The 144,179-nt window shown below is 42.7% G+C and overlaps 4 protein-coding genes across 26 annotated transcripts; 2 read left to right on the forward strand and 2 right to left on the reverse strand.

Annotated features, from left to right (window-relative positions):
• Positions 1-5,606: 5,606 nt before the first annotated feature.
• On the reverse strand, positions 5,607-82,984 carry SUFU (SUFU negative regulator of hedgehog signaling). 2 transcript variants are annotated; one of them, XM_060274707.2, is made up of 12 exons: positions 81,709-82,984; positions 73,503-73,637; positions 65,443-65,579; positions 54,450-54,592; positions 49,832-49,917; positions 48,508-48,580; positions 45,606-45,759; positions 44,520-44,631; positions 30,710-30,844; positions 29,719-29,857; positions 15,451-15,519; positions 5,607-12,200 (listed from the first exon to the last, which is right to left on the reverse strand). In XM_060274707.2, the coding sequence occupies exons 1-12, from the start codon at positions 82,455-82,457 to the stop codon at positions 12,111-12,113; spliced, it is 2,022 nt and encodes a 673-aa protein (XP_060130690.2). In that variant the 5' UTR covers positions 82,458-82,984; the 3' UTR covers positions 5,607-12,110. The 2 variants fall into 2 exon arrangements, with proteins under 2 accessions (XP_060130690.2, XP_034988549.2); XM_035132658.3 differs by having other exon boundaries at positions 45,606-45,762.
• Positions 82,985-88,129: 5,145 nt separating this feature from the next.
• Positions 88,130-104,075, forward strand: ACTR1A (actin related protein 1A). The gene is made up of 11 exons (XM_035132676.3): positions 88,130-88,224; positions 91,273-91,337; positions 91,835-91,910; positions 92,960-93,085; positions 93,772-93,896; positions 94,937-95,153; positions 96,047-96,139; positions 97,439-97,613; positions 98,238-98,299; positions 98,910-98,950; positions 100,049-104,075. Exons 1-11 carry the CDS (start codon positions 88,177-88,179, stop codon positions 100,149-100,151), a joined length of 1,131 nt encoding a protein of 376 aa, XP_034988567.1. The 5' UTR covers positions 88,130-88,176; the 3' UTR covers positions 100,152-104,075.
• Positions 104,076-104,870: 795 nt separating this feature from the next.
• On the reverse strand, positions 104,871-120,982 carry SLC68A1 (solute carrier family 68 member 1). 17 transcript variants are annotated; one of them, XR_015950247.1, is made up of 13 exons: positions 120,818-120,886; positions 120,085-120,138; positions 119,228-119,322; positions 118,077-118,348; positions 117,504-117,583; positions 115,840-116,289; positions 112,180-112,297; positions 111,203-111,251; positions 110,584-110,755; positions 109,426-109,619; positions 107,126-107,494; positions 106,633-106,661; positions 104,871-105,400 (listed from the first exon to the last, which is right to left on the reverse strand). XR_015950247.1 is itself a non-coding variant. In XM_088670645.1 (11 exons), the coding sequence occupies exons 4-11, from the start codon at positions 118,239-118,241 to the stop codon at positions 107,241-107,243; spliced, it is 1,530 nt and encodes a 509-aa protein (XP_088526771.1). In that variant the 5' UTR covers positions 118,242-118,348; positions 119,228-119,322; positions 120,085-120,138; positions 120,818-120,890; the 3' UTR covers positions 104,871-107,240. The 17 variants fall into 17 exon arrangements, 6 of the variants coding, with proteins under 6 accessions (XP_088526771.1, XP_034988566.3, XP_034988560.3 ...); XR_015950239.1 differs by lacking the exon at positions 120,085-120,138 and having other exon boundaries at positions 111,203-111,299; positions 120,841-120,982; XR_015950243.1 differs by lacking the exon at positions 120,085-120,138 and having other exon boundaries at positions 120,818-120,946.
• Positions 120,508-131,286, forward strand: C5H10orf95 (chromosome 5 C10orf95 homolog). 6 transcript variants are annotated; one of them, XR_015950248.1, is made up of 4 exons: positions 120,538-120,642; positions 123,237-123,348; positions 127,956-128,108; positions 129,843-131,286. XR_015950248.1 is itself a non-coding variant. In XM_035132677.3 (2 exons), the coding sequence occupies exon 2, from the start codon at positions 129,911-129,913 to the stop codon at positions 130,556-130,558; it is 648 nt and encodes a 215-aa protein (XP_034988568.1). In that variant the 5' UTR covers positions 120,508-120,642; positions 129,843-129,910; the 3' UTR covers positions 130,559-131,286. The 6 variants fall into 6 exon arrangements, 5 of the variants coding, with proteins under 5 accessions (XP_034988568.1, XP_034988570.1, XP_060130689.1 ...); XM_035132677.3 differs by lacking the exons at positions 123,237-123,348; positions 127,956-128,108 and having other exon boundaries at positions 120,508-120,642; XM_035132679.3 differs by lacking the exons at positions 120,538-120,642; positions 123,237-123,348 and having other exon boundaries at positions 127,971-128,108.
• Positions 131,287-144,179: the final 12,893 nt, after the last annotated feature.

Here is a 144,179-nt window from a genome sequence, read left to right on the forward strand (position 1 = left end):
GCATGTTTGCTTCCAAGATCTAGATTTCAAATACTTTTTGTTTTTTTAAAAAAAACACAAATGGGAATAAGGGACACTAGCATAGCTAGGGGGTGGGGGGCTCACACTGGGTGGCCACTTACTGTGGGGGTGGCACTTACCGCAGTGCCTGCAGCTCGCCTGAGCCACACATCTTTCCTGGGAGCGACGCGGTGGCTTGGGCACCTGCAGGCACCATGTTGCCCGAAAAGGCAGTGTGGGGCTTGTGTCCGTTCACTGCCTCCCCCTCAGCCACCCTGCAGTGCCCCATGCCCCAGCTCGCCCTGATAAGGAAGGAGAACAGGATATGAAGACTGGGGACAGGCCATTGGAGCAGATAGTAAGGCATGCAGGCAGTTCAGGAGCTGTATGTACCCAGTATCCTCCAGGCTGTGACTGACAGAACATTAGTCTGGTCTTGCCTTTTCACTGCGCAAGGAGAGAGGTCTGGCTCAATTAACCAGGTTCAGTTTCCTCCATTTGCAAGATACAGAATAAGACAGGGGGAAAAGGGAGGGAAACAGTGTTTTACTTTTTAGTTGGAAAATCTCCACCTCTACAAGAAAGTTTGGCTCTTAAGGAGGCATACTTTTTTTTTGTATCTTTGTTGGATGCTGCCCATAGTGGCTGGGGCTACCCAGTCCAGTTAGATGGGCAAGGTATAAAAAAATGAGTTAGTAGTATACTATTATTATAATGTGCGGGTTTGATCTATAAAGCCTTAAACGGTTCAAGGCCGCAATACCTCAAGGACTGCCACTCTCCATATGATCACAAGACTGGACCCTTTGACCATCATCTGAGGCCCTTATTTGTGTGTCCCCTCCACAAGAGGTCTGGAGGGTGGCAACACGAGAACTGGCCTTTTCTGCAGTGGCTCCCTGCTTGTGGAATGCTCTCCCCAGGGAGCTCACCTGGTGCCTTCATTACATATCTTTAGGTACTAGGCGAAAACTTTCCTCTTCAAGCAGACCTTTGATGGATTAAACAATCTATGGCCTTTAAAACTGTGTGTGTGCAGGGGGTATTATGTTACACATTTTTGTGTTTTTATACTGTAAACCGCCCTGTGATCCTCTGATGAAGGATGGTATATACATTTAATATAGAATAACTACTGGTTACACATATTTCTGGGCAACTTAATCTGCAGCACAAGCCCCTTCCTGCTTTTTCCTTAGCTCATGCAGACACTAATGCCAACGGAGTTGGGAGATCAGTTATTTAAATCTTAGCATTCACTCCCCGCACAGCATCCTTGATGCATCTTCAAAGTTCAAAAACCAAGCTGTTTCATATTGCCCAATGTTAAGGCTGACCGGATGCCTAAGGGCACTTCCAGATACATGTTTTGCAGAAGACTGCAACAGCCTGCCACTATTGGACCAGATGGACTAGTAGGATCACACAACTACTATACAAGTAGCAGCTCCTTGTGCTCCCCCCCCCCTTTAGATCCTTTGTGGTTTGCTTCTCTCATTGCTGCTAGGATCAATGCCTGGGAGTGCATTACCTTATTTTTTCCTTGTTTCAGTTGCTTCAGAGCAAAAAAATTGCAGACTGAGCAGCTCAGCTCTTGCAAAGCATGTCTGAACTTTACGACGGTAAGAAAATCAGTGGCAATAAAAACGTTCTGCAGCCATTTAGAAGAAACAATCAAAAGCTAGAATTCACTCTGGGATAGTAGAAAAGATTTGGAAGTGGTAGGGAAATGGTGTCAGCCCCATTATTAGTTGACTGCTGCCTAAAGAGGTAAATGTTGGCTGGTCTGCAAGAGCAAGCCCATAGCTGCCTCTATGCTGCAGGCGTATGCCTCCTCCAGCCTCAATGGATATTTAGCATTCAGCCCAACCTCAAAGCAGTTGAAATATTAACTTTGTGCCATAGGCCAGATGCGCATTGCCTGAGGGTGGTGAGCACAGAACTCTTTCTAAATGGCTGAGTACAATGCCCCATTCTTGCTGGTATTCTGTACCTGCCACACCCGTGTATATATACTCTTAATCTGTATGCACCTACTATCTTGTGTGTCGGCAAGGCCTAACTTTTCCTATCATATGAGAATGCCCTACAGTATATGCATTCAAAACAAAAAGAAATTCCAAATTCTGCACTGAAATAAATCCCAGAATATGAGTTAAGAGTGAACCAACTCTGCAGCTACCTTGTGTGTTATGCACCACTTTCCAGTTTCATATAATGGAAACATTTGTAATTTTTAGTAAGGAACTGGGCATTGAATGGTGTGAAGGAGACAGGAGTGGGCTGTAAGGGTCCAGTAACAAGCCTGAATCAGGGCTTTGCCTAAAGCATGGGTGAGGAACTGGTGACCCTACAGATGTTAAAGCATAAATCTGTAATGCATGCTTTAACTGAGATTCCTGCTTTGCAGGGGGTTGGAGCAAATGACCCTCAGGGTCCCTTCCAACTCTACAGTTTTATAAATCTCTGACTACCAACTTCCATCAGCTCCATCAATGCTCAGGGATGATGGTGCCTGTAGTCCAGCATCAATCATTTGGACGCCCTAGGCCCTTTGGCCTATGGGTACCCACAGACTTCCTGACTGAGATGAGATTTGAACTGTTGGTCTTCCAATAAAGTTCCCGCACACACACACACACACACACCTTTGTTTAAGAACACTAATATTTTCCCCAGGGAATATCAAACAATAACAAAATCCATATAAACAGGGGAGTAAGTCCAACAGAGGAATCAAAACTGCTTCCCTGTCAAATAAACAAATCCTGCCACCAATTTCCAATTATCAGGTGGTTCTCAGATCACCTATAATTACTGTATATTCCGGCGTATAAGACGACTGGGAGTATAAGGCGACCCCCAAATTTTCCAGTTAAAATATAGAGTTTGGGATATAATCGTCGTATAAGAAATATGACCCGGCGTATAAGACGACCCCTGACTTTTGAGAATATTTTCCTGGGTTAAAAAGTAGTCTTATACGCAGGAATATACAGTATATATGCAATATATTCATACCTTAGTTCATAAGATATTCCTTGTCTTAATTCCCTTCTGAAGCCTTTAGACTTTTGCATTTGTTCTCATAGTAATACAAAACCCTACACTTGTGTGTATCATTGCTCAACTGCAGACCCCTCTTCTCTTTTTCATGTCCAGGTTATAAATGGCAATCTTCAAGAGGAAAATTGTTAGCTCCTTATCCGTTACTTCTGCCAAATCATTTTGAAAGACTGGTAATATAAATGAAGGGCTCACCTAAAAATATTTGACCAGAATGATTGAAGCCTTGCACACTGCCACCACATGTGGAAATATGTTCCAACCTCTGTGACTCCAACTGAGCTGAGATAATTACGGTATATATCCTACTGAGAGTGAAATACCATCTCAGTGAAACTTTAAATGTGTTCTCCCTGATCCCTGATGACACAGACCGAAATGGCTCCCCTCCCCCAAAGTTCATGCTTTTAACCTACACCAGGCATAGGCAAACTTCGGCCCTCCAGATGTTTTGGACTACAATACCCATCATCCCTGACCATTGGTCCTGTTAGCTAGGGATCATGGGAGTTGTAGGCCAAAACATCTGGGGGGCCGAAGGTTGCCTAGGCCTGACCTACACTCTCTACCAGGCATCCCCAAAATGCAGCCCTCCAGATGTTTTGGCCTACAACTCCCATTATCCCTAGCTAACAGGACCAGTGGTCGGGAAGATGGGAACTGTAGTCCAAAACATCTGGAGGGCCGAAGTTTGGGGATGCCTGCTCTCCACTCTCCAAGGCTGTAGAGCAGCTGTAGAGGATGAACAAGTAACTGTATAGGCCTCTTCCCTCACCTTTCATTTGCTGAATACTGCAAGTCCTTGTTCAGCCTTCACTAAAGCTCTCCTCCACATCCAACACTAGAAAAAAAAATTAAAATCTGAGAAATTAGGATGCTGATCCCACACCAGGTACTATAGCAATGCAAAATACAAAAACAAGACACTCCCTCACAGCCCTATCTATGTGAAATTGATTCTATGTCCTCCTTTGACCCAAACCCACAGGCAACGCTAGGCTGCTAAGGATCTTTGATTAAAATTGTGGATGTACCACTCGTTGACTTTGGGAGTCTCCAATTCAGTTTCAGGCACAAATGAAGCACAGAGGAGTCAAGCACAGGGGAGACAATCCGTCTTGTCAATTTCCTTTAGCTCATTATAACACATAAGCACCATTTTTGTGTGGTTTCTAATGTGGCTGTAAAAGCACAGGGAATCCCATCAGGGCTGAGATTCACTGAATCAGAATTCAGACAGGTACTGTAGCTAGAAATTTGGATGACAGAAAGGTTTTATTTACATTTTTGGGGGGAAAACACATGAATTTAGCAACACTGAAATGCAGACGGAATATGCGTCTATTGGTTCTCAAAGTGACCACTGGGTACATGAGACACAATCTTCCCTAGCAGCAATAACTTCCAATGCTATAGGCCTCTGCCATTCAAGAGCAATGATGCACTAAAGTGAGAAACAAGATCCAGTGAGGAGCCACAGTATGCAGGCGAAGTACAACAGACTGGGGGATCGTGCAGTTTGGGCATGGATGTGTCTGGTGTGCCGTAGCTTGCTTCACATGATACCTCCACAATTGACTGTGGGAGTTATACAGGAATATGGACTTCTCAGTGTGTGTTACATCATCTTGCATGCTAGGTGGGGCAACAAATGTGGTGGGAGCAAGCCTCAGTGAGTATTTCTAACCCCTGAGGAAGGTGTCATCATTTAAACTGCAATGTTTGATGAACAAGATGTTTGTGTATACAAATAAGCTTTATTTTGTGTGAAGGCCAAGACTTGCCTGTTATTACTTTAATAAAGCCCAGGTGTTTTTCACAGATACATTGCAAGGAAGCTTGGAACTATGAATGATATATTAATCACCTTCATTCTCTTTGTCCTTTCTTGCAGAGGCAAAGACCCCAGCAGCCCTATTATGGACATTAAAACTTCGAACGCTTGTCTGCAAGCCATTATTTTAGGATCCAATTTAATGCACAAATGATTGCCGTTAAGGCAAGTCACTATCATGCTCCATCTGCAATTCAGTGACGGTGTGATAACAGTACAAGTGGCCACTGCTACCCATGGGAATGTGATTTGTAGGAGTGTGACTTGAACCCTGTAGTCATTGATCAGAGTATAGAACTCTATCCATTCTCGACCACAGCGGTTTTTGTAGATCCACCCTATCCAAATATAGTACACACAAAAACGTTAGTAGCAGCAACTTAATGTGCAACTGTGGCTGTGAGGGTAAAACTGATAAAAAAAATGGTAAAAGCACCTACCACTTCAAAGTAAGTGCCATGGAAATTATTAATACAAGCCTTCTCCTGAGGCAGATCATATTGTGCAAAAGGAAACAGACCACATCAGAGGACTGTTGATAAGCAAATGCTGGGGCCCAGGCTCTTACGTTTGTGTGCACACAAAGGGCCCCCTAACCTGGCTGAAGCTTGTAAAGCACTGGAATGAGAAAGTTAAACAAGAGTTAGAGTATAAAGTCTCATTTATCAGTTCTGCAATCACTCAATAAATGCACACAAGACACAACTATGCAAACAGGTTTAATGCACTTTGAATACACAGGAGGGAAACAAAGCTTTGTGATCACAAAAATATTACAAAAAAGTAGTTTTCCGCAGGTGAACACACACCGGCACTGTGATAATGTAAGAATATACATTAGAAACTAATATAAAATATTTTTAAAACCTCTGGTAGTTTAGGTTCCCATTGTTTTTTTTTGGTAGAAAAAAAGGCATACTACAAAGTACTGAGAATTTCACTGCAGGAATGGCAAGCCATTTTCAGACAGCTTCTGCAATGTCCTTAAGATTTTTGTTGAGAAACACGCACACGCACGCACACACACACACACGCCACATGGATGAACTACAAAAAGGTTCATCTTAGCTGAAGCTGGTAAATGTAGCCTCAGCAGTCAGAATTAAAAGTTGAGCAGGTCTAAGGATTAGGTCCTCCAAAAGCAAAACCACTCATTTTGTTTTCTAGCACTACAGCCATCCAAATTGTAAAACTACAGTAACAACAAGAGCACTATCATGTTTTAAAAAAATCCACCCTGCTTTAACAGTGAACTCTGGTTCCTACCGATCTAAAACAGTCTCAAGAAAGGAAGGCAAACCTGGAGTGTAACATTATCTTAATTTATTCCTTTAAGTCTTATTTGCTGTGTTTAGCAGCAGAGACAATCTGATCCTCTAGAACTGAACACCAATGCTATGCTCCTGAGCCCTCCCACCCAGGATCCAGCACACAAAATGGTCCTAAGAATGGGGGCTGGGCCACAAAGCCTGTGGCTTTTAGGAGCTTTCTTCCACAATGGCAGTTTGATCCTGGTAAATTGTGAACTGCAGCTCCAGAAAAGCCAGGCCCCAGACTGTGTAATTCATCAGCAATCAGAGCACAGAATCTTTTGAATTAACTCACTGGTTTTATCACTTTAATGGGTTTCGCTTTCCCTAAGGTAGGTGAAGTCTTTATACAGAATTGAGATTCTGTTCAGTGTTGAAAGGGAAACTAGCGAAAGGGATACTCGGCTTAAACATGAGCCAACAGAGCCTTTGAAGACAATTGCACACTCCTGTGTTTCCCCAGAATATTAACCAGGGCTGGCAGTGGCTATCCTCTCTTATTGAAGGGCCTACACTAACATACACTATTGTCAACAAGGCTCAAACCATTCTCCCCCTCTTTCTCCATTATGTAGAGGAGCAGTGATGAATGCAGACCTTTGCCATCAGGACCCAGGAAAGAAAACAGCAGCCATGTTGATTTCAACCCAAACTAGGAAACAAGCAAAGGGAAATGTGTGCAAGAGGGCGAGGAGAGTAGTAAGAGAAGTGTTTGCAAAACAGAACCATCAGCTGGTAAGCAGATTCCGGTCTGAGCTTTTAAACAAATCTGTTTTCGGAAATTAAAGCGTATTTGGTTGAGCCCTTTAAACATTTACTTCACACGCTGGCATTCATTATGTTATTCTGCTATCAGGCTTCCACATTTCAACAGTGAATCATAAAAGTAGGTAGATGGAAAGGGTTTTTCAGAATACTTCTCCAACCTCCTTATTAGCTGGTTGGCAGAAAGTAGAAAAGGCATACCTTTATGACAGCCTTGGAACGATACTGTAAAGCTAATGCACCACTTATTACGACTTTATGGTCTGTAAGCAATCTGAGGGAAAAATAATTGTGTATGAAATGAAGAAGCTGAAAAGTGCATAATGCCCATGGGTTAATTGCCTGAGAGGCAGGTCAGCCTAGGGATCCTTTTGAAACCCTCATCAGCTACAGGCTCATTTTCTGTTTGACATTTTGGATGCTCAGCAAAGGAGGATTCAAAAGAGACGGAACAACTAAAGGTAGGAAAAGCTACAGTAACATAGGAATGCCAGAATATGAAGGTATTCTTTCTGTTCCTATAAATTACAATGATGGTAGTGGTGGAGAGAAACATTAAACATTAACACATTTTTGCCTCAAGCCATTAAAAACACTTCTGCAAATACATTTGCTTTCTGACCCTTACTTCCCTTGCTTTTATGTGTAAAGGGCTTTTCTTTAAAACAATTCATGATTTTCTCCCTGCTGCTAGAAAAACACAAGTGTGAGGAGATGGAGCAATCCCTACAGCAGCAATGAACTCCACCAGCAAGCATGCATGCAGATGTGAAACCCATGCTTTCATCTGCATAGGAATGCCTGACACTTCCAGATCTGCAAAGCTAAGTGGATGATCATGGTGCAGTGCAAAACATGCTGAAGAAGCTTGCAGTGTGCATGTAGAGCATCTCTGTCCAACCAACCATCTGGCTTAGTGGTAAAGTTCAGATTTACACACCAGAAAAACAAAATCTTGAGCTATTGTGTCCAATGGTGCATACAGATGTACAGGAGCAAGCTTCTTTTGTCCCTATGGGGTAAGCTCAGTAACCCTCATTCTTTAGACACACTCTCTCTTTGCAGTGAGCATTGGTTTCTAGGCCACCCTCACCCTTCTATGCCTAGCTGCCTGTCTTTCTTGTTATCTTTAAAGTTCTGCTGGTATGACCTTGCATTTAAACAATCATACGCTGCCTGACTTATTTATGATTAAAGAGCCATCATTTATTCTGAAGCTGAAAATTATTACAGGCAGAGGTTGTTTCATGGTGTCACAAATGTCCAGCCAGTTAGCACATTGAGCAGCCCCTTCAGCTTCAAATTGACATGTGTAATATGGTTTAATGCAAATGAGCAGTGTGCCGGAATGAGCTGGGAGCAACAATCCACAGGTGGTGTGTCATCTAAACTTAAACACATGGCTTGGTTCCCCCAAACAAACCAGGAGCATGGGTTTGGACAACATGACAAGTCAAGTCTTGTAGTTTGTTGCTCCCAGTATGATACAGCCAGGAGCAAGGGAGGAGCAAAGCAGTGTGAGCAGTGTGCACCAGCATGCTGCTCATTCACATTAAACCACTGTTAAATATTAACTATGGTTTAACCTTACATGCAAACACAGCCGATGAGTGTGCTTTGAAGAGGGGAGTGGGTTCTGTTTTTATAACTTCCCTTGCTACCAATGTCAGTGCCATGGGGGAGCAGAAACCCACAGAAGTGGGGATGGAATTTTTTTGTTTTGCTAAAACTACCGGTATATTCTTATAGCTTACAGTGTTCTCATGTGAAATTCTACAGCCCATTTATATTTTGCTCACTTACTTACTGACTGCTTCATATTTAGACAGTAAAGCCTCTGGAATGGCTCTTTTGTTGCCATTTGGTCTGATGGCTAGGTTAGCACTGTCCTGGCACATGGCTGGTGCAACAGCTGCACTGAAAGTTAATAATTGTCGCAGCAACCGAGGAATGGTCAGCACAAGTGGGAGGAATGGTCAGCACAAGTGACCACAGTGAAAAGTTAGCAATACACAGTAAACAGAGAGACCAAGCTCCATTCCATTAACTCCTCTGGGAAGCCAACAAGAATAGTTTCTAGCAGTTACTGCCATAAACTGTTACTGATTAAACACCAAGACACTTTACCTTTGATTTGCCAAGGTAGTAATTTGTGGGTACTTTCAGGCAGATATGAAATCTGAATACTCTGCAAACTCTACGAGACAGTAATTTTAAATACACTTTGGACCAGTTCTTTCTCTCCAAAGGAATGCTCATGCAGAACAAAACGTTTAAAAGGTTATGGAAAAATGTAACATCAGTGTGGACTTTGCAGCAAACTATCAAAAGCCACAGAAGACTGTAGTCTAGTCTCCAGCTCACAGATCCTTCCTGAAAAACCCACAAGGGTTTTTCCCCCCCCACTAGCAGATTAACATTTCATAGGATTTCTGACTTTCCCTCCATGGATTCTTTCATTCCTCAGATAGGAAACTCCTCAGCTCTTTACCGCATCCATAGAGGGTAAACTATAGAGAATAACAAATGAGACAGTATAGCTGTGTAAAGCCTTACTCCATTAATTAAACTACTATGGAACACAAGGCTTCCAAGATAAACTGTAGAAAAGCCAGACAGTTTAGACTCTAGAAATGACTTCTAAAGCCTCACATAATTGAATTCTTCTTCATCCAGTAACATTTCTATGTACATAGGAAATTAACGTCAGGCAGCAGGTTTCTACTCTCCTCCCTGACATGCCAGTTTTCTATGTGCAAGGATTTTTTTCTCTTGCACAGAGGAGCATTCTGTCATATGAGACTCCATTGCAGTCCTAAGCACAGCAGTCAAGAAACAGCTTCATCATCCCAGCTGCTGTTTGTGAAAGCTAGGCCTAATAAGGATGGCTTTTGTGGGGAAAATATGCTAGGTATCTGACAGTAACATTTGAGTGATAGCACACCATTTGAATGCCAGAAGATTTTCCTCATAAGCAGGGACCCCTTACAAGATTTCACTCCAACCTCCTATGGCTTGGCCTGTTTCAACCTTGCAGGGTTTTATGCTTAGTCAATTTGGCAATAGCGGTTAGTCAATTTTGCTTACATTAGCACATGTTTGAATTGTGCTCAGGACAGCACAACAGCTTCCAAAATACTACAAACTAAGTGAGTGACTCCCAAAGCTTTTTTGCTTTGTAGTCCCTAAACATCAGACCACACTAGAGTACCATGCTATTCTAAGTCCTTTACTTAATGTGAAAGGTGAGGCTTCTAGGATTCTGACAGGGAGCCTATGGGCAATATTAAATAGTTTATTGTGAGCTACTTTATGTCACCAGCACATATCTATCTAAACTTGCTCGAGGTCCAGCTCCCTAGCCATCATGGGTGTAAATGGGTGTACACCGATTCTGGTGTACATTAGTATACATCAATTCTGAGCAATTTCTGAAGGTCACTTATGCCCGTGACAAAATTTCTGAAGAAACTAAGTTTACACAACAAGAGAATATGGTATTTTGAACAGTTGCCTAGTTGAAGTGGACTTTCATTCTCTTGGGAAGGGAAGAGAACCAACATGTTTCCTTCTACAAACATTGTAACAGAAACTTTCAGAAGATAGTTTCAGATTGTAGATTTCTGCTTTAGCAGTGCCAGATTACATTTTCGGTGGTGAGCTATGGAACTACTACCACGTTCCTCTCCTAGGAAGTTAGTTCAACTGCCTATAAAAAAGTCAAAGTCTGCACAAAATGGTGTTAGAAATACAGTGTAGCTGTCTCAAAATCAGACCATAACTCTGAAAATTAATGCCTGTGTATGCAGCAGTACATCAAGCTGAATTTTCAAAACATTCTGAAATGGCCTGACTCTATATGCATTAAAATTAACAGATATGTCTTCCCAAAATATGTGAATGGAAAGTGAAAACACGATTTCAGCAGAAATAAATGTTCTTAGGAAAACTTTGTTTTTAAAGCCAATTTAGAAACAAGACACTAGGTTTTCAGGCATCTCTTTAACTCATGTACCCTTTTCTATTTCTCTGCAGTATGAGTCAGGAAAATTTGGTACAAATCTACAGGAAACTTCAAGAAGGATACAGTATCAGAATTGTTAACCCAGAAGATCTGCCTGTACTAAGTTCAGCCCAATGAGAAATACCTATAAACCCAATTTTCCACGAACTTGTCCCTTTTACAGGTGACCATGAAACAGGGAAGTTATGCTTATCTTTGAAGAGAATCAATTATCATTTTGGTCTATTGCTCTAGGACACACTAAAATAGGTGTTTAATCCTGCAATCCAGTAAATACTTACCTGGTAGTAAGCCCCACTGAATACCATTAAGTTTTGTTCTGAATAAAAACACGTAGGCTTGGGTTTCACAGAACTTTTTAAAGCAACGTTTTCCTAAATATAACCCAAGCTGTATCTCTTCCCTAGGGCAAACTCCTGACTTAAATAGGATGTTTATAGGCCTCAGAATTCAGAATCTAAAATGACAGCTTAAGTACAGCCCCCTCTGTAACATCATAGCAGTTGAGCCAGTGGGACCATGATTCCCCTGCCAAATCAGTCCCTAGTGTGGCATCAAAACTGATCAGTGTTTCCTCAGTCTGATTGTGTGTACATAAAGTATAAACAAAATGGCCTTTCTGGAGCAATTAAAAAAAATCACACTGAAGGAATAATTTTGGCCAGGAGAAGCCTGGCTAATTAAATAATTTGAGAGTTACAAAAAATACTTCTAATGGATTGTGTGTTCATGCCTGAAAATTGTGTGATTAAGTCAAGGCAGATGAGGCACATAAACCCTGAGTTGGGGGTTGCAGGGACTTCTGGAGCCAGTTAAAGTAGGGAAAGGAATTCTTAGGACTACTATTAATAGTTAAATACTTTTCTCTCCTTGTCTCACTCTCGCACTCACTCATATGCAGTTTATTCAGAGTTCTTCCATGACAGAAGAGAAAGCCAGGTACTGGAAAAATTGAGTTCTGGCTGGACTGCTGTTGAGTAACTCCTCCGTTGTTTGCAGTGGATATGCAGCAGCATCTCTTATTTGCAGGAAGAGCTTTTACTGCACTAAATTATCCCATGAGTCACTGGGCAGCATTCAGCAACTTGTTGCTTGTGGGTGTCAGCTGACTTTAATGCAGTGGGTTGTCAAATACAGCATCAGGCAAGATGGAGACTTTCAGTTTCTTTTCAGGCCAACTATACTCCTTTGGAAGTTTGAACTAAAAAAAAGCAAATAAGTTATTAGTTAATATAACTTACTATGATGTATGATACACAAAGCAAACAAAATAATACCATTAGACCCAAGAGAAGCAAAAGTTTCCAGCTATCAGGTAAATAAGGAAATATTTTCCAAAGTGTTCATTTGGGACAGAAGATTGTTATTTTATCATTATTTATTAAAAATGTATACCACCCTTCATCCAAAGATCACAGGTCAGTTTACATAGATTACATAGCCAAGTATTTTTTTTTCCTATTTCTACCACTCACTTGTGCATCACTGTCTTACTTTGCTTTCTCTTAATTCACCAGGGCCTTTTTGGGGCACCTGCTTAAGAAGGACTGACTCAGTGAATTCAGAGGTTTTCTAGCCCAGCATATCATGCATATAAGACTTCAGGGTACAGCAACACGCAGGGTTCAAGACATTGAAAAATACAGTGATAAAACAGTTTTAAAATAGGTTTGATATACACTACAGCAAACACAAGTGAACCCCCACAATAAGGAAGTTGAGGAAGAACCTGGTGAGACTGGCAAATAAAGTATTCATGCAAAGGTCGTGGGGAAGTAAAGTCCCAATAAGCCTCTCAAGGTTAACATCCATCACAAATGAACATAACAAAAACAGCAGCAAAACTAGAAAACTAGCAGAAATATAGGGACTCATGAGCTTCTGGTTATTTGGGAACAAATTCATTCCCCTGAGGCTGACTCTGAAAAACAGAGGGGCAGAATTCAAGGACACGTAGAGAAGACTTACTCCATGGCAACAGTTCATTTGCTATTATGGAGAATGAGGGACTTAGCTGAGGAATTTTTTGGGGGGGGGGGATTCCATAGAACTGTCCTATTTCTTGGGTGCTTAATAACTTACAGGGATTGATTGGGGAAGGAGCTAGTAAGAGGCAATCCCAAAGTTGGGGGTGGCGTCTGCCTGGTGGGAAGACTGTAGAATCACTTGCTGGATAGACTGTTAGATGGAGGAGTCAATGACCATTGTGCACATTGGCTGAGGAATTGTGAAGTTGCATGGGCTCTTTTCCTGCCAGAACTCAGTTCCAGCAGCTCTCGGGTGGGCACCATTGCCATTCTAAGAGAATGAGGGAGGTGTTCATGCTGAGTTCTGGCACCTCTTTTTCTAGAAAAATAGCACTGAGACATTGAGCCAAAGCCCTCCAAGGTAGTATTTTCAGAAATGCTCTCTCTTCCATATACAGGACCAGCTAGACTGGTGGAACTGCAGGGCCCTAGTTCTTGGATGGGGTAGTGGTATGAGGAAGGGTATAGAGTAAGGAAATTTCTATCACACTATTAAGCAAAGCATTTGAGAGCAGCTATTTGCTAGACATTAGGGTCACTTCTGGGAGAAGCTCAGCCTGTACAAAAGAGGCGTCCTCCACTTCAACTGCAGTGTAACCAAACCGCTGGTGCTGAACATGAAAGAAGTCACAGAGCAGCTTATAGACTTAACTTCTCAGGGTAAGCAAACAGGAGTTGAGGATCATCAAGTTCAGGATGATTTAACACTTAAGGATGATGATGTAAATGTTTTTCAGGTAAAGTGGAGGACAGAGTACAACTCTAAAATGAGTGTACAGAGAAAAATGGTAGCTAGCAAAAACCCAAAGTGTGACTGAAGAAATTGAACTAGAAAATGTCATTTGAAGAGAGATAGAATGTTTAGGTGTTTATATGTTAACATTAAAGAAATCTCTTAACCACGATGGGAGAGCTTAAGAGCTTGGTTACTAAACAAAACAGGTATCCTGGGCATATCAGAAACCTACTGTCAACAGAGAGAACCAGTAGATCATGATTACAGAAAATCAAGAGAAAGCTCACATTAGGGTTCTGCTTCTCTGAGGGAAGATCATTCAGTGGTAAACTTATTTTAAAACTCCTCCAATAATTTCTTCACATGAAAAAATGGTTAAAAAGTAATATAGAACTATCATTTATTCACTAAAAACTTGAATGATCGTGAGATAAATAAAAATTAGGGAGGCAGTTAACTTGGTGTAATAATGAAAGACAAATTCATTCACATTTACTGGGTTAAGTATTAGATGCAAGAAAAAACAGTCTTTTAACTTCGTTCTAGTTTTTGTTGCTGTAAAAAAAAACACCACCCCCATTTTTGATGTTGATAGTTCCTCAAAATGTCTCTCAAATCCATTTTTAATCCATGTAAGAAGTTTGCAAAGCCTTCCTGCATGGTTTTAAGATTCTAGGGAACTATACAGTCCCTGAGCCAGCTGTCTTTCTGGCCCTGATCAAGAGGCAGTCACCAACTCCTCATATGATGAACCAGACTTCTCATTGACTTAAGACTTTGGGGAATGGAGAGGGTTCCCCACTGCCAACCCTGAAGACTGTTATGAAGCACCTCAAACAATAAATATGAAGCACACCTAAAAATAACTTTTCTATAGTAGCCTGCACCTTAAAAGGAAGTTTCAGTTTTGGCCAGGAGAGGCCCCGAGACAGACTCCATTACAGAAAGCCAGGTGTGCATGTTCCAAGTTGGTTGTGTTATCTCCTTTGACTGTAAATTTCTGCCACCCTCCCCTTATCCTTTGTCAATTTAAAAATAAACTACTACTGTAACTTTCATTACAACACAGCCTTCTAATTCTGAGACTACAAAACTTCAGCAATAAGAATTAAACAACAGGGCTGTTTTGGCAGTAGAAGTAGGAAAGGCTGTTCTACAAGCAGATAAACCTTGACTGGAGTCAACAGGAACTGTGAGAATTAGGATTATTTGCTTTTCATGGCAATGAATGAATGTTAGGGAGGATTACCTTATGATATGCACATGAAAAACTATTAGCAGTCCCACAGAGGAGTCATATAAATGCTCTTACCACAATGCAAGGCTGTCAAGTAAGCAGTAAAAAACTACTGAAGTTGTCATTACAGACAGTCACAGTCTATGTCTATATTCAGTAGACTATAAGGGATAGGAACTCCACCGGAATTTTGCCAAGACATCAACAACTGCCAGGGGAGTGGCTAGCATGTCCTAAAATAGAACATTCAATCTTTACCATCCCCATTGCTCCGACCACATAATATTGGGGTGGCCACATGAAGGACTTTCAAGGACTGGGTGATAACAGCAAAGAAAACATGAGCCCTGGATTTATAGCCAAGAAACCAGGCCATCAAATCATCAACCAAGCAAATCAACCCCCTGAATACAGAAAGAGTCCCTTTGGATATTAGAGTTAAGAAACTTACTTCCTCTGAAGAATTCAGATCTTCTAGGTCTTCTAGCATTCTTTCCACAAACTCTTCAGTCAGCAGGATCTGCAAAAGGGAGAGACAGTAGTTTTATTCTTTTACGCTCCAAGCTTCACCTAATTGCCAAGCAACAGACTCTTTCTTAGTGCACAGAGAAGAAACTGTACTGTTGTTCATACAGAAATTCACAAAGCCCTTGGAGGTTGGTTTGTTTCCTCCCCTAGTACCTACAAAATGCTGCAATTATTAAGGAATCTAGTTGTATCATCAATTATCTCCTTGTGTCAAAAACTGAAAGCTTTGATTCAGAGAAGAAGAAAAGCTAAGAATTGAGAAGAGAGATCACATTATCTGAAAAGACAGGCAATAGGAGAAAGGAGGTGTTTTTTGTCTGAAACACCACAAGCTAGCCTTAGGCTTCAATGAACTGATAGGAGGAAGAGGAGCAAGCTACTATTAGCCTGCAAACACATTCCCTACCAAATGGGTCAAATAATCTAACCTTCAAAAAACTTCTTTGTTAAACCATGCCTGAAATACCAAGACATAATCCAGTGCTAATAGACAAAAGATATACCTGCCCTAGCTCAAATCATGTTTCTCCTACAAGGGTCAGATAAACCAGATAGACAAGGGCATTTAGGCATAGCAGCAAAAACCCTTATTTCCTACCCATGTCTTCACCCTCAAGAGTTCCTACTGCATGGCTTTTAAGGAGACTGTACCATTTGCTATCATCAACAATATCTTTTTCACAGCATTCCTTAAATTCAGCACTGTTCCTGCAGTGGCGGTACCACATTACACTAGAAATCACATGCATTTGATGTGCATGATATTAAAGGTGACATCTGCAGCAAATCAACATCACAGGCTGTCATAGCTCTAGGCACCTCATTTAATTTCTTCTGGGATTTAGAAGCTTAGAAGTTGAAATTGAACAAATAGGCCCTGTTTCTTTGAAAAATGTTCAACTTGAACTGAGCACCACCTTTTGAGAATATTTAAGAGCTCCTATCAACAGGACACTATGAAGAGACTGGCAGCAGAGAGTAGCCATTTATCCCCCTATTTTTTGGGGGGGGATTCCCCGTAAGTAAATGATAGGAAAATCTGAGATAAGTATCTCTGTTGTTCTGCACACATTCAAAACTCTCATCCATGAGGATCTTTTCCTCCCAGGGAAACTTTCAGCTACAACTAACATGGTAAACAGTCCCTAGAGCAGCAAACAGTCCCTAGGCTATCAGATGGTACTCACTATGGGGCTTTTGAAATGCCACAACACTTCAATAGACCTGGTGGCATTGTGCAAACAGTTCCTGTCTCACTAGCCTGCTGTAACTGGTTTCTCAAGCTAGGACATGGTTCTGCCTTTGTATGGAGACTGTTTGTAAAACATACAACACTCCCATCTACCTTACAAGTGTGCTCTGCCTTTAGCAACCAATGCTAGATTTTCTAGGCTTGGGCAAACAGTGGACATATCTGGACAGCAATAACTAGAAATATGCTTCAGGAAAGACCACAGCAGGGGATGAAAACAGCCCCCCCTGCTGTTTGCATCTCAGCTATGGATGTTCAGAGAAAGACAATCTCTGAGACTGGGAGGCTCTGTTTAGCTATCATATTATGCAGTGATACACCCATCCTCTAGAAGTGTGCCACTCTCATTTTAAAGTCATCTAAGCCTATGTGCCACTCTCATTTTAAAATCATCTAAGCCTGTGTGCCACTCTCATTTTAAAGACATCTAAGCCTGTGGCCCTCACTACATTTTGCAGCACTGAATTACAGTAGGCAAGATAGAACAATGAGAATACTGTGCAAACACAGAAATGATGCTTTACATTTATGGAGAACACATGTTTGTATTTTGAGGCTATTTCCCCCATCATGCAGGATCAGCAGTTAGGAATTTGAATCTCTCTGTCATTGACCAAGAGCACTTTTTTAAAAAACCAACTGAACTCACATTTCTTGCTTACAATGAAGGCTTGGCATACTATGCAATGACAAAATAGGAAAACTGAAACATTTTCTAAACATGTAAAAAAAAGAAGCAGCAGAAGTACAAGTGGCATGCCTAGCAAAACCTCTCTCTCATCTGTTGGAGGGAGTCTCTACAGCAAAGCTAAAGGAAACTGGAGGTTTTGAGGAAGCAAAGGTAACTCTATAGGTCTGGTTGCTGATGCTAAGAAACAATAACAAATTCCTTAAAATTACATTTTACGAACTAATGTTAACAGGAAAAACTTGGCTGGCCAACAATAGATGCTCTCTGCAAAAAGCGTTTGTCTGCACCAGTTGTTACCCAACCCCAGGTGTATCCTGGAAACATTCTCATTCTAATACAGTAGTCAATCTCATAGAGCAGGGGTGGGGAACCAATGTGGCCCATGAGGCAATTTCTCCCAAACCACGCCTACCTGCCGATGTCAGTGGTGATGTCAGCAGATCAATGGGAGGGTGGGGTTTAATTCTGGCTTGGCTGTGTATCCTGTTCCCAGGATGTAATCTCTGCTCAATTGCCCATGGGTGGGAATTATATCCTGCTCAGAAGTGCTGTTTGAGGCAGCTCGTGTTCTTCTCCTACAAGTACTGTACGCAGGCAGCAGCAGCGGTGTGGGGAAGAAAGGTCTCTCACACTTTTCCCCCTGCCACTACCACCTGCTCACAAGAAAAGTGTGCAAGTGGCTTCAAACAGTGCTTTTGAGAAGCACTTTAAGAGAGCCCCATGCTCCTGTTTCAGCAAAGGGTTGCATAAAAGCAGTGTTTAAAGGATAATGGGGATGGATATTTCAAATAGCGCTTTTGGAACTCAGTACCTAGGATCTGGCATGAAGGAAGAATGATCCTCCTAAGCACTGGGCTTTCGGTGCATGTGAGAGCTCTTTGCCGAGCCCTGCACTAAGCAGGATCACCACCACCATTGGCTGCTGCAAGGGCAAGCGAACCTGTTTGGTCCAGGAGTGCAAGAGTGCACCCTGCAGAGAGCTCTCTCACATGCCTGAAATTAGCATTAAAAGAACCCGCCTCCCTAAGCACCAGCTATTGTGAAGGGTAAGCAATCCTGCTTGCTCTTCAAGAGACAGCAGCAAGTGAGGCTTCTCTGCTTTTGCTTGCAAAATATAGCTTTATTTCTCCCACCCGGAGTCAAGCAAAGGGGAGAGGAGAAACAAAGCTAGGTTTTGCCATTCTTCTCTTGATCCAGGTTATATTGTTCAACACACATTGTCTGACTTCTTCAACTATGCTGGAAACCACCGACCTGTCCCTCTGTACACGACTCCCTCGGCCTACAATGATGACATGATGACCATGGACATGACAGAAATGTGGTAGGTGGCTGAAGTGCCACAGCAAAACAGCATTTTTTGGGTAGGGAGAGACAATGCTGCTGCAGCTTCTATGGAGGAAAAGCTTTTTTTGGGAACAAGCAGTTTGCTGTTGGAATCCTGCTAATTATTTCACTTATAAAAGTTGCCACCTTAGACCATTCTTGCTGTGACATATTCACACCATCTAAAACCTGAGGAAATATTTTTTTGTCCTTCAGAACGATTGTTTAAGCCACCAAATGGAATCACACAAACTAAGGTTTATTAAATTAGGTTGATGACCTGAACATGGACCTGGACCTGGACCAGTTCAAGCAGCCAGTTCACTTTCTGGACACCAGTGTGCATCTATGCAATGAAATGAAAGCACCACCTTATACCAGAAACCTACTGCATATTTGTACAATATTCTAACTTTCACCCCAAAGACACCACAAGATCCACTGTCCATAGCCAAGTCTTATTAAGAGAACTGCATCTGTTCCAACTGGTTGGACAGGGACTCACACCTTTAGGATTTACACCAGGCATTTCTTAAACTATTAACATCCACCCAATGAAGTGAAAAAGCAGGATCATCAAGTTTATACTTGTATCCAGAAATAATCTACTACAGGAGAGTCCCGTAAGGGGGAAAAATTGACAGAACCCCACCTGTCATGTACAGCTCACAAGTAAACCATGTCTGCAAAATGTCAAGGATCTACAGGCCATCCTGAACAATGATACTGTTTTCTCACAGGCCTTGAGTTGACTTATCCTTGCTTAAAGATAAAGGTAAAGGGACCCCTGACCATTAGGACCAGTCGTGACCGACTCTGGGGTTGCGGCGCTCATCTCGCGTTATTGGCCAAGGAGCTGGCGTACAGCTTCTGGGTCATGTGTCCAGCATGACAAAGCTGCTTCTGGCGAACCAGAGCAGCGCACGGAAACGCCATTTACCTTCCCGCTGTAGCCGGTACCTATTTATCTACTTGCACTTTGACGTGGTTTCGAACTGCTAGGTTGGCAGGAGCTGGGACTGAGCAACGGGAGCTCACCCCGTCGCAGGGATTCGAACCGCTGACCTTCTGATCGGCAAGCCCTAGGCTCAGTGGTTTAACCCACAGCACCACCTGCTTAAAGATACCTACTCTCAAATTCAAGGTTCTGGTTGACATATAAAGCCCTGAATGGTTGGGGCTCTGACTACCAGAAGGAGTGCCTCTCCTGCCCAGGGTCTGATATTTGCTGATGAGATCTTTTTAAGTACAGTACAGACCCTACTGCAACCCTAGATGCCTGAGTGTTTATTAGGACAAAGTTGGTGCACTATTGTAAGACCTAATGTTAAGGACTCGTGCACCTGCTCATATTCCTTTGAAAGATACTGTCACCTGCCAGCAATGTCCTTCTACATAAAGGCCAGTCTCTATGCAAAAGAGGAAATGTTCGCAAATCAGACACTAGAAATGGCAGCATTCAGAAACCAGTAAGAGTACATTTCAACATCCCAGAGCACTGTTGCTAACCTGAAAAATTGCATTCTCTGAAATTATTTTAAAGGAGTCTCCAGCGTGAAATTGTTGAATTAGAACCAATAAGTCCAAGTCTGTTCAGGCTTGAACACAGACAATAGTTTCCTGTTCAGTACAAATGTTAACTAACAATTGCAAAACTTAGGATAATTATATTATCACCAATTGCTGGTTTTGTTAATGTTTTTCCCCTTCTCTTCAGGTTTATAGTTGTGACAATTTATGTACTTGTTGCTGTTCACGGCCATTTGGTCCTATTTTCCTCTCTTTCTCTCTCCCTTCTCTATACCCATACTGCCAACTGTGTACTGTATCTGATGAAGTGGACTCCAGCCCATGAAAACATGATAATATAAACACTGATGCCATGGGACCCGTTGTTTTCAAATCTCTGCAATGTACCTACCCAATTCTGGACAGACATTGCCAAGAACAGTGCTTCCTTCCCTCCAACAGTGGAAGGGAGGGAGGGAGGCCTGCATCTTTCTACTGTTCATACTGCTAATGGACCTTCTTATATGAACAGCAGCCAGGAATTTAATGGGGCAAGAGCTGGCAAACTTGAGAGAGCTGACTGTTTCTTCTCTTGCTAAAAATGGGATGGTGCGGCAGAGTCATTCAAGCTTAGACTGTAGAATCAACCCTACGCTGGTCTCTAGAGAGGCTAAACATGGCTTAATAGTGCCTCTCAACATCTACCAGAGGGTAAGGCACAATTGCCTTGTTTTGCTTCAACAAACCTAGGGGATGCTTTGCACAGTGCTATGTATGTACACAAATCTTGAGAAAGTGATAAACTGCTAAATGGTTGCCTCTGGATAACCTTACTAGAACAGAGCAATTGTACAATATATTAAGCCAGCTCTCTAAGTTTGTTCAAGCAACAAGTAAAGCAGTTTGCAGTGGGTGTTGGTAATAGTGTTGGAATGTGCTTGTCACAATCATCACACTTCCCCTGTAAAGCTACACTACTCAAGGGAGACTTGAGGAAATGACACAAAAGACTCAACCTATATTGTTCCACAAATCTTTAGCATATATTGGTATTCCCAACATGCCACTGGGACTTGGGGAACTTTAAAGAAAAAAATTATCATTATTTTATTGAAACAAGAAATTACTCTTCAGAGGTAATCTCAAAAACTGCATGTCAGATACCCTTATTTTCTTATGAAATGCTTGGATAAGGATTTTTATGAAGAGATATCCTTCTTTATCAACGTAACAGAATTTTTTGGGCATGAAACCTAAGAGTGATTCAATGCACATCAAAGACATGGACCTTTCAAAAAGGTACATCAAGCTCCCTGCTTTAAAAATAAGAACCCAAGTCAAGGCCTGTTAGGGATTAGCCTTCTGTTAAATATTAAAGAAAAGTAGCTATCAGGAGGCAAAAATGGCTGAATAGTAGGACATTCCAAGGACTGGTTTTGAGTCTGGCTGGTTAAGTACAGTTGCAAATTATGTTTGCTTTTTTCACCTGATGCTATGGGTTTCACCTGTTTTGCCATATTTGTGACTTGTTTCCCTATGCTGCTGCATACCACCTTGGGACCCTACATGAAAAAGGGTTAAATAAATAAAATATTTGTTACAGCTGTTGCTATTATTACTGTTATATAGCCAAAGCTTGAGAAGAACTTGATAGCAAGGGCGATTAACAGAATGGCAGACTGAAGCCTTAATAGTGACTTCAATGTGCACAGTGGAGCTTCTCATTTCCCATGCCAGGCCTGGTTCAAGTGCTGCCCTGCATACTTGCTTGACAAGCCAAACTCCAGGCACTTTTGAAAGCAAATTTTGAATGCAGTATGAGCAGTGGCTGCTGCAATTTCTTGTGTATTTCTTCCCAATGTTCACATATGCAGCTACACTTAGACTACACCAAGCACAGAATTAGTTGTTACCACTACCTAAAAGGCAATGCCCATTTCTCACAGTGTCCAGCTCCTGGGAAGATGGCAAACACAACATAAAGGAAAGAGCCCTCCAACACTGTTGCTCCCAAGCATATTGTTGTATTCACTGGCATACTGCCTCTTAATATGGCATACTGCCGGGAAGGGGCAGCTGCCCCCCATCAAGTAAATAAATAAAAATACTTAACTAGAAGTAGAAACTGTAGAAAGATTTTTGACAGATTTTTCTGAGCAAAAGAAAGTAATGTAAACAGTTGTTGAGACATTTCATTTCAAATCTGCCAGACAGAGCCAGACAGAGGATGACAACAGGTGGGTGTCCTGCCTCCCCCCCCCAACATAAATCCTGCCTATGTCTATGGCATGGCTGTTTCATGCACCCATTATGGCTTACACCTGTTGACATGCCTATGCTCCGCAACAAATAGGAAGTTAAATTTATTTGGAAACAGATAACACACAGCAACATCAAGAGGAGACATTTTTTACACAGCTCATACCTATAGGCACAATCAGGTATGGCAGCAGCCTTCTTATATGAACAGCAGCCAGGAATTTAATGGGGCAAGAGCTGATGAAGTTAAACAACAGATCAACAGAGCCAGACAGATACCTAGAGAGAACCTGCTGCAAGACAGACCCAAAAAAGAAAATAACAGAACACCACTAGTCATCACATACAGCTCCCAAGCTAAAACAGTACAACGCATCATCAGAGATCTACAGCCTCTCCTGGACAATGACCGCTCCCTTTCTCAAGCTCTGGGAGGAAGACCTTTCATTGCCTACAGACAGCCACCCAATCTTAAACAACTCCTCACCCACAATAATACAACCACCAGACTTAACATGGACACTGGTACCAGAGCCTGCAATAAACCCAGATGCCAACTTTGCTGCCACATACACCCAGACAACACCATTACTGGCCCCAACAACATCCAACATACCATCTCAGGACTATTTAATTGCTCATCCTCTAACATTGTGTATGCCATCAAATGCCAACAGTGCCCTTCAGCTCTCTATATTGGACAAACAGGCCAAACCCTACGCCAAAGGATAAATGGACATAAATCTGACATCAGGAACCAGAAGACAGAAAAACCAGTAGGAGAACACTTCAATCTCCCAGGACATTCTATACAAGATCTCAAAGTAGCTGTCTTACTACAAAAGAATTTCAGAAATAGACTGGAAAGAGAAGTTGCTGAATTGCAACTTATCACCAAGCTCAAAACCATGGAGGGACCTGGTTTGAACAGAGATATCGGGTTCTTATCTCATTATACATGATAAGCGATCTTCAGCCATCCCAACCCTTGCTTTTTCATGCAAAACCATTTGCAGTCGTTTGCGGTCATCAACAGCTATCAGTCAGTCAATCACCCATTTCCACCACCCTTCTGAGTGATCCCCCCTCCCCATCCCCACCCCTCCCCACCCCTTCTCTACATAAGTGCCTGGAAACTTCCATTTCACTGTATCTGAAGAAGTGTGCATGCACACGAAAGCTCATACCAAAATAAAAACTTAGTTGGTCTTTAAGGTGCTACTGAAGGAATTTTTTTATTTTACTTCGATCCAGACCAACACGGCTACCTACCTGTAACCTAAATTGTAGGAAGTGACTGTGTCAAGGAGGGAAACGTTTGTATTTGTGGAGGCTCCCTATAAGGAAAAGTATGGTTCCAAAATGTGCTGGAAGCCTCCACATATATTAAAGGCTCCCCCATTAGACAGTCACCTTTTACAAAGTGGAACATGACAAAAACTGATGAAGGCCAGAGCTAGAATACTCATCCCTAACAGACCCTGTTTCCTTACCCACATTTCTTACAAGTGAAGGCAGATAGTGTTGCTATTTTTAATACTTTAATAATAGCTGGGAGGGGGTGACAGGGGAGATCCAACCAGAATCACAAAACTGGAGTGTGTTTTAACCACTCTCTCCACACCATTCTTTCTGTGGGTCAAAACATGCAGATATTATAAAGCAGTGGTGTCCAAACTTTTTTCAAAGAGGGCCAGATTTGATGAAGTGAAGGGCTGTGTGGGCCCTTTTTTAGGTTTGAAGTTGTTGACCTTTTTATGATTTTACCCCAAAGTTGTTCAGTTTTTTTAAGATTGAAGTTGTTGAGGTTTTTTTTTAGGATTTTACACCAGGAAATAAACTGCCAATAGGGCCAGATTAACCCAACCGGTAGGCCAGATTAGGCCCCTGAAACGGACTTTGGACATGCTTGTTATAACAGTAGTAATTTCTGCCCAAGACAAATGACAGCCCCAGGGATAGGCATTATCCCTTTCCTCTTACACTGTAGTTTCAATGGGGGGAGGCATGGCTGTAACTATTAAAATACTGTTTAAAAAACCAGCTGCCTACTGTTGTATCCAGTTTGGCCCTGAGCTGTAGAACTTTTGTCACCAGCAGCATAGTAACATCCAACAGCAAAATCATGTTACAGAAAATGGCTAAACATGTTAAAGAGACTGTAAATTACAGGACTACTTTTCAAATGAGTTTTCACCTAGATGAAGGTGAGGTCAGGCTCAGCACACCAGTTTCTCCAACCTGTGTATTTACAGCAAAATGAACATTTGTGCCAGTTTTGAAATAATGATGTTCGCCATTTTTCTTACCTTTCACATTATATTGTTAGATGTAAACATACAAATTCAGAGTGGGCAAGCAACAACTATGCATTTGCAAATGCCTGCTAAGCAGATAAAGACACAATGGAGCCAAGAGAGGGGTGGTCCTTTAATAAAGCAAATGCACTGGCAAATGCTTGTGTGCTGCTACATAAAGCATGAAGCAGCCATTCTATTATTTCAGAAAAGGGAATGTCTTGATGCAAGTTCTGTCTTAGCTTTTTAGTGCTTTGACTATTCCTAACCCCATGGACTGACAGATGCTAGAAGAAAACAGGAAGAAATGGAAAATGCTGTTTTAATAGCTCCAATGCTATTAAAATTTTTGTATGTAGTTTCTATGACAGAAAGCCCATTACACTACACTGGATAGGCTATTTGTTTGACCCAGCATGGCTGTTTTAATGCACACCTGAAGCATTCACTCTGCCCCCGGGAAGAGGTTTGCCTTAGCAGTATCTTCAGAAAGAGGTGCTGATGCTTTTGGCAGCCATTATTCCAGAGGAGCTGAAACCGTTGCTGGAAGCCTTTGATCATGTACAGCATTAGTATGAGTGTTACACATCAGAGACACTGCCACAGTAACTAACATACAAACAGAAGCTTAGTGCTAACAAATGAGACTTCTTGCTTGCTTAGCATCTTTGTGGCTCAAAGTGATTTTCTCATTGAACAATACCGGAGACAGTGGAAGGTGTTAGGGAATTAAGCTAGGCTGACACAAGGAATCCTGAAGTTTCAGCTTTGTGTAACTGATTAGCAGGTATAAAAAACTTGTAGAAAAGTTTTCTTCGTGGACTTTAATATGTAATGCTAAAAAATCTCAAATTTTGTGGCAAAAACCCCTTAATTTGCTATGAGATTATTATAAAACCTAAATAATAATATTAAGTTGCACTCCTCCCCCCGTACTATTTGGGGGAGCATGAAGAAGAAGAAGAAGAAGAAGAAGAAGAAGAAGAAGAAGAAGAAGAAGAAGAAGAAGAAGAAGAAGAAGAAGAAGAAGAGGAGTAGTAGTAGTAGTAGTAGTTTGGATTTGATATCCCGCTTTATCACTACCCAAAGGAGTCTCAAAGCGGCTAACATTCTCCTTTCCCTTCCTCCCCTGCAACAAACACTCTGTGAGGTGATTGTTTAGCTTCCTAAACGATCTGGAATTGTGTGTTCCAAGTTGGTGTTAGGGAGCTCAGCAAGTTCTGAGCTTAAAAAGGTGGAGAAAAAGGTATGCGACTGCAAGAGAGTATTAAAAAAGACATTGAGGAAGAACTATGAGCTGTACTGAGGGCAGAAGGCTCACTTTGTGACTAATGGATGCTCTCTGTATGAAAGATGGATAGAACATGCATCAAGTACTAGCAATGGTAGCTTTTGGGGGTTCCGGAATTTTGGTGTGTTCAATCACCTCACATGTAAGCAAGGTGGGGCCAACTGTAGAACTCAAACCATGAAGTCAAACAAAATGGGGTCTGTAGTCACTGCAAGTCAGCTCATCAGTGGCAGCTGCAAGCCCCACTTCCAGCAGGGACTGGCTGCACTCGTGAGATCCTGTGTAGAACCAATCCCAGAAGCGGATTTGACACCCATTTTAAAAGGCACCAGATAAAAGCCTGCTCCCAATGCAGCTGTGTCTTTTTACCTGCCTCACACCTGACATGTGATGTCAAGTGTGGGGTAAGTGGACATGGATTGGGGGAAATTGCCTCCAGAGGTATCTCACCACTGGGGTAATCCATTGGACGTGTGGCTGTCTTTCAACAATGTTCACTGAGGCAGAGTGTGTGCCTATTAACAGATACTGACTGCCAGGGATTTTATTATTTCAGAGTTAAAACATCTAGACTGGATTTCAGTTTGCTTCCAAGGTTTTGTTTGTTTGTTTTTACCAGAGAAGTGAGTAGTTTGCTTCCAAGTTAAATGCAAAATACTGGGTTATGTTTTGTTTTCCTTTTAACGCCTTAAACAGGCTAAGGTCAGGGTATCTAAGAGCAGCCCTGCTGGATCAGACAAGGGGATGAGCTGATTTTTCTTGCTCAATTTAATTCACCTTCACCTTGGCAAGATTAGTACTTAAAGTGGAGCTAATCAATTCTTTGTAAACACACCTTGTAGAAGTATGGCCTTAGGGGTTTTGGCAGCTGATTTTCTGTAAGGTAGTAGTAATAGAAGGAAAAGGTGCTTTGGAAACATGAGTGCCATATTTCCAAAGAAGGCATACAAAGCACTGGTTGACCTCTGTGTAAAGATTCAGAGAGCACAGCTGGATTGCTGGCTGCTAAAAGGTTTAAAGATCTTTCTATAAGGATGCACATTGTATTTAATTTATAGCTGAACGTTTACATTTCATCATGTTCAGAATCAAGAAAAGTCAATCTGGATCTTCCTTAGTTCAGTCATATGCTCACCTTTATATAAATCCATCCTTGCTATCACAATTTCCTGGTGGTTTTTACATTAGGAAACATAATATAATCCTCTACATGTCTACTCAGGAGTAAATCCCATTATGTTCAGTGGAGCTTATTCCCAAGTAAACGGGCAAAGGTTTATAGTCTGAATCTTAGTACATTCTCTATTGTTATTGTTCTCCAAAACATGCTTTCCATTTAGAGAGAAATACCTTTATGCTTCTAATGAGAAGTCAAACCACTCATTTAGAGGTCACATTTTTACACTTTCACACATCTCCCACTTCCTTGCTAGACAAAATGAAACACAGTAAAAGGGCTGGGTACGAGGAGACACTGTTAGGTACAGAATCGAACAGGGAGTAAATGTGGTTGGGTGTTCAGAGCACACCCAGCCCCAATGAGGATAAGCAATTGGTAGTTAAGTTCTTTGTTGGCAAAGCACTCAACTACATCAGCTCCTAAGGTGCAAGAGATATACACAGCACTCCTACTAATTAGCTAGCTAGGCACCTACTTCTTCAGACTTGTACTCTGGCCCAGACAGTTGGAGCAACCATGCCCCTTCCAGCTCACTTAAGCCCCCTCACACAAGCAACTGGCGGCTTCACCTGCACAGCAGCTCCAGCTGCTCCTGTCGCTTTAAGCCCCTCCTTGTCCTTGGAGACAGCAGGGGAGGGACAGAGGAGCCCCCCCTTCTTCCTCCAACCCCAGCTCCTGCCTCATCGGTGGCACGGAACCCCACAAATGGCCTCTTTCCCTGCCCCATCCTCCTACCCCCATGCCTTCTCTGCCCACCCCTTGGGACTCCTGCTTGTCTTGTCCCTGACATTGGGGCATTCTTTATCTGATTATACAAAACCTCTGCTGAGGACAAATGTGCTCTTCCATCCCCCCCAAACATGGGTTGTGCCAAGCTGCTATTTCATTCTGAAAACTAAAAATATTCTACAACTACAGGTTCACCTACTAACCTGCTTGCTCTAGGCCCTAACTACTCATTCTAGCTTTCCTATATCTGTCAGTTATGTCTAATTATAGGGCAGGTATCAGCAAGAAGGAAGGCCAGAGGTGCATGAAACTGGGTAAGGTTATTTCCAAAAATGCCACACCCACAACCAGGAAATGTAGACTATTCTTTGTCTGTTCTGAAAAGGGCCTGTACTTTCACTCTGTGCTTTCTTAACAGCCGGAGCACTAACTGAGAAGCTATATAGGGCTCTTCAATACATTCCCACATGGGCAAATCCTAAAAAGCCATTATCTGGAGCAAATATTCAGAGGCCACAGGCAATAGTACAAGAACCAGAACAATGGACTACTAGATCCTTTGAGTGTCTATCCTAAATCATTAGTGTGCTGGGAAAGCGAATCCATTTCTCAGAAAACAAGCTTACAGGGACTTCCTACAGATCTTCAACATGTTCTAAAAGCGTATCAGGCTCATATGCCTTAAGAAAATTAAAACAAACAAAAAAAGTTCATACCCAGCCCAATTGTGACACCTACAGGAGCAAAGAACTGAAGGATTCTTAGGAAAGAAATGCATCTTGAAAACTAGGGGGGCAGAAATGGCCACACATCTAAACTTCCTGTCCTTTTCTGAACTAGTTGTAGATTATATACACAAAGCTACAGCCTCTGAAAGTATTTCAAGACAAGAAAGAGTCCTAACCTAACTGTATCTTGTGAGATACAAAAGCCATGCAGAGTCCCATCCTTCATAGGCATGGATTTCACTCAGTTGTTTCAAATAGTTCCTCTATTTCCTGCCCCCACTAGCTCATCCTAGAGGATGTATGCAGTTATTATGGCAGGATTTTAGGAAAGGTGAAACATACCCAGTGTACAAAGGGCCAGGAGGAGTGCTGTCATTTCTAGGAATTCATGTTGTGGATACCTTAAGGAAAAAACTCTTAAATCAAAAGTGTGTTACAGTTTCATCTTAAGGGAAGCGGAATTCTATGGCTCTCTCCTCAAAACCCAGGCCTCTTCACAACAGCGCCCTAAGCGAAAATCATTTTGCAAGGTTCCCATTTCTGCAGTTTTGATTTTCCTTTTGAGTTTTTCATGGGTTCAAGTATTGTAACCTTGTCTTCTAGGCTGCATCGTGCTGTTCAAAAACAGTAACTACAAAAGGCAGCTGCATTGCAGTGGTAAGAGAGGGAATTAGAGGATGCAGAGTTTGTAAAATGTTCTGGGATTCTGGGAGAGAAAATTGCTGTTTACACAGAAGAGAGTATTAGAGACTGCCATTACTTTTTGGCTTTAAATTCTCTTTCCTAAACACTTCAAAAGAAACTGCAGCAGAATGCAAAGGCTTCCTTGGCCTAAAAATAATATAGCAAAATGAAGTGAAGAAATGTTCTTTTGGGAAGAAGGCGGGAGTGACTGAAGCAAGATGGAAAGAGGATGAGAGGGCTCTTACTTGTAACCAAGGCCCATGTGCTGCATATGGATGCTCCTCTGTAGCAAAAGCCCCTTCAACTCCTGTTGACACAAAAGTGATTGCTGTATCTCCCGTAATACTTTTGTATGTAAAGTGCCGTCCATGTAATAGTCTGCCCCTGGAAGAGTAAATATAAACACTCATAAATGCGATCTCTAAATCCACAGTATCTTCTCCATGTGACACACTACTGTATCATAAGCACTAAACTGCTCGGTCATACCCCATTTATGTATCCCTCTGATGCCTTCAGTTTTATATTTTTATATTTTATGTATCCCTCTGATGCCTTCAGTTTTATATGTTTATCTTTGTATTGAGAAATGTTTTTGTTTCTGACTATCGGTCGAATAAAGTATATTGATTGATTGACTAAACTGCTCAAGTCTCACAGCATCTAAGCACATTACTCTAAATTCGCAGATAATAAAAAAGTAAGGCATAAGTGGGTGAACATAACATGACCACACTAACATATGATTAAGGCCCTTGCTGACTATTTTGGCCCTGGGTAAAAAAAAGAAGACTTAGATTTGACCCATGTTTCAGTTTCATTACTGATGAGCATAGTGCAGCCTCATGGGATCACACCACAGGGAATTAGCTCCTACACTATTGAGTGTGTTATAAGGGAGCTCAAGAGAAAGCAATTCCATACCTAAACTCCACTTTCAACAACTCCACTCAATCATACTCTTCCTCACTAACTGCAATACACAATCTTTCATAAATCAATCAAATCAGCTGACAATTACTTAGGATTATATTGATACAGGGCTGTATATAAGAGGGTGGTAGTTCACAGAAAGCTGTAGTTCACAGAATTATAGAAATGTAGAGTTGGAATAGACACAGAGGATCATCTTGTCCAATGCCCTGCAATGCAAGAATATGCGGGGTTCGAACCTGCAACCTTGGCATTATCAGCACTATGCTCTAACCAACTGAGAAAACCAGGCTGACTACTCACCTTAAACAAAGTGGAATCAATGCTCCTGATTCCTGGTTGAATTTCAGGTGCACACTCTCAAGCTGTCTTGTGCGAATCAACTCATGAGGAATAATTGTTGCCGAGCTTTCACTTTCTAGGCTGTCCTTCCGACTCCTAAGAGAAATAAAAACATAGGTGTGCTTTTAGAGCGCAAGACCAATACCCTGCTTTACATCACTTTGTAAAGAAGATTTTTATTAATGGCAAAGGCAGACAGCTGTGCCCTGGAAAATGGACAACACACTTTTCCAACGGAGAGGAGCATGGCTGTATGCAACCATCCTCAGCAAGGGCACACTATGTTCTACCCTCCAACTTAATATTTCAGCGTATCACATGCCATTCCATTTTGATCCAGTAATTCTGGCTCACAGGCAACTTGTTCTCCAGCTCTCTTCATGTGCTCCAAAGTGGTTACAGTAATCATGGGGGGGGGCAGTAGGGTAAAATGTGCCAAGTCCACCACTATTGCCTTCAAACCTTTGAAAGCATTCCAATACACACAGGAAGCCACTACAGATACAAAAGCCTTCCACTGCAGACAGACATTCTCCTTTCCCAAGGCAGAAGGCAAAAAAATAGAGAGAGGAGGGGTGAGCGATGAAACAAACACACTTGTCCTTGCTGCCTCATCTCACAAGTTTCAGGACTTTGAGGCACCTCATTTTAGTATAATCTATATATATTTTTAAGGTGTAACTCCTACTTTCTAGTATCCAGGCCACGCTTAGGTCTTGTGATTCAACTGGATTTGTGCCTCACTGGGGGAAATGGCCAGAACTGTCGAGGGAGGCTTGACAACATTTTCCAAATCCAAGCTTTTGCAAATAATCATGAAGACGTTTGTCGGGATTGTATAACCTGAAGGTAGTAGCTATGGGTTGGGAATATAGAATCATAGAATTGTAGAGTTGGAAGGGACCCTGAGGATCATCCAGTCCAACACCCTGCAATGCAGGAATATGCAGCTGTCCCTTACGCGGACTGAACCTGCAACCTTGGGGTTATAAGCACCACTGAGCTATATGCATTGCACGTGAACAACCAGCTGAGAAGTGACCTGATGTCATTTCCCTGCTGGAGGAATCCTATTTGAGATATCACTTAGAGATGGTAGCATACCATGAAAATACTGGGAACCTGCTAGAGCCAAGCTCCTGCAGTATCCATATTAGTATTTGTATGCCTGCATAAATTTGTTAAGTCATCCAACCTCTCACATAGCCGAGATGTATGTAGCAAGCATGTCCCGCTGAGTAAAATAGGATGGTTCACAAGTAAATATTCATAATATTGCCTTTTCACAGTTAAAGACCCACAGGCATATTTTCCAGAGGATTTTTCACTGCACAGCCTAGCCAGATCCTATCATGGATGGCCTATTTTTACAGGCATCTTATAAGGCACTGTGAATATCCTCTTCAATGTAGAAACAACCTTACTGCCAATTTTATTATCATAGTGAGCTGGAATCAGTGTGAGAAGTTACTGATGCTTCTAGACATCATCTGTGATGATGGAGTCGCTAAAGGAAGAATGACCGTGTCTGTTAACACTTAGTATTGATTCAAATATACATTCACACACAACGGTACCTAAAGACGTGAAACGTCTTCCTAAGTGGTACTCGACAAGTCTGGTTGCCTTAGAAGCAAAGTTTCAAACACTGTTATATGGAATTTTTAAGAGATCAGGTCAGTTCTTTTTATTATTTAAGAGATCAGGTCAGTTCTTTTTTATTTCTTGGTTTACAAAGATATGTGCAATGTCTCTCATAAAAATTTTACAAATCAGTTTCATTTGTCAAGACATTGGGAAGAAATGGGGAAAAGAGCTAGATGGGGTGGGGAGGGGTGACGATTTTTTTTGTTTTTGTTTTTTAAAATCAGGTCAGTTCTTACAGTGCTGCTTGATTTACATATGGGAATTAGCAAAGGTGTGTATCATGCACACAGTCTGAAGGCAGTCTGAGGTCCAAACACAAGGTCAGAATAAGAAGCAAGATCTGAAGGCAGTCTCAAGTCCAAACATCAGGGTGGTGGCGAGAGGTCCTAGTGAACAGTTTGGTAATCAGGGGATATTTAAGTCTAGAAGCTGGTGCACGCATTGTTCCAGGACTCTGTCTAGAACTGAAGGCTTTTAAGCTTCAAGTCTTCAGAGCCCCTACTTGTGAAGAGTGGCTTATTCTCAAATAATATCTCTTTACTCAAGTGGATACTTTATTCCTCAGGCAAGTACCTGCAGCTGGAGCTTGACCAATTCTGCACCATTAGGTACCTGCACTCCTGAGGACTAGGTAGCCACTTGGCATCTGTCTCCAAGACAAAGATGGGGTTACCTGTCCCGAGGGCACAGAATCAACATATCTGCTTCAAGAGCCATTGCCATAGACTGCACCGTTGTGATTTTATCTTCAGGAGCTCCACGTGAGCCCTCAAAAAAGATTCCTCCAGCAGGGACATGACATTCGGATCACTTCTCAGTTAGCCGGTTGTTCACATGCAATAAATATCCATAGCTACTGCCTTCAGGTTATACAACCCTGACAAACTTGGTCATGATTCTTTGCAAAAGTTTGGTATTGGAAAACTTTGTCAACCCTTCCTCAACACTTCCTGCCAGTTTCCCCAGTGAGGCACAAAACCAGTTGAAAGAATCACACCTAAGCCAGCAAAAGTTTTATTAATGCCAACCTCTCTATAAGATACTAGCCATTCTTTAATAGATGGAAGGCATAAAGAAAGGATGGGGAAGCTATGGTTCTCTGGATATTGCTGGACTCTGGCTCCTAACATTCCTGGTTATTGGCCACCCTGGTTGAGGTTGATAGAAGAGCACAACAACATTTGAACGGCCACTGGTTCCCTACCCTGACTTACCGAAGATGGCTATAATCTAAGGGTGAAAAAAGGGAATACACCTCTCCATGCAAATAGTGAAGAAAGATGTGAACAAAACCCTTTGTGATTTCATCTAAGGCAAGCATGGTGAATACTTTTCAACAAAGGGCCACAGACTCCTGTGGGCAACCTTTCAAGGTATTCATGTCAGTCATGCATACAGCCAGATCCAAAAGTAAGTAAAGTAGAACAATGGATGTGACTCTTACCTTTCTATAACAGGCTATATCCCAACTATGTACAACTCAGAGATTTCTACACATCTCCACTCTGACAACCAACAGAAATGGCAAGGACACATTCCTCCGAGGGATAAGCACTTGATCGGGGTACAGAGCAGGGCTAGTGAGAAATATGGATGGGGAGAGAGGCCTAGAGGGCTGCATTCAACTTGCAGGCCAGAGATTCCCCACCCAATTTAATGAACCCTGGCAAGAAGGCAGAGGAGGATGTCTTCCATGACTCACTGATTTATTCCAGCCCACCATTTCAGAACTGTTGCCATGTGGGTCATAGAACATTCAGGTTGATACAGCTGGAACCTCTGGAGAAAATATATTTCACTCCCCGCCAAATGCTTTCAGACTAGATAGGATACAGAACTGCACTGATGTGTAGGTGGGGCCTTTGTTTTTTTGTTTTTTGTTTTAAAAAACCCAACCATAGCATGGAGCAGACTCTTGAATAATGAGTTTGGCAGTTTAACATTTTGTTCTAAAAAACAAAATGGCGAACATCATTATTTTGAAACTGGCACAATTGACCACTAAGTTAAGCTTTCTTGATCTCCACTGTACATTTAGCAAAATTATCCTGCTACCCACACATTCTATTTATCTGACATTAACTCTTAAAAGCAGCATACAGTTGAACCTTTACTTAGCACCACCTCTTCTTACAGCCATTCCAAGTCATGACCGCGGCAAACCGGGAAGTAACCGGCGGGTTTGCCACCGTTCACGCATGCGCAGAAGCAGGCAATCGCTGCCTGCGCACAATGGTGCCTCTCCCAGTGACCTGTTTTGACCCCCAGATGGACCTTCGGAACGGATTATGCTTGCAAATAGAGGTTCCACTGTATTGTCACCAGAAGAATATCAAATTTTGACTGTGAGTTGTGGAAGACTTGCTCCCTGTCTTACCAGCCCATTCCACCTGGCTTGGGAGGGCACAGCCCTGACTGACTCCAGCTATAAAAGCTGAGGCTGCTGAATAGACTCTTGGGTTGGGGTATTGTTTAGGAGGGATTGTTGGGGGTTCTTTTTGGTGCTGTTATATTATTTTTTGTATCTTTATGTTTACATCTTATTTATGCAGAAATTGTTCAATAATGGTTGTGTACTTTTGATATGCTTTATTCATTGTTTTTGACTACTTTTGATATGTTTGTAATTATGTAAATCTTTTCACGTGTAAGCTGTCTTGAGCATGGTTTTAACTATGGAAAGATGGCATACAAATTACTGTAATTTTCTATGTATAAGACTAGGGTTTGTTTTTTTACCAGAAAATTAGGTTTAAAATTGGGGCTCGTCTTATACACAGGTAGTGCTAAGGAGTGTTTTCTTAATTTGGAGTCCCCCAAAATAGGGGGTGTCTTATACATGGGGGCATCTTATACATGGAAAAATATGGTAAATGGTGATGGTGAAATTTTTCATTCCTAAGTTGCAAGCTAAGAAAACAGTTGCAAACCTTATGGACACTGGAACCAAACTGTCTTTACTCTGTAGTTATAATAAAAGATGAGATTAAGTATTCATCGTGATGCTAAAAAAAAGGGCAGAATTCATGCTTATACTCTGATGCTCCAACTGTGACAATATATTTAGCTCTAGTGTTAAAGCAGTAATAATGGCAGCTGTGTGTTTCTCCAGACAGCAATTTACAAGTAAATTTACAAGTTTTGGGGATTAGGCTCACATTATTTTTTTGTATGAGGTCCACTGCTGAGAGAACGCTAAACCATAGGAGTTCTAGGGCATAATGGAAATAACTGCATCCACTTAGATTTACTTAGCTGTGCTTCTGTTTACAAAAACCCCAAATAGAACTGTTCTTACTGTAGATTGTGCTCTAGTGTTAACTTGCCCACATGAATTGTGCTTCAGTGCCAACTTCTCCATCGCCAAGCCCTAATCACAAGATCAGGTTCATTCATCTTACTGAGAAGGGGGTTGCTATTGACCAGAGCACCAAACTACACATAAAACAACAGTGACCAGAATGCAAATGCCATGTTGTCCAAATGCAGTGTTATGCATCCAGAACTGCTGTAGCTGGGTCCACAGAACGTCATAAATCAATAGAATATTCCGTACTATTGTATAAAGGCGTCTCTGCAGCTTCAGAAGCCCATATCTGTTTCTGGCAAGTGTAGCTGCACAGCATATGTTGTGTATCTGATCACAGGTTACATTATAGTTACATTATAGTTACATTATGATTAGCTACATATCTCAGGTTCATTCTGGACTGCTACAGAATAGGCTGTTAGCATAACAAGGGATATTTATGTATTTTTCTTTCTCAGAAAAACGAACAGAACAGATTTAAAAGTCCATGAACCCTCCACATGCCTTTTGCTGCTGCAATTTCCTCCCTTAAAGCTCTGCCTGCTCCAATATTCCAGGAGTCTGTTCCCCTAACCTGAACAGTGCCTCATTTCCTGGCTTGACCACATCCTGATGAGCTTCTTCTCAAAACAAGACAATATATTAAGTCCCTGGAATAAGCTCCCTCTAACCCATATGTGATTCAGATTTGCTGGTTCTAACTCTTGAACCAAGAGATTTTCTTTACAGAGTGACTCTGGAAGCGTAGAATTCCCCATATAATTTGTCTCCTAAGTGAAGGCCCTTCTCTTTGCCTTGCCAACCTTTGAATGGGAGGGTACTGGAAAGGCCACCCACACATTAGATGTTCAATAACCTACACACTAAGCTGAAAACCAAGTATGCAGGAGATTTTCACATTCTTCAAGCATGAATGAAAATCCATGCCTGGCCTTTGGAAAAGAAGGCAACCTAGATAGGGAGGGGGGGAATCAGTGTGGGAGGGGAAGAACCCAATAATTCATTACTGCACTTTCTTTTATCTAAAAATTGTAGCTTTAAAAATGACAGTTTAGCAAGCCTTTTGTTTCAATTACTTGTATTTTTGTGACCACCCATCTTGGCCTCTCACTGCTCCTTCCCAAAAGTGTTAGTAAAAGGTGGCACAAGTTTTCTTTTTTGCAGTAACTAGCATGTAAAAATATTGTAAACATCTCCACCAGACTGAATGCTTCACCCAACCAACACAAATAATTCATGATCCTCAGTTTGCATCCAGAAAGAAATGAAACAAAAAACTGACAAAAGCCAAGGCTGCTGTGTTAGGAGAGGGAGAGCATTTGAATGAGAGCAATGTGCCGGAAATGCCCCAGTTTGAAGACTGCATATCTAGCATTTTATGGAACTGGAGGGGAATCTGAGATTAAAGCTCATTCCCTAGTGATTGAAGGATTGTGGGAGGTGTAAGTGTGGGCAGTTGTCAGATTAATTCTTTAGATGATTAAGTTCTTTTTGTTTCTTTAAAGCTGTTTGTAGTCATGTTTGAAGTCTCTTCATTCTGAGCGAGTGTAATGCAGCAGTTACCAAGGTGACTTTTGCTGACTTTCAACTATTTCTTCCCCCATCTTCTGTTCTTACCAACAGCCTGAATTGGTTTTTAAATCTTGTGAATTGAGATGAACAACAGTGCTGTTAGCCGCAGTGCTGTTAACTGCAGCCACATTAGACTTTGGCACTGGGCTTGTGCAGCAGTTGGCCAAACTAGTAACTTGCAGCAAAACCACATACTGCAACAGCATCTCCTTATCTTTTTACTATATGCAAAATGACTGAAGAAACAACCTGGTTAAAACACGGCATGACCACATGCACAAACCTGCAACCACCTTTGGTCCTCTTGCCACATTAGAAATGGATGGCTGAAATCAGCATCCCTTAATGCCAATTAGTAAAAATCTTTAGGCCCCTGGAGATATTCCAACATTTACTTGCTACAAAAAGTTTATCCATTCCATTCTTGGTTTAAAAGTCACATGCACAAAACTGACACAGAACCCCTTGCAAACTCTTAAAGGTAAAGGTAAAGGGACCCCTGACTGTTAAGTCCAGTCGCGAACGACTCTGGGGTTGCAGTGCTCATCTCGCTTTACTGGCCGAGGGAGCCGGGGTACAGCTTCTGGGTCATGTGGCCAGCATGACTAAGCCGCTTCTGGCAAACCAGAGCAGCGCACGGAAACGTTGTTTATCTTCCCACCGGAGCGGTACCTATTTATCTATTTGCATTTGACGTGCTTTCGAACTGCTAGGTTGGCAGGAGCAGGGACCAAGCAACGGGAGCACACCCCGTCGCGGGGATTTGAACCGCCGACCTTCTGACTGGCAAGCCCTAGGGTCTGTGGTTTAGACCACAGCGCCACCAACTCTTACTTTGCCGCAAACTATATTTTGCAATTTTATCCAAACCAGGCAAATTCTGGTTTGCAAAAGCCAGAGATTGCAAGCAAAGCAGAGTTCACAGGTAGCTGAAGAAGGAATCTAACCACACAAATTCAAGGCTCAATAATGCCAAACCACAGTTCAATGTTACATTTGAACTGACACTATGTCCATTTTATATGCTAGGATAGTACAATTCAGCAAACAGGAAAATGATAATCTGATGTTAGTAGAGTTTAACTTGCATGTAGTGCAACAACCTTAGCATTGTGAAAGTCAGTCTCCTCCGCTTCACAACTGAACTGGAAAAAAGACAGCATTTAAGCACTATTAAGCTGAGTAAGACATTTATACTTCAATTTTGCCGTATTCATAGTTGAGAAAGCCTTACTGCCTAGAATATTGCTTTGGTTAACCCATTATTTAAACTGCTTTTAGATTCTCATACCACACAACTTCCCTGTGTTTCACCTGAACAAATGGTGCACTCACACTAATTCCATGTTGTATCACAGACTACAAATGGTCTTTAGAACATTCTCACTGAGAAAAGGTGTTTAACAGATACATGATAAATAATTTGAGTTGCATTCAACTAAGTCCTACTCAAGAGTAGAACTGGCACCCACCCTTTTATTTCTAATCCCATTTTGAAGTATTGAGACCATGGGTTTGATCTGCATCTCCTAGATTTCTAGTGGGATGAAGCAGCAGCTTAAAATATGTTAAGGTTTCTGATGCAGGATTTATTGTACTGAGAACTATTAAGAAGTCTGGCTGATCTTTGCTACTCTGAGCCAGGGCATTTCATACCAGCCCATTATGCTGAAAGTGTGCTTAAGATTGTTGCCAGTTCTGACAGTTGTGTGCCCGTGCTAGCCTTTCTTCCAACATCCATCACAAAGTATACATCAGAAAGAATAAAATACAGCTTCAGCATACACAATCATTCTAATACTCCAATTTTACTACATATACCAGTTCTCTCATATCCATTATTTGGGGCATTTTATTTGGCCAAGAGGCAGAGAACTAACCTTTTCCATGATGGTGTATATTATGATAACTGGAAGTAAGAGAGCTTTTTCATTTTTCACATCCTGACTGTTTGTCTGAGGTGCTCCCACGGTTCCCCTCATCTTCCTTAGAAGCTGCATATCTTAACTCTCCATCTTACTCATTGATCTGCCTTGCCCTTGCTCCAACACAATATGCAATGCATGGCTACCTAAACTGTGTTCTAGCTGCATCTGGGTGGGCTTAAACAATCCAAACCACCACCCTTAACAAGACCCTAATCCTAAAGATTTGTTCTGGTTCTGAGACTCTGAAAAAAGTCACCATGTCTGTGATGGTACATTGCCATGGTTGAATTTGCTCTATTTGCAGGTGAAAAATGCTTGGGATCAAACTATTTGAAAGGCTTAGCATAACATAGTTTAACAACTCCTTTCCTAAGCTGAGAGCAAGAGTACTGGGTAACCAATATTAATACTTTTTGCAGGTTTGCTAGTCATACATTTCAGCATATACACTGAGTCAATAAGTGCTATCAACAAAAATAATTTTGATAATTTTGTCTATAGGCCTCCACTTACTAGGCTAATGTGAAAAGAACCTACATCACAGGCAGTAATAACCTTCTTTAGCATGCTCTGAAGAGTTTAAGATCACACACAATGCAAGATAGAGAGCTTGTCTTCAGCTTAAAGTTTGTAGACCTAATACCATGTGCCACTATCCTTGGCCAAACCAAGGTCCAATCTGGAAGGTAAATTCTGTGGCCAGTGCCAGATGCTTCTGATCAAGTGCATGGAAAGCTGCAGAAAAAAACAGTCTTCTTTAAACAAAACAAAACAAAACAAAACAACCAGAGGATACTAGAGGCTATTTAAGAGTTTCTGCAAGTAATTTAGGCTGCCACCATAACCTCACTAACCTGGGAGTGAACCCCATCAAATTCAATGGAACTGAGTAAGCATGGTTAGAATTGCTCTGTTAGATAAATGGCAACAATCACCATGCCATCACTTCCTTACTTCCACTAGCTTAAAAGGCCAATAGCTCAGTTCAGAGGTAAAGGTAAAGGGGACCCCTGACCATTAGGTCCAGTCGTGACCGACTCTGGGGTTGCGGCGCTCATCTCGCGTTATTGGCCGAGGGAGCTGGTGTACAGCTTCTGGGTCATGTTTCCAGCATGACAAAGCTGCTTCTGGCGAACCAGAGCAGTGCACGGAAACACTGTTTACCTTCCTGCCGGAGGAGTACCTATTTATCTAATTGCACTTTGATGTGCTTTCGAACTGCTAGGTTGGCAGGAGCTGGGACCGAGCAACGGGAGCTCACCCTGTCGCAGGGATTCGAACCGCCGACCTTCTGATCGGCAAGCCCTAGGCTCAGTGGTTTAACCCACAGCGCCACCCATGTCCCTCAGTTCAGAGGTAGGTCTCCTTAAATATCTGAAGCCCAAAGAAGCAACATTCATGCAGACATGCAATCCCATCTCCAGCCCAGCCCAGCATAGACTGTATTGCAGTTTACTGATTATGCAACAGAGGGCGTTCTAAGGCTACTTCATGGAAGAAAGAAAACAAATATTCCCTATTAACTGTTATTCTTGGACTCTTCTGCTCAGTTACACACATGGGGCTGAATCTGCACAGTTCCCCTTCCTCTATAACCACCTGGAAGCAAATAGCAGGGCACAGTAGCTTCTCATTTAGTTATTTCACACCACCAAAAAGCTGCAATTCAAATCATGTCAGTTATATTCCTCTTGAGGAGGAGAGGAGTACAATGCAATTCCAACATAAAAGGAAAAAACTTCATTTTCTTCATGACTTGTGCGATCCTACATACAGGAGACTAGCAAACTGGCTTACATGGAAAAATCTGTCAATTACACAACGGAAGAACTGCCTGTTCTACTCGTGCAGCCTCTCTTGGTTGGAGGACCCTAGTGTAGGCTAGATGATCTTTAAGAAGATTAAGAAAGACCATGTTGCCCTCCTGAAATGTCTGTTAGGTATTAGCCTTACCAGAAAGCAACAGAGGATAACAAAGACAATCAGCCAGACTACTGTACATACAAAGTCTACATCTTTGAGAAAGACTGGCAAGATACCAGCAGACCTTTTTGCTATTGGCAAAACCTGTGGAACAGCTGGGAATTTTGATAATTCCTGATTCTGATTAAACGAGAAAGTAAGGGCTTGACAAAACACAGTGTGGAGAGAGTATGGAATACAAAGCAAGTAATGAAAGCTTCTTAGCTTTCTGAGGCCGCACCAAACCAATTCTATGACAGCATCTCACGTTCCTTTGCTTGTTCATAATCTTATTCTTTGCTAACAGTACACACCACCTCTGTGGAGTTTATTCAAACACCCTCAAGACTCATGTCATTGCTCTTCATTCCAGTGAACTGACTTGTGTTCTGAGATCACAAACAACCTCCCTTTCAATGAGTATACCAACCTGTCACAAGTATTTAGAGCACTCTGGAACAGCATATTTGACAAGGGTATAAACCACATGTTGTCTGAGAGCAATATTCAACCACCATTTTGGGGTGGCTCTAAATTATACATTTTTGAGGAGGGATGAAAGTAAGCTATTAAAGTTCTAATAAACTATGACAAAAGGCACTTGGATGTAGTAGTAGGCATAGTAGTCTCAGCAGTTATTATTATTTAATTAAATTTATACTCTCCTATTGTAAAGTCCATCTAAACTCACATTTTAACCCCCCCCCCTTTTCTTGTGACAGGCAACAACAAAATTCCTTTTGTGTACCTGGAAATTATCATTTTGGGACCACCCTACTCTTTTGTGAGTCTTTGTACATCAGAGGCCAGACTTCCCCAACCTGGTGCCTTCCAAATGTTTTAAACTACAGCTGCCACCAACTAGCACAACCAATAGTCAGGGAGTGGTGAAAGCGGTATCAAAAACATCTGGAGGGCACCAGGCTGGTGAAGCCTATCAGAGATTATAAGTACCTGGACTCAGTGCATCTCTAGGAAACCATGAAATGTGTGTTTCTTGCTCATTTTGCTGGCATCCCCACTGTCTCATGGATAGCTTTTATTGTAAATCATTAAATTGCCATTTTGTTAATCTCTCAATAAAACTCCATTTGTGTTCTTCTCTCTGTTGTTCCCTGTATGCCTTACACGAGGGGGATAGACTAAAACAAAGCAAAGTTACTTATGCTACACTCCTGTGTATTTTAATAAGTGAGCTAGTTTCTGAGTCAGCTCTACCAGATGGACAGCAACTTATCCTCTGGCAGAACAGGCAGGGATGCAGTGGGAAAGTGTCTCCCTAGCGCACGTAAAGCCTCGGTCATTTGTATTCAGGAATATTTTATTCCCTGAACAGAGAAGCCATCTGCAGACATGTTTAGGGATGTGTAGTTAGAGCAAGCTGGGGCAGGCAAGTAGAGACAAGCTATATACACTTCTGATATTCCTTTGAAGGGACAAAGCCCTACAATAAAGGAAATGTACCGCTAAATCAGGAATCAAGTAGCAAATTGGCAATGGATCCTTTGCACTGGTTCCAGATGGGTTTTCTGGCAAGACTCAAGCTTGTGTATCTCAAGTTCAGCACACGAACGTCCACAAGTTATTCCTGAAAGGAATAGCATACTTAGTGTAGCCAACTAAATTTTACTGAGAGTAGGGCAATTAAATTAACGGATCAAAGTTAGCCATGCACATTATTTTCAACGGGTTTGTAATGGGTAAGACTATAATTTGCTACAACCCAAGGATAGCAGAATTGTTGATGTTGCTGCTGCCTCAAACAGGGCACTACACATCCCTATTCATGCACTTTTTAAAAAACCATCAATGCCATGCATAAGATGAAATATGAAGATATATGTCTTTCAGGTCCAAGGGCACAAACTGCTCAGTGGAGCAGGATTTCTAGCAAACAAGGCATCTGGAGTTCTACGTGGCCAAACATGTTCAACAACAAAAGATTTAATACTGGAGGGCAACCATCTGCCTATCTTGGGAACTGCAAATTAGTAAGAACAATCCCTTGCTCTCCTCCCCAAGGGGAACTGTTCTCTCACTCTTGAACAGAAGTGTTTCCGACTCCTACAGAAGGAAGAAATTCTGACAATTCTTGCAATGTCCTGGTCTATGTCAAGATGATTAAGAAGGCTCTTTTAGAACTCTATAAAGAGTAACTGGTTCTGAACTGGATGGACACAATGTTCCAAGTAATGGATTCCCACACTAGAAGGATGTGATTAAGCTGATACCCATACGAATGGCTGGCCAGGATGCAGTACTTACAGATACTAGTAACCTAAGGCTCTGTCTCTCGTGGGAAGTCAGAGTTGGCTACGCTTTTTCACAGACTTTTAACAAGATTCAACAATGTAATCCTCTCCAAGGTATACTGAATAGCAAATGTAGAAGATGAGATCTTGCCCTCAGAAAGACAAGTGTTTTTTTAAAAATAATTCACCCCTTTGAGTCATCTACAGATATCAGACGCTGATAGTGCTAAGAATCACCTTTGAGAACAAATTATGCTACTCATTACTATCACAAAAGAGAGTACGAAGAAAAAATATATTAAAAAACCCCAGCAATATATAATAGTTATACAAACGAATTTCAGAGAACAGTGCTCTTCGTTATCGCTACTAATGCACTGGTCATAAGGGGCCTCCCTACAATCTCATGTGTGAAGTGCAAAAGGCCTTCAAATGAAGTGAAGGATGAATATATGCTTCCAAGAAGGCTCTACTATTAACTGGATGGCAAGCAGGACAAACATAAAATACCCCAAGTATCAGTGACAGGCCTTCACCTTCACTCGCTTGCTTGCAGTCCGTAAGCAGTCATGCTTATGTTCTTTTTTGCAATTAACTTTATTAGTTTATCAATATTCCCCAATAATAGCCAAATTATAGCAATATTAATTAATTTCATAACAATATCAATTAATTTCCATGCTTATGTTTTGCCCACCCACTGATAAGATCACTTAGGCCTGTCTTGCAGAGCTACGTTTATTTAACCCGTTAGTATTTATGTTCCTGTTTGGCCATCATCCACTTTGCTTATATCATCTACTTTGTCAGTCTGGTAACACCATGGATGACTTAACTATCAGAGGTACGCACTGTGTAATTCTTGGTCAGCAGTCTATAAATTCTGAACCTGCTCTAAAACACAAACCTACCTTTATGTTGCATTCTCCCTTTTCAATTTCTGTCTTTTAGATTGTGAGGCATCCGGAAGTATTGCATAAATAGCTATCACCAGGTTAGAAACATTAAGCCAGCCTTTCTTTCCACTATTTCCCCACGGCTAAGCAAAATTAGACACATCTTCCACCACCTCAGGGCCCCAAACACAAGACTAAACTTACGGAGCTCTGTCATTATTCAGTCCATTCTGTCTCTGATGGTTAATTGGGGGCAGAACAGGCTTGCTGTTAATCTCAAGTCCCCTTCGCAGAGTCTCCCGGATTTGCTCTGTATCTGAAACGATAGTTTAAAAACTGAGTCAGGTTCAGTTCAGACGATCCTCCAGAGCATGGACCGGAAGGTTAGAAACAAACTTCACACGCCTCCCCACTCATATGGCTTCCTTCCTTTCCTGCACTATGACAAACTATTCTTGACTAAGTTGGGAGCCTCCGAGCAGCTGGGCAACCCAGTCAGGTGTGTGTGTGTGTGTGTGTGTGTGTGTGTGTGTGTGTGTGTGTAAATTTACTGTTGTTGTTCATGGTGCTTACCCTCCAAACCACAAACAGAAGCTATAGAAGTGGAAGTTAAATGTAGTATTTATTTGTTTATTTGTTTTAAAAGAAAGTGGTTGGGGAGTGGGGGAGATGAAACACCACAGAACCGACTCTGTAACTGCAAAGCAGCACACAGAGTACAAAGTGATTCAGGTTTGCTATAAGTAAATGAACAAAAATTGAGAGGGTTGGGAGGGCTAAACCTTGAGTTTTGGGCTTTGAATTTAACTTGATATAACAAAAAAAAATCCAAGTTCCATACAAAGCAACTTTGCTCAAAATAATCATATTAAATTTAATGAAGACCTCATAAAGCACACCAAATATCTGGTTTCCTGTTTTAATACATAACTTGAAGCAATATAGCCTCCCAATTTAATACTATCTTAGTTGGACTGAAACTAGCAACTTTTAGCCATGCCTTCTACCACTTTTTAAAATACCTGTGATTATCAAGTATGTGACGTTTAAAAATAATTATAAAAAATAGGAAACTATCTTCTTATAATAGTCCAAAAACATCATATTTTTTGTATGCTGACTTGGGATGAAAATGAAAGATCAGGATTGTAATGGAGGAATACTGCAAGTACTTCAAGTTGTAAACAAATTGTACCTATTTAGAAACACAACAGTGTTGAGAACTCCAGCCAACTTAGCTGTGATGCCGAGAAAACAACCTTCCAAGTAGCTTTCAGGGTTCCCTCTTACCTTTTCCAGACAATCGTCGGGGATGTGTGCCAATGCAGATACTTCTACTGTCTTCGTCATCCTCTGGCGGCCGGCTAAGATCATCCCAGGCACACTTAGCACTGACACCACTCAGGTTCGAACCGTCTGTCTCAATCCCTTTATCAACTCGGTCCTGCTTAAAAAAGATCCAAAACAGCCAAGTCTTTTGAAGCCAAAATCCCACCTGTGCCACTACAGGAACTACAGCCTCATGGAGTATGTTTTCCTAGATTGTGGATCACCAACACAGAGCCTGTGAATGCCCACAAGTCTTCAAACGCCTGTCATGTCACCCATTGGGTCTCCCCACCCCCCACCCTGGCTCCTTGAAATTAGGCTTCAAAGTAGCCGATCTGGTGAAAACAAAGGAAAAAAGATTCCACTACCCTTGACAAAAATGCAACCTAACAGAGTTAAGGGGGGGAACATTCAATTCTAAACTGTATAAAAATATATTTTTAATATTCCGTAAGATAAAATGAACATTATAAATGAATATAAATATAAGCACTTCTTTTTCACTTACAAGCCACTGCCAATTAAAAATAAGTGCTTCTAAAAACAAATCAGCCAGAAACATTTCAACACTGAGTCTTTTTCTGTGGCTCAGTCATTATTATCTAAGACAAAGTAGAAATCGTTAACTAGTCAAAATCCCAGATAGGCAAAACATTATTTCAGAAACAAAAATATAGTCAATTACTCACCCTTATGCCTCCTTAAAAAAACTTTTTAAACTGGAATGATAACCTAAGTGTCCATACATGTCTACAAATCAATGAATTCCATTGAAGACATATAAACACATTTCAAATATCAAAGCAAAGCCATTCTGGAATATTAAAATATGGAATATTAAAACTCTATATTTATACAACTTATAATGGAAAGCCTTCTAGTGTGGCCATTAGAAGACTTTTTCCAGGGCTAATTACAGCAGGGGAGGGCAACTTTGAGGGTCACAGCTGGGGAGGAAAGGGTTAATCCTCTCCTTTGGAGTGAACCTCACCCTGAAAGCACCCCCCTCACCACAATTAAGATTCAATGAAGCCTTCTATTGGCTACAATAGAAGGCTTCTTTGAAGTCTAATTCCAAAGGAGGGGCAAAGTCTGAAGTTGTCACTGCTAGAGAAGGGAAGGGTTACTCTTTCCTTCCCCACCCCCATCCAAGCAGCTGTGACCTCCCCACCAAAAAATCCCCACTCCCCACTGTAATTAGGCTTTAAAGTAGCTTTCTACCATAACATGCCCCTCCTCCCGCAATGTAATTTATGGGATGGAGAAAACTGTGTGTGTGATCTCCTAGCTGAGGAGCCACAGTTAACTCTTACCTCCCCAGGTGACCTCTCCAGGAATATCACAGGCTGAAAAACGTTTCCCCCCCCAAGACTAATTGCAGGGAGGAGATGGGATTGTGTATGCCTCTGCATGGTTGCCATGTGAGCACTTGATGGTGTGTGTTTGGAACCCAAGGTAGTGTCTCCAGTTTGCAAATGGAAAACTGGAGATCCCCATTCTACGTTTTATTGGCAGTCAGCACTGGAGAAATGAAGAGCTTTTATACTGTCCCACATTGCGCCAAAGGAAATGAAATGTGAGCCACAGCTTTTAATTCATCAAAACTAAATTTTGCAAAAAGTTGTTACATCAAGAATAGGTTTCAGTGAATCCTCAATACATCCTTCCAACATGTGTCACTTGTGATGATCAAAATTTCCCCTTTGAACAGTGCCTGACTGTACAAGAATCAACCTCAAAGTGATTCTACAAACTTAAATCTGAATGAAAAGTTCTGAACATAGTATTCCTGCATTACAGGCAAACCAGAAATTCAAAAGTAGACAGAGCAACTTAGGGAAAATACTTGTTTCAGCTTCTAACATTCACCACCAGATGATGCTGTTAAGCTAAATATCGCGGTGAGGGGGGCCTTACAAGGAGAAGCAACTGCAGCAGTTTAATGTAAAAACCAAGGCGAAAATATTTATTCAAATTTTCTATTCCCATGCAAGCATATACACTCGATTCTACATGGAACTAATTTTAAGAAACTTATTTCTCTGTTTCACCAATCAAATATGCTTAGCTCTTTGACATGGTGAAAGAAAATTTCACTATGGGCTACCAGATTCACACATACTGTACAGTGTTTCACCATTTTTAATGCCAAATTTGGAAAGGTAAGCTTCTCCTACTACAGCAACAAAATTCTGCATTAAATGTATTTATGAACAGTTTGACATTGTAGCTTTATTAAGAGCTGTACAGAGGGAATTGTTTTTCAGCTTTTTGTATTGTATGGTTGCTGTGTTGTTCAATATGATCTGAAGAGAACCAGAGTATGCTCTGTTGGTAATTATGTCCTTCTGGTGAAGGTTAGTATATAAAATTCTTCATAATTACATGTGCTAAATTTCCGCACAACTGTTAAAGGCACAGGAAGCCTACTCTGTCATTGTCATACCTTGTAAACTTGGAGAGAAAATTGCATGTAGTAAGTGACTTCCCCATTCATTCCCATCCCCATTCATTCCCACCCTCTCCAAGGCACACACTAGAAAACAGACAAGGCAGGGAAAATAGAGGTTCAGTAGGGTAGGAGACTGAGCTGCTTGTGGTCCAGTTGCCCAATATGAAGCCGTTGAAATGTGTTCAGGGACACTCAGTGAAGCCAATCACACTTTGATCAGGCAATCAGGGATCTACAACCATTGCCTCTAGGAAATGGAATTCCAAAGATACCCAGGTTGAGCCCAGCAGCTTCTGACAGTAATCAACAAGACTACCCTGAGCACATTCAGTTACCAGAAGGTAGCTGTTCCTCATAACAAAAAAAGCAATGCTCTGCTGTCATCAAGGACCAGATTGAGTAGTTACATACTTGCAGGTGTGGATCTATTTCAAATATGGTCTCTCCACGTCGCATGTCTGTTATCAACCATGGGCCTCCTGCTCTATAAATAAAATCAAAAAAAGAAAAATAAGTGAGTGTACTGCCATTGCCCCAATGCTTCTAGGTCTCCAACTATTTTAGTGCAAATGCAATAAGAGACAGAAAGGAGGGATAAATTTGGGGTTGTGGATGAATAATTAGCACTTCTACCTGTCCATTTTAGATGTTGGATTATTGTTAAGTCTTTAATTCAACTACAGAAAATGGACAATTTAACTACAGGATGGTAATCTGTACTGTTTTCCCATTTATCATGAAGAAAACAGACCCCAATTTTCCATATGACTAATATCTCACAGCAAGAGGGTAAAAATGGTTGTAACATCAAAGAGAGACAGGGATCTTCATGGACTGGACTTAACCTTCCTGCATATAAATGGCCCCTCAATTCAAAAGCAGAGAACAATTAGCAAAAAGATTATTCATGTCCAAAGATAAAAGCACAGAATTGGAAAGAACCTCAAAAGTCATGTAATCCTTGTACTGTCAGCATTCTCTAGAATTAAACTGTACAAGACAGATGACAAACCAGTTTTCTTCAGATAAAACTCATATTGAGCTTCTTCTTTTTCACAGCTTTTGTTCCTAGAAGTGAAAATTCTGTAATTCATGTTTAAGGGTAGAGGGTTTGTATTAAATAAGCGCCTGAGCACTAAATACTTTTCTAGGGCAAAAGGTTAAGATTGCTAATGGAATTTTAAATACAGAAAAAGCAAATGGTCAAATATGCATTTCTAAATTAATTTCTAAATTAAAAGATATTTTAACATTCCCAAGCAGAGGTGGAGAACCTCATATGTGGGGCCCAAATGCAGATCTTCGGGTTTCTGCATCTGACTCTCAGGAGCACTCAACTAGGTCATGTGTCTCAGTGAAGAAACCTCTTAACTTTGATGTGGATGGAATGTATCTCACAAAATCTAGAGAGGTATTCTCTGCCCACCCATGCCTCTTATCCTGCCCACTTTTGCCTCCAGCACGCACCCCCGCACCCAAAGTTTTCTATGAGGGGCTGTAGCCACTGGTCTGAAAAAGGTTTCACAAACTTTGAGCAAAAAGCCTGAAAAATTCAAATCGAACTTTGACATCAGAATAAAACATGTCAATGTATATGCAGATATCCGAAACTACATAATTTATTCCAGCTGTAGAATTTATAACCTTTTATGATTGCATTCATCTTTATCAGGCAATATTTCTTTAAAGAATATTTACAATATTGTTTTTAGTCAGCTGGCAATGCTGTACTTACACAGGAACAGTCCGAAGCAGTTCCAATATACCCTGTCCATTCCACTGCTGTGCTGCATGAAGCTCCTCTGTACAGACGCCAACAATCTGGAAAAGGGGTTAAAAGGGGAGGGGTACACACTTGTAACATATATTAGGATCAGGTTCTACATTGGAGTACCATCTCCAAGGCTTGAGATTCTCACTATACACTATTTTTTGAGAAATCCCTCCTCTATCACGTTTCATCTCGATTTCATTTAGCATGAACTAGGAACTAGATTTACTATGAAGGATATCACAGTTGGTAGAACATGAGACTCTTAATCTCAGAATAATGGATTTGAGCCGCATGTTGGATGAAAGATTCCTGCAATGCAGGGGGTTGGACTAGGTCAGGAGTCCCCAGACTTACCCGGGTTTGGGCCGCTTCCCACCGCGCCGATTGCGCGGGGGAGTGCGCGCCCGTGCGCATGCGCACACGCACTTTCCGGCGCGGCGGCGCGCTTCCAGGACGAAAAAAGCGCCGGAAATCGCTTGTGCGTATGCGTATGGGCCTCCCCCGACCCGGAAGTGCATCGGAAATGACCTCTTCTGGGTCTGGAGAGGCCCGTACGCATGCTCACAAAGGATTTTCGGCGCTTTTTTCTGACGTGGAAGAGTGGAGGGCGGCGGCGGGGGTCGTCGCGGGCTGGATTGGGAGGCCAATTGGGCCGCACCCGGCCCCCGGGCCTTAGTTTGGGAACCCCTGGACTAGGTGATCCTCATGTTTCCTTCCAACTCTACAATTCTGTGATGCCTGATTGGCCATCTTATGATGAGTGCTAATTCCATAATATGCATTTGTACCTGGGGAGGTTAGATTAGTAGTAGTAGTAGTAGTAGTAGTAGTAACCATAATTTATTATTTATACCCCGCCCATCTGGCTGAGTCTCCCCAGCCACTCTGGGCGGCTCCCAATTGAATACTAAAACAATATAGCATTAAATATGAAAAGCTTCCCTAAAGAGGGTTGCCTTCAGATGTCTTTTAAAATTAGGGTAGCTGCTTATTTCCTTGACATCTGATGGAAGGGCGTTCCACAGGGCGGGTGCTGCTACCGAGAAGGCCCTCTGTCTGGTTCCCTGTAACCTCACTTCTCACAATGAGGGAACCGCCAGAAGGCCCTCGGCGCTGGATCTCAGTGTCTGGGCTGAATGGTGGGGGTGGAGACACTTCTTCAGGTATACAGGACCAAGGCCATTTAGGGCTTTAAAGGTCAACACCAACACATTGAATTGTGCTCAGAAACGTACTGGGAGCCAGTGTAGATCTCTCAGGACCGGTGTTATGTGATCCTGGCGGCCACTCCCAGTCACCAGTCTGGCTGCCGCATTCTGGATTAGTTGCAGTTTCCGGGTCACCTTCAAAGGTAGCCCCACGTAGAGCGCATTGCAGTAATCCAAGTGGGAGAGAATCAGAGTATTGACCATAGCTTTCCTGATTCAACTATCATGTCAAACTATACTATAGTCAAAGGAAACCCAGAAATGAAAAAGGAAAAGGAAATACAGTGGAACCTTGGTTTATGAACACCTTGGTTTACGAATTTTTGGTTTACGAACGCCGCAGACCCATCTGGAACGGATTAATTCACTTTCCATTACTTTCAATGGGAAAGTTCACTTCAGTTTTTGAACGCTTCAGTTTATGAACAGACTTCCGGAACCAATTACACCCATGCTTCGGGTTAAGTACACTTCAGGTTGAGTACTCCGCGGACCGTCTGGAACAGATTAATCCACTTTCCATTACTTTCAATGGGAAAGTTCGCTTCAGTTTATGAACGCTTTAGTTTATGAACAGACTTCCGGAACCAATTGTGTTCATAAACCGAGGTACCACTGTATGTCAGCCCATGGCACATTCTCAGTCTTCGTGTCAGAACTTAGCAAGATGACTAATAAGGACAAGGGCATGGCTACACAAATTCTTCACATTTGTTTTCACATGTTGAGCTCCACAACAGAACCATGGAGATGAAGCAACACCCTTGCATCTGCAAAGCCTAGATCTTGTTTAGAATAATACACACAGCCAACTGTATATGGAGTGATCTGTTCATTGGCACAGTGGAAGCCAATACATCATTCTGAGGTTAAACAAGTTTGCTACCATTGCAACATACCAAGGTATGCCAGATCAGTAAATATCACCAGCTGCCTTGGAAATCAAGACACAGAAAATCACTTTAAACACACAATAATTGCTAAGTTAACTACAATACTTCAATACCAGTTGGAATATACTTTGTTTTGTATGTAAAAAATAGATATTGTGGACTGTATCATGGTAGTGTTACCCCACTGCCCCATCAAAGCCTACAAATAAGCAACTGTAGTAATATTTAGCAAAAAGTCAGGGATATCGATTCTCCCAGCTTTACTCTGTTTAAACCCAGATTTATGTATTTGCAGTTCTTCACTTTTCTGCTGCTATTAATACTCTCAGAATACTTACAAAACCTCCTAGGTAAAGGTAAAGGGACCCCTGACCATTAGGTCCAGTCGTGACCAACTCTGGGGTTGCAGCGCTCATCTCACGTTATTGGCCGAGGGAGCCGGCGTACAGCTTCCAGGTCATGTGGCCAGCATGACTAAGCCGCTTCTGGCGAACCAGAGCAGCGCACGGAAACGCTGTTTACCTTCCCGCTGTAGCGGTACCTATTTATCTACTTGCACTTTGACGTGCTTTCGAACTGCTAGGTTGGCAGGAGCTGGGACCGAACAGCCGGAGCTCACCCCGTCGCGGGGATTCAAACCGCTGACCTGATCGGCAAGCCCTAGGCTCCGTGGTTTAACCCACAGCACCACCTGTGTCCCTTACAAAACCTCCTAGTAGCTGGTATATTAGGCTTAGGTATACGATGGAAACCAACACTAAAGCAGGAAAGTATTTCAACTAAGATTGTTGGTTTATTAAAAAGATACTATGTACATAAGGAATACTCCAATTTACACTGCGGTCCTAAGCTGCCTCGTGACAGTTTCTGTTCCTGACACTAGCCTTTAAGCGGCTTTTACCTCAGGCCAAATTTACTGAACCTCCACCCCGGTCAATTATCCCACAACCAAGTCCAGTTACTGGGGACAATCAGCCTCTGTACCCCAAAGCTCCTCTTACTGTACTTCTGGCTGCCTGAACAGTTTAGGCAACTTAAGAAACCCAGTTGTGTGACCTGCCTCTGGTAAGACCTTACACAGGGCTGCCTCTCACACCAGCTCCCTACTCCTGATCTTCACCAGACAAGTGTTATTATCACAATGGGAATTAACATTCAGGCCTCTACTTTCCCCTCAGCTTATATTGGAGGTTTCCTGAATAATAATAATAATTTATTATTTATACCCCGCCCAACTGGCTGGGTTTCCCCAGCCACTCTGGGCAGCTTCCAACAGAAGTATTAAAATACTATAATCTATTAAACATTAAAAGCTTCCCTAAACAGAGAACAATAGCACATCACCTGAACCATTTCTCCATGCTTCTTGAAGTAAAATTTAAGCTGGTTCCTATGAACCCAGAGAAATGGATCCTGCCCAGGGAGAGCCCAAGGATCCAGGCAAACAGACGAATTTAAGCGTCTCCTGCCCACCAAATAACAGAGACCAAACCAGGACGTACGAAGCAAGGCACTTTTATTTTCGCTGTTGCAACAGGGTCCTTCCTCTCACGCAGGAGAACAAGGAAGGCCCCAAACAAAGATGTCTTGCCCTTAAAAAGAAATTTGAAATTGGTTTCAGCCCACCCCCCAGAAGCATCATCCATATGTCACAGAAGGGGTGTAGCCCAAGACCCCCCCTCCCTAGATTCATCATAGGTACATCATGAAAGGGGAGGTCTGGTGGCAGTAATCTGAGCATCCTGGACCCTGCCCCCTGCCCCCAAAACCTAATCAACAAAATTGAGAGATATTTTATATTTCCCTGTTTCCCAGCCAAGTTAATCACACCCTTTTGTCTGGCACTCAGGTATCAGGATGCCAGGGATTATCACTTTAATTCCTGAGACAATGAGAAGGTTCCCCCCACCCCACTTCTTCCTTGCAGAGGAACACCTGGTCAGAGAGAGTCAAAATGGTGTCAGTCAGGCCTATCTTCCTGTGCTGCTTCAGACATGTTTCTGTACATTCATGTACATGTTTTATGAACAATTATTATATATATATATGACCTTAAAATTCTTATAACATTCTTTTATGGGCTAGCACACCATAAAAAAGCCCCTGGAAATCTGAATCCAAGAATATGTATTTCATGAATGAAAGCACTCCATGCAATTAAGTTGACAAGAACATGAAAATATGCAGAATTTGCTCAGGGCTCTGGAAAGCTTTTCACAGTTGAAAAGGCTCAGTATCATATTAGATATACATATTAAAAAAAAAACCTGACATTTGAAAAATATTATTAAAGTGACATGAAATATTACCATACTGGATGATGGAAAAGATCTAGTTTGGCCTTCACCCATGCCAAACCTGCACTTGCTTTTAAGTACCCCATAGTTACAACAATCTCATTTCAAAGAAAACCCCATTGTTCATTTCGGTTATTAGCTCCTTAAATGAATACCCAGAATATTGATTCTGTTACCATACCTGAAGAAAAGTCACCACCCCAAATGGAGTCTGAACTGGCTGCATTTGTGGATCTTCAGTCAGCAGCATATGTTGGATCCTTGACTCACTATTGTCCAACGGACTATGCCACGATACATGATCACCACTACAAAATGTATTTTCTGGTGGGGAAAGAGAAATGTGAGCAATTAATACATATTTCTAGCTGCTTTTTTTTTAAAAAAAGACGCCTGCACAAAAAGCCTTAACAACACTGAGGAAACATCCTCACAAAACAAGATATATAATTTTTCCTATTACTGTTACCCATCTTCAGTGGTGATATAGTACAAAAAACAAAAAAGGAGAGAGACTGTTTGATAAAGCTATGCTGGTATTTAGTGCATCAACTTGTTAATGCCAACATTATAGAAAGGCGAGTAGCTCTTGCCTATGTACAGGGAATGTGTATGTAAGATGAGTGGTTAATGTACATAACAACCTGCCATTGTGCACATGCACCAAACCAGACCCCACTGTCATCACATGGTTGCATTAGGCCTGATTCTGGCTCCAGACTGTCATGGAGATTTGCCTCCCCCATCTCACCTAATGACCCTGCTCACATGAGCAGCGGGTACTGACCATAGCTGCCAAGTTATCCCTTTTTTACAGGGATTTTCCCTTATGCTGAATAGGCTTCCTCGCGAGAAAAGCGAAAACTTGGCAGCTATGGTACTGACTGTGGCCCCAGTTCTATATTAAGCCGTATGTAGAATACTCTTCTAATTTAACATGTAAATTGCAGCACCACTCAACCAGCTGAATTATGCATTTTAGTTATTTCAAGTCAACTGTTGTCTGGACTACATATGGATAATGTACACTGGCCTCACAAACATAATGCATTGCTTGGTAACAGGCTGTTTGAAAGCATGGAGAAGAACAGCAAACTATAACACAGCTTTTTTGTTGGCTCTGTCTTCTAGATGCAAGGGTTCCTGGAATTTGGGGTTCCAGGTGAACCACAGCTCTTGAAATGCTGGTTTAACACACATTTCATAAATGATCAGCTTCCCCACTCAATTTGATTTATGTATTTAAACTGCTAAACGTTAGCTGTGAAGTCAAGTGGAAAAAGAGGTTAGAATCTACTTTCTCAGGAGCAAATCCACTGAAATAAAATCATGAAAACCAGCCTTATAGCCTGCTTGAAGTTACTTTCCCATTTGGCCAATAGAAGAGGTGACAAGTACATGATCTGCACTAATTTCCTCCTGCTATGGAGAGATACATATGATAATGAAGTCTGAAAGTTTATTTAAGTAAGGAACTGATCATCTTCTTTCTTCTTGCCAGATCGTAAATGGTCACAGTGAGAGTCAGGATAACAGATAGAGCTTTCTAAATCAGGCAACACTTCAGGAATGAAGGTAAGGTGGAGCTCATCCCATTAACACATTATAGCTTGCTTGGTTCAGACATCTGGTATTCCTAAACTTATACTTCTCATACACACAAAGAGTGCATGGTGCATTTCAGTTGTTGTTGTTTAGTCGTTTAGTCGTGTCCGACTCTTCGTGACCCCATGGACCATAGCACGCCAGGCACTCCTGTCTTGCACTGCCTCCCGCAGTTTGGTCAAACTCATGTTCGTAGCTTCGAGAACACTGTCCAACCATCTTGTCCTCTGACGTCCCCTTCTCCTAGTGCCCTCAATCTTTCCCAACATCAGGGTCTTTTCCAAGGATTCTTCTCTTCTCATGAGGTGGCCAAAGTATTGGAGCCTCAGCTTCACGATCTGCCCTTCCAGGGAGCACTCAGGGCTGATTTCCTTAAGAATGGATAGGTTTGATCTTCTTGCAGTCCATGGGACTCTCAAGAGTCTCCTCCAGCACCATAATTCAAAAGCATCAATTCTTCGGCGATCAGCCTTCTTTATGGTCCAGCTCTCACTTCCATACATCACTACTGGGAAAACCATAGCTTTAACTATACGGACCTTTGTCGGCAAGGTGATGTCTCTGCTTTTTAAGATGCTGTCTAGGTTTGTCATTGCTTTTCTCCCAAGAAGCAGGCGTCTTTTAATTTCGTGACTGCTGTCACCATCTGCAGTGATCAAGGAGCCCAAGAAGGTAAAATCTCTCACTGCCTCCATTTCTTCCCCTTCTATTTGCCAGGAGGTGATGGGACCAGTGGCCATGTGGCATTTCAGTTACTCCCACTCAATGGCATTTCAGTTACTCCCACTCAGTGGCATTTCAGTTACTCCCACTCAATAGCATACTGTATTATGCATCAAGACTAGCATTCCTCTATTATCATATACTGTAAACTGATCTGTGGGGGAGTGTTTGTTTATGGATGATCCTTCTTCTCAACAGGCCTAAAATTGTAACATTCACACCTTGAATTAACAGTCATGCACTTCTGCAATGATACTAATCTTCCTTTCATTCTAGATTAAAAGGAGACCCACCATAGCAAGATGCTCTTTAGAAAATTCTGATGATCCTGACAAAATGAATGAGCTTTGAATAGAAACTTTCCCAGTCTAGAATGCCTAGGTATATTTCATGGAGAGCTCCCTTGACGTGAAATTCTTCCTCTTGCTTGAAATGTAAACCAAGATTATTTCAAGTTTATATAGTGACTATGAACCTGTGACATCTAGATTCATCATACTAACTAGGCTCTAGGCTCACATAGTCTATGAGATATCAGTTGGCCAGGAAATCTCATTAGCTCACCAACCTTCCCTGCACTACAAATTCCCAAGGCAGTGCAAGAATGCACATAAATCCCAGAAAGGAGGTTTACAAATGCAAAACAAGACAGCAAGAACTCTTTTTAAAAAAGCAGAGGTTTTTTTTAAAAAAAATGTGTTCTGCAACTGATGCTTGTAATTGCATTTCTGAAGTTCACACATCACTATATGCTACTGATCTTGTTCTGTACAAATGAACACATCTTGGATGGATCTATCATTTCAACAAGCATTAATGAATTGGTGACGAGAAAGGTTTCAGACAAATTCTGTTCAGTTGACAGGTTGCAAGACTGAATCTACTTACGGTAGCCTCTTGTGGTAACTCTGATCATCCACCAGATGTCCTCACAGTTAATTTAGGCATAAATTTAGTTCTACAAATTTTTTTTAAAGCTGAATTTGAATTTTTACTTTAAAAAAAATCAAGCTACCCAGGATTCCCAACCTTGAAGATAGAAGACTGAATTGAGGTTTAAAATTTATTCAAAATTTAAGAAACCTTAAACCAAATTTGTGACAGTTTGCTCAATATCAACATTATCCTGATGCTGGAAATACAACTGTAGAGTATGGGGAGCACCCAGATTCTAAGCACAGAGAAGATTTTACAACATTACAACTTAGATAAACAAAACAAAAGAGACACACATAAGCAGAAAGTAACGCCACACTAAAACCCACAAAGGCAGGGACATTAATTTCTACTGCACTGTAGCCCATAAGAGTAGGGAGAAAATAATGAGCAAAATAATTAAGTCTACTTAAGATATACATGGGATTGGATCAGAAAATGCCTTCATCCCAATGGAAACCCTTTGCAGTTTCCCAGAACAGCCTCATTGTATCATCACCAAGCTACAACAATTTGGCCAAAGGGTTGGGTGTGGGGAACAGAAGTGCTGACATGAGTATAAAGGAAATGCCTCTCCATTAACTGGCAGATAAGGAAAATACAAGTATCAGATAAGAATTAACACTAAATATGATAAACTGTTCAGTTACACCAGTTGCATAGTGTGAAAAATGAACTTACTGGTTGTTTAAAAGCCAGTGTTAATGGACTCCATATGCATTTAAAGACTTTGGTGGAAGAAGAACCAGAAGTGGCTGTTCTACACTAGTGATGGCGAACCTATGACACACATGTCAGTCGTGACACGCAGAGCCCTCACTGCTGGCATGCCTGGAACGCGCGCCATCGGCCCATTCATGCTGGTTCCCCCCCCCATTTGTTCTCCCGCTCCCCCCCACATGCTACAGAGCTACTTCTGCCTGAGCAGGCAGGCACGATCCCTTCACGTGCACGCAGGATGTTTTCCTAGTCCTGTGCAACTGGGGGGGGGGGAATCCCGGACGTGTCATCCACTAGCCGCCCAATCCGGTCGGCTGGGGTGTGTAGCCTGTCTGATTCAAGCAGACCACGACAGACGAACAAACAAGTCACTAAGCAGGTAAGTTAAATAATTAGTTTTTGGTTTATTAAATACAGTTATGTATTACAATTATACATTTTTGTTATTTAAACTATAAATACCACAAAATTATGGGTTTTTTTCGGGTGACACACCACCCGAGTTATGCTTGGTGTTTTGGCGAACTTTGACACACCAAGCTCAAAAGGTTGCCCATCACTGTTCTACAGCATTAAATAAACTTAACAGTCCAACTTAAATTTCAAGTCCTAATACTTCCCAGGTCAGATGGATCATCCAAGATTCTGCTGATTAACAGTTCTCCAAAATGAACAAAGCTACAAAGGCCCTCATTCTTGAAGCCTGTCTTTCTGTAACAATATTCTGCATGTCAAATGCTCACTCAATTCTATGCTGATCGATCCCTGCATTTTTTTGCTGCCCAGGCTCTTTTTCCTGGGAAATCCTAGCCTTTGGAGCTGGTTTTCAAATGCTAATGTCTCTGCTGGAGACCCACCTGTTTGTGTCTATTCGGGTGTAGACTACTTTAAAAATGTCTCTCTTCCCCACACAAACCACAAAATTCACAGTGACTGCTCAATTAAACTACAGAAAACCACCCATGTGAAAAATGATATGAAGGCCAATTCAAATCCCCTAGACTAGAGCCAGTAAACCCGATGTTAAAGCTTGAAAGCCAGGCCTTAACTCACCATACAGTGTCATGCAAGATCAGTCTTTCTATGGCAGTCCCAACAATACTAAAATGAAGTTACAATCTAGAGGACTCTTACTATGCAACTTGAGTTTAGTGACAAAACACAAGTTCTAAGGCAAGATTTTAATCAAATAAGTAGCAGTTTAATAATTCCTCTTCTCTTCTGCGAATTCAACAGTTCTAACTAAAGGGTCTTGTGACCCAAAAATTGAAGACAACTTAACAAAATTCTTGACACAGGAACAATGATGTGGCAAAAGTAGCACAAACAAGGGTGTAGGACACAACAGGGCTTCTGTCTGTACTGTGCTTACCAGATTCTGCTTCAGCCAATTAACATTTTGTTGGGAAGCAGAGGCGGGGCAGGAGGAGCAGCCTACTTAGCTGTCAGAGAGTGTTTCTGTGTTATACACCAGGTTTAATCATTCATGCCTGCCAACTTTTGAAGATGTAAAAGAAAGATTTAGTTCTTTCCTGGTCCACAGCTGCTGCTGTCCTTATCACAGCAACTACCGGTACTACTAAGAGAAAATGTCCAAGGTAAAGCCTCCAATTATTGCATCGACACATGTCAACCACACATAACATTGCTAGATATACTAGAAGCAAAAAGTATGTCAAACTGAGACTGGGGAAACCCAAGTACAAATCTCCATTCAACCATGAAGCTCCCTCCCTGGCTGACCTTGATAACAATATCTCAGCCTAACCTACCATACAAATCAGAGATTGGTCAGCTGTTAACATGCAACCCAACCCTTGCGGTTAACAGCAAGACAACCTCTGGTTTGTTTCCTGCCCACTGAGCTTGAGAATAGAGTAGTCTTTTTATGCAGCATTAGCACACAGCTCATTCATAAACTATGGTTTCAACATGTCATGTGAATCATGACACTGACAGGCACCATGTTACAATCATTTTGGTTCCAGGTTAAAAGTTATTTGCAGGCATTTTAAATTTTAGAATTGGTTTTATAGTCTGCTTGGCTTGTTTTTACTTTCCTCCATGTCAATGATGCTTTGAATGATAACTTTACTGTTTTCAGTGTACAGTCATACCTCGGTTAAGTACGCTTCAGGCTGAGTACTTTCAATTTAAGTACTCTGAGGACCCGTCTGGAACGGATTAATCCACTTTCCATTACTTTCAATGGAAAAGTTCGCTTCAGGTTAAGTACACTTCAGGTTTAGTACGGACTTCCAGAACCAATTACAGTCATACCTCAGGTTAAGTACGCTTCAGGTTGAGTACTTTCAATTTAAGTACTCTGCGGACCCGTCTGGAATGGATTAATCCACTTTCCATTACTTTCAATAGGAAAGTTTACTTCAGGTTAAGTACGGACTTCCAGAACCAATTAAGTACTTAACCTGAGGTACCACTGTATTTTATTTTTATGTTCTGTTGTAAGCCCTTTGTATACTGCCCTCGTATCTTTATAGATGGACAGTTAAAAATATTTTTAGTAAACAAGTAAACAAATTTTCATTACCTACAACATAAAAGAGAAGGGCAAAAGTCTGATGTTCACACTTGCTCATTCTCAAACTCCAAGCCATTTGGTTATTACACTTCAACTGGACATTATTTTTTGAAAGAATGTCAAATCCTGCCAACAGATGGTATCAAACAAAAAATATCTTATAGAATTAACAGAAGCATGAAACTGTTTTAGTGGAAAGTGCGAATTTCAACACTTAAGGTAGTTAAGCAATGAGGGCAAGTATAGTTTTGAAAAGCTTATGCAGATGCCTATTTGCCTGTGGATATCCATGATTTGGGCTTCTTCCACTCAAAGCTTTATATTATCACCCATTGGCTAAAATGGGGAGCATCTTCCATGCACATACAATAATCCTGAAAAGCAAAGCTTTACAGAGTAGAAGTCCCCTATCTAACACAATACCTAAACTTTGTAAATCTGAAAGCAGACACATTTCGCCAAGGGAAAAAGGCAGTATTTTATAAATACTGCCTTAAAAAGTGCCAGCTATGATTGGGTTCTTTCCCACACATTTAATTTGTACCCAATATATCTTTCTGATGGTTACAGCCTTATATTTTGCCTTAGTAATGAATAAATAAGTAGCTCCCTAAAATCTGAGAACTTTCCAAAATCAGCACAAGACCTTTCTATTTAGATGGTATGAACCACCAGGGTTTTTATTTTTATTTTAAAGAAATAAATACATAGAAACTTGCACGGTTAAGTATACATAGACAAAATTATAATAAATTCAAATGAAAATATTAAAATATTAATAGCACAAATTATATTATTCATAAAAAGACCAAACAACTGAAGAAATACTAATGTGTTATCACTTTCTTTCTCTGCTTTTCTTACAGAGGAAGCTGGCGGTAGCCTAGAGTTATTGTTTGCAATCCATGCATCTTTCAATAAATTACTGTAAATATAATTAGATGTTCCAAACGCTGAGATATTGCGGCAGGGTCCTGTGAAGGTCATGTGTACACTTATGTGTTTATAGTTTGAATGTGAAATAAAAGTTTTGCAAAATCTCGAAGAAGCTGTCTTTATTTTGTCTTTGTTGAATGACTGGAAAGTGGGACAGCTTTAATACAGCTGAGCCTCTTAATTGTCTAGGCCTAGCCTACTAGCCTACTATTACAGAAGGACCCAGGTGGCGCTGTGGGTTAAACTACAGAGTCTAGGGCTTGCTGATCAGAAGGTCGGCGGTTCGAATCCCTGCAATGGGGTGAGCTCCCGTTGCTCGGTCCCAGCTCCTGCCCACTTAGCAGTTTGAAAGCACATCAAAGTGCAAGTAGATAAATAGGTACCACTACAGCGGGAAGGTAAACGGCGTTTCCGTGCGCTGCTCTGGTTCGCCAGAAGCAACTTTGTCATGCTGGCCACATGACCCAGAAGCTGTCTGCAGACAAACGCTGGCTCCCTCGGCCTATAGAGCAAGATGAGCGCCGCAACCCTAGAGTCGGATACGACTGGACCTGATGGTCAGGGGCCCCTTTACCTTTACATTTTTAGCCTACTATTACAATGATCTTGGCTCAAATCCATCTGAATTAGGGTGCAAAGCGAACATATAAATTTGTTTAATAAATAATTAAATGGAAAATCCTCACACTCAATGACTTGCATGCAAACTGGCTATATTTTTTAACATGTTTGGAAACTAAAAATAAACATTTTTTCCATGAAGCAAGCCAAATCTAAAACAGCCTTTGATGCTAACTTCCCCTGCTTCAGTCAGATGCTCAGCATACACACACCACTGGCACTCTGCAATGTTCTGTCACAGAGCCCCACAGGGTGATTTTAGTTCTCCAAGGGTCATTCTTTATGTAACTAAAATAGCATCCATGCACCAGCCTGCCTGTGAGAAATGACACATTTACAGAAGTACAGTTTTGCTTTTTCTGGTGAAGGAAATCTCCCCATTCCCTCACTCTTAATGGTGCGATGAGGATTGGGCATGCTTATAAACTGAAGGGATAAAAATTGTGATTTATTTTTTTTAAATGGATACATACAAATTATCAGTGGCTTTGTACTTTGCATTCTTAAAATAAAAGAGGAGACAGCTATTTTTCAATCTGCTGGCAGAACTTTAAAAGATGCTTAAGTTTTGTAGTTTCATGAAGTCCAGACCTTCTATAATCCTTTTAAAAATAGTCCTGATAATTCACTTTTTTAAAAAAAATTGGCCACTCAAGCCCAGCATTCTGGAGAAGCAGGAGGAAGAGTAGAGTAACAGTGAAGTATTCATGGCTAGATGTTGCCAACATTCTAACAGCAATCAACAGCAGAGGCTCTTCTACACACAGAAGGCCCTATCATTTTACTTTCTCCAAAACAGCTTTCTCCCTAGATCATGAAAATCAATAAGTACAATACTTTAGGTTTTCGGCTATTTTTTTTTTTAAAAACCCACATTATTATAGTAGTGTGAAATATAGGTTCATTATAAGCATTTTTTTAAAAGACAAAGAGAGACACAGGCAGAATAAAAAGGCTGGAATGGATCTGCAGCTTCTGCTTGCGTTCCTTCCTGGAAGTGATGTCGGCGTGAATGGCTCCTGCAGTAGTACCGGTAGTATGGGAAGAGGAGGGTGTGACAAGACACCCTTCACTTAAGCCAGGCATAGGCAACCTTAGCTCTCCAGATGTTTTGGAACTACAACTCCCATGATCCCTAGCTAACAGGGCCAGTGGTCAGGGATCATGGGAGTTGTAGTTCCAAAACATCTGGAGAGCCAGGTTGCCTATGCCTAACTTAAGCTCAGTAATATGACCACTGCTGTAGGTGTGTTATAAATCTCTGCCTGTATTTCTTCAGCAGAGTTTTTCAATTAACTGTTCATGATAGTGTTTATATTTACCAGCAGCAATATATTATAATTAGGTGAAGGGGAACCCGCGAACACTTAACCCTCATTCAGAACAACTAAATAAGGATAAGCCACTTTTAGAACAAAACTTGAACTTTGTTTACACTCAAAGATGTTACAGAGATTAATGGTTACTTTTGACAGGTACAAAACTGTTTCAAACAGAGCTTTTAAGATTTTAAAAAATAAAATAAAATAAAATAATGATTTAAACCTGTCACTAGACATAACGTCTTTGTAGGATGACTATTGCCTTGCACTATACATACAACACTTCCAGCCCTTCTAGAGTCTTGACCTTCCCCCCAGGCAGATAGAACCTTGTCTGTCCGCATACAATCTCTATCTCTAACTGACAGTCAATTCATTATCTGTCCTCACTGACATCAACCCTTTCTAATGCCACTCAGATAGTCAGAGACCCCTTCTGCCCACCCAGACAGAAAGTCCCTATCTCTAATCTCAGGTCCCTATCAAACCCACAGACAATCTCTGCCTGCATTCTCTCACAGTCCCTATCTGGATCTTAAATTCCACTCTCCCTCTCCCCCCCCCCCCGCCCCCATTGGCTGATTGACTTGCCAGCTCCCTCTGGCTGCCCTCAGCTAGATCTGCCCTGCCTCTGGTCAGCTCAACATGGGTCTTTTACGCTGCATGAAAAATGTCCTGTTTTGGCTTCTTGGCCATTATTTCATGGTTGCTTTGTTAGTTTTCTGCCTCTTGATCTTTTCTTCGCTATTTTCTTTTACCTATTATTCCGTTTCTTCCTTTGTTGAAATAAACAGAGAAAAATTCCTGGCTACACACCCCAAAGAAACGTGCTGCACACGCCTATTCATATAATATGAATAGGTCTAATGAGTAGGCCCTTTTGGAAATGTATTAAAAGAAATAACAAGCATACTGAGTTATGATCTCCTAAGAGATGCTGAGATAATAATATTTGCATACCTTAAGGCCTGAGAAATGACAGTTCATTTATAGACAGCAGCAAAAATTATTTGCCCAAAATGGATAAGCTCTACAGACACTGTGATATTGAATATCTGGGATATGGCATATATGGTGAAATTAAACAACTTCATGAGACAGATAGACTGATTAGCTTACTATTTCAACAAAATAAAAGCTCAATTTTTCAATAAAGCACAAGATGAAATTAACCTACAGTTTTTATTCCAGTAATTTTAGGTGCAGCAAAAATACATTTTATATTTGCACCATAATATTCATAATATTTGCTTGTAATTTTTAGCATTTTTAATCAGCTTGTAATAATATTCCTTTTATGACTTAATTGCATATATTAAAACAACCACAGTTGTTTAAAAGATTTAAGCTGATCTGTATATTTATATCTGATATTTTAAAGTTCTCTATAGACCAATCCATATACAAAGGATGAAATGAAGAGAAACCAAGGCCAAGATTATGAAGGTAATTGGACATAAATTACTGAAGTCTGCATCAAAGGAATTAAGAATAGTAATACTTGGATGCCGCATTTGTTATCCACAAATCATGAAACAGTCTCAAAAGGCTCAGATATATAAATGGCAGCATCTCACTCTATTCATTTTACTTCCAGCAAAAGAAATATTTGAATTTGTTTGATCAGTCATGCAAAAATTCACAACCATATTAGTTGTAAGTAAACGGAATAAAAGCTGAGTGCCTCATAAAAGGCATACTACAAAAACAAAAGAACAAACTCAAATATCACCAACCTTTTGACATAAAACAAGTCACATAAATAGTACCTGATTGGAAGACATATCTGGCTAAGCCTTGCATCAACTCTGCTGGCCACGTCGGTGGTGCAGATTCCCCGGTTTCACGCTTAAGTCGAAATGTCAGTTCAAATCCAAAACCACTTGGTCCATCTGATCCAGTAAACCTGGATGAAGTTAATGACAAAAGGTTTCACAACAATAAAGCATCATAAGCAGATGAGATTATGATGCCACTATGTCATTCATTCCTTGTGCAAGGGAAAACATTAGAAAGAACCCCCAAATATGTCTCAGAAAATGACGTCAAAATCTGTTCAGGACCAAGAGTTAATTATCTCAGATCCTACCAAGATCCACGAGCTATAATGCCTTCCCCAACTTTAACTTGTTATTTATTTTTAAAAAATATTATCATGAAAATCAAGTCAAGGAATGGAATTGTATGAATGGATCATCTACGTTTCTCTCTCACGCACCTGTATTTCCTATTCTGTTCATATTTACCAAACATGTTTGCTCTGCATTCCAGGCTTTGCCAACTACCATGATACAGAAAATATATTGGGACACTCTACAAGTATACATCTATTATTATTTCTATTAATTAACCTATACAAAAGATACAATTAAAAGGGAGCATTCAGAACTGGTTGTTTATATAGCATAAGCTGTTCAAATGTTGTATACAAAGCATTGGAAACAACTGGGAATACCAGTGAATGAATGGTATTAATAAAATATGGAAGGATGCTGTAATGACTAAACCAACCAACTACAGAAGTCTGAGAGAAAGATGCTAGACCTGATTTACAGGCGACTCCCCACCTATGCAGGGGTTACATTCCAGGCCTACGTGTGCATAAGTGAAATTGCATAAAGTGGGGAGCACCCTCTAAACACCTTTTAAACATCCTCTCTGCTGCTCTCTCTCCAATATGAACCAAAAATACTGTATGCAAAAATATCCACAACTAGAATTGAAGCTATGGGACTATAAAGTGGGGAGCTATGGGACTATAAAGTGGGGAGCACCCTCTAAACACCTTTTAAACATCCTCTCTGCTGCTCTCTCTCCAATGTGAACCAAAAATACTGTATGCAAAAATATCCACAACTAGAATTGAAGCTATGGGACTAGCAGGAGGCTCGGGGACCAGCACATCAGCTGTTAGGTGGGGAGGCTGAGCAACATAAACAAAGCCCCGCTGCACCTCCAATCTCTCTTTTTTTTTTAATATTTTTTATTAAACATTTTATAAAATATTAAAAAATACAAAAATACATCAATACAGACAAAACAAAACAAAAGCATATCATCTTCAATCAATTTTTTTAAAATCATTGTCTTTTTGGCTTCCCCAATTCCCCACTATCTGATTTTCTTTTTAAATACATCTATAGCAGTTTCTATTTCATCTTTTTTTTTTACATCCATTCATAATAATCCCTTTGGTCTTATGCTCATCTTTCTACTTATGTACCAATTTTTCTACAATTTAAATTCCTCTTTTCTCCCTATTGCCTTAACTTCTGTATTTCCCTAGATATTCAAACTTTCTACTTTCAAAAATAGTTCCCTAAATATATTTTAAATTTCCTCCAATCTTTTTCAACTCTATCACTTGCTTGATCTCGGAGTCTTCCTGTCAATTCTGCCAATTCCATAAAGTCCAGAATTTTCATTTGCCATTCCTGTAAAGAAGGCAATTCCTCTTTTTTCCAATATTTTGCAATTAAAATCCTCGCAGCCGTGGTGGCATACATAAAAAAATTAACATCGTTTTTGGGGATTTCCTCCCCCACTATTCCAAGTAAAAAGGCTTCCGGTTTTTTCAAAAATACATTCTCTTCAGGGTTTCCTTTCCCCTCACTGATGTCCACTTTGGGCTGGGGGGGGGGTGTCTCCTCACAAGCCATGACCACTCTCCAGCTCTCTCCTGCCATTTCCGGGTATGAATTGAATTATTTGACGATTTCCTGACACGGCACGTAAGTGGGGGGACACCTGTCTTTATAATTAGGTGGAAGCCATACAACTTTATACCCAGAATGATCCCCCCGACTGCAATACTGTTTCAATTAAATATGAGGAAACAAAATAGCAATTGCGGTAACTACAATCTTTGTAAATTGAGAAATCTGATTATTCAGTGTCCTGTGACACCTGTATTTCAGAACACAGCCTTCTATTTTGTATTTATGAATTATTATCTGAATTTTTTCTTTGTAAGAGTGTCAGATGGTTTTAGAACTAATATATATGATTATATGCAGCTAACTATGGAAGGCAATCAGCAAAGATATGTATGGGTGGAATAAGCTTAAGTTCTCCATTATAGTTATACAGTACTCACTACTGCTAAAATGATAGCATTTTCACGTCTTATGTTTTTATTTCAAACTTGGCCAGTAGAAATCACATCAGCACATCCGAGTCTTTGGCAGAAAGGTGAATGTGTTCCTATTTCAATCTAAACATCCACATATTTTAAAAACCTTACTATATACACCCCCACATTCCAGCATCTAGGGGGTTCACAACTTCTTCTTGTATTATAAAACACATGATTCTGGTTCATTATAACTAGAGACATAAATAGATAATGAAACTAAAAGTGGGTGAGTATGGAGACATTCTTCTAAGTGTCTATCTGTTTTTAAAACACAAATTTTGATCTCTACAATTTTTTGATCTCTCTCTTTGCATTAACAGGCCCCCCAAATTTTAGGCTTTCTAATTCAAAGTTAAAGCTCTTTGCCAAAATGTATACATTCTCACTTTAGTAGGTAATTTCCCCCGCATTCCAGTGTAAAATAACTACATTATTGAAAGAAAGATATGAGGTACCTCTTTTTCACTGGACAGGGAGAAAAGTATATCACATATTTACTTTAAAGTAAGGAGTACTTGCATGTAAACATATTTATGAAGATGACCACTGGGGCAGTAGGCAGGGGGACTTAACTGTTTATGTGTAACTATGCCACCATTCCAATGAGCAAAGTACAAGCAGCACTTCAGGCTAATTTTCAGTGTAATTTGAACTTTGTTTTTAGAAGCTAACACACTGCCAACATATACACCACTGAAGTCTTTAAAACAGGCCAGGAGTCTTTTCAATTAGCCAATCCCAATTCAGCTAGTAACATCTGCAGTACTTTGCATGCTAGTGTGTTCCCAATACCACAAAATGCTGCTAGAACATGAAAACTGAAAATTAAGCTAGACTTGTCACACTGCCAAATTACATGAAACCAATAACTTTAGACATTTACTTTGCACTATTTTTGCTCTCTTGGACTCAAACTGCGTATTACATGAGATTTTTCTCTCAACACTGTTTATTTTAATCTAAAGCAGCATGCCCAAAGGGGGGGGGGGAGAGGAGAGACTGCTCAACTCTTTCTTCACTGGTCCTTTTCTAGTTTCATGACCACATCTCCTATCAAGCCTTTTTTTTCATTTATGGGTGAGAAATGCAGATAACCATATAGGTGAAAGAGAAACTTGGGAAGAATGATTTTGAACTGGTTAAGGTTAACAGAGGAAAGAGCCTTAATTGTTCAGTTGGCCAGGTTTTAACTGAGTTTGAACTATATCACCTGGTGTCCACTTCAACCATGTTTGATGGCCTGGATTCCTACCTTTGGTTTTTTTTCGTTTTTTTAAAGGGCAAGTCCCTAACCAGAAATATAACGCAAAAGAGGCAGGGACAACTCTGCTCATCATTCTGAAAGAAGCATGTTCCCTGCTTACTTTCATTGTGCTTAATCAATAAGGGAAGCGGTGCAAGACATGGAGGCACAGGACACATTCACATGTACCATGCAGAAGCCAACAGTGTTTCACCCCTGTTCAAAATGGGGAGAAACAAACCATACCTGGCTTAGTGTGATGTGCAAAATAGATAGCATGGTTTATTTCACTCAAACAAATCACAATTGGTAAGCCAACGCTGGTTTGCATATGCTGATCCCCAGTTTCAAAACAATGCTAAGCCAGGAGGTCGCTGCTTGTTCCTCCCAAACACAAGCGGAGGGGAGTGAAGTGACCAAGATCAGCTCATGCAAAGTTTGCCATCGGCAGCTTTGTATGACATGCAAATGCAGTCACTGGTGCCAATGCGAAATTTATTCCAAAGCAACTAGTATGTTTGAAAACAAAAATTCCTAAGGAAGAGGGAGTTAAACCCCCCCATTCCATGCCTGTGGCAACCCGAATGCAAGTTGCAGAGTTGGAAGGGACCCTGAGGGTCATCTAGTCAGTATTGTTAGAAACTCCTCAGAAAGGCTTAACAGATCAGGACTCGGAAGACGGCACGTGTAATTGTTGTAGGATTAAGTTTGCTTTTCAGTTTATAATAAGCAAGAATAATTTTCCTTGCAAAACTCTTGCTCCTGTGAGCTCACACACATTGGTGCAATATCACATTTACCGTACTACAATTTCTGGGGGGAAATGTTCAAGATCAAACAGTATTCAACTTTTCAGTATTCAAACTAATAAGTATTTCTAATATTTTTTCAATTAGTCTTACATTACACAATACACAAACCACACTGGAATTGTTTTTATGGAATGTCTGTAACTCACATATATAAAAACAATTAGTTCCATTTAGTTTATCTGGCTGATGTCTGTTTTTTGCCAAAGGAGACAGAGAGAGATCTGGTAATGCTGCCTTCCTAGGCCTCACAGAGAATGCTATTATTAGTCAGTTCAGTGACCTGTTGCAAGAAGGAACAGGATTTTCCCCATTCCTACAGAGCCCATGAACAGATACAAATTAATCAGTTAGAAAACAGGTAATTAGCAGTTTAGAAAACTGATTAGCAGTTTTGGAGGCTCGGAATATTGAACAATGTAGAAAACAAGCATGATCCAGCTTGGGTTCACCTAATGCAGGATAGAAATAGTTAGGAGGAATGATGCAATGAGGACTAGCATGTGAAAGCACAGGTCACACACAGCAGCCCAACCTCCCAAAGACCTTGAAGAACTCAGTGAAAGGGGAACTGGGATTCTCAGTTCTAACCTAGAATGCGTAAGTCAGGAGTTAACAAAAGTGCCAACATGCTAATGTCTTAAAAGAAAAGAAAAAGCTCTCGGACATTTGTTAGCTTTACTGTTCTTGAACAGCCAGCCCTCCCTGCCCCCCACACCACAACTATTATCACTGTGCACTGGGAAACTATTTTACACTAGAAAGGAAAGAGGGTTATTCTCCAAAGAAGAACATGCAAGATATGCTGCAGAGCGGCTTTGCCCCGAGCTAAACTTGGTTACATTCCTTTTATTAAAAGCAGCCTTCCTTGTAAGTTCAACTACTGTGCTGTAAACATAAAACAAGTCTCCCTCCACAGTTAAAAAAAAATCTTGAACTCTAAAATATTTAACAATAAGGATGTGTTTTAGTTCCAGGGATTGTGTGTGAGTTTAAGCAGTGCAAGGCAGCCTCTCTGTAGGTGGCCCGTCTTTTACATTAACTACTTTAAACAAATGACATTTTAAAGCCAAACACACACAAGAAAATAAATTCCACAAGGTGGCCATGGCTTCAAGGGAGGTCTACCACCAACAGAGAACAGGAAATATGAAAAAGTGCCTTGATGCTGTGAATGAGGGAGGCAGGATACTATTTGAGGTGTGTGGCTGAATGTTTCAAGATTTATAAAATTGCCCTAAGCAAATGTGCATGAAATGGGGGACATTCATTTTCCTCCTTTTTGAAGAAAAGTAAATTGCTATGGGTAAAATAGTTTGGATAACAAGTAGAGTTGTAATATTTTCTAGATTTTATTGTTTTATCTTTTTGTAAACCACAAGGCATGGGTCTTTTTTTTGGACAATCAAACAGTGTAAAAACAGTATAAAATTTATGAAATAAAATAAAATAAGATAAAGGGATATTCCAGATATCATACACCAAAAAGGGCAAGTTAGTTGTCCTTAGTCCTAAACTGAATCAGAACTAAAGATATTGCCTCTTCCTGATATACTTAAGAATCCAATTTCAACAATATTAATTCCACAGCTACAAACTCCATCCTGACAAATGTACCGTACTGACTGAAGATGTTGAAATTTAAAGCTGGTGTCATGTTTGCCATTACAACATAAAGTTCTTTTGCCTAGTATTTTTTGAATGAAAAAGACATCTAAAATCAGGAATAATTCATGCCACTACAGTGCTTTTAAATAAATTTATTTATTTAGATTTAAACAACCAGTATTTAAGCAGAAAAGGAAAACCACACCCTTCTAACTAGAAATAAGTTTGCCAACAAGGAAGCATGGGTGGGCTACATTTCTGCCTTTGCAGGATCATTAAAATATAAAATTTAAGTTAACATTCACACCTCACTTGTTACATCTGTTTGCAATTCCATTATTAATACAGTGGCCTCAATTCAAGCTAGACATTCTTATTTCAAAATACAGTACTGTGAGCCTGTGTTGCCCTGATTAGTGGGCATGGCCCTTTCCTTTCCACAGAAACTGGGGACCAAGGAGCTGATTCTAATGGCATTCTGCTGCTAGCAACAGGGTAACAGATTAAATTAGAGTTGATTAACTTAAAATATTACCAACCCAAACCAGTGGCTTCAAGTTACAAAAAAGGAGAGTCAGACTAAACATCAGGAAGATGTTTCTAATGATAAGAACTATTCAACATTGGAACAGACTCCCTTGGAAAGTGATGGACTCTCCTTCACTGGCGGTTTGTAAGCAGAGGTTGGATGGCCCTCTCATAGGTGCTTTAGTTGAATTTCTGCATTGCAGGAGGTTGGACTAGATGACCCTGAGGTTCCCTTTCCAACTCTATGATTCTGTGACTACCTTGAAGCCTAATTAGTGTCATATGGGAAGGGGCATTACCTCAAAGCCTGCTGAATCAGGCCAATGGCCTATAGAGTCCAGCATCCTGTTCTCACAACAGCCAACCAGATGCCGGCGGGACTGTGTCCTAGAGGCTTGCAGGGTGCTAGATGGGCTAAAATGCAGTTTACTCCAGATCAAATAACTTGTGCCACCACTGCACTGATTGTTATAACCAGGCCTCTCTGTGACTAGCCTGACACTTTTCTGTCAGTGTGGAATCTACAAATGACATAAGGTTAGCCCAACACCCATCCACCTGAATCCCCTATTGTCACAGGGGCAAAATGAAACATGGTACACTATATCCTAATCAACTACATATTTAAATAAAATGTTAACAGATATGAAGCTACAGTTTCAATGGTTGTATGTAACCAACCCATATTCAGTGCAGACCAATTTAAGTTATATTCAAAACAAACACACTGAAATCAATGTACTTATGTCATGTTAGGTTCACACTTCATAAAGTGGTATACAGTCCATGAGCACCACAGGCATGCTGAGTCAACTGATTTTAATGGGTCTACTCAGAGTATGACCAATAACATTGTCCTGACACTCAATGCTGCAGAAAATAGAGGAAGTCTTCAGGACTGGGTCTCACTAGCAACACAGGTGACAGGGACAGGGCAGCTAGTTGTAAATGTTACTGTGTGTATGCTTTAGAAAAGTTGCAAAAAACAAAAGCATGGCTTTGGTGCTCATGGACTGTATACCACTTTAATGACGTGTGAAGCTAACATGATAGACACACAGAGGTATAAATGGCAGAGAATTGTAAACAGCAATGCCAAAGGCTATAAAGTGTTACAGGAACTTTAAGTGACATTTCTATGGAAAAGTAAGCAAAGTTACTATTCACAATAGCAGTAATTGGCAATAATATAATCCTTCCTATGCTAAATTAACACCTACAGTGGGAGACTTTCTCTCAAACCTTGAACAAATATAATAAAATTTGTGATAAAATTCTAGTTTAGCAATTTCATATTGAATTCCAGTAGCTATTTTTAAAAAACTTTTGTTGAAACCTGGTACTTGCAGGCCAGCAACAATGCTCTGGGAAAAGACAGCCCCATTCTATCTTTGTCACATAAATCTATTTTTTGTATATGTGTGTGCATGCATGCTGCTTCTATCACATTTCTGTCTACTACAGAAAGTCACAATCCACAGTAAATGGGAATTATTGAAAACTTACTCATGTACTCTGTTATCACCATACAAGTCACTCAGTCCAAAGCTTACATAGTGCCAGTGCTCAGGAACATTCTGGGATGGACTCCCCAAATTCCTGTACATACTGACGTAGTCAAGAGGATCAGGTCCACCTAACCTATTTGAAAAAAGGACAAGAGTAAGCTGCAGGTCAGTATTAGAGGTGGGGATGGTTTTCAGCAAATGCATTTATCAACACTCAATATCATTAAACCCACTTCCTTCAGAAAAAACTCATGGTAGACAGGCAAGAACTTTGCCCTGTTGTTGTTGTACTAGATCTATGTTGTTGCCATGCCTTCAAAGCATCTCATATATTTTGTTTTATTACCAAATTACATTTTTAGTATTTTTGTTTACTAAATTAAAGGCAAGTCTGAAAATATACTACATGTCTCACAAGACAAAATGATTCTTTTTCAAAATGAGCGATAAGAATGAAAATTCTTATACAAGAGCCAGTCCCTTCCAATACAAGGTAGAAAGGTCAGGAATAAAATATATTTACTATATATTTAAAGTGTTTCTTCAAAGTAAGTCATTTGTCTCAAACACCCAATTAATGTTCACAAAACAGAGCCACAGAAAATATTACTTTAAAAAAAGAAAGAAACGTCATAATGCAAGCCCTAATTAACTTCAGAAATAAATAACTTAATTTCCCACCTAAGCTTTCTGCTCTGAAGGAAATAATGTGGAATATTCAGCTCTACAAAATGCTATTAGGACCACCCCCTGTTTACATACATTTACATATACATATAGGTAAAGGAAGGACAGATCGTGAACCTGAGGCTCCAATACTTTGGCCACCTCATGAGAAGAGAAGACTTCCTGGAAAAGACCCTGATGTTGGGAAAGATTGAGGGCACTAGGAGAAGGGGACGACAGAGGACGAGATGGTTGGACAGTGTTCTCGAAGCTACGAACATGAGTTTGACCAAACTGCGGGAGGCAGTGGAAGACAGGAGTGCCTGGCGTGCTCTGGTCCATGGGGTCACGAAGAGTCGGAAACGACTAAACGACTAAACAACACCACATATAGGTAAAACCAACAGTTATAAAGCAAGAGGCATTGCTACTTTGTTTCTAATAAGATGCAGAAAAGGCAATTAAAAATAAAGTTGGCTAACTGAGGACATCTTCTAATAATCAATTAAGTTGTTTTAACTCAAACAATTAAACATTGAAGCCCTACTATTCATACTCATGAAAGCAGTCGGAATCAGTAGTGTTGCCAGGCATATCACCTTCTTAAAATCTGCAAGAAAATGTGTGTCAGACTATTGGTGCATCTACTGCAAGGGGGTGGGGACAGGATGCAGGGGACCCAATCCACACAGAGTTCACAATCTGGGAAATCTAGTTTGCATCCCTGTCTGCATTCACCATTCCTCATCTAGCTAGGGGAGAAGCTGGGTGGTATTATTATTTATACCCCGCCCATCTGGCTGGGCCTCCCCAGCCACTCTGGGCGGCTTCCAACAGAAATATTAAAATACACTAATTTCTTAAAGATTAAAAGCTTCCCTAAACTTATAGGGTATAATTATGTAGCCCTCCCCACCCACGCCCATGCAAAGGTGGGGGACAGCAGAGTACCCTTGTCCCAGGCCTCAGAGGACTAAGCTGGTTGCCTCCCCCCCACTAGAGACTAGCTGATTTTTTGAGTTTATAACTTTATTCTAACAAGACGTCCACCCCAGGCCTCAGACAAGCTCTGCACAGGCCTGCTGCCCCCGCCCACTCCTGAATAACATCTTTCTTGATGAAGAGGAGTTCTGGAGAACTAGACGGCTTGCTACCATTTTGTGAGATTTTGGTTGGTTGTAATAAAGGTATTGCCCAACTGTGGATTTTGGAGAATATTTCTGATGCACAAACACACCTACTTTTGTTTTTTATGTACTGTAAACAATTATTTTCAGCTACATAATGAAGAATGCTGTGTCTAACCACTTTTTTTTCTATGAATCCCAATTATAAGCAAGATAACTTTTCAGAATTCTCTTTGGAACAGTCACAAAGGTTAGCACACAGGATGTGAGCCTTCTAAACTCCCTCTACCAAAGGATTCATTTGGAAGAAAGAACATTAGCCTCATATTTGCAAGCGGCACAATGTAGCTTCAATGCTTTAAACATTGGGAAAGTGCTTAATCAGCACTGTTTTTGAGAGCGTGAAACTAAAGCAGAGTATGCTGATCAGACCATTCTCACTAATGAAAAATAACCCTTGCACACACTTTAGGAGACTATTCCTGGGGAAGCATTAAATAAATAAAAACACTAAAGTTTAAGTCATGAATTGTTGTGTTCCACTTTGAGAAACAAAAAGCTGAGAAGAAAGCCCTTTAAAAAAGGAAACCTGTCCTCAGTTTGTTCAATCAACCCAAAACCTGAGTGCAATCTCCTTAGTGCTTAAGTATTAGATTACATGCTATAAAATTTTCAGATGGCATCTCCATTTGAAAGGGAACAGATGAGGGGAAACTAGCATCTATTACTGGTGATAGATTGAAGTAATTTTAATCTGTTTTTGTGTTTTAATTTATGTGTTTTTAAGTATGGTTGTACATTTTTCTTGATTATATTGTTTTATCTTTTTGTAAACCACTGTGAGGCTTTTTACAATCCAGTGGTATATAAATGTTATGAATTAAATAAATAATAAAGCTATGCTTGATTCCACTGGTAACAGCAAAAACTGGTAGGAACATATAATTTTTTGGGTAATTCTACTCTAGTGTTTAAAGCAGGCATCCCCAAACTGCGGCCCTCCAGATTTTTTGCCTACAACTCCCATGATCCCTACCGTAGCTAACAGGACCAGTGGTCAGGGATGATGGGAATTGTAGTCCAAAACATCTGGAGGGCCAAAGTTTGGGGATGCCTGGTCTAAAGTACCGTAATGGGAATGTTATTTGAGCATTCACCAGCCACTGTACCTGAAAAAAAAATTATTTTGCTTTTGCCTAGAGCTTTCTAAGAAAAAGGCTATACTGTACTGTAATACAATGTTTAGTATACTCTCTAGTCTTCTCCAGCTTCTGCTGGGTCACCAGCTCAGACTAGACCCCTCCTCCTTCACAAAGACCATTAGAACAGACTGCCTTGCATGCAGAAGAAGGGACAGCATGTGAGGCAGACTGTCTTCACCACCATCTCTATCAGCAAGGGCTGCAGGCCCCCAATATCACAGCATGCTATGTTTTGCAGCAACATCTATCTATCTATACATACATATTATACCCTACCCCAGTGTTTCCCAACCTTGTGCCTCCAGATGTTTTGAGACTACAATTCCCATCATCCCTAGCTAGCAGGACTAGTGGTCAGGAATGATGGGAATTGTAGTCCGAAAACAGCTGGAGGCACAAGGTTGGGAAACACTGCCCTACCCTACCTCCCCAAAGAACCCAAAGGTACTTAAACTAGAAATGTGGGAAGTGCTACACATGGATCAGGTAAGACTTGAAAGTTTGGCTGGAAGGAACTGAGATAGGTAACTGTTGCCAGATGGACCAGCCAGAAGAAAAAAGCATAGAGGTAGCAGTTACCTTGCCTGGCTTATCATTTAGCTGTCTCAATTGTCACAGAAGAAGGCAAAATAGGCAAACTATACTCCATGAAAACTGGTGCCATAATAAAATGTGTTAGGCTGCAATCCTTACCCCTCTTACCGGTACCTGTGATAAGTCCCTCTGAATACAACAGGACTTACTTCTAAGTACTGTAGGTATTATCAGGATTGAAATCTTAGCTTTTAAGGTGCCACATATTCTTTTAGTTCTTTCTCCCTTTAAGTAACTGATAACCTTAAGAGTCCACAGGTAGCATGTTTACAGTATGTGTGAGTGGACATAGATGCATGGTTCCTCATGGCCACCAACTGAGTCATTCAAATTTCTTCTCCAGTTCTTTTTTAAAAGGTTTCCCAATATTTGACAAATTCAGTCATGGACTATGGCTCAAATGACGACTTGTCTCATGAACTTCTTTGTAAAAGATAAATGAGCCTAACACAGAGATCGCCTAGTTACAGGTAGGTAGCCGTGTTGGTCTGCCGTAGTTGAAACAAAATTAAAAAACTCCTTACAGTAGCACCTTAGAGACCAACTAAGTTTGTCATTGGTATGAGTTTTCATGTGCATTCACACTTCTTCAGATCACCTAAACATTGCCCCTGTGTTCTGGGCATTAGCATCCTATCTGAACATCATAGAATGGAAAAGTTGAAAGGGACCATGAGCGTCATCAACCCCAACCACTGCAATGCAGGAGTCTTTCACTCAATATGGGGCTCAAACCCACAACCCTGAGATTAAGAGTCTCATGCTCTACTGACTGAGCTATAAGGATGCTTCATATGCAACCTTCATCTAGAGCAAGGTGGTCCAATCTGTGGCCTATGGGCTGTATGCATTTGACACCCACCCACCCCTTGTGCTGTCTTCCCAAAGCCAGGTAAGTGAGGCACTGTGCTTTGGGAAGGAGGTATGAGGGCTCTAGGACCCTAGGACCCTACCAGAGCCTCATGCCTCCTCCTCATCTTAGCATTTGGGAAGGCAGCATGAGAGGTTGGTGGGGGTGTCCCCTCAAACTTTTCAAGTGGGGCCACTCTGATCTAGATAGTTACATTAATAGCTGGCATACAGAGTTTCCCCATCCATCCATTTAGTTGAGAAAGCTACAACTCCCACCCCAAACCAAAGCATAAGCTAATTTCCAACCAGAAGATAGGGGCAGAGGGCATACAGCATCCCCATGACACCAGCTGTTTCAGCATTTTCAATTTCTATATAGGCAAAGAAAGTGGTTGTTATGAAGAGGAGAGACAACTTTACAGAAGAGCTTCTGAGACACACAAAATAACAAATTAGCTCTGTGCAAGCATCCAAAGATATGTGCCATTGGGAGGCTAAAGAAGATGAGCATTCCAAATAAGTTTTGATCAGCATTGTCTGGGCCAGATGCTTGTCTCACAACTATTCTTTGGCAAACAGACATTTCAGACTACCTCCTAGTGCTTGTTATTTCTCACTGAGGAAGAGCAGCTCGGAGCTATGTAGGGTTACTGAAGGAGATAAAAATACCACTCCAAATCAAAGTAGCTAAGGCAACACTACTTGAAATAGGCGGAGTTTGTTTTTTAATCTACATATGGCTCTGCTACAAGCAGAATTATCCTGACTCTCACCAACATAAGGTTATTGCAGTCCCTAGTTTGCATTTTATTTTGTGGAAACCAGTGAAATCCCATGCCTATGCAGATTTTTTTTTAGCTTATTGCACATTCAAACAGATTTGTCACACTCAATCCAGGGAACTCATTGCCACATCAGATGCAAACAGCCTGTGGTAAAACTGCATTCAGTAAGAACTAGCCAGATTCACAGAAAGTAGTTAAAGACATCACAGCACAAAATATTCTGGTGTCACTAAACATAAATAGCCAGAAAATTTTATTGGAAAAGGTAATGCACACATTACTATATTAAACCAGTATAAGCTAACTACTTATACTGGTTTAAGTAGTGATCGTGAAGCTGAGGCTCCAATACTTTGGCCACCTCATGAGAAGAGAAGACTCCCTGGAAAAGACCCTGATGTTGGGAAAGATTGAGGGCACTAGGAGAAGGGGACGACAGAGGACGAGATGGTTGGACAGTGTTCTCGAAGCTACGAACATGAGTTTGACCAAACTGCGGGAGGCAGTGCAAGACAGGAATGCCTGGCGTGCTATGGTCCATGGGGTCACGAAGAGTCGGACACGACTAAACGACTAAACAACAACAACAACAAGCTAACTACTGTCTAACTAGGTTTCCTGTCCTGAATATGGGTATGATGGGTGTCACTTATATTTGTGAATAGGTCCTCCCATTATAAAAAGGGTATAGCTGCATAATGTTCTCCCAATAGCATATTTTTGACTCAACAAAACCTAGAATCGAAATAACAAAGGCTATAGCAAGCTCAAAACTGAGTAGAACAGACAGTTCCAGCTGGGACATTCAAGCTACAACCAATAATCCCAGCAACCCCTAACTAAGTACAGTGGTACCTCGGGTTACAGATGCTTCGGGTTACAAACACCGCTAACCAGGAAGTGTTTGCTCCAGGTTAAGAACATTGCCCCAGGATATGAAATGAAATCGCGTGCCAGCGGAGCAGCGGCAACAGGAGGCCCCATTAGCAAAAGTGTGCTTCAGGTTAAGAACTGTTTCGGGTTAAGAATGGACCTCTAGAACGAATTAAGTTAGTAACCCGAGGTACCACTGTAAAGGTAAAGGACCCCTGACAGTTAAGTCCAGTCGCGAATGACTCTGGGGTTGCGGTGCTCATCTCGCTTTACTGGCTGAGGGAGCCGACGTCTGGCCACAGACACTTTTTCTAGGACTGGGTCATGTGGCCAGCATGACTAAGCCGCTTTTGGCAAAACCAGAGCAGCGCATGGAAACGCCATTTACCTTCCCGCCAGAGTGGTACCTATTTATCTACTTGCACTTTGACGTGCTTTTGAACTGCTAGGTTGGCAGGAGCTGGGACCAAGCAACGGGACTTAGTCGCAGGGATTAGAACCGCTGACCTTCCGATCAGCAAGCCCTAGGCTCAGTGGTTTAGACCACAGCGCCACCCACGTCCCTAACCCTTAACTACTGTGCCCAGAATTCCATGAGAGAAATGTGCTTTGAGTGTGCTTTAAAACATAGCACGTACAAAACTAAAGTGTATAAGACACAGGAGGTTAAACTTAGGAGATGGACATGCAGCATTGGGCCACACTAACAAATGAACATGTACACATTAAGTATCAGCACAGGTGAAGCAATTCATGTAAATTGTACAGAGTCCTTGTGTAAACAGTTGCATGCAATCATTCAGGGCATGCACAATAAGTCTTTGCCTGTCTGAAGATCAAAGAGGGCACGTGCATATATTTAACTATAGAGGCACACAAAATTAGAGAGAAGGAAAGATGAAGGAAGGTAGAGAGAGAAAAAGAAAAACAGAGGGAAAGGAACACACTTCTGCAAAAAGTATTGCACAAGAATGTCACAAAGCAGTTTTAATAACAAGTGCAATATACAGTCAACAGGTTTACCACACCTATCAGCCAATCACCCCTCCCCACCCTCTCACTATATATAAGGGTCTGGTGACTACTCTTTCAGTGCATCTGAATAAGTGTGCATGCACAGGAAAGCTCATACCAATGACAAACTTAGTTGGTCTCTAAGGTGCTACTGGAAGGATTTTGTTTGTTTGTTTCAAGTGCGATATAGAGAGGCTTCCTTAAGTCTATGCACCCACTTTTGCAAAACTTGCAAGCGGCAAGTGGAACACCGCTCACTACTTTATTTTACCTCAATAAAAGGAAAGTATCTTCAGCCAAGTCCTCTAGCTAGTGTATTACTCAGGGTGGAGAAGTATTTCACCATCCTAAGGGGACTACTTATACCAAAGTTTAAGAATGGCTGCTCTCTCAACCCACCTCACACACAGGTCAAGATTTCACCGTGGCTATGGGTCCCCACACAGCTCGGCCTGCTCCCTAGCAAAACCCCCCTCTCATATCAACGCCGCCTCAACCCTCACCTCTTTACAACACTGTGCCCAGATCAATGAACGAAGCTCTGAAAAGATCACGGGCCCCTCTTAAAAACCCCTATTCCAACTGAGGCCTAAATCTGCACATCCTGTGAGGGTTGAGGACTCTGACCAAGAGGCTGACCCCCACCTCCTCGCTCAGAGAGATGCCGCCCTCCCTCCTCCCTCCTCCTGCCTCCGCCCCTCACCTACCAACTCCCCGAAACTAAAGTCTGGCACATCCGAGGCGAAAAGGCCCAGGGCACCCGGGAAACCCCAAACTCTCCCACCACAAAGCCCCTCCGGGCCTTCCGAGAGACCCTCCCCACAAACCCACTCGACCTCCGTCGCCAAGTCCTGCCTCAGATACCGCCCCCCCCCCGCCGTTTCAGGGAGCCTAGATACCTCCCGGGGCTTCTTCGCCCACCCGCTGCCCCTCACCCCCACAGCCAATGCATACAAACAGCAGCCTTTCCCGTAAAAACTGCCCCAGACCCTGAACCTCCTTCAGGGACCCCCAAGGCCTCCCTCCCTCCCTGGGAACCCCTCGCCCCCCGCAGCGGACGCCGAGCGGGTCCTTCCTTCCCCTCCACTCACCAGTACTTGATGATGGCGGTGACCTGCAGCGGGTTGGGCTGCTCCGGGTACAGGCGCCGGCACTCGCCGTAGATGCCGTGCAGCCCCGGGGGGAAGAGCGGAGGGAAGGGGGCCGCCGCCGCCACCGCCGCCGTAGCGGGGCCGGGGGGAGCGGGGGCGGCGGTCTCCATGGAGGAGCCTGCAAAGCGGGGGAGAGGAAGAGAGGGCGCGCGGGAGCTGCGCACCCCGCGGGGCACCGGAAGGGCCGAGCGAAGGACGGCAGCCCTGTCCCGCATGCACAGCCCAAATGGTCGCTCCCAACTCCCTTCGCGACCCCGGCCCCGAGCGGCGGCGTCCCGCCTCCTCCCGCCTTGACAGGCAGGCGACATCGCCAATCCCCCGCGCCTTGAAGCCGAAGTTGCCGACGCCGCGTTAACCTCTTCCTGAGGCACAACCCTGACACCTAGGGGCGCCCACCTGCCATTGCAAGACGTCTTTCTGCCCGGAGGAAGAGGGAGGGCTTGAGGGGGGAGGAAGAGTCGCCCGAGCTTCAAGCTCAGCCAGGCTGTGGAAAAGCAGGGTTTTGTGGCAAAAACTGGGAGAAGGGTATTTGCGATGTAGGCTCCTCTTGGTCTGAAGCCCCTTTGCCATCTGCTCGCTCTCTCTGCTATGGGGGTTGGTAGTTGCGCCCTTGCTATATGGGGACTCCGCGCAACGCCAAAGTAGAGGCGACATGAGGTCATTTCAGGATAACAAGCATCAATGATCATGTTTTTCTTATCATTATCCCCACCCTTCCTCCTTCATTACAGGATCAAAAAAAAAAAACCTTGTGAGGTTGGTTAAGGCTGAAAGAGTGACAAGTTCAAAGCCACCCCCACGTATCATCCAGAATGAGGGGGTATTTGAACCCAGTTTTTTTTTAACCATTCTAGTATGACACAGTACCTTCAGCATCAAGCCAGCTGTCTCTTAAAAATGATTTAAAATAATTGATCCTACAAATACATGCTTATTTATTTTATTTCACGTGTTTGTATACTGCTTCATTGTCAGAATTTTTAAGCAGCGTACATAAAATTGTGATGAATAAGAACAATTAAAATTCAGCATAGAAACAAAAAGGAAAAAACACAACACAGGCTTGGGACCACAGCACTCAATGAAACAGTACTTACGAGCTATGCTCTGTGATTGGGCTGGGATATAAGGGATCCGGTGGTCTTTAAGATATCCTGGACCAAAGTTGCTAAAGGACTTGTAAATGCAACAACCTTTACCCAATAATATACAGTATTAGTAGCCAGTGCAAGCTTTTAAGCACCAGTATTATGTGCTGAAGTTACTCTGTCCCCATCAAGAGCTTTTGGACCAGGCACAAGGATAATCACACATGCAGTGTATTCCAGTAATAAAGTCCTGAGTTACCAATTGCTGCAGATATGCTATCCCTGACCAAGAATGGCTGTAGTTGACACTAAGATGGATCCAGGAGCACCCCACAAAACCTTTTCTTTCTGTGGCACAACAACCCAATCCAGAAAAGGCAAGTGTCCAATAGCCTGCACACAGGAACCACCTACCCACAATGTCTCCCTCTTCCCAAGGTTGAAGCTCGGTTTATTAGCCTTCATCCATTCCACAACTTCATCCAGGCAAGTGTTCTGGACTGTGTTCAGCCTCTCCCAACTCAGATGTCAGAGAGAAATAGAGCAGCCATGTATCATCAAACTTTTGGTGACACACTTCTCCAAAACTTCGACCAGCATCTACTGTACAGTATATAATTCTCTGTAAACTCAAGTCACATTGATTCTACTCCTGCAAAAGACAGGGCCTATTGACATAATAATTCCAGGTTGCAAGCTTTTAGTGTTAATTGGTAGTTTCGCTTACTCTGTGAGCTGCATGTGAGCTTGCAAATGATTCTGTATTTCATCGAGAATAGCACTTTCTAAACATATATGTTGTGTTATGTTTCAGCCACACCGAGAGGCATAGTATAGCCATATTGGTGGGAGAGTAACAAGGTACTGTACTTAAGCATGGCATTTTAGGGTCAATTTTTAAAGTATGCATCCAAATGTTTTTTTTAAAAAAATTCATTGCATGAATTTGTTTTACAAATTAGAAAAAAATAGGTGAAAAAGTATTTTGGTGTGCATGTAAAAACAGATTTTTACAAACCCACACTGCTAAAATGGCACTAACAGGAAACGCATGCCAAAGGGAACACATGCCAAAGTGAAGAGGTATGGTGGTAGATCTCAGTCGCTTGAAATATCATTGTAATGGCTCTTTTGAAAAGGAAAAGAATAACACCAAGGCAGAGGTGAGGAACATCTGGGGGCCAAATGTGGTCTTCCAGGCTTCTCTATCAGACCCTTGGAACTTTCCTCTGGCAACATCCTCTCCCCAGACCACAACCCTCACAGGCTCTGTTTTGCACTGTGTTTTTGCCCGGCTGGAATGTGTTTTGAACATTGATTATGCTGGAAGGCATGCATAGCATTATAGTCTAAGTGTACATAGGATTATAGCCTTAGTTACTGGGTTTCTGATCATTTTTCCACCCCCACCCCCCCAAGGCAATGTACACATCACCTTTCAAGCCTGCAAGCAAACCCTTAGCAAATAAATAACAGGACAGTTAGAAACCAGTATATTTATACCTCTCAAATAGACAACAGTACTGCCCCTGTCTTTTTGGTAACACACCTAGGTTATGACACATGTGCATTCATAAGAGTGGTTTTGCTCTCATGTCGTGCACAAAATGCAGTGATGAACCTCCTGGGATCAGTGACCTCCTGGGATATTTTCTGTAGTGTCCTGCATGTTTCTGTTCTGTTGTCTCCCACTTCCTGCACCCTACTGCTCAGTGTCTGTGGTAGGGGGCAGACAAACCTGGCATGTTTAAAGCACACTAACGACTATGGACCCTCACCACAGCCACAAATTAGAAAACTATGGGAAGTCACCAGCCAACTCACAATGAGAGCTGAATTCTCCAAACACAACACCAAGCCAGCAGCTGAAAAAAAGGCCATGGTGCCTTCCTTTGCACAAGCTTCCATGGTTGGAAGTTTGCTTGGAGAAGGCAATAGGCTTCCCATGAGAATGGCTTTACTTGTGTTGTAGGGATAATAGCTCATAAAACTGCACATTACATGTTTCTATTGTTGGCTTCCTGAGGGAAATCAGCATTTTGCTGGGGATAGGGATGAAGTTGCTCACATGCACAAGTAAGAACAATTAATTTAACAGCAGGCAGGCAGCACAGCAGGAAATGGCAAGGCAATTGGACACACAAAACAATGGTTCAAGTCCCACCCTGGGTAATTGTGTGTGTGTAGTGTGTGTGTGTGTGTGTGAGAGAGAGAGAGAGAGAGAGAGAGAGAGAGAGAGAGAGAGAGAGAGAGAGAGGAGCAGGAGCACAGGATTATTTTACTGAGTCCAATATCTTTTGAATATAAATCCTTCTTCAGGGGTACTATACAATACACAGAATACAAAACTGTATCATAATATAGGTTTGATCTTTGCCTATGACCTGACAGGAAAAAAGACTAGGAAAAGGACAAAAGCGCACCCTTGGCATTTTCTTAGGCTAAAGTCCTAAAGACACGAACCCCTAGAACTTGAACACAAAGGGACTTACCATATTTTTCCATCTATAAGATGCCCCCATGTATAAGACGACCCCTATTTTTGGGGACCACAATTTGAGAAAATGGGGGGAGATGGCACCTGTATATAAGTCACCCCCAAATTCTGGACATTTTTAGGAGAAAAACCTAGTTTTATACATGAAAAAATATGATACATAAACATACATAGGAAGGTACTGTAAGAGGGGGAAGACCTGAACTGAAATGTGTGTATACTGTATGTTATTTTTGTTTATCTTGCTGATGTGCAGAGCCGGGAAGGAGAAGGGCAGCCCCCCTGGGGGGGACAACACCAGAGTGATACTAAGCTTTTTTACTGTGCTGTACTGTAGTCAGCGCAATTTAATCCCTAGAAAGTGTACATATAAACCTGGAACCTTAAAAATGTTAATTTGATATCTTCAAAATACATATTCATAAATCACACTACAGTAGTTGGATTGCATTTTTGGAGTATTTTGGAGTATTTTAATTTTAATTTGGGGACCCAGGTGGCGCTGTGGGTTAAACCACTGAGCCTAGGGCTTGCTGATCAGAAGGTCAGCGGTTCGAATCCCTGTGACAGGGTGAGCTCCCGTTGCTCGGTCCCAGCTCCTGCCAACCTAGCAGTTCGAAAGCATGTCAAAATGCAAGTAGATAAATAGGAACCGCTACAGCGGGAAGGTAAACGGCGTTTCCGTGTGCTGCTCTGGTTCGCCAGAAGTGGCTTTGTCATGCTGGCCACATGACCTGGAAGCTATACGCCGGCTCCCTCGGCCAATAATGCGAGATGAGCGCGCAACCCCAGAGTCGGTCACGACTGGACCTAATGGTCAGGGGTCCCTTTACCTTCCCTTTACCTTTAATTTCAGTGTACACTAGTTACTATGGCTATTGGTCTGTTAACAAATGTTTTGTGACATTAATTTGCACAAAAATTCATCTAAATTGGAAAGTCTATTGAATCATTGATTGCCAATGCAAGCTGGCAATCTTCCAAGAGGATTCCATGAATCCAATATGCCTGGTACTGTATAGCCAGAGAATACTTTTATTGGTTGCGATACTATTCTCCCACACACAACAGTTTGAATCCAGTATTCCAAATTGCTGGTTCTTCCTGAATACTTTCCCCTCTAAACTATCTGAAGAAGTGTGCATGCACACGAAAGCTCATACTGATGACAAACTTAGTTGGTCTCTAAGGTGCTACTAGAAGGATTTTTTTTAAAAAAAATTGTTTCGACTTTCCCCTCTATTAACTTAAAAGTCACATACTGTATTTCTAATGGTTTTTATTATTTTTCTCACTTCATCCAGCTTCTCACATTTTGTAGAGAAAGCAGATGGTCTCAAAACTGGTATTCCCCCACTCCCCCAACAGAAAAGTATTGCCACATACTGTATATGGCTTTAGCGGGAGAACACATTATACCCTTCCCAAATTGGAGTGGGGTGGGGGGATTGTGGGGGGGAAAGACCACACGGTTGCTTTGGGAGGGCAGGATGTTCTAAACGTCGAGATTGTCATAATAAAATTTTATTATTCAAAACGTTACAGACCTAGAATTTGAGATTATGAAAAATATCTTTGACAGCGTGTTCAGGGCATAGCTGCCAAGTTTTCTCTTTTCTCGCGAGGAAGCCTATTAAGCATAAGGGAAAATCCCTTAAAAAAAGGGATAACTTGGCAGCTATGGTTCAGGGTGGCGAGAGATAGGCTAGAAATTAAACATATTCAATTCTAGAAATTGTCACAGTCCAAGTTTATAAATGTCAGCCAAGCAATGCAGAATAAAGGAGAACAGCAACGATTTGTGCACTGGGTGGATTGCACAAAGAACTCACGCTGTAAGGCTCTCACACAATGGAACTACAGGTCCCACAATCCACCGCGAAGAAAAGCCTTCCGGCCCAGTGCAAGTACTGTACACTTTCGGAAGAGTAACAGAAACATCACATTAGGGATATAAAATGATTAGCAGACGGATCCCTTCAACTTCCGGGTTCGAATTACGCTTTTTTCGATGATGAAAACTAAGATTTTACTTTGTGACTGGTGGGTAATGTCCTCCCACCCTCACCCCCCCCCCCAGGTAGCAGCACAGTTATTGTACGTAACTCGGGCTACCTCCAACTTGGGATAACAATACTGGGTGGGTGTAACATGAAAGGGGGTTATAATGCTATATCGCAGTATTCTGAATTCGCAGTAGACGTACAATACAACTCTTCCCTTGTCTCCTGAGGTAGACGTATGGCCAACCAACCTAACGGAGCTGTAAGGAATTATCGGCTGTAGCCAAACTCTAACCTGCAGTGTTCAGAAGAATCTTCACAGCACGGATGTTGAAAGCCAAGCTCTCCTATCCGCACCTCTGCAATATATGTAATGCACTACATTTTCAATGGAATTTGAATCGGCAGGACTATATTTTTAACAAGGCTGAAAAATATTTAAATGCTCAACTTTTCTTTTTTTTAAGGATGAACTCTTCTCTTGACTGCTTTGTTCTGTTTGGGAGTGGACGCGCTAAGGCACAATCGCGTAGCTACCTTAAAGCTTTGCCTTCTCACTTCCGCCCCAAGGCCTTGTATTTGATTTCTTATCGGAAACACGAAACGACGCGTTTGATAAATGCGATGGCCCCCTCTACCCTTTATATCTCTCGCTGAAACCCCGGACGAGCCAACAGGAGGAGGGCTTTCCTTTCCCTCGACAAGAAACTCGGTTTCCCAGCATGCTTTGCTTCGCGTCCCGAGCATGCGCTTTGCCGCCTGCGCTGTCGCTTGCTTTGGCTTTGACTGAGGCGGCGGCGGCGGCGCGCGGGCGCTCGCCATGGAGTCCTACGATGTGATCGCGAACCAGCCGGTGGTGATTGATAACGTGAGTCCGGCCTTGATTGGGCCCCTCCGTGCTGTGACCCCCTGAGGAGGTGGGGGCGGGGAAGTTCTGTCGCGATCCCTGCGGGGCGGGCTGCTGTGGCCTTTGATTCCCTCCTGGAAGCCGTTCGGCGCCTCCTCCTCTTTCCAGGAGGCTCCCCCTTCCTTTTCATCCGGTCTTTCGTGCACCATCACCTGCTTCCCGAAGCTGGTCCTTCTTGTCTCCCTTTCGATGACCCAGCCCGGGCTCCCATTGGCTGCTTCCTTTGCCAGTCAGTCGCTGGGCGGTGCATTGCGAAGAACAACAGAGCCTTAATTAAGGGGTAGTTCACGCCCTTTGGCCTTCTTCGTCCTCTGATTGGCTCCTTATGTTGCTACTCGCCTGGGTTTATCCACTCAGGCTTCAGGACCCGCCTTTTTGAAGTTCATTGGCTATTATTGGAGATTAGACTGGGCTAGTTGTTCTTCTTGACCCTTAAATTTCGCCTGGTTTGTTATGATTGGTTAGTGGTGGAGAAATGAGTATGTGGTCTGGTGATGTTCTTAAGAGTCTACGTAGCCTCCTGTGATGCCTCGGTTGTGTTTTCTGCTTTCCTCTGGAAACCAATGTCCATTCTCCTAGCAGGCATTTCTGCAGGTGGAAGCCAGTGTTATTCTTACAATCAAGTGGTGTGTAAATTTTATGAAATAAATAACAATAAACTACTAAAATGCGTAATATTCCCGTTATTCTCCTTAATCATGTTGCCTCTGCTAACCTTTTTGCTTCTCATTTAGAAGCATGAGCTTGTATCACACACCAAAGAGGCTTCAGTGCTTTTTCTTCATTCTATTTGGCCTTGGGCAGTACAGTGAGTTTTTCTGCACTTTCATTGCCTGTTTTCTAGTATGAGGGCTTAATCTGCCAATTTAAATATGTATATAAAGCTTCCTCTGAAATCTCTGGAAGTGCAATCTTTTCTTACTAATGTTCTGCATTAATGGACTTTGTAGAGTTGCATGCTGGGTAGCTTGTTAAAACTGACATTATTTCTCTCCTGTATCCAGTGTCTCCTAAATATTTAAATAGCTAATAGATGAGGGGATCATCAGAAGGCACATGACACAGCAACCTTGCTGAAGCTAGGATGGAGATTTTTGGGGTACTTTACACATACACCTCAGGGGCAGAGAGTGTGATATATTAAATAAAAGATCATTTGACTTGTAAGCTTAGTATTTTAAAAAAAAATTAAAAAAAAATTAAAAAAAATTAAGTTCTTAACCAGAACTGTACGGTGCTGCTAATGCTATTGGGGGACAGAAAAGCAGTAAATTAAAACTGTTCAGAAATCAGGAATTTAATCTATGGAAGGTTTAGGGTTGGAAGCGGATTTTTGATCACTCCACCAAAACCTCCCCATCCATTTGATGGATCATGATCATAACATAGACATGTGGATTAGTTTGCAAGGATAATTTACTCCAGTTTAATTTAAAAACAACACCAATAGGATGGTCTAAGGCAGGCATCCCCAAACTGCGGCCCTCCAGATGTTTTGGCCTACAACTCCCATGACCCCTAGCTAACAGGACCAGTAGTCAGGGAAGATGGGAATTGTAGTCCAAAACATCTGGAGGGCTGAAGTTTGAGGATGCCTGGTCTAAGGGCTTCTCTGGCTCTTTTCTTTTTTAACCATTGGAGCAAATAGAAATGTTTTTTTTTTTAAAAAGTAAATAAGCAAGGGATACCTTCAGACTACCTCGTAACTGCTCCATAAATATTTTTTTAAAAAAACTGAAAGGTGTGCAGATTTATTTAAGATTTTGCCTTAAAAATTGAATGGATCTATGACAGAATGAATTAAGCTGAATTAAGAGTGTTTGACCAAACTACGGGAGGCAGTGGAAGACAGGAGTGCCTGGCGTGCTATGGTCCATGGGGTCACGAAGAGTCGGACACGACTAAACGACTAAACAACAACAAAGAGCGTTCTGTACATTTCTATATGGAGTGAGGAATCTCTGGTCTTCCCACTGTTCCTGGACTCCAATTCTATTATTGGGGTGTTCCAATTCCCATCAGTCCCAGCCAGCATATCCAGTGGTTAGGGAGGATGGGAGTTGTAATTTGGCAACATCTGGAGAGCCACTGGTTCTGCATCTCTGAACTATGTTTTCTGAAGTGCTTTGCATGCTGTTTTTCCAAGGGACTTGCAAAAGCAGATGTTGCCCAGATATGTGCAATGACTCTGTACAGTATTCTGTTAAGTTACTAGGACATATGATCTTTGGCTTCAGTGTATAAGTCATACATCTGGTTTTATCCGCTGCATTTTTTCTGTATCTTTAATGCACTCTGCAACTTGACTGGACTGGATGAGAAGAGCGGAAATAGGATTTGCTCCCCCTGGTGGTCACAACATAGACATTCCAAACACATTTACAGTACAGTGGAACCTCGGTTTATGAACACTTCGGTTTATGAATTTTCGGTTTATGAACACCACAGACCCATCTGGAACGGATTAATTCATTTTCCATTACTTTCAATGGGAAAGTTCGCTTCAGTTTATGAACGCTTCAGTTTATGAACAGACTTCCAGAACCAATTACACCCATGCTTCAGTTTATGAACGCTTCAGTTTAAGTACTCCGCGGACCCGTCTGAAACAGATTAATCCACTTTCCATTACTTTCAATGGGAAAGTCCGCTTCAGTTTATGAACGCCTCAGTTTAAGTACTCCGCGGACTGTTTGGAACAGATTAATCCACTTTCCATTACTTTCAATGGGAAAGTTTGCTTCAGTTTATGAACACTTCAGTTTATGAACAGACTTCCGGAACCAATTGTGTTCATAAACCGAGGTACCACAGTACTATCATGGAATTTCTGGGGTGTTTTGCCATTGTTTGCACGGATTGGGATGGTTACAGATAAATCACTTGTGCTACATTTAGGCTGATGCACTGTTTAGTTTATTTTTTACCAGAAATATTACAGGAACTGAAGCACCTTACAATAATGGTCTGTTTTTCTATAATTGTCTTCCATTCTTTTCTGCTCCACAGGGCTCTGGCATGATTAAAGCTGGCTTTGCAGGTGATCAGATACCCAAGTACTGCTTTCCAAACTAGTAAGTAGCTTGGTGCATAATTCTGGATTATATTATTGAGTCTCCATGAATTCCATATCAAGTGCAGTGCCTATTGTGGAGAAGAGTAGGTCTTGGGTTCTACACTGGCTCTGGGACTTAAAACTACAAGCTTTTCAGATCTGCCTTGACTGGCCTAATACAGGGGTGTGGTGGAGCAGAATTCCTTAATACTAAGGGCTTTGAGATTCTCTGTAATACCTGCTTATGGGTTTTGTATCCTTGGATATTCTTTTCAACTACAAACCGACCCTAAGTCCTCAACTCATTACTGTATTATTTCTGTACTGAGATTTGCATATGACACACCGTCCATCTCTGGTTTCTCTTCAGATCGTATAAATCTTTCGCCTTTTATCAAGCACTACTTCTTAATCAGTAGTTCTAGGATGGTCTCTCAGCAGTAAACTGAGGAATAAATTGTACTATTCAATCTATTCCTTGTGTTGTGAGATTATTTTTTCCACTATGTCTTACAGCGTGGGCAGACCAAAGCATGTTCGGGTTATGGCTGGAGCTTTGGAAGGTGACATTTTCATTGGACCAAAAGCAGAGGTAAGGCAGCTGTATTGTGCTCCTCTGTCCTTGGGGTAAGGCACCTGAAAAGGAAAACCTGCCCCCTTTCTTTAGTTCAAGCCTTTGCCTTACCATCACTTGCCAGTCATATGGTTTTTCTGATAACAAGTTCAGGATTCGGACACCTTGCCCAGAATACCAGGTCACATTAGCAATATCTTGGAGTCTGAAGGCCTTTAGTATATCTGAATGCCTTGTTTATGCATAACAGAGCTTGCATAACGTGCACATGTTTGTTAAGCAATAGGGCACCTCTGATGTGTATCGTGCATCATTTCTGCTGCCAGTATAATTTACAATTCAGGCCCAGTAGCTGCTGTGGACTGGGGAACCTGTGGCCCTCTGGGTGTTGTTTGACTACAACTCCAGCCATCCCTGACCATTGCTTATGCTGGCTGGGGCTGATGGAAAATGGAGTCCAATAACATCTAGAGGGCCTCAGCTCTCTGAGTTCTGGGTAGGGTTTGGGAAATGGTTGTTAAGTCAGTCCAGATAACAGTTTGTGTTAAGATTAATCACTGAATAGCTCTGCTTGCCAAAGTCCAGACCTGATCAAATCAGTGAAAAGTGAATGCACCAATGGAGAAGAGCTGATTTCAGGACAAAGTTCCTGATCAGTCTAACATGTGCTCTGAGACCATCTGACGACTCTTCCATGGTCCCTGATTTTGAACCGTGAACATTCAGAATGAAGGAAGGACAATGGCTACAGTAGCCATCTTCATATTTGTCTCCTTGTTTCTAAATAGAATAGAGATTCTCGTCAACATTGCTTCCATACTGTCAATAACATATTCCCTCCTGCACAAGAGGCATGTTGTTGTTGTTGTTGTTGTTGTTGTTGTTGTTGTTGTTGTTGTTGTTGTTGTTGTTATTTAAATGGTGCTGCTCAGTTGGGTTCCTGGAAAGTAGCTCCATTAAGAAATGAGCTACAAAGTCTCTGTGATGGACACAGCGGGTGATTTATCTGGCCTCCCCTCTGATTGACTAAGTGCCTTGTTTTGTTTTTTTGCTTTTGCTTTGGCCAGGAGCACAGAGGCCTTCTTTCCATCCGCTACCCTATGGAGCACGGCATAGTGAAGGACTGGAATGACATGGAACGCATTTGGCAATATGTGTACTCAAAAGACCAGCTCCAGACCTTCTCTGAAGAGGTGAGCTAACTTTATATCCACAAGCCCCAATTGGCCATACAAAGAGAGCCTCCCATATCTGGTTTGGTAGAAGTGGTTTGCACCCTAACTGCTTTCTGTACTTGCATTTTCCATTCTTTATCATCTATCCACTCACAACTATCCTGGATACAGCTCCCTGTACTCACTAACGTTGAGGTTGTCATGTTTACAGGGTTTTAAGATATGTTTGATGTAATGTGATTTCACTGAATTCTTAAAAATACCTTTGTAAGCTGCCCAAAGGAGTTGGATGAATGGGTAGTACGTAACCACAGAAAAGAATTAAACGAAATAAGTTCACTGAATCAAAACTTAATGGAGAAGAGCATCTGCCTGGCCATTTGCTTCAACTTGGGTTGTTTTTCCTAGTGCCCACTCTGCATTTCAAACGTTTCTGCTTGACTGTTAATCCCCTTTCACATGAAGCACTCTGGAGCATGTTGCAGGGGTGGGGCAAGCACCTCTACAATGGCAGCTTCTTCAAGATCATTGTGAACCCTGGCTCAATTTCACTTCTTTCAACCTATTGCAACTGGTGACCAATTCTTCCACTGCCGTATAAAGTCTTGGGGTTGCCTTTTCGTTGCTTTGGGAGACCTGGAAACATCCATATGACCACTGTCAGAACCCTACTCAGCCAAATCTTTTGTGTCCCCAACCACCAGCATCCCGTGCTCCTGACAGAGGCTCCCCTGAACCCACGCAAGAACCGTGAAAGAGCAGCTGAAGTTTTCTTTGAAACCTTTAATGTGCCAGCCCTGTTCATCTCCATGCAAGCTGTGCTTAGCCTGTAAGTACTTCCCCCCCACCCCCCACCCCCCACCCCTTTTGCTTCCTTGGAACTCTCTTTCATGGAAGAGGCGGCTATTAATGGCTACTAGCCAGGATGGCTATGCTCCACCTCTTTTGTTCATGCTCTGTTCCCTGGTTTCCCACAGGAATCTGGTTGGCCACTGCGATTATAGGATGTTGGATGGGCCATTGGCCTGATCCAGTAGGCTATTCTTACGTTCTTTGGAGGAGAAACCTTTTTTTTTTGCAATGCAAAACAAGGGTTTGCATGGGGTCCGTTTTCCCTTAAGAAAGTGCGCTGGCCGGGGTGACTAGCTTGTGTAATCTTGTACATTTATTCAGCAGTACATTGTGTTCAGAAGGGCTTACTCTCAGCTAAGTGTGCACAGGATTGCATCCTGGATCTTGTCAAAGATCACATCTTGAGAAATGCTGGCTTCTTGACTAAATGAATGCTCAGGTGTCTATTTGTGTAAGAATTTATCACCATTGTTTGTAGAGTTCCTTCCAGTTCTTTCTGTGTCAATTCTAGTTATGTTCTCCAGCCTAACACTTTCTCAGAGCGTAGCTGTATAGTATAAACTTTATCCCTCTGTGGTCTGAGCCAACAAAGTATCACCGTCAGTGTGTTTTTGTTTTTAAAGATAGCTCCTTAGTTCTAGAGAAGTCAGAATGAATTAAATTCAAGCTACAAGAAAGAAGATTCCACCTAAACATTAGGAAGAACTTCCTGACAGTAAGAGCTGTTCGACAGTGGAACTTGCTGCCAAGGAGTGTGGTGGAGTCTCCTTCTTTGGAGGTCTTTAAGTGGAGGCTTGACAGCCATCTGTCAGGAATGCTTTGATGGTGTTTCCTGCTTGGCAGGGGGTTGGACTGGATGGCCCTTGTGGTCTCTTCCAACTCTATGATTCTGAATTGTCCTGGAGTAATGATTAGTTTAGGAAATGGTGTTGGGGAGTCCCATTAGTTAATGTTGACTTCTGCAAATTCTTTTTGTGTGTGTGTGTGTGTGTTCTGAAACATATTTCCTGTTTGCAGTTATGCGACAGGGCGAACTACGGGAGTGGTGTTGGACTCTGGGGATGGGGTCACCCACGCGGTTCCTATTTACGAAGGCTTTGCCATGCCCCATTCCATTATGCGGATTGACATAGCCGGCCGTGATGTCTCTCGTTTCCTTCGTCTTTATCTCCGGAAGGAAGGCTACGACTTCCACACATCATCTGAATTTGAAATCGTCAAAACCATCAAAGAGGTGCCTGGGTACCTTTAGTCTTCTGCGGGAACTGAGCGCTGTAAAATGGGCTGGGCTGCCACACCTGGTGTATCTCATCGTATCCAGCAGGGTCTGTGTCGAGATTTCAGGAGGGCTTGGGAAGAAAGGGCTGCGGCAGCTGCAGATGCCTCCTGAAACTGAACTTTGAGCTCCAGTGCAGAACTGCCTTTTCCCTGCTCTTCAATGGCACCTTCCCTTAGCACTAGGTCCATCTCTCAGACAGAAAGTGAAGACCAATCTGTGTTCAGAAAAATCACATGATACATCCCTTCTGGGGCTATTTCAGAATGTAGGTGTGAGGTAACAAGTCCAAACGCTCCTTCATGCCAGAAACCACCTTCAAACTAGTACAGGCATCCCCAAACTGTGGCCCTCCAGATATTTTGGCCTACAACTCCCATGATCCCTAGCTAACAGGACCAGTGGTCAGGGATGATGGGAATTGTAGTCCAAAACATCTGGAGGGCCGAAGGTTGGGGATGCCTGAACTAGTACATCCAAAAAATGAACATAACCCTTCTTGCTACACAGAGAAGTGTTTTTAAAACCTACAAAACGGGGAAGCTTTCAAACATGATTTCTCCCCGCCACCACTTTCTGAAGTGGTAGAGTTTTAGGAAGACTTCCCAAACATGCCCGTGTGTTGACACATTTACATAGTGCAAACCCTTTCATAGTAGATGTCATTGAGAGCAGTGTGTCCTATGCTTGGCATATTATGGGAGACCTCTGGTTAGCAATCTCATGTATAGAGTGCTATTGTGTCTGGGCCAAGAGTAATGTGGGTATTCTCACCAGTGTTTGTGTCTAGTGTGCCTTTTAAACGAATGTGCTTGACTGACCACCACTCTCTCCTTGTCTTTCTTCCACAGCGGGCCTGTTACCTGTCAGTAAACCCACAGAAGGATGAGACATTAGAAACCGAGAAAGCTCAGTACTACCTTCCAGATGGAAGCACCATTGAGGTTTGTGCAGAGGCGGCCCTGCTGGAAGTCAGATGTTAAATAAGTTATTATTCTGCAGATCAACAGACTGGTTAGGAATTGCGGCTGTTGTCTGCCTTTAGGCCTGTGGTGTTCAACATAGGAAGTAAAGTCTTCCTGAGGAAATTTCTAGAGGAAGAAAAAGCTCCAGCCCAAGTGTTTCAAGTGTTATAATTGGACCCTGAGGCAGAGTATATCAGCATGTCCCTACCCAGCATTGTAGTTTTCTTGCCTTTGGTGGCTCTGTTCCTCCTCATTTGCTGTGTCAGTGGACACTGGTGAGGCTTAATGAATCCCCCTGGCTAATTGCGGGGAAGTGCCTTCTGTGGCGCAATGGCTCAGTGCATCTGACTGTTAACCAGAAGGTTGGTGGTTTGAGCCCACCCAGGGACAGCTGTGGGTGGGCAGGATTCCTGCATTGCAGGGGTTTGGACTAAATGACCCTCAAAGTCCCTTCCAACTCTATGATTCTATGAGTCTATGATTGTTAACATGGAGTGCAGGTGTAGTCTATTCTAAAACTCAACAAAGGTGTCTATATATATATACAGTCTGTTAAGTTCCCTTCTTGTTGATTTCCTAGGCATCATATCTGAAAGAATCTACTATGCTAGCTGGGTCACTGTTGTTTTTTATTAAACTTGGAAGAAAGCTTGTTTCTTAACTTGATGGAATCTAATATGACAATGTTTGAGACTTGGCTTTGATAAAACAGACTCTTCCTCCAATATATTTGTTTTTTTAAAGTTGATAGACCAGCCCTGCAAACAAGCTACTGGTCAGTAACAATTTTTACCAGCTCAGTTCCCTACAAATACGTATGTCAGTAACTGGAGGTGCCTTCTCGATAGGAGTGTTTTCTTCACTGGGAGAGCTTCCTTGAGTTTGTCTGCTCCAAAAGGCTGAGGTATATGGCCTTTGGCTCCGAGCTTCTACATGTATATCACTTCAGGCAGAGGGCCTTCTCAGTAGTGGCGCCCGCCCTGTGGAACACCCTCCCTTCAGATGTCACGGAAATAAACAACTACAGTACCTGACTTTTAGAAGACATCTGAAGTCAGCCCTGTTTCTGGAAGTTTTTAATGTTTAATGTTTTATTGCTTTAATATTATTATTATTATTTTGGGAGCCACCCAGAGTGGGAGGGGAAACCCAGCCAGATGGGCGGGGTATAAATTAATTTATTATTATTATTATTATTATTAATTATTATTATTCCTCACTATCAGACTGCTTATATAGGAACAAGAAGGCCCACTCTCTCTTTTGTGCTGTTCGCAGATTGGCCCTGCCCGTTTCCGAGCCCCTGAGTTGTTGTTCCGGCCAGATCTGATTGGGGAGGAGTGCGAGGGGCTGCATGAAGTCCTGGTTTTTGCCATTCAGAAGTCTGATATGGACTTGAGGCGGACACTCTTCTCCAACATTGTTCTCTCTGGAGGCTCAACACTCTTCAAAGGTTCTATCTGTTGGTTCTTGGTCTTTGGGGACATGCTCGGCCTTCTGAGCTTAACTTTAGGCTCCTTTCTATCCCTTCTTCCTTGAAGCTAGCAAGGTTTACATTAGCTTCCCAGGAGTGAGGATTGGCAGAAGGAACTCCTTATGGTTCCTTTCCCTGGGGAAAGGAGAGTTCCAGAAAGATGCTTGTTTCAACCCAGGTGGAGGAGAAGGGGCTTTATATGCAGGCTGGGTATTTGAGGAAATAGTATCAATGGCTTCTCCTCATGTCTTCTACATAATACCAAAGGGACATCATTATTCATCCCTGCTTGGATGGTTTCCTTCCTTCCATTGCATCATTTACCTGAAGTATGTCCCAACTTGTTAAATATTTTCTTCAGTGAGGAGTATGGGAAAGAGATGGAGCACGGCACCATCCATAGTGGAGGCTGCAGGCTCCTTGTCATTACCAACCGGGTGGGAGGCAGGGAGAGAAGCAAAAAGAGGGAGAGATTCCTCCACCACTACCAAGTCCCTAAATCAAGCACTTTGGGGATGCAGGGCCTCCATCAATTGGGGGGAAAGAAGCCAGAATCTTAATCAGCTGCCTTGAAACTGAAGTCGACTTTTGTCTTTGGTTCAGGTTTTGGCGATAGGCTTCTGAGCGAAGTGAAGAAACTGGCCCCCAAGGATGTCAAAATCAGGGTAGGTAGAGTTTTCTCTAGGCTTTTGCCTCTCGGAAGGTAACCCATGGTATTCTCAGCAGAACAGTCCCTGTGGGAGATGGGATTTGATCATCTTCTCTGTATAGTGGGTGCATTTGCTTGCTCAGTGTGAGCAGTTCCTCTGTTAACGGCTGTCTGCAGGGTCCTCTTCTTTCCGCACAGCCCATTTGCAGTCATGTGCGGAGTGGTATGGAGACAGCATTGGAATCACTGCTCTGTGCTTTTAACTCAAAGATACCCAGACCCTTCCAAAATCACTCATTCCAGAGGTTTAGCTGTCCATTGCAACAAAACTGGCAGAGTCGCGTGATACCTGAAAGACCAGCATATTTATTGTGGCCAGGTTTGGGGAGCCAAAGTCCATTTTGACATACGCAAAATATCATGGCTTCCTCTGTGGCTTCTGCAGTCGAAATGGAACCCAGAAAGGCTGCCGAGAGGCTCTCTACCCTAGACTGCAGACCAGTTGGATGGAGCATAGCTGGGACTGATGGGAAGTGATGGCAATAATATGCTAGGGAAGAACTTTGTGAGCTTAGATTGTGGAGAATACTGGCTCCCTCTAAATCCACCTTTCTTTTATTTCTCAGATATCTGCTCCTCAAGAGAGATTATATTCCACATGGATTGGGTATGTACAGCATCACTCCACTTGCTGCACTGGGGAAGCTCTCATTCAGGTGGAGGAAGAAGTGACTTGCAGCCAGTGCAAAGGAAGAAACTGGCCTGTAGTCATATCCAGTGTAGTGCATAGCTGCCAAGTTATCCCTTTTTTAAAGGGATTTTCCATTATGCTGAATAGGCTTCCTCGCGAGAAAAGGGAAAACTTGGCAGCTATGGTAGTGTGGATGTTTACATTTTTATTATTTATTGAATGTCCTTCACCATAAGGTCCCAGGGTGGGTTACCATAATAGAAAGAGACAAAATTAAAACCAGTTAAAAAAAATTCCATTAGCTACAGCTAATTACAGTGGTACCTCGGGTTACAGACGCTTCAGGTTACAGACGCTTCGGGTTACAGACTCTGCTAACCCAGAAATAGTACCTCGGGTTAAGAACTTAGCTTCAGGATGAGAACAGAAATCGAATGGCGCGGCGGCAGCGGGAGTCCCCATTAGCTAAAGTAGGAGCTCGGGTTAAGAACAGTTTCAGGTTAAGAACAGACCTCCAGAATGAATTAAGTTCTTAACCTGAGGTACCACTGTACTATAGTTGTAGAGTGGTGTGGTGGCTGCTTTGGAGGATGGTGAAACTGCACCACAACTTAAGGATGCTACAGAGAAGAGGAGAGATACCCTAGCAGGGCAGTCTGTGTGTTCTCCTAAGAGGGATGGGGCAGGTTGCTGTTGCTGCTGTAGCAGCGCACATTCTTTATCGTGTCTGCCTTTGGGGAATCATTTCCCATTTCTTTGTCTTTTGACGAACTTTTCTTCTGTAACAAGATTTTGGGGCATGTTGTGGGGTGGCGAGTTGATTCGCCCAGAGCCCAGGAATCCATGGTGACCTCGAGAACTGAACGCCACCTGCAATGTCCCCTGCATGTGCGCATGAATGAAAAGACGAAGGAGGGCCACCTCTTCTGGCATTAACGTTGAGAAACCTCAAAAAACAACAACCCGTCAGTTCTCCAGAAAACAGTTTGAATACTAGTAGCTGTAGAAGAAAGGGAAAATAGCCACATGGCCAGCCGAGGCCTAGCTGACTTCCTTGTCTGGTCTTCCCCACAGAGGCTCCATCTTGGCTTCACTGGACACATTTAAGAAAATGTGGGTTTCGAAGAAAGAATATGAGGAAGATAGTTCCCGGGCAATCCATCGGAAAACCTTCTAGCCTGGCAGCATTCTGGGGTCTCCTTGGAGCGTTGTTCCTGTTCTCGGCTCGCTTTCCTGAGTCAGTGTCTGAGGAGCTCCCCACTGGTGTGTATGTGTATGGGTAGATGAGTGCCAGCAGGCCCTGGACTTTCCCGAGGGAAGGGAAGGCTGGGGTGTTCGGCTTGACTTTTGATTGGTTTTGCAGGTGGCAAGTGAGAAATTGGAATGAACCTGTGGGCAAGCTCTGTTCCTTTTTCAGCTGGCCCATAGACTTTGTTTTGGGGGTGGGGAGGGGAGTACATTTGTGTCGCAGAAGGTGGCAAGTATGGCTGTGGAACTGAGCAACTTAGCAGGATGAAAACGAGAGTTCGGCAAAGCGGCCAGTGCATAGGGCTCCCAATGACTGGTGGAAGAACATGGGCCACGTTGAAGGTCCGTCATGGCACTCTGAGCACAGCAACTAGCTACGATCCAGTTCCTCTCAGTTGCTCAGCAGTGGTTTTTTAGATGGCCAATTCATCGCCTCCCCCCTCTACTTTTAGAATTCTCTTGCACACAAAAGCACATTCCAAGCTGTTACAAACCCATTTACGGTTGTGTGTGTGAGAGAGAGAGAGAGAGAGAGAGAAAGAATCTGTAGTACGGTGTGTGAGAATCTGGACCACAACAGGATGGTTGGAGCAGTTAATTTTAGGAACTAGTTTGTAATGCATGGTGTAGAACAGAAACACCCTTCCCTTTTTATTCTAGACAGTCCTTGCTTTGGCATCTGGTGATGAGACAGTCGTCCGTCATGCAGCCAAGTGCCCAGGGCCACTCTGCAATGTGGCCTCAATTCTCTTTTCCTTCTGCCAAGCCCCTCCCCTGCCTCATGTGTGTTCTCACGGTTTACAGTGTTCATTCTTTCCGAAAGGCCGAGGCTTTATGCCCACGTCACAATCCCCGCACAAAGAGGCTATTCAGCCACGCTTGCTGGGAAGCCCCGCAATTGCTCTTAGAATTTATTTATTGAAAGCTTTTGGTGGTAACTGATCTACTAACTGGGCCCAAAGTTAGTTTCCCCCATTTTTATCTGTCCTACTATCTACTACACGTCCTGTTTTAACATGTGCACCGGCACTGGAAATACCATACTTGCTTAGTAGCGTTGGGTCAGCCCTGCAACTATCCCCACTCCTTAGAGTACCCTGTTACTTTGGGAGTGGCTGTTTCCATGAATGCACCGCAGGATGAAACAAAAAAACTCTGTTATAACACTAGGAGTTGAGTAAGAGGCCCCCAGAGGGAGGCTGTCACCCCAGAGTTAATTGTCAAGTCCTTTGACTGCTTCGGTACTGCTACAGAAATGGAATGGAAAAATCATCTGCTTTGAATCAATTTTTTTATTCTTTTTTAAAAATATACACATTTGGTGCTTCTTATTGTAAAGGGTTATTTTTGTTGTTTTAATGCTGCTGCTGAAAACCAAATATTTCACATTCTTGGCCACTTAAGTGTTAGAAGATGAGACAGCAGGAAACAAGCATTTTGTCTCTCTGTAGGCAACTGTTGGAAGAGAAACTTCAGTAGGAAGCGAGTGTGCTGGGACTCAAGAAATCCAAGGTGGAGGCAAAGTAGTGTCCTGTTTGTTACCACTGGTTGATTTTGAATGTGGACCCCTTGTGCTTTGGCTGCAAACTTCAGCTTTGCCCTTCAACTCACTTTCTCAGAAAATGTCATGAGGATTAGAATAGGCCATTTAGTTTGTTAGGAGCAGCCCGAGTTCCTTCAGTGGATAGGGACTTCTTCAGGGATAGGGACCTCTCATAACCTCTCCTACGCAATAGATAGGTGTTAAAATGCAGTGCAAATTTTGTGTATTATGCAACACACACACCAATGTTAAAAAAACACACCTTGCAAATAAAAATGTGAGGTAATAACTGTGACAGTATAAGCTTTCCTTGTCCTTCAGTCCCTTCCTAATTGTAAAAGCAGGTGTGCCCTTAGGAAGAGTAGCTGCATTGGAAGTTTTAGGCTTCTCTATTAGGATAACAGGCTTACACTTGGAAAGAAAGTGGATGTATATCTGAGCTAAGCAAGAGCTGATCCACAACCACCTTTCCTCCATTCTTTTCAGGACACCTTTTTTTTCCCCTGGGAAAACATGCTCTTTAGCAACCTGAGTTAACGTTTGCTCCGATTGAGCACTAAAGAGCAGGTTTCTGCAGGAAAAGCTACAGGGCAAAAACCCAAACAGTCAGACACAGAGCTCTTTAAGTGCAGGCCCGTGCCTGGAAAGAGTGGAGCAAAAGGCAAGTGTGGATAATCCCCAAGAGAAGTTGTAGCTGGTGTTTCAAAGACAGACATATGCTACTTAAGGGAATTTCCCCTCCTGCACCTGCAAAGAGGATGTGCTTGGGCAGAGCAGTGCCATTGGTGGGTCCTGATTAGGATCTCAGCAGTATTCTCTTCTCTTTAGTTCCAAGTAACATGGCCCATAGGTGATGTATCATGAAGCTTCCCCAAGCAGGAGTGGGCAACACTGCCCAGACAGCAAATGCTGGGGCAATGTAGACATTTTTGCAGCGCGTGAGGACATAGCCACTGAAAGGTAGCATAGAGCCATATTGCAATGAATGATCTACTATAGTTTTTAATCATCTCAGGTGTCCCTCTTAAGACACATACATGGCCAGGAGACCCCTCTCTCCCCTGGGCACCTGCGGCCCTCCAGATGTTGCTGACCTTTCATCAGGCCCAGCCAGCATAGCCAAGGATTAAGGGTAAGAAAAGTTGTCCAGTAACATCTGGAGGGCCAAAGGTTCTCCTTCCCTGCTTCAAACAGTAGCAGTTGTATTAATACATCTTCACTGAACCAAGCCCTGTAGGTTTTTCAATTGGAGTAAGATGTCATTTCTCCTGGAATGAGCCTAGCAGCTAATGGTTTTGAATGGAGTCCAGATCCTGTTTTAATAAGCTACACTCAAATGTAAAGGTTTGTTGCATCCCTGAGTGAGGCCTTGAAACTGGTCTTCTCTGGCAGTTCCTATTCAACTTAGCTGCTTGGGTTTTCAGCCTGGGTTCAAGCAAGCATGCTTTTGCTATGGGGGAGATGAAGCTTGAGCAGCAAGTAGATCTGAATATGATTGCTAACGGATTCCTTGCTTCGACACATCATGCTCACTTGGCGGCAGCTGCATAAAGCTTGTTGGGGTGTTTTGACCAACACAGAGAGGTGGTCCTAGTGGTGATTTCAGTGGAACAAATACCAAAGGGGTCGTCCTGACTATTAGCTTCTCCCCTGGCAAGATGTACATCCATCAGGGTAGCCCGAGATGTTTATGGGAGGGTCTACACAACTTATGATCTTCTGCCATAAGTAAAAGAGAAGGGCTCATATTTCTTGCCTTATACTAGAAGCCATTGTGTTTGACCTGCCTGATGTCTAAAATACCTGCATACCCAGTGCAGGCTCATCTATAAAGGCCTTGATTCTCACACAGTTTCCACCGGGAGTAGAGCTTTTACCCCCCCTAGTAACTGTTTGAAAACATGTTTTGTTTGTGTTAATGAAATGTCTAATTTCAAATATAGGGGGCTAGTCAGTAACAATGACAGCCAGTGCATCTCAGCTTCTACTGGTAGATGTGACAGAGCTACCCCTAGGTTAGTGTAATAGTCTCTTTCAGGCAATGCGTAGGGGAGGAGAGAGAATCCTAGAACTGTAGAGTTGGAAGGAACCCTGTGGGTCATCTAGCCCCCTCCTCTCTGGTCCTTTGTTTTTCCCCCTTGTTTTTCCGCATCAGTTATCCGAAGCAGCAATGTTACACAATGAACAAACTGACAGGTGCTTCCTACAATCTAGCATTGGTTCTATCAGGCTGACACTGTACTTTGCACAGGTGTGTGAGCCACTGCTGGGTGCCGCCCAATGTACTTAAATAAAGTTGTTAATATACAATATGTAGTCTGTTTAATGGGGTCGTGAAAGATCTGGAATATGAGCAAGTGCCATTCTCCTTACAGCTATGGCAGCTTACTCAAGATAAAGGTTGTGAAGATGCTGCTTACAATAGGTGCCAACATTTAGCTTACCTATTTGTTCAGAACAGACGTTCCCTAATTCTTAAGCTAATTACTTCTCCTTTATACTAGAACCTTCATTTATGGGCTTAATATAGAATAAATTAGTAGTAGAGCTCCAGGACTCGAAACAGCAGTTTGGCTTAAGAGTTCTAATTCAAACAGCAAATGCAAGGAATAAGCCAACAAAGTTTTCCTCTTGTAATTCTCCATTCTAGCACGGATTTTGTACTTGTGCAGAGAACAGACCTGTCTGTGACATCCCATCTTCTCTGCACACTTGGTCACCATCTGCCTGGGATGGAGAATCTTTTCAGCTCAAAGGTTGTGTTATCTCAGGGTCAGGTTTCAAGAGGCCACATGCCAGAGCAATGGATGTGATCCTCTTTTGTATAGCAAGGTGCATTCCAGCCGTGAAAATGGCTCTCCAACCAAACGAGGCATTCTTGGAGGTGGGATAGAAACACTAAAATAAATAAAAAGCAGGTGCTTGCAGGAACAAGGACACTCTACAAGCTGGTAAGGACATCCTACAAGCTGTGCTCAGTGTTATAGTTGAAGGCATAAGAATTTCTGGCTTGGCAAGAGGATAAAATCTTGTCACACCAGCTCTTCAAAAGAGCCCTCCATCTTGATTACCGTGTACATTCCCAAAACACCACCCTACAAAAACAGCTTTAAAAAGAAAGACATTTTAATGAAACAAGTTTTGACGCACTTGGCTTGTTAAATTAGAGGAATAAATTACAATGCAGCCATCGAGTGATACAAAAGTGATACTGTAAACATTTTCTCATCATCATTGCTCTCACAAATTGAGAGGGGAAACGGCAATTACAGTGGCTGGCTGGGCTACCGCCTGTAGAAACTTGAGAACGCTTCCCCACCCCCTCCAAGTGCCACCTGCTTCGGCACACAAAGAGAAGGATGCAACTTGGTCCCAAGGAGATCTGGATTATTCCATTTTCTACAACGGCGGCCAAAACCAAGGGCGGTCTCAGACCAAGAGCAGAGGGATATTCCAGTGAAGGTAGCTGTTGAACTCCGGGGGAGGGGGTGTCCCAGGCCTCTAACCCTGATTCACGTAGCCAGCTGCCTTCCTCCTTCACTGCTTGATGAAGGCAGGATGTGATTCTCAATCCCTCAGAGACCCAAGAAGATTCGGCTCCGGAGTAACTTCAGGGAAACCTGGCATTCCCCTAGCTAGTCATCAGAAAAAAAGGAGTTGTGGGAAGAGCAGGACAGTCCTGAAGAAATTCTGCTTGCCCTTCCTAAGTTGCAGAGACAATATGAGGAGTGAGGTAATTGCTACCTCTAGGAGGAGCCTGAGGGAATAACTCAGGAAGTCTCTCCTACCTCTCTCGGCTGTAATCTACAGTCTAGTAAATCTTTTTGTCATTAGGTGACGGGCAACTTCCTGTGACTGACACTCTGCAGCCAAGCTTGGTTTTGCAACTGTCAACTCTCCTCCAGGGCAGGGCATTTCTTCAGAAAAGGCATCATTTCCCCCCCTCAGCCTTGTGCATAGTACCACTCTCCAAGGTCTTGTCCACTTAAGTCAATTCTGTAGGGACTAGCGTAAGTCCAAATTGCTTTGCTCATGAGGAGGAAAGGGAGGATGACGACTAGTACCTCAAGTGTAAGTCCCAAAGGCAGGATTATCAAGTTGCCCTTGGAGATTCCTGTGCTGGTAAGTACGGTATAATAGCTACAATCTTAAAAAAATACCTGGTCCCACAGAAAAACTAGAATGAGTGTCCCCTGACAAAGGAGGCTGGTCTTTCATCCTAGCAAAGGGATGGGGGAATTGTGCCCCCCCCCAGATGATGCTTGACCACAGCTCCCATCATCCCTAACCATGGGCCATGCTGACCAGGGTTGTCAGGACTTGGGGAAATTTTAGAAATTCATTCTGGAACAGCTTCATCCAAGGTTAAGCCCGTTGTGGCGTCAAAACTTGGTGGCCAGGTATACCTCCAAGCTTCTGGTGACACAGCTCTGCATCCACCTCACAGACCCCCCACTTTCAGCACAAATCCTGCCATGGCTGCCATGGTGTAAGAACGGGGCGCACTTGTTCTCTTGAAAAGGGTAAATTCTGAGAAGTAAGAGTGCTGATTCCCCACAGAGAGCATGTACTATAAGTCGAGTACCTGGATGTCTTCTGGAAGGAATCAAATCACATTTTGGAGAGATTCTGGTTTTCACAGTTAAAGTACGCCCTGATAGGATGGGTGCAGGGAGCGAGGTATGCCAAACAATCAAATCCAGTGCAGAGGGGAAGGATGAAAATATCAACCCTACTTCCTAGCACCCAAATAAGAGCCAAGGCTCTGTGTATGCAGTTCCCAAGAGGTTAGGATACAAGTACCAGGATACTCCTAGTTTACTCAATGTTTCCCCATCAACTTGTTATTAATATACAGCATCTTTACCTGACTACTTATCTTCCCAGTGACTTCCTCTGGAATGAATAAAAATAAAAAGAAACATGATCAGCAAGTCAATATTAAGATATATATTTTTTTAAGGCAAGGTGTTGACTTTTTCTGGACCAACTCTGGCTGAAGATAGCAGATGCAATCTTTTAACACTCTCATGCCCTCTTCAAGGTGGATCCTACACAGTCCTGCCTTGGGGGGGGGGGGGACTCCGGAGGTATATTATTTATTCAATTTCCAAACTGCTCTCTATCAATTAAGATCCCAGGGCAGTTTGGAACATTCTGTATACATTGGACAACAAAACAAAAACATTAGAACCATTAGTAACTAGTAACCAAACTGTATCAATACTGCTTGTAACCTTCATCAATTACAGTTGGCCTTACTGAATCAATTTCCCCCAAAGGTTTGGGTAAGGAGGTGCATTTTTAAGTGACGCCAAAAACCAAGTAACAGCAGCTCCAACTCAAAAGCTTCCACTCACCAATTTTAACCAAGAAGAGTATCAGTTGCCCTTTTTCTTCTACCCACGCCTTGTTGAGTCGATTCTGCAAAAGTCCATAACGACCAGTGACATTTTCTGCTGATCCACAGGAAAATTAAATGGTCTTGATTTCTTGGGACTGACTTTCCGTGAAAGTCTGACGCTGAGCTTTCACTCTCTGGAGGCGCTTCCCATGCAGGCTGAATTGTGACCAGCTGAGAAGCTGCAGCAATGCACATGTGATGGGGACAAAAACAAGGAGGTAGAAGCAGCCCTGGCGCAGCGTCGGTTCCCAGGCTGTGTTGGAAGCCAACTTGGGCTGGGCACTCACTATGTTGCTCAAGGCATCCCGCTGGAAAATGTCGTAACCTGGAACATAAATTACTGAGTAAGCTGAAAGTGGACTTGTTGACATTATGAGTGTTGAGAGTGTCCAGTTTTGATCTAGTTCAGTGATGACCAAACTTGGCCCTCCAGCTGTTTTGGGACCACAACTCCCACCATCCCTAGCTAACAGGACCAGTGGTCGAGGATGATGGGAATTGTATTCCCAAAACAGCTGGAGGGCCAAGTTTGGCCATCACTGATCTTGCAAAACAGACACTGTGATTTCTACTTGAAACTTCTTCATTTCTTCCCTCTATTACGCTAGCCGCAAATCCAGGGGTCTCCTTTCCATTCACTGGAAGCGGCAATCTGTGTGTGAACTTTCTTTGTTAAAGGGAGAAGGCAGCACCTTTTCCCAAGAATTAAGTTTTCTTAGCTGCTTAGGAGAATCTGCTTGGAGGGAGGGCTCCATCCTTGAAACATGAAGAGGAAATCCCCTCCCATCCTTTCCCTTGAAACTCTAGTCCAGGGGTCCTAAACTAAGGCCTGGGGGCCAGATGCGGCCCTTGCGAGCCAATTGTGCGGCCCCTGACAACCTCCGCTGCCGCCCACTCTTATCGGCGTGACGCAGTGCATCTGCCCATCTCCGGGTCGGCGCGGGGCCAGAAATAGCTTGCGCGCGCGCACGGGCTGCAGGGCAGGGGAACGTGCTCCCATACGCACACACACAAGCTATTTCTGGTGCCGTTACAACCCGGAAGTGCACAGGAAATGACGTCTGCGCATGCGCAGAAGCCATTTCGGGTGCCGCGACGCACCAGAAAAAGCAAGTGCACACACGTATGAGAGCACGTTCCCACGCCCTCCGCACTATCGGCGCCAGAGGAACCGACCCGAAGCCGGGGTAAGTTTGGGGACCCCTGCTCTAGTCAAAGGCACCTAGAAAAGGTTCCGAAAAAGGCAGCCAATCATCAGGGGAATGGGGCAACTCCCCTATGAGGAAAAGTTTCAATGTTTGTGACTTTTTCCCTTAGTGAAAAGGGAGTAAGAGGGGACATGGTAGACATGCCTGCAGAGTCGGTAGAGCATGAGACTCTTAACCTGAGGGTCATGGGTTCGAGGTCCATGTTGGGCATATGATTCCCGCATTGCAGGGGGTTGGACTAGATGACCCTTGGGGTCCCTTCCAACTCTACAATTCTATGATTCTATTAAAAGGATGCATGTTGTGGAGAAAGTAGACACAAATATTTTTCTCCCACATGTTACTTGAACTCTGGGCCATCCAATGGAGCTAAATATTGGAAGATTCAGGACAGACAAGGAAATACCTCTTCACAGACAAAATGTGGAATTTGCTCCCACAGGAGACAATGACAGCCACCAACTTGGATGGCTTTAGAAGAGAATGAGATCAATAGCTACTAGCCATGATGGTTATGTCCGACTCTTGAGTGCCAGTTGCTGAGAATCACAAGCGGGAAGAGTGTTGTTGTGCTCAGGCCCTGCTTGCAGGCTTCCCATCGGCTTCTGGCTGGCCACTGTGAGAGCAGAAAGCTGGACTAGATGGGCCTTTGGCTCTTTTAATGTACTGAGGAAGTAGGATCTGTGCATAACTAAGCCCCCTAGCCTGCAGCTTCAAGCATCAAGCTCACTAGGCGCTCCCCTAGAGACAGAGAAAATACTGAACATTCCACTGTGGAAAGACAGTCTTCCTTAATGGTATGTTCACGTTCCAGCAACTGAACCCTTGGAACAGTGTGTCCTGAGCAGGGACACAAGATATCAGGATGGGGTACAGATTGCACAAGCTACACCCAATAAATATCCTGCGGGGGTGGGGAGTCCCAAATGAATATCCTCGCCTGTATTATTAACAACTATCGTCCACTCTGAGGTCAGAGAAGCCATCCATTGTTGTCATCTCAATTCCCATTCCACTGCTCAGCCATGTGCCCAGCCCATCACCTTACCTGTATAAGCACACAGGAGCCAGGTGCCAATCAAGGGAGCAAAGGTCTGGCCTGGTTTGGTTACCAAGGCAACCATGCCAAACAAGAGGGCCGAGGCAGCCTGCTGCCTTCGATTCAGCACCAAGTCCTCATCTACCAGGTCGGTGACCACCAAGTTCAGCAGCTTACAGGTTCCTTCCGTGAACACGCGGTTGCTGGGGAGAAGAGAAGAACAGGAAGGTTAACAGCAGACACAGGCACTGTGGACCCTGAAGGGGTTGCAGATGAACGAAATATATACAGAAGAACCAGTAAAACTTACTATTTACATACTTGGGGGTACGACCTACAAGGAGGTAGTAGAAAACAAATGGGAAAAGGTCCTGTGGGTTTTCACCACAAGCAACCCTTAGTTATTTAGCACATTTTTAAAAAGTCCGTTCCACAAATTAATGAAAGATGGATTTTTATTTAAGAACCAACAAACTGAGTTTTTCCAGGATCTTAAGTTCCCATGTGCCCATGCATATAACTAACACCTCACCCCGTCTGAAGATAAAGGACTCACCTGTTCAGGGGCATAGGAAGATAGAGGTGGTGGGGGCGGGCTGCCCAGAGCGGCGCAATCCCAGGGGCGCCATCGCGGCTGCCCATCCCGCCCCCAGAACGCGCGCCACGTCCCTGGGGGCAGCGCGCCTGCTCTCCGCCCCCGGGGGCGGAGCATGAAGCTCCGCCACTGCACCTGTTGCCTCTCTGAATGATCCTGAGAAGACACATATTCTCGGCAGATATAAACAGCTGAGCACACAGCTAGGAATTCACAGTTCAGCAGTAGCAGCGAATGTGATACCCAACCCTGGAAGTTGATGGGCTATAATTTTTTAAATCTTTATTTAGATTGTTTCATAGTAGAAAGCTATCAAGGCGGAGTACAGAACACACAAAAGCATGTTCCGAAAATGACAATTCTCACCATCCCTGACGATTGGGCCTTTATGGTTGGGTCTGATGGGAGATATGGACCAAGAACATCTGGAGGGTATTGGCTACTTTGGTCTAGAGTCTAGCTTTGGCTCTGACTCATAACACATGCTTAATCAACTACCCTAATGCTATGGACACTGCCTGTTTTTCATACCCAGGTCAATTTCCCAGGGCCTTAGCAGGAGAGTGGGGTACCTGGCTATGAAGAAGCAGAGCAGGTAGATCCAATCTGGTCCAGCAAGGAGCATAATCACACCGAGAAACAGCTTCAGGAAGAAGAGCCCTCGCACCACTGCATATACCCCCCACCTCTGGCAGAGAGACAGGAAGTAGAGGTTGTTGAGATGAGGAGCCACGTAGGAAACTCCTAAGGAGAAAAACCAAATGGGTTCAAAGAGAGCAAGCATTCAGCTATGGCTCATTATTGTCATAAGGAACAAATGAGGTATCAATGCATGCAACCAGCAATAAATAAACTTGCATTCTGTTGGAAACAATAAAATTACATTTGAGACCATCTGTCAAGCCCAGCCTCCAAAAACCTTGTGCCCTCATTCTTTGGACTGCAACTCCCAGCTGTAGTTCAAGGAGTAAAATAGTCCTGGTTAGCATAGCTTAAGATTTCACTCCAACCAACACACTAGAGGCAGATCCAGCAACAAGTTTTCATCCTTCTTTCACAGCAGCTGCACTCATCTGAATTCTGGATAAATCTTCCCCTCCATCCAAATCCCCACCAGTTTCTAGGCAGATCTCTCTAGTCCATTTCTAGAAATCAAGCCTCCGCCCCTCCTACTCCCAACCTTGGACTCACCAAGCAGAAAGGATCCCATGGAGAGTGAGATACGATCAGACAGCAGGTGCTCCAGGAAGAGGGGAAAGAAGTTGTTGTTAAAGTGGCAGTGAAAAACCTGCAAAAAGACATTTGTGAGACCTCTAAAAATGGCAATTAGAACAGTAAATGATGTATCAAACCATAAAACAGGAATCTTCATTCCAATCACACACAAACATGCCACATGGGGAGGTAAATGGAGGTGTTATGCCAAGACGCTCAGAGTGCACAACAATCTCTAGGAGGAGCACAGGAAGAGAATAACTATCACACAGGGAGGTGGGGGGGGGGAGGGATGGGAATGCTCTCTCGTGGGCTCTGCTTTGACACCACACTCTCAAAATTACCCTGAAAGGCTGTGCTCCAATCATTTAAGGTGCAGAAGAAGCTTATTTCCCCTCATCCCACACCATAGGATGGCTGTGTCTATATCAACATCTGCCTGGAGGTAAGAGGAGGGCTGATGCCGATCGTAACACCAGTCTTCCCAACTTTAAAACTGCAACAGCCTTCTGGACTGTCCTCATGCAACCAAGCGACAGTGATGAGGGGTGAAGAGAGAGCCTTTGTTTGCCCCTGTGCTATAGCCATTGAAAGGCTGGCTCCAGCTCTGTTCCTCAAAGAGAAGGCCTTGATTTGCTGTGGGAGAGGGAAGGATTTTCCTGAGAACTCTGAGATTCCTATCACAGACATGCAGCATACAAGCCCTTCTTTGAGCCTGTGGAGGAAATCAAAGACTATTTTTTGATAAAGCTTCACGTCCTGTGCATCAACTGCAGACTGACCAGTGAAATTCATTCTACAAAAATCCAGATCGGTGTCACATCCTAATCCACACCTTGCCAAATATTTATCAGCTACAATGGGCAGGAGGCTGGCCTCAGGAGCAAAAAAGATTTATTCTGTCATGTGGGAGGCCACCTGGACTCTGACAGGTGGGCCCATGCTACACCTACCTGGATCAGGTTCATAGAGACAAACCAGAGAAAGTTGCGGTGTCGGGAGAGCTGCTTCAGGTACTCAGCCAGAGTGATTCTCTTCTCTTGTTGCACAGATGGATGGTCGATATACAGTCTGGAGGAACAAATGGACACATTTCAGCCAGAATCGTGTGATGGATAAGGTGCCGAGTTCAAATTTGTATTCAGTCACAGACTTCACCTGGTCGAGCGTGTCACTTTTGCAGTCTTACAGAGCTTTTGAAAAGATAATATAGGATAGTATCAAGGCAGTCACAAATGAGCCCCTTGAAATGGCAGAATGCAAATGACTCTATGTTATTGCGCAGCCAATTTAGATCCTGTAACAATAACAACATCACACTGTTCTTAATGTTCTTACCAGAGAAGTCTGCCTTTGTCTTTTTCGTAGAATATGTTTTGAACTAGTTTACAAAATCAAAAGGCAATAAAAAAGACAATTTATGCTTGATTAAAAATTGACTAGGATAAAACTACTAGGGATTAACTAGTATCACTGAATTAACTCCAGGACAGAAGGCCAGAACCATACTTTTTTTACAGAGAAACATTTGGAAAATCAATTTGACAGCCTGTTCAATATAGTATTTTGCCCCCGTTTTTTGCTACCAGCATTGGACATTCTGTGGTGAGATCTATACACACTGTGGATGCTAATATCTTCTTTCATCCTTCTGCATCTCAGAATACTGAAGCTAACACTGTTATAGAAAGGGAGGCAGAGCAAGGGCAAAGACTGGCACTCAGCTATCTCTAAATATATTTAATCATATGAGGTACTGTAGAACACCTGGGCCTTAGCATCTATTGAATTATATGCAGTGCTCCCCCCCTTGATATATGTTTAGGGCAGGGGTGTCAAACTCAAATTCATCGGGGGCCGCATCAGCAGTTTCGTCACCCTCAAAGGGCCGGTAGTATCTGTAGGACTATGTGTCCACTCTTTATTATCATAAATTATTGTCACTGCATTCAATTATTACTGTTTTTTGTAATAATATAAGTAATAACTAACATAGTCAGAATAATGGCAAGTAGATATTCAAATGTACAATTATTGTACAATTTATTGAAAAATGATTTTTGGTAACTGCACTGGGTGGTGGAGGCTCGCTAGGGTTTCATGCAGGAGCTTTGCAGAGCTACTGGTACCTGGAGATGCTGGGGTCCTTCTGCATGCAGGACAGATGTTCTGCCAGTGAGGCACCACCCTTCACCAAAGGGACTGGCTGAGGTTGACTCACTGGAGCTGTTCTCCTGGTTCCAGGGTTTAAGTATAAAGCAGCATCCTACCGTGTTTTCCCTTTTTTAAGACACCGTCTTATAACTTTTTTTCCTCAAGAAAACACAGGGTGGCTTATTTTCGGTGGGTGTCTTTTTATTATTATTACTGTAAGTGGTTCCAGCAGCACGCGCAGAGGTTCATCTGGACCTGAGTCTTTTTTTCTTCTTTTTGGTACCAGGTGAAAACGTTGTATTACCCCAGACTTTTTAGATGTGGTTTTATGACCATGTTACTGCTGATTTTTTAAAAAAAAATGTGTTCTCCTTTAAAGTTGGTTTGAATGAGGCTCGGGGTGCGCTGCGTGCGCTGCTGGGTGTCGACCCAAGCCCCTGGGAGCCGGCAGGAGGAGGAGGAGGCTTGCTGGGTCGTCACCCAGCAGCGCACACAGAGCGCCCCTAGCCTCCGGCAGCCAGCAGCAGCAACGCTCCCAGAGACTCGGGGTGCTCCGCGCGCGCTGCTGTGTGACGACCCGACAAGCCTCCTCCTCCTCCTGCCAGCTCCCAGAGGCTTGGGACGGCACCCAGCAGCACGCACAGAGCGCCCCGAAGCCTCTGGAAGCCGGCAGGAGGAGGAGGAGGAGGCTTGCCGGGTCGTCACTCAGCAGCGCACACAGAGCGCCCCGAAGCCCCTGGGAGCCAGCAGGAGGAGGAGGAGGCTTGCTGGGTCGTCACCCAGCAGCACGTGCAGAGCACCCCTAGCCTCCGGCAGCCAGCAGTAGCAACGCTCCCAGAGACTCGGGGCGCTCCGCGCGCGCTGCTGGGTTACGACCCGGGAAGCCTCCTCCTCCTCCTGCCGGCTCCCAGAGGCTTGGGTCGGCACCCAGCAGCGTGCGCAGAGCGCCCCGAGTCTCTGGGAGCGTTGCTGCTGCTGGCTGCACTTTGAATCCTCCTGCTCCTCCACGCGGCGCTGCTGGGTGCTTTGTCTGTGCTTCAGCAGCAGCAGCAGCAGCAGCAGCAGCAGCAGCAGCAGCAGCCATTTCCAGGCGCCGAGCCGTGGCAGGAGGAGGAGGATTCAAAGTGCTACAGAGCACTGCTGCATCGCTGAGGCTCGGGACTCTCCGTGCGGTGCTGCTGGGCGCTGACCTGGCAAGCTGCCTCCTCCTTCTCCTGCTGTGGCTCGGGGTGCTCCACGCAGCGCTGCTCCAGCCGCCTTTCTACCTCCCTAGGCCCCAGCTGTTTGTCGGCGCTTTGTCGGCGCGGCGCTTCAGCAGCAAGGTCCCGCTGCTGGGTCCCGCTGGCTGGGGCGCTCGGTGGGCCACATGACGAGGTCTGGCGGGCCGGATTTGGCCCCTGGGCCTTGTGTTTGACACCCGTGGTTTAGGGGTACTCTCAAAAGTACAAAGATTCACCAAATGTTTAGGGGTATGCGTACCCCCAGAAAAAAAATTGCACTGATTATATGTGTTGTTTATCCTGCCTTTCTAAAAGCAAAATTACTTTGCAAAATACACACAGAGGGAGAGAGACTTTAAAAGTACGATTTCTTAAAAATACAATAAGACCATGGCTAGTACTAAGTAGGCACTGCTCCCAACCTTGATAGAGGAAAGGAACAAGAAGCAAGGTATCTCCAGAAGACAGGCCTACTGTGCACCCACTTGCCAGCCAGACCCTACTGCTTATGCCCGCTAGACACATCCAGAGTCTGGTGTAAAATCCCATTAGCCCAGGTACTGAAGCCATGGTCACAAGTAGGTAGTTAATTCACTGTGTAAAAGCTTTCCATCACACTAGGAAGGCATGGCTTCCTTGTCCAGGGCCCATCAACCATGGATCAAGAAGCCCAAATGCATGCTTGGTTTTTAAACAAAACTTCACACATATTACTTACAAATCACTCTCCCTAAACTTGGGAACATTTGTGCCTGCTGTTTCAAAGGACAGTCATCAGACCTCCACGCTAACCTTGCAGCGTGTTGACAAAGTGTCCAATGTTGGCCTACAAGCAATACACCAGGGGTCCCCAAACTAAGGCCCGGGGGCCGGATGTGGCACAATCGCCTTCTAAATCTGGCCCGCGGATGGTCCGGGAATCAGCATGTTTTTACATGAGTAGAATGTGTCCTTTCATTTTAAAATGCATCTCTGGGTTATTTGTGGGGCCTGCCTGGTGTTTTTACATGAGTAGAATGTGTCCTTTTATTTAAAATGCATCTCTGGGTTATTTGTGGGGCATAGGAATTCGTTCATATTTTTTTCCAAAATATAGTCTGGCCCCCCACAAGGTCTGAGGGACAGTGGACGTGGACCGGCCCCCTGCTGAAAAAGTTTGCTGACCCCTGCAATACACTGTGCTCATTGGACAGCATATTTAAAAGGAGAATGGTTCTTATGCAACTCGGCGACACTCACTCTTTCAAAGCTGCGTTTTCATCCCACTTCACGTGTCCCTCAGTCTGAAACCTCTGCCTCAGGAGCCATGTGGCCAGGGTAAAACCAACTGCCGAGCCGAAAGCCAGCACCACGCAAAATATCCGGAAGGAGAAGAAGTCCTCCTTGTTCCACACAGCATAGGACATGAAGACAGAGAGAGAGCCAATGGCACTGAAGAGTGACGAGTAGAAATTGAGGCCGGTCCTGTCCTTTGCGGACACAGCGAGGTCAGCGAGCAAAGCGTTCTGGTTGAGATCCACCATGGTGAGGAAGCTGTCGTACAGGCAGAGGCAGATGAGAAACTGCAGGCCTGGGTTGGCCCAGGCAATCCAGAAAGCCAGGAATGACATAGCAAAGAGGGGGCCATTGCGGCTCAGGGCCTTGAGTCTCTTCAAAACCACTTCCGGAGTGGAAATTGCCACTCCAGACCTACAAAAGAAGAAACACATTGCCCATGAAAACTGGTTGGGCCCCCTCCCACAACTATAAAATTACATAGTAGTTTTCCTCCTCCTCTTCAGTCTTTTCTGTTATCTGTCTAACTCGCCTTTCTGCTACCCTCTTTCATCACTGTTTAACACTCTGCTTCCTGCTTTGTTTCGATTGCCTAAAAGTTTGTACCCCATTAAACCTCTCTCTCTCTCTCTCTCTGTGTGTGTGTGTGTGTGTGTGTGTGTAGTTTTCTCAAAACCATTCTAGCAGGACAATTTGCTTTGTCACTCTGGACACAGGCCCACCTTCCCTCCATTGTCATCACACATGTATATACAGTATATCACAAACTCCTTCTGCAAGTGTGGACCTTCATGCAGCAACAGTACCATCCACCCACAGGAATAAGGCATCAGCAGGCTTGGAAGAATCCAAAGTTTTGCAAAAGTGTGTGGGGGGGACCCGCAACTTAAGGGGATGAGGACACAAAACAGCTCAATAAGGACTGAGCATGCTCAGGGGCCACAGTATACTGTCTGTCTGCTGTAGAAAACCAGAAAACGGGAGAGGAAGGGAGAGAAACAGCAGTTCCTTAAAAAGAGCATGATTGGCTGGAAGCTTAGACTTCACTGCAGTGTAATGTTGTAGGTCCCACTTTTGTTGTTTATAATGCTCACGCTGAGTCATTGTGCACACAGGAAATGGCCTTAAACTGACTTATACCATTGGTCTACCTCCCAACTCAGTGTTGCCTGCACTGACTGGCAGGGGCTCTACAGGGTTTCTGACAAGGGTCTCTCCCAGTTCTTCCTAGAGATGCCAGAGATTGAACCTGGAACCTTCTGAATGCTGGCCCTTCCTCAAAGAAGCTAAACCCGGATAATTCACCATCACAGTGTGCAAATTCATCATTCAGGGAAATAAAAGCAAGTCTCCACTATTTCCAAGAAGAGGAAGTGCATATGTAGAGGATAAAACTCATTACTGGTACCAGACAAGGAGGGAGGGGAGACAAGATGAAAGGCTAGTCAAAACGAGGCCCACATGTACAACTGAATGGGTTAAAAGTTGTGAGAGTTCCCTCCAGAGAAATATGCTTGTTAAAAGAAACTAATCACTTAAACATGGTCTTTCAGTTGTCTCCTTGACCCTTCATAGCAATTCAGCACTCTTTAATATTCAGTGCAGGACATAAATAAAGCTCTGCTTACTGTTGCGTGCTAAGGAAAGCCCGATCACTCAGCCAGCCAAAGAGAGGATCGTTGAGGCTGTTCCAAATCAGAAACACAGTCTGGAGGAAAAGCACAGAATACCCAGTGAGACAGCCTGTGGTTAAAACCACTTCAACATCCAATTCTCCTGCTGCAGACACATAATTATTGTTTTAGTAGTTAACAATGTCCGGCTTAAAGACTTCTGCAAGCAATAATGGAAATGGTCACCGATACACAACAGCTTTTCTATGCTAGTGCTCTCCAAATCAAATACTGCCCTTGTGAATGGTCACTTTGTTGATTTTAAGTTTGACATAGAATCACCACCACACACCGTACTTTTTGCACTTCGTTGCCATTTAATCTCACTATTTACCAAAGTTTCAGACAGAGACAGCTGTCAACTGAGGACAAACAGTTTAGGAACCTTATTCACAAAAGCTGTGCCATAAAATATACACCACTATTAGCCTTTATGATGCCACGAGCCTCTTTGTTGTTTCAGAACCCAGTTATCTAGCTCTGACAAAGCAGGGGGGAAATGTAAGTTGTTAAAAGTTCAAAACTTACCTCTCCAATCCAGAAAGAGAGTTTATCAATCTTATATACAGAAACAAAGGTGTCCACGTAATAGAGGAGGAAGACATTGTGCAAAATGGAAATGAAGAGGGACAGAGACCCGTAGACCACCGCAACAGGCAGGTTGAAGAGGCAAGCCAACAGCCTGAAACCCATGGTGGCTCACTCAGAGTCCTTGGGCTGCCCACATCACCTCCAGTTCCAGTAGGGTCTCTCCCTCCAGCACCTACTAGTTCTCGGATGGAGCCGAACCATCATTACCCCTGTCAGAGAGACAACAAAATTGTGCGGTTCAGTTTCTTAGATTCAGTGCATTTCCTCTCCCTGACCCACCTACCATCACCAAAAGAACCAGGTCCATTTAGCTTGGAGCAATAAAAAATAAAATAAAATCCAGCTGCAGGCAGTTTTTGCTCTCTGGTTCAAAAGGAGATTTCTAATAGGATTTAAAAGCTAAGGCTGTCTTACAAGTAGCAAAGAAGGTTTGCTAAGCCAGGGCATCAGATGGCTGCAGAAGAGGGCCTACTGTGCTTTTATATGCTGCCTATAATGCTCTTCATTGTCTGCTTGAGACCCAGATTAGCTTGTATCCATAGCTTCAGGTGAGCGTATAGAGGTGAGGAACAGCTAGCAGACCTGTATGGAGACACCAGTTGCAGAAAACGGAGCTGTCTCCTAGTTTCCATGAACTCCTAGTTTCCATGAAGCTCCTGCTGCCAATCGGAAGCTGCATCGGGACGCTCAGCTTCCAAAAAAAGTTCCGAAACCGGAACACTCACTTCCGGGTTTCGATTGTTTGGGAGCCGAAACGTACGAGTACCAAGGTGTTTGACAATCAAGGTACGATTGTATATTATTTCCTGTATTGGCTGCGATGCACCTTTGAATACCAGTTGTTTGGAATCAGAAGTGCAGAGAGTGTTGCGCAGGCATCTGCCTGCCTATGTAATAACAGGAAGGGAATGGGGAAGAGGAGCAATCCATGCACTGCTTATTGAATTGCAAGGCAACAATGCATACAGGCCTATCTTGCCCTGGACACTGTTTTAACTTGCCCCAGATGAGTGGTTATTGTCAAGTCCTCTTTCAGTAGCACATCACTACCTAAAATGAATTAAAAATAAATAATTGCACTACAATACCTTGCAGAGATGACACAAGCAGGGATGAACTCTTGCAGCAGTGGCACATTGGTTCAGTCACTGCCTTAACTTGAAGGCATTAGTGGGTAACATCACTAAAAATGAAACACATACATCCTTGCACTGAGTGGCACATTGGGTATTCAGAAGTGGGCTCAGTTAATCTTAGAAACATTTACATATATTTATATTTTAGCAATGTGGCTTGAACAAGATGATTAAAATTAGCTCAGAAGTGTTAAATTCAGAGTTAGGACCCAATACATTATTACTGTAATGTGAAATAAGTATCATGATATCTTTCTAGAGCTAGCATAGTTAGCCTGAAAATGAAACTAGGAAGTTTCACTTCTTTTTCAGCCACATCAGCTGACGTGTTTCAGCAACATGCAATCACTTCCTCATACAAGAAGGTAGAGTCATAGCTTTGACTAATATTGTAGGCAGCCTTTTCTGTCTATGCACCCATTAGTCAAAATGCTGCCGAGACATTACTGAGAATCAAACTATGCTTCCCCACATCTAAAACGGCAGATGCTTAGCAGCTTGAGCTAGAAAACTAAACTATGCTCCCAGAGATTTATGGACCTTGTGCTCTTAGAAAGCACAGAAGAAAGCACATAACACAGTTTGAACACTTAATAATCAAGCCTCTGCTGGAAACCGAATGGGGTGGAAAGCATTTCCAAGCAAAGATCAGACTGACGGACCTAAGTGTTACTGATAGTTGATTTTTCTCATTGTCTGTTCTAGACTGTTTTAAGTTCCTTGGGGGAAGAGAAATGTCTATTTTTACATCCACTGTATAACTCTCTAAGGCACCATGAGCAATGATGGCACCATATCAATCAAAATACCTTGGCTATGTTCTCATCCAGAGACCCTATTGTGTCTAGTTGGGAGGGGATTGGCTGTAAAACACATAAAGTAATAGTAAAACGACCGACCCACCAAAGATATTCAGTTGCATTTGCAAGGAATTTTAGACTGAGGCAGAAAATAGCCGGAAAAGGTAACATGGGTTTCGCCACAATGCCTCTTTCAACATGCTGGAAATTACACCTCGAGTTGCCAGGTGAGAAGGAGCTTTTGCCCAAATCGTAAATGCAACCAAGCCCCAACTCCTCTGCCACATCCAGGAGTATAAAGGGGACGACGAGACATCTACACACACCTCTTACGACACAAGCCGACTGCTGAATAAGCTTTTGGTGGGCTTTGTAAGTCCACTTCCAGCCTTCATCTGGGTTACAAACGGAGAGTGAGAAAGGCATGATGATTCAACAGAAAGGCAGCTGGGCAAGAGGCCAGGGAGGGGAGCGCACGCGTTCCTCGCAGGGTCGGTGCAGAAACTCCTGTAAGCGCAAGAGATCCTGGCCAACTCATCACGCACCTAACTAACCGCCCACCAGGAGGTAATTTGCTCTTACGCGTCAGCCCAAACGTAGCTCTATGGAGCAGGCAATTAAGGCAGAATGAATGGGGAGACACCATTCTGCAATCGGGCGGAGTGGGGGGAAGAGAGGAGAATCGTGACAAAGCCCTTTAGCAGGCAGATCATTACAAACAGGAAAATAATCGAGAGCCCACCTTCTTCTACCCTCCGACTGTACCTGTACCTTCGGCCCAGATTCGCCCTCTTCCTTATCAAACTTGCGCAGTCGTACTTCATTTCCCACTAACCCGCCCTCTTTTACACGGCGTCAAGCGACTCCTGCGCGGCGGCCATTTTTGACACTGAAGGAATCCTCCTCTGGACGCCATCTTTGATGCGGGCACGACGGGCAACGGCTGTTCAGCCAGGGGCCAATCGCAGGGAGGTAGTGTTTTTCCCCTCCAGTGGGCGAGGAGAGAGAGGCTCCTGATTCTGCGAAGAGTGTCTCCTAGATTTCGATAGAAGTCCTGAAATTTATATTCTCCCCGGTTTTTAAAAATTAAATCTTGAAACCCATTTTTAAATTAAAACCCATTTATTTCCTTTTTAAAAAAAAGTTTACATTTTGTTATTCAGTTTATAGTCTCATCGAAATAGTTCTTCAAAACAATAGGTTTTTTTTATCAACTTTTTTTAAGGTGAGGGCATTATTACATTGTTTTTTATAATATAAATATACCCATATTTATTTAATTATAGGCTTTAATGCAGCAAAAGGTATTTCTATGTAGTAAAACAAGTGCATACTATGATCTGACAAATTATGTTATTTTTCTCCAGTCTATAGTGATTTGTCTCCAAAAAGACTCAAAAAATGTACTGGGGGAGAAATGTCTATTTAAAACATTTTCAAAACTTATACTGTAAAATCACAATAAATTCAACAAACTCCAACTTCAACTATATATTATTACCAACATACTGTACTGATGTTTTCAATGGCATTTGGACTGCTCTTTCTGTGTTTTGAGTTTCTACTGGCTCCTCCTGATTTGATTTATTCATTCTGGCTGCTGTGATGTTTATTATGATTATGTTTTCTTGTGTTAACTGTTTCTAGCGGTTAACTGTCTTGAAACACTGTAAAAAGGTAGGATACAAATCTATAAATAAAACATTCAAGTTAAATTGCCTTAATGAGCTTGCTGAATGTTGCCTGTAATATTTTTCACAAATAAAATGTGTTATCGAGGCAGAATTCAGAATTTTAATCTTGAACCACATGAGGATATGTGGAATTAAATGTTATTTAAGGTTGCAAACCTAACTCCACTAACCTGGGAGTAAGTTCCATTGAATTCAGTAGGACTTAATTCTGAATAGACATGATGGGAGTGCACTGTAAACCAGTGTGTGTGCCTCAAAACCAAAATAGTCTGGGAAATATGGGAGACAATGGTAAAGGAAATAACAGTGGTCAAAAAACCATTTGGTATGTTTATTTGGTCTTCCTGAGAACTGAGAACCATGTATGAGTCAGAGGATGGTGGTTATTCACAGTTCCATGAATATTATTTTATTTTGTCTCTCCTATTGTTACTAATAAATGATTCACATATTCCACTTGCCCAGGGAGGGCTATCATACAGCTATTTGTTTAGATTTAGAAGTAAGGAAGAAGGCAGCTGGGATGCGGGTGGTGCTGTGGGTTAAACCACAGAGCCTAGGGCTTGCGGATCAGAAGGTCCACAGAAGGTCGGCAGTTCGAATCCCCACGACGACGGGGTGAGCTCCCGTTGCTTGGTCTACTCAGAAGTCTACTCAGAAGTACGCTTTACAGGATTACTGCAGTCTAAATGCAATCTTCCTTTGCAAGAAAGGAGCATTATTTATTTTTATCCATGTGAATGCTGCAGGTTTGATCCACACTGCAAAGTCTAACAAATAATATTGAAGGATAATAAGAAACCTGCCATTAAAAGGTTGCATTTATCAGGTACGGTAATAGTCACAGGCTAATGAAATAACACCTTTTTCTGGAGCTTCATCTATATTGTTCATATGTTAATTGGTTCCTTCTTTGCATAATAACTGTAGACAGCTAAATTACCTCAGCTGCTTAATGTGGCTGATAAAATTAGCTAATGGCAGCTACTTAGCTAAAAGTAACAAGAGGACCTAGGTGATTACACTTACTAAGCTGTTCAGTTACAATGTTATAGCAAAAGGTGTGTGTACTTGTTACTATTACCGTAGGTGGAAGAATAGCACTGGGATTCAGTAGATGCTGGTTAATTGAAAATCTAGTGGAAAATCTTGTTAAGTAATATTTTAGCAAATCTGAAAATAGTAGTTTTAGGTATTATTAATTTTAATACAAAGCTCTCTGATTTACTTTGGTCTTACAATTATACAAGGTAAGTCTCTATTATTACTTCATGACTACAGATATTAAAACTATTATTTTCTTATGGCTCCCTTTTGAGTACATTGTTGAGCTTAACTTTGCAACCAGGACTCCCAAGTTCATAGCAGTATAGTTAAGAGCCTCTTTAGAAAAAATAACTTTCTTAGTCTTTTCTAGGAGGAATTGTTATGTCTCTTTTAACAGTTATGATCTACCCGCATATTCAGCAGCAGATCTTCCCGACATGTATTTGTGGTAATGGAGAAAACTTCACCTGTTGGATTGCTGCTTGTCATATAACTGCTAAAGGCAGCTAGAAAAAAAGGAAGCAACAATAAGGTGAACCAGTAGTATTTTCTGGACTGTAATGGATAAAAGAATCAACTTGTGTTGATTTTGTTTCAAACTATGATGACTAGAGGCAAAGGGGGTGCGGGAGGTTTGTTGAGGAAGGGCCAAGGCCATCTTACCCGTTAGGGTTAGGGTTAGGGTTACCCAGCAGCGGGAGTCGGGACCGACCAGGAACAGCTGCGAGGGCATGTTGGGCAGCGGCGGCAGCTCTTCCTATGGCTAGCCGCGCTCTCTCACTTCCTGCCTGGGAGAGGAGGCAGCAGTAGCGGCATGCAAAGCTATGCGGTGCCATTCTCCGTCCTGCCCGCCCCGTGCCAGTAGCGGGACTGCTGAGGAAGCCCATGCGGCAAGCAATCCTCGAGCTGCCCAGTGCAGGAGGCAGGGAGGACGGGGAGGGGGTGGGGCACTGAGAATGTTGCCCCCCGCCCCTTCCTTTGAGGAAAAAGGTGGAGGGATTCATTCAGATTTGGGGTGGTGGGAGGGGAAAGCTGAGGGGGTGGCACACTACCATTAGGACTCAGTTTGGAGGTAAGGATGGTCTCGAGAGCGTGCTTTCCATGCAGTTAGTGGTTAAAAACAGACAAACACCAACAAAAAGTCCTTTAAAGACAGGGGCGGGTTTTAAGGTCCTATTAGATTCAGCAGGGCTTACTCTCGGGTAAGTGCAGTTAGGGCTGCAGCCTTTGTGACCCAAGTTTTGTGTCCTTTTTAGGTTCAGGATCTCACTGCTTTACCCCCCCCCCCCAACACACACACCCAACAATATTTGAAAATGTCAGCTTTGTACTTAAACACAAATTGGCCGGGAACTTCATTCTCTGTGTCTTTGTCAATTTATTTAAAGAACAACAAACTGGTGATTGCTTTAACTCTTTGATATGTGGTGATTTGAATCATGAGGATGATTTAGAAGAACCTCTGAGCCTTGAATGAGTCTTGCTTTGGAATTGAGGACTTCATTAGATTTTCTTCTGCCTTTTCATTTTATTTTGTTATAAGGGCTTGTTAGAGATAATGTGTAAGCGTGGTGTCAGCTCCCTTAAAAAAAAGGTCAACAACTCTGGGAAACGGGGTGGGGTGGGGCGCCGGAGGGATCTTTGCACCACGGCGTCAGATATGCTTAAGACTGCCCTGGGAAGGGTTATAGCTCAGTGATAGAGCATTTGTCTCGGGTTCAATGCTGTACGTCTCCAGGTAGGGTTGAAAGAGATTCTTGTCTGATATCCTGGAGAGCTGTTTGAGTCAGTAGACAAAATTGAGCTAGCTGGATCTGTGCTTTTTTGCTTGGTATAATGCAGCTTCCTGTGTTCCTCAACACCTAAGAGTTGTGTAGAAAGGGGTCAGCAAACTTTTTCAGCAGGGGGCTGGTCCACTGTCCCTCAGGCCTTGTGGGGGGGCTGGACTATATCTTTTGGGGGGGGGAATGATGCAAGAGCCCCACAAGCCCCAGTGGCTGCTTACCTGTGTCTTGCGAGCAGCAGGGGCTGGCAGCAGCGGGATGATGAGTGGCGTGTGAAAGGGCTCTGGAGCGGGGCTGCTTAAAATGGCGGCCGCTTGAGCATTGCTGCTGCTGGCACCAACAAAGCCGAGCCTCCTTCCTCCTCTAGGCAGGGCGGGGAGAAGCCAAGAGGAGGGAGGGAGGCGGCACCGCCACCACCACCGTGTGAGGGCGAGGGAAAGAACACGCACACTGGTGATCCACATGGCGATTCCTGGACTGTCTGCAGGCTGGATCCAGAAGGCAATTGGGCCTGATCCGGCCTGCAGGCCTTAGTTTGCCGACCCATGGTGTAGAAGATGGCACTTTGACAGGTGTAGTTTATCATATAGGAGTGAATCACACACCCTCTCCATTTTTCTCCTAAAGATGGAGAAACCATGTTCTCCTTAACCACTGATCCAGTTTCCTGGATAGATCTTAGCAAGTGACATTAGCATATATCAGAAACCTTCTAAATTGGCATTTTATTGGTCAGTCACCTGTGTTTCATCTCCCACCATTGTGTGCCAGAAGTCTTAAAACTTTCTCTTTCAGCTTTTCAGTTTAGAAAATACTTTGACTCCAGAGTCAATGGCAAGATACACTGCAATCCATACCTCCCACTTGAGTAGTCCCACAGATTTAAATTGCATTTATGTAGTGTAAATAGCTTGCTGTTTAAAATATCAGCAGTCATGTTGGCATGTATAATCTGAGCTTCCTGCATCAACATAAACTGTCTGGTGCACTTTAGAGTTAGCAAATGTTGAAACATCATCTCTTTTCTCTGCCTTCAAACCCCCCCCCCCACTTCTAGTGTTAGGCAAGTATCCAAGCATCTGTATAATCTATGTGGTTTGGTGGAGATGAAAAATGAGAACAAATTCATCCCCCATCCCAAATATAAAAGAATCATTGTTCCCACGACAATACAGTCTCTAATTTGAGTGCTCTCTGCTGTTGTGTTGTATTGCACCTGTGGCTTGGAAGCCTTGCTATCAATAGCATGGAGGAGGGAGAGGATACATATATGAGGAAGTTGGCAGGAATGGTGGGGGGGGGGAGGAGAGACAAGGGGAAAGTACTGTTGGTGGTTAGGATCTTTGAGGAAAGCAATAGGATTATGAGGATGAGGCAAAACAGTGGTGCTAAAGGTTAAGATCTTAAGGGACAGAAAGATGGGTGAAGCCAGACAGTAGGGGAAGGGAGATGTTCCTTCTTCTCTCCCTCCCCCAGTGGGTAGGGGATGTTATGTACTTACATATCAACCAAAACCTTGACTGCAGGCCTCTGGTCTCTGTTTATGTTGGGTTGTATTTATTTTCTTTGGCCTGGCAGATGAGGCTTCTTCTTACATGCTACTAATGCTGTGACATGCTTGTTCAATCGTTCTTCTGACAAACTGCAGGTTGTAAGCTTGTTTCTGGAAACCATTCAGCTGTGTAACTGCATCCTTGACTCCTCTAGGTGCCAAATGGTGCTGTGTTTTTCTTTCTATACTATCGGGTTGGGGGGATATGTGTGTGACGCCAACTCCCACAAATCCAAGAATTTCCCCAAACAACTTTTTTTTAAAAAAAAAACCTGTTAAAAAACTCCACCACTGATAACTGCAAAGGAAAATGAAGACTGCCCTTCAGTTGATAGTAAGTTGTGTCTCCACTTTTTTTAATTCTCCAAAACTGCTCCATATGAGACACTGGCAGCAGAAGGTTTATTTGGGGGGGGGAATTAGGGGGTGAGAACTACCAGGGGGAGTCTTGGTCAATCAAGAAAGATGGTTAAATCTGCTCAGACTTAATGATGAACATACAGTCATGCAAGAGGGGAAAAAACTTTTTTTAAAAAAATGGTGGTGTGTGAGCTGTGCATCAAGCCCAGACACAGAAAAGTGAAGAAGCAGTGTGTGGCCATCTGTGTGATGAGATGCCTATTTCTGGGGATCTAATCAAGAGACAAAAAGCAGAGTTGAGAAGCTTATGCCCTCTCCTCTTTGGGGCGGTCCAGCTGGTGCTCCAGCTGTGGCAGTGCTAAAATCATGGGAGAACACAACTCTCCTCGACTTGGGCCAACCCCTTGTTGAATGATGAGGTAGTAGACTGCAGGCAGGGGAATCATATTTTTAAAAGATACTTCTCAACATTTTTAAAAATAAAAAACACACCTTACTGCATGTAGAAAATGCTGTAGAAGAGAGCCAGGGGTATCCTCAGACCTTCAGGAAGCACAGACACTGGTTTATTGTTAACAGCATACATTGATAGGGATAACCAGGCACTGACCAGAGCCACCTCTGTCTCTGGTGCATTGGTGTTTGAAGCTGTGTGTATATGCCAGGCATAGGCAAACTCCAGCCCTCCAGATGTTTGGGACTACAGTTCCCATTATCCCTGACCACTGGTCCTGTTAGCTAGGGGTGGTGGGAATTGTAGTCCCAAACATCTGGAGGGCTGAAGTTTGCCTATGCCTGGTATATGTCATATATATCCTGTAGTTTCTTGAGAAATACTGCAGTGTGATGTGTTTTCCATCAAGCCAGCTGCTGTCCAATTTGAAATTGTGAGCCACATTCACTGCACAGTTAAGCTTAGGTTTGGGATAGCTATTGCACATGTGTGGATCATAGTTTAATGGGGAGCAGTTCTGTGGCGTTGCAGGCATGGGGAAACCAAATACCGTGTTTCTCCGAAAATAAGACACCGTCTTATATTTATTTTTCCTCAAAAAACACACTATGGCTTATTTTCAGGGGGTGTCTTATTTTTTTCCTCCTCCTCCTCCTCCTGCCACAGCCGGCATTGCTGTTGCACCTATCACTATGTCTTATTTTCGGGGTATGGCTTATATTCCTTGAATGCTTAAAAATCCTGCTATGACTTATTTTATGGCTACGTCTTATTTTTGGAGAAACAGGGTAGGTAATGTGCACCTGGTGAAGACACCCCCATGCTTGAAATGCAGCAGGGAGACACTTGAAATGCAGCAGGGAGAAGAGACCTGACTGCATTTGAAGCCACAAACGTATGCACAGCCATAGATAGGGGAGGAGACTGACCCTATGCTTCTTACCTGAATTTATGCGTCATCATACCTGTGCCTGTTGCTGTCTGCCTAGAAACCATTCTTCCTTGGAACATGGCCTGAGTTGGTCGGTGCTAGGAGCAGCGGTTACTACAATAGAGCCTGCCTCTTTTCCAGAAGAGTTGTGCCTGAATCCCTGCAGCAAGGGACCACGTTTCTGCTTTAAAAAAAAGCAAGGGGGAGCAAAGTAAGTGGAGCCCTTGAGACTCTCCCAGCTGGTTCCCCCTCCCCCCCCATTCAAGTGTCTGCACCTGGTTGCTATCCATTTCTGTGTTCTTTTCTCCCAACAACAAAGCTTGAAATCTGAGCTTGAGGGGAGAGAACCGTTGAGGACTAAGGAGCCAGCTAATTATGTTTCCTTGCCTACCTCCCGCGCTGTGCCAGAGACACTAAATGTTCAGCAATTGCTGGTGTGCCACCCCAGGAGTTGCTAGCACTTTAACTGGCTTCAGTCTTTTAGTCTCATGGAATCCCTTCTTCCTACTCCTCCCTAGGAAACTTAAAGGGCACAGACTTTGAATACTTTGTAAATTTTGTAGACCAAAGTGGAATTATCAGGTAGGAGGGAGACGGCGTGTGTGATAGAAGAAATCAGAGCATGTTGTTGAGGGTTAGATTTATAGGATCTTGGAGCAGGTGAAAAGTTGAGTAAACAATCGTGTAAAAGTCTTGGTTTCAGGTCTTAGGTCTGTTCAAATCTGTTTTCATATTGGAAGTGACTGGATTTTGATATTTAATTACAGTAGTTGAAAAGGTATCTTTTCTCCTTGATTTGAAATAACGTTGTGGACAATGAGAGGGGCAGAAACATTATAGCTGTCCTCATTTGGCTGTCGTAACCCAGAGGCAGATCTAGTATGTCAGTAGCAGTAGCAGCAGCTCCTCAACTTCTGATGGTCATCCTTGTTAGTACCAGGAGATGGAGTTGGTGCTCATTTGCTACATCCAAATGGAGAAGCTATAAGGGTGCTCTTTACAGGGTGATATATTATTGCAGTGACCTTGACATTATGGAAGTTCTCCCCAGAGACAAGGAGTGGACAAACGCTTCAAATTTTTAAGTGGGCTTTATTTTGGGCTGCTGCTGCTTCATCAAGACTGTTATTTTAGAAAGCTGTTTGATAATAGAAAGCATTTATATTTTCTTGGAATTTATTTTGCTGATCATTCATTTTGATTGACCTATGTTCTTAAATATTTTTGCTATTAAAATTGTTTTTGAATTATAGTGTGCTTATGAGTGGTAGACAGGCTTTGGGTGGACTGTCTCCATAAAGGCAGCCTATAAATAATTCTACAAATAAATTAGGACAAATAAAACAGTTTTTAGTGGTAGTAGAACACTTTGGCAGACACCCAGATAATTACTTGTCATGTCCTGGCTCAATTTATTAAGGCCTGAAAATACTTTTAAAATCTTTTTGTCTGATGTGCATAAAATGAAGTATCTATTTGAATTGCCTTGCTGCAATTTCTGTATCCTGGCAAAGCAGGAGAGTGTAAATAGACAGCCTTATAAAACTCTGTGTGAGAGGGGGCAGTGGGAAGCTTGCTAGTTTTTGCTTATCCGGCAAGACCATTATGGGTCGGCAAGGCTTGTCCCAACGGGTTCCAAAGCCACTTAAGTATTATAGTATATTGTTTAAGGCACATGCTATTGTGAAAGCTCTGTTTCTAAGAAGCGTGTGTTTGTCTTGTGCAGCCAGGCATGTGATGAATCCTGGTATGCATCACACTCTTAAAAGAACAGCAAGCCTCTCTCAGTTTGACTTAGCTTCTGCAGGCCCATGAGGACAGATAACGAAAGTGTGTGGCTAAATATGTAGCTTTGCCGCAAAGCGGTGGTAAACTTTTGTAATGAATCAGCTTGTGCACATTTGCCTTTGCCACAATTGAGCACCTCTTACATTTGTCTCAACAGCTTGGGAGAAACCAGATGTGAGAAAGTGATGCTTGCTTGAGAAGAAATTGTATGCACCTTCTCCCAGGATGGCTCTATACTATCCAACTATGATGCAGACCTTTCCTTATAACTATCTGCCTCTTGGGCCAAGTCGACCATCAGATACTGCACACGCCCCCATGGTCCCTCCAGTCCAGATGCACAACTTCTACAACAGGCCTCTTGCTGTGATTATGGACAATCACAATGGTTACAACGTAAATCCAGCAAACCAAGTGGAGTACCATCACATCCATGGTGCAAATCCTTACCTCTCTCCTTACCCTTTCTGGTACTTCCCCCAAGTGAGCCCTCTTCCTCTGTACAACCCCTATGCTAACTATCCTCCTTATGCAGCCTACCATAGACCAGGCTGGGAGGTGTGGCCCGAGGGATTCACCTTGAGAGGAGAGCTCCATTGGGGTAAGCTGGAGAGGATTGTGGGACCTAGGAGGGACTTGCCGGAATTCGTGAAAGACGATCTCAGAAGGGTCTATGGCACCTATCCAAGGACGGATGTTACCATAACATACCACAGTGGGGAATTTATTGTGAAAGGGGACCCTAGAGTTGGAGAACAGGAATACAGGGTAGAGAAGAGAATAATCCGAAACGAACCCACCCCAACCGCTAGTGAAGCTGAGGACAGCAGTGAAGACCGCAATAGGAAGAAGAAAAAGAAATCAAAGAGATAAAGCAAGTGGTTCAAATAATACAGACTGAACACATATCCCTCTGTTTAGACCTAAGACCTGGCGGCAAAACTGAAAGAGATTTTCCTGTGACATTTTTATAGGTTCTAATAACTTTCTTAGTAGCTGTTGTATACTCACTAATATGCACACTTACTTTTCTCTTGTGCTAATAGGAAGATGTTGCTCATTTTGTCAACCCCTGCTCTTTTTTGAGTGACTCCAAATGAATGCCAGTAGTGCAGCAGCCTTTCAATTGGATAAACAAAAAACCTACTTATTTCTGGCACATTATCTTCCTAGTAGTACATTACCATTTTGCACCATAAATTCTTCCTGCCCCCCTCATTGTTGGAGGGATCTCTTTTCTTTCTTTCCTTCCCCCACCCCTGGCCAAGCATTGGCTACTTTAAGTAAATGTCCATAGAGTTCACTATGGAATTATTCAGAAACTGAACCCACGGTCACAGTACAAGGTGATGGTATACTGAGAATCTGGTCACACTGTGACAATGGACACACAACATACATAAATAGGATCAGAGTACCTTTATTTTTAACATCAGCACAGACAAACCTATTGTGAATTCCACCTTCTGTAATATGTTTTATGCCATTTGTGATTCTTTCCTAGTGAGATGAACAATTGTAAAGAGTTCTGCTTGGCCATCAGGTTGCACGTTGTATATATGCAAGACATAGAGCATTTTAAATAAAGGAAAACAAGCATGTTTTACTGTGTGAACATTTCTTTGTGATAACTTATTGTAAGTAGGGTGGAAAGGACTGTTTCACATAAATAGTATTGTTTATTTGTGGGGCACCTGCAGGCTTTAAAGAATGAAATAATTCCTGTCTTATCACCAAACTGAAGTGCAGATGTTGTAGTACAGCATAGCATAAGATTATCTGCTGGTTTCAAGAAGTACACAGAGTTCAGGAATGAACAAGAGGATGGATATAGTTGTAAAATACAAATAATAATATTATGATTTTGATCCATGCACTAATCTTTTGAGTTCCTCCCTAATGTGGCTATACTTCTCTTAGAGCAGATGGGAAAGCTCTGTAAGCTTCATGGTGCAGTATGAAAAGAGTAATGAAAAGACTTAATTTTACTAAATATACCCTGTTTGATTAAGCATATGGGTCCATACATGCTGTTGGGACAATATTGAGGCGGCCAAGCTTTTCCTTCACGCCATGTATAAGATTGAAGCCTTTTAAAGTGAAGAATCAAAGTTAAATTCAGTGGGACATGGGAATAAACATGTTATAGGTTTGGGCTGCACATCTAAAGTATTGCCTTTTAACTTAACAATGCTAACTTTCTCAGCCATTGGTTTCATACTGTAACTTGTATGCAGATAGTCACACTCATCTACTATTTTTACACAGAGATGCCACCCATGTTTTGGCAAATGTAGCGAGTACAGGCAACACACCTTTTACGTGTGTTCAAAGAATGCACGATCGTGACACGTGGGCTGTTTTTGGACCCAGAAGAGGGCGTAACGGGGGCAGGGCAGGCTTATGCTTACACAGCATCATGCTGTCACTTTTAGGCTGATGGTATTTCTCTGTAGAAAGAGGTGGTGGATGGATTAGAAGCTAGTGTCAAAGTGCAGGTGTGGCAACATCACCTTAGCTCCATCCAGGTTAACGTGGGGTGTGCATGCATGCAGCTGCTTGAATAGGAGAGCCACCGAAAAAGGATAATCCAAGTAAGATGGCAAACGTTCAGCTATACAGTATTGGCTTATGGTTATGTGTCTTGACGGATCCCCTTGATGACACACAAGATAACACACAAGAGTAAACTCAGCAGCTCCTGGAGTTTAGTTACTGTCTAGCTGTAGAACTGAATCCACGGGGCGTTTCAATTGTTCCCAAAGCCTATGGAATTCAGTTCTCAGAGCTAGGCAGCCATGGGGGACTCCTGCTGGTTGAAGCAGCCATCTGTAGGAGAAAGCCAGATGCAATTATGTTACTAGAGATGTCAAAATCCTTAATATGACAACATAGGTGAAAAACTAGTACCCTAGATTGGTAGCATTAAAAAGAGAGACTACCCAGTATCAACTGCTAGCCATGGTGGATTCTATGCTCTGTCTCCATAGTCCAGGCATGTCAAACCTGCGGCCCTCCAGATGTTTTGGACTACAATTCCCATCTTCCCCAACCACTGGTCCTGCTAGCTAGGGATCATGGGAGTTGTAGGCCAAAACATCTGGAGGGCCGCAGGTTTGACATGCCTGCCATAGTCAAAGGCAGTGATGCTTCTGAATACCAGTTTCTGGAAACCACAAGAGGGGACAGTGCTCTTGGGCTCAGGTTCTGCTTGCGTATTTCCCATAGACATCCGTCTGGCCACTGTGAGAACAGGATGCTGGACTTAAATGGGCCCTTGGCCCAACCCAGCAGGCTCTTTTTATGTTTTTAGTACTTTTAAAAATAGGAAGTGTACAGGTTCCCCTACCTCTGCTACTGCAGAGGGTGAGAATCTTAAATCTTAGATTTTTTTTCTTTGTCCTCCCATATGTTTTGAGCATGCCAAATTCCTGGTCTGCTTTTGCCCTCCTTTTTACCCATTCCACTGACATCTTCATCGGTCTGTGTTTAAACTACTCAGCTGCTGACTTCTGCCTCCTCTTAGGCCCTAGGTTTCTTCTCCACCAGGACAGAAATGGAACCTGCTGATTAAAAATAAATTGTGAAATCCAGGATTTTTGTATAGCTGTGATTGGGCAGTCATGTTGTATCTCTTCCACTCCCACTAAAATGATAGCAAAAAAAAAGTCGCTGTATTTTGTGTTCAATAGTAGGTTTGTTGTCTCTCCGGATGAGTTACTCTTAAAAAACAAAAAACTCAACAACCCCGTGTACTCATTGGTGAACTCACTGACCTTGTGGACGATCATAGGGCTACTTCTTGTTTTGTTACTATTTGTTACTATATGAGTATACATACTTCTAAATACTTTTTGTTCTCGCAACTAGGTAGAAGCCCCTAATTATTTTTGTGTGGCTACATGATTGAGTTGGTCTACAAATACTGCTCTTTTACCTTGCTGTTGGTACAATGGTGATCATGTTATTGTCACATAAAACAGGAACTCCTCAGAATGTCATCAAACAGCAGAAAACCTCTAGTACCATAACTATCCCAGCATTAAGCATTCCCAAGGAGCTTCAAAATATGGAGCAGGGAAGGGCCTGGTCTATGAGTTTTGAAAATGTAGTTGCAAGCTGAAAAAGTTTTTCCCAGCAGGAGAAATATTTCCAGATTGGTGGGGGCCAGAAGGATAGGTTGCTTGATGAGATGGCTTTAGAAATTCAAGAATAACAGAAACCGGGGATTTAGCCATTTTACTATATGTATGCCTGAAGAACCTCTCTCCGGATGATGCTACTTAGACTTGCTAGGGCTACACAGTAAGAAGATTCTCATCTAAGACGAAGGATATTTTGGATCAAGTGAGATGCATGCAACTCTTCTTCATCATCATCATAAACTGTGTGATAATCATCATCATCATAAACTGTGTGATAATCTGGCCCAACCCAGGACATTTTGCAGCAAGATGCCCCGCTCCCCATTCTATGCACAGAAGCAGACTCTGGGTTGAATTTTACTTCAAAATTGGTGAAGGAAACTCTGGGCAAAGCTGTGGAGGCTACCAAGCCTGCTGCTTCCAGGTGTGGTGAAGGAAACTGCCTTCACCACACCTGCAAACAGCAGGCTAGGTAGCCTCCACAGCTTTGCCCACCAACAGAATAATAATAATAATTTTTTATTTATACCCCGCCCTTCCCGATTTGAAAACTGGGCTCAGGGTGGCTAACAGTAAATATGAAACATTAATTAAAAGCGACTTTAAAACAGCATAAAATACAACATAAGTATAGCATCCATGTCAATAAAATTCAAAAAATTCAGGGTTATTTTTTGGGGGGAAACCCAGTTTAGTAAACATCAAGTAACCACCAGGGCCAATTGGTCAAGTTTGGTCCAACTGGTCAAGTTTGGTCCGGCTAGGGCCAGCAAGGAGACCAGGGAAGAGTTTAAATGTGGGGTCCCCAAAGGGTTTCTTCATAGGATCAGGCTAATTCAAATTGAAGGCCAGGCGGAATAGCTCTGTCTTACAGACCCTGCGGAAGGGGATCAAGTCCTGCAGAAGGGATTGGTCTGGGGACTTTTAGGAGGAACAGGGAGGGGGGGGTCTACTGCCCTTCAGCATCTGTCTTCTGAGGCGGTCTCCTCATTCTGTCTAATGGTATGGTCAGCCCAATGTGTGTAGCAAGAGCAAACCTTTGCCAGGATAACAAAAATGAGGGGCAAGTAAAAAAAGTTAAAAACAATAAAAGTGGTTTGGCCTTTGCAAGTTTAAAAGGGTTTATGTGTACAGGGCAATGGCTTGTGGAAACAGCCCAAGAGCTCTCCTTCAGACATAGGCCTGGCCAAAGCTGACACCAGTCTGCTTTCATTCTTGTGTTGTATGAGGGCAATTGGGATCCTCCCCTTCCAAACTAACACCGCCAAGCCTCTCGTGTGGTGGTGCCACAGCTCTGGAATGTTCTCCCCCTTGAAATTTAGGAACACAGGCAGCTGCGTTAGATTGAGTCAGACCATTGGTCTCTTCAGTTCAGTACTGTCTGCATTGGCTGGTAGTGGCTCTCCATTACTTCAGACAGGGACTTTCTCCGAGCCCCACTTGGAGATACCAGGGATTGAACCTGGGACCTTCTGCCTGCAAAGCAGGTGCTCTGCCACTGAGCTATGGCCCTTCCCCAATTTTTCAGGTGTCAGGCTCTGTCTTTGGGTGTCTTCCACCATAACTTGAAGGCACTTATCGACATAATCTTTTTAATGTGTAGAAACTAATTCCATTTCTGTCCATTCTAATGTGCTGCGTTTTTTTACCCTTGTAGCTGCTAGGTTATCCTCCTAGTTTTTCCCTCAAGTCAATTGTTGTGAGTGCAACAATGGGAAGTAGAAGCTGTGCTTTATTTTAGTTTTACACAATCGTCTCAGTATGCAGCTGGATGGGGGAGTATAGTGTCTCCGAACTGCTGGCACTCAGTGGGCCGGCACCTATTTTCTTCCCTCGGACTGTGATCTCAACTGACTTCAGCAGTGCTAGTACTCATTGCATTCAAGCCAGTTCACTGTGGCAAAATATGTTCTAAGTAGGCAGAGACTGTGTGGTTCAGATAAGTGATATGGAATGTAGGAAGGGGAAGATGTCTTTCTTCTGTTGTGCAAGTTCCATGTCTCATACTCATATCCTGCCACAATACCCATTACCCAGTTCTACAACAGAGTAGCTAATCCTTTCTTTTGCAGCTCCCACACATGAATCCTGTTTGCTGGATTAGCACAAAAGTGTTTCTGCCTTTTCGATTGGCGCACAGGGATATAGGAGAGACACCATTCTTTCAAAAGGAATATTGCCAAAAATAATAATCGCCTAATCCAAATATGTTCTTTCCAGTGACTGCCCATAAATATTAGAATAAGGCATGTTCTTGCTTTATTTCTGGCTTACTGCTTTTGGTTTATTTGAAACAAACCATGGCTCAGTTTGCCACACCAGCATATGCCTTGTTGGAGTGGCCCAGGCAGCAGAATTTGAATGGGGACCTGTATAGCCCGGGCAGACACATATTCATGATTAAATCAAAGTTTAAGACAAACTGTGGCTTATCGTGACATGTGAACGAAGCCACGGTTACAGACAATAGTGCAGCAGCTGCATTTGCATGAACGCCTAACCCTATAAAAGAAAAGCCTACAGTTTAAGTCTATAGTATAAATCTAAAGTATAAGTGCTGAGGCAGTTATTTACACAGCCCCTTCAAAAGTTCTCTATCTTTACTTATTAAATCTTTCAGTAATATGATAAATTTTTATTTATTATCCCCACCTGACAGAGGCAACTGAGGCTGAAATTGTGACTTGCCAACACTTCTGTAAATTTTAACTCTAATCCATGTTCAGTTACTTGTCCTCAGTGAGTTTTACTCTTCTCTCTCTCTCTCTCTCTCTCCTTTCTCTCTCTCTCTCTCTGTGTGTGTGTGAGAAAGAGAGAGAGAGAATTGAATCCTGATTATCCTTAACTCAAGTTTATGCAAACTACTTAAACTGCATTTTGTCAGATACCACCATCTAACTATTCCTACTGTTAAGATTTTTTTTGCTTTCCCATCTATTTAACCCAAATTTTATGTTCTTGCATCTTAAACAATCTCACCTCTTGCCCTTCCTTTCCTACCCACCAAAAATAGAACCCCTACTCAAACACACCCTTAACTGTTGACCAAAACAAACAAGAAAAATGTACAAAACACTAGTAGTTTGAAATGATAGATCCTTCTTCAAGAACTATGTATGCTGCTTTGATTTGGAATACTAGCCTACGGTGATACTTGCTGAGATTTAAATTTTAATACTTCAGGTTCTAGAACCTACAAAATGTAGTTCAAACAAGAAAAAATTCCCACCATACAGAGATGTTTCTCTGCCTTGAGAGGCACACCTCTCATTTTCAGCACATATTTTCAAATAGTGATATGAAAACAGCGCTTACCTGTTAACTCTTTTCTGCTGTAGCTCCAGCTGTTTCTTCCTAGACTGCAGGAGAAAGGCAGCCAGAGGCACTTAAATATGACAAGCCACTTACTCACTTCTCTTCCTGGACTGCTGAGGCAACTTCCACTGTCCCCTCCTTTTCAACCTTTTGGTTTCCAGGCTTTTCTGAGAAATGAGGAAAGCGTGGGAGGGCGAGTCAAGCATCCCGCAGAAACAAGCCTGCCAGGATCCAGTTCTCAAGAAACTCCCTGGACCTGTCATTGCAGCTGTCTATTCCCAGAAAAGGAAAGAACGCGTGAAAATAGAAAGGTGAGCAGGAGGGCAGGGAGCCATTTCTGCTGGAGGCTGCATTTTCTCCTGCCTTGTTTGAACAGAAAAGGAGGGTCCTGCCATCTCTGTTAGGTTTCTCTTCTCCCCACACCCCACTTCAGCTGAAGGACAATTGAATGGCTATCAATATTCTTGTTATTTCCAGGTGCATGCTATAGTGACCTCTCATTACAAACCCTTCTGGTCTTCTGGTCCTTAGTTATCTATTGATACCCAACTAGGGGAAAAACAGAATGGATCATTCCAGGTGCAGTGGTTGCTTCTTCTTGTCATAAGGGCAAATTTACACATGCTATTCAATCCAGGTAGATTAAACAAAATGTCTGCATGGACTGACAACCAAATCAGCCCTGCGGTCAGCACCCCCGGGCAACTGTTGGGCCCCCAGTTTTGACAGGGCTCACCAGCGCTGATTCCTATCCTGACACAAACCTCCAAGTCTGGGAGTAGCCATCTTAGTTTCCCACAATGCCACAGACCCCCTAATATTATGCCAGCAGGTTTTTTGGCAAATGTAAATGATCACCAGGTAATCCCATAGCCATGCCAAACCTGGAGCCCTTTTTGAACGAAGCCCATGAAGTAGTTGTGTGACCTGGTCCTCAAGTTCAGGGTCATTTCATATTTACATATTTACATATTTACGTATTTGTAAAATATTGGCACATGTGCACATGAAGGTTGTTTGTTGTTGTGCCTAGGGATTTTTTTCAGGCAGAACTCACGGGAACTCAGTTCCAGCACCTAACAGGTGGGTTCCATTGCCATTATAAGAGAACAAGCTCATGGTGAGTTCCGGCAACCTCTTTTTTCTAGAAAATTGCACTAGTTACAGCACCTACAGCTTCCCAATAACTCACTGAATGACTTGTCTAGAGCTACTCAGTCTCATGCTCAACACTGCCATCTGCAAGAACAGCCTTCCTCACTCTGGTATCCTCCAGATGTTTGGGACTACAATTCCCATCAGTCACAGCCAGCATGTTTTAGTCAAAACATCCAGGTTGTGGAAGGCTGTGCTGGACTCTAGCAGAGGAGAGAGTTAGAACTGCCAGTAGTCTGCACGTTTCATTACTGTGAAATGTTACACATTAGAAGCAAGAGCCAACTTAGGACTGCTGAAGTGTATGCTTGTCATTCTGTGATCCTTCCTACCTAGGCAGCAAAGGCTGAGAAAGTCAGTTACTCTGAAAGAATGACCTTTTTGCCTAGCCATCATTAGAAAGCACAATAGCCTATTGTTTATCCAATAAGGAAAACCAGAAATTTCCTGGATTCTGGTTTACAGGAAGCATAGAAACAGCATGAATGGAGGCAAGGAAATTAAAACTGGAAGGACAGATCAACAGGAAAGGTGATGTTTCTCTGGAAACACATCTATGATACTCTGTGCTGATACTTGCATGAGAAATTCAATGTGGAATATATTATTATTTATTTGCTTAATAAATTTATATATTGCTTACCTACAGTTGCCTCTAATCATTGTAAAGAATGTTCTTCTTTTAGTGTGTGTGTGTGTGTGTGTGTAATTTTCAGTGTCCCACAGTTGTCTGTATCACTGTTCTGAGCATGTTCTGAGTCTGTGTTGCATACTTATGATTGCATTCCTCCTTCCTCCATCTCCTTGTTTGGTTTATAAGCCTCTTGGGGCAAAGAACTGCAATGCCTCTTCTTTGGAAAGCATCATGTACATAGAGAGATCCTGCTACATAGAATAATATAATTGTAGAGTTGGAAGGGACCCTGAGGGTCATCAAGTTCAATCCCCTGCAATGCAGGAATCCTGCCCACAGCCTTCTCTGTGTGGGCTCAAACCCATGTTCTGGTTAACAGCCAGCCACAGCTGAGCCAGAGTATAATAGCAGATGCATATTTCAACAAATAAATGATGAAAACGTTCTGATGAAATAGCATCATGATCAGGCTCTTATCCCCCACATCATGATTTATATAGACAATTTAGGACAGTCTGCACTGGTGTTTCAGTTTTTGCTTTGGCGCTCTCTTATCCTTCCCACTCACTGGAAACAGTCTCACGGTAGCCCAACAGAGAGCCAGTGTTGTGACATTTGTTGTATGAGGTTATGAAATACTTTCAGGTGACAACTTGTTGGCATAGATCACTCTGGATTTTTGCAGTGAATAATCAGAGAAGACTCAAACCATTTTTATGCTAAACAAAACAACCCACATGGCACCCTGCCCCATGGAGGTATAATAATAATAATAATAATAATAATAATAATAATAATAATAATAATAATTCCAACAGAAGTATTAAAATACAATAATTTATTAAACATTAAAAGCTTCCCTAAACAGGGCTGCCTTCAGATGTCCTCTAAAAGTCTGGTACAGTAGTTGTTTTTCTCTTTGACATCTGGTGGGAGGGCGTTCCACAGGGCGGGTGCCACTACCGAGAAGCAATTGTCCCCACTTCATACAGTCCCTTTACTATGCTTTTTACAGGACTAATGTTAGAATTAATAGCACTTTACTTGTTCTGAGGAATTAACATGGCTACTGCGATTGTCCTGGCTTTGTGGATTAGGTACTCTTGAGCAGTGAGAGGAAGCTACTCAAAGAGTGCAACTGGCAGAAACTGACAGGATGTTTCATTGAAACTATTTCATTGTGTACTGGAGCAAAGGGGAAGAATAGGGGTTTTCTAGTTCACTTTTTAAAGTTATAGTTCCCTGCAAAGATTTTAATATTAATTTGAAAAAGCGGAAGTACCTATCTTTTCACAGCAGGGTGGCCTTTTGTTTCAGTTTGTGAAGTAGTGCTTGATAATTTCAAAGAAAAAGACACAAATTAAGGCTGTGTCCACCCTGTACCTTTACAGCACACTTGAGACACATTATTTCCCTAAAAAGTTCTCTCTCACAGTTCCCAGCAACCCTTAACAGTGCTTAGAATTATTAGATAACTTCAATACATGTACTATAATTCTTTGCGGGAAAGAATGTGCTCTGGATGTGCTAGTGTGTAACACAGCCTAAAGTTTAATGTCCAGTTCTTAAACCTAACAACTAAGCAAGGTACTACCTATGTGCACATTAGTCCTGAACGTAGAACTTGCAGCTTTCTCAATGCACAAGTCTCTCATTTGGCATTGTTGCTACTTGACTGTACACAATTAGCTCAGTTTCCGTGGCACTTGTACAAGCTTTTGGGGAAGGGGTTTTATTTAATGGTTTTCTGTCTCAGGTACCAAGAAGTACCTGCCAACCTTTTTTTAAAAAATGCAAATGTTTCCAACACCCTTTGTCCACTAGTTCTTATGATGTATCTGCGATCAGATATTTTTGATTAGCCCCATCTACATCACATAAATGTGAGTAATTATGTAAACATCTGCATTTTTATTAAGAAAGCAGTCAGTATGCTTAAGCATTCTACTTCGGGGTACAGTATAGTTAACAAATTATATAATTTACTACTTTTGACTATCTTATTCAAAAAGCTCTACATACTAACAATAAACTTTTATACTACTGTGTTCTCCAGTAACACTGACATATTTTCCATGCCAGGATAATGTAATCTCCCCCCCCCCCCATGATGTTGCCAATTGAGAAACTATCATGATTGGGCAAATCACATTTTTTCACATCTAAAGAGTTTTAATACTTTTGAGTTGTAAAGCCTGAAGTGACACAAAAGCACAAAACTAGATTAAAAGCAGACATTTGCTAGGATCCAAAGGGAGCCCCCACACATGAGAATCATATCAGAATTTGCCTTCTGATAGTAAAGAAGCCTAAGAGAACCACTATAGCAACTCCTGCTTGAGTATAAGAAGCTGCAGGTACAACCCTGCCCCACCACTTTTGCAACTGCATAATTATTCCCTCCACAGTAGATTAGTCTTCTGTGCACAAAATTTTATGGACCTCTATTCCGCATACAAGGGGCGCGAGTGGTCTAAACCACTGAGCCTCTTGGGCTTGCCAATCAGAAGGTCAGTGGTTCGAATCCCTGCAATGGGGTGAGCTCCCGTTGCTCGGTCCCAGCTCCTGCTAACCTAGCAGTTTGAAAGCACACCAAAAAGTGCAAGTAGATAAATAGGTACCACTCCAGCGGGAAGGTAAATGGTGTTTCCGTGCACTGCTCTGGTTTTGGTGTTCCGTTGCGCCAGAAGCAGCTTAGTCATGCTGGCCACATGACCCAGAAAAACTGTCTGCGGACAAACGCCAGCTCCCTCGGTCTGTAAAGCAATATGAGTGCCGCAACCTCAGAGTCGTCTGCGACTGGACTTAACTGTCAGGATCCTTTACCTTTACCTTTTTATTCTGCATACAGTATTGTTTGTTTTAGCCAGTGTGGTATTGTCCAGATGCTGTTGGACTCCAACTCCCATCAGCCCTTGTCAGAGAATTGCCAGTGATAAAGGGTGTTGTAGTCTAACATCTTCTGGAGTGCACCAACCCTGCCATCCCCCATGTTAATCCCATCAGTAGTTTAACAGACGCTTTGATGGGCAGAGGAATAAGACTCTGATGCTTAAGTGCTAAGCTAAGGAGTTTAGTGGAGGCACTGAGGGTCTGTTTTAAAAAGCATGACTGGAGCTGTTAACCATAATACAGAGGACATGTCCACCTGGTTGGTTCTTTGATGAAAAATGTTGAACTAGAAGAGTTAATTACCAGTCTGCTCTTGGCGGTACATGATTGATCTCTGCAATATTAGGGGTGGGGAGGTACTTAATCATTCCCAAGTTGTTTACCTTTAAAATAGTTCCCCTCCTCACCATGTTTCCCCGCTGTGTGTGTGTGTACTCTCTCTCTCTCACACACACACACATCCACACACCCCAAGGGATAACAGATAGTAGTCTTCCTATATTTTTCTCCACAGGGTGAAAAATAAGCTTGAAGGATGACACAGAAATATTGACCATGAAGAAGGGTTAAATACCCTCTTCTTCCTATCCAGATTGCAAGCACCAGCAGCTGCTTTTCATTAAAAACTAACTCAGTTTGTCACTAGAGGCACTGCAATTTATAAAAGCCTTCTGTTTTTTTTTTAAAGGCACATTCTTTTCAAGTGCAAGCCACCTTTGCAGCAGAAGCGAAACAGGGATTATTGCAACATGAAAGGGCCTTGACAATAGAGGAAGTGGGCAGTGATTGATCCCGTTTAGCAATGCATCAGGAAGCTGGAATATTTACAAGTAGAGCAAGATGCGACATGAGAGTTGGCAGCAGTGTCAATGCCCTTTGTCAAAAATCATCCAGCATTTCATTTTTACATCATACTATGTACTTTTTTGCTGGTTTTCTGAACAGAACTTGCTTGAGCTATTGGCAAAGACTGTAACCTTAGCTCTATTTACTGGAAGTAAGCACCTGTGAATTCTGAGTAGATATGGTTAGAACAGCAGCCAATGTTTCAACACGTGAATGCAGCTGTTGCTATGTTTGCTTTTCTATAGCACTCCAACAACAACTAAAAACCTCCATTATTACTTCTTGGTCTATAATATTACGGATCACAGAAAGAAATTCGCTTTTGCTCTGAGAGGTACGCATCAAGGTACATTTTCCCAACCGTGGAATTAACATAACATATTAAATTCCACATTATGGATTTCTACCTCCTTCCACAGTCTATGCTAAGATTCAGATGACTTGAACAGCAACCTTTCTCTCTCTCCTCCACCACCCTTCATTTTTTAAAACATCCAGCCTGGTAAAGAATTCAGAACACAGAAGCTTTGCACTTTATTTTGTGACATTTTAGTTGGCCTAATCAAGGTGTTGCCCTAAAATGTATTTTGGAATTCGGATGGATTCCTTAATCCCTGAACTGCTGCATCTCTGTGACAAGGTCCTGGATCCCAATTTACTGGTTCTGCAACCCATCCCATGGTGATTGGACAAAGGCAGAAAAGGGCATATATCATCTTCAGCGGCTACCTCAGCTAGTGCTATTTCCCTTCCTGATAAAGTAGGATCTTGTCACCATAATTACCTACAGGTTAGACTACTGCAGTGTGCTCTCTATGGAGGCTTACAGCCCTTGAAAAGCATCTGAACAATTCAAATGGTGCAAAGATGCTGCTGCCAAATTGCTGGCTGAGGTCAGTTGTTTAGGACATAATACATCCACCTTGTTCAACTTGCGCTGGTTACCTGTTAGTTTCTAGGCTCAAGATAAGGCACTAGTTCAGACCTCTAATGATGTAAACAGTGGTAGTCAGTTACCTTGGGCCTGCTGTTTTCCATTTGTACCTTTCTGTATGCTTCATTTAACATCTTGAGGCCTTGCTCCTGGTACCACTCTTAAATGAGATATGGGAGGCAGCCATGAGGAACAAGGCCTTTTCAGCTGCAGCACCCAAGAGAGGTTTGTCAGGCCCTGGCACTATTCTCTTAGGTATTTGGATCAAAACCTGGTTGGCATAGCTGCCAAGTTATCCCTTTTTTTAAGGGATTTTCCCTTATGCTGAATAGGCTTCCTCGTGAGAAAAGGGAAAACTTGGCAGCTATGCTGGTTGGTCCAGAGGTTTTTAAAAAATACTGTATTTATTTAGTTATTGTTCTTTTGACTTTGATCTTTTAGTGCTATTATTACTATTATATATGTTGTTTTTGTTACAGAAATTACGGGGGGGGGCACATCTTTAAGTTGTTAAATGTTGCAAATATTATGCATAAATGTATCATTTCGACTTGACAGCTCAGGGAAGTTACC

The sequence above is a fragment of the Zootoca vivipara genome, chromosome 5 (assembly GCF_965207765.1).
Source record: "Zootoca vivipara chromosome 5, rZooViv2.hap1.1, whole genome shotgun sequence".
NCBI classification, from domain to species: Eukaryota; Metazoa; Chordata; class Lepidosauria; order Squamata; family Lacertidae; genus Zootoca; species Zootoca vivipara.

Bases quoted from the DNA above. Each gene is read 5' to 3' on its own strand.
- SUFU (XM_035132658.3), bottom strand. From the start codon at position 82,457: ATGATCATTGATGCTTGTTATCCTGAAATGACCTCATGTCGCCTCTAC. The intron at 54,593-65,442 runs GTACTATTTATG...TTTCCCCACCAG, and splicing joins CAGATATGTCTTCCAATCAG to AAAATACATTTTGTAGTGGT. The intron at 45,763-48,507 runs GTATGTAACTAC...ATCTTTTTTAAG, and splicing joins AAATAGATCCACACCTGCAA to CAGGACCGAGTTGATAAAGG.
- ACTR1A (XM_035132676.3), top strand. From the start codon at position 88,177: ATGGAGTCCTACGATGTGATCGCGAACCAGCCGGTGGTGATTGATAAC. The intron at 95,154-96,046 runs GTGCCTGGGTAC...TTTCTTCCACAG, and splicing joins TCGTCAAAACCATCAAAGAG to CGGGCCTGTTACCTGTCAGT. The intron at 98,300-98,909 runs GTAGGTAGAGTT...TTTATTTCTCAG, and splicing joins CCAAGGATGTCAAAATCAGG to ATATCTGCTCCTCAAGAGAG.
- SLC68A1 (XM_035132669.3), bottom strand. From the start codon at position 118,241: ATGGGTTTCAGGCTGTTGGCTTGCCTCTTCAACCTGCCTGTTGCGGTG. The intron at 116,290-117,503 runs GTAAGCAGAGCT...CTTCTTTTGTAG, and splicing joins GCTTTCCTTAGCACGCAACA to GTCTGGAGTGGCAATTTCCA. The intron at 110,756-111,202 runs GTGAGTCCAAGG...TTTTCTCCTTAG, and splicing joins CATGGGATCCTTTCTGCTTG to GAGTTTCCTACGTGGCTCCT.
- C5H10orf95 (XM_035132677.3), top strand. From the start codon at position 129,911: ATGGCTCTATACTATCCAACTATGATGCAGACCTTTCCTTATAACTAT.